The 140,844-nt window shown below is 42.8% G+C and overlaps 1 protein-coding gene across 1 annotated transcript; it reads left to right on the forward strand.

The window, feature by feature from the left end:
• Window positions 1-4,804: 4,804 nt before the first annotated feature.
• Window positions 4,805-103,967, forward strand: SCML4 (Scm polycomb group protein like 4; the record flags this gene model as incomplete). Its single annotated transcript, XM_079146312.1, is given in 9 exon segments — window positions 4,805-4,818; window positions 4,820-4,983; window positions 49,027-49,241; window positions 65,793-65,922; window positions 69,151-69,351; window positions 73,422-73,607; window positions 90,212-90,502; window positions 100,389-100,534; window positions 103,093-103,967. Coding segments are annotated over 9 exon segments (1,473 nt in total). The 3' UTR covers window positions 103,219-103,967.
• Window positions 103,968-140,844: the final 36,877 nt, after the last annotated feature.

Raw genomic sequence — 140,844 nt, forward strand, 5'->3', positions numbered from 1 at the left:
CTGACATCTTAAATCAGTTACTTTTTTGGGGGATGGGGAGGAATTTGATCTGAGAATCTGTGATAACATTAAGATTGTCACCACTTTAACTCCTAGTTTCATTCATTCAGTAATAATTACTGTTGATTTCCTACCACAGAACATGCACTGCATTGCCTGATGGGGATACAGTGGAGAACAAGATTCATTCCCGGTCATCGTGGAATTTACAGCTTTGCAACCAAAGATAAGTGCCGATGTTGGGTATGCCCTCACCATTCCAGCTCAGTTACCAGACACTAGCCTGGAATGACAGTCTTTGGGCTATGCGCTCACCAGACCTTGAGACAAAAATTTCCACTACGATAATCCCTATATGTCAGCCAGAATCACAGGTCCAGAGCCACACAGATAGGAAGCCCTGTCTTCAAATGACCAGTACTGGGTCCAGGAGAACCTGAGTGAGTCGCCCTTGCTTTGGGATGGAAGTGATTTTTACTTCATTCCAACTTCCTATGTCTTTAGCACATAGCTGTACTAAAAATAAACTCTGGTATGATCCTTGGGTGGGGTAAGATAGGAAGTCTGCCCCAGATTTTCTATTGGCTGTGCTGAGTATCCTTTAGGGACCCCAAAATATTCAAAAGGTTGAAACTCAGAATAAAGGACAACAGGATGGCTTGGGTGAGTTGAAGGACATCTTCAAACTTGAAGTCCTGGCCAAGGCAGTTGCTGAATGTAACCTACAACTCCTGGGAAGACAAAGGTATTATTTTTTTATTTTATTATGTATTTATTTGGTACCAGGGATTGAATCTAGGGGTGCTCAACCACTGAGCCACATCCCCATCCCTTTTTATTTTTTATTTTGAGAAAAGATCTTGTTAAGTTGCTTAGGGTCTTGCTAAGTTGCTGAGGCCAGCCTTGAACTTGTGATCCTCCTGCCGCTCCCTCCCAAGCTCCTGGGATTACAGGTGTTCCCCCAGCTTACTTATATTTTAATAGCAATTTAAGATTTATGAGAAATATAAACAAATATGACAAGGAAAGATTGTTACTAATCAATCAATTAATTCACATAACTTTTATTTTATTTTTTTTCTGTAGTGCCACAGATTGATCTGAGGTCCTCTTTGTATATGCAGGCAAGTGCTGTATCACTGAGCTACACACCCAGTCCTTCACACAAGTTTTTATTATCCCCCCCAAAACTAGGTGTTCCTTTGTAGTAAACGTAAAAAAGAAAGTAAAAAGAAAAATCATTTATAATTCTACCACCAAAGAATCATTACCTTTAGCATCTCTCCCATATTTTGCAAATCATTATTTTTTAAAAATAAGATTCCGTTCTGCATATTGTTTTGTAACCTACATTTTTTTTAGCCATCATATATTGAAAACATTGTTTTTCACATCATTCTGTTTTCTTCTATGACATCTTTTCTGGTGCTTACATTTTGTACTCTGTAGGGTGGTCATATAATACATTTTCTTAGGTAACCTCTTTTTTATTGAACACTTAGTTGCTTCTCACTACAAAGAACAGTTTTGCCTTTAATTTCAAAATGTCTCTGCTTGAGTAGTTCAAGCATGGACAGGAGGGCAGGGAGGGCAGGACTTTGGGTTGAAGAAGTGAGACTGAGGAGCCAAAAGATCTGAAGTCCACTCTTAGCTCACTAAGCAGGTTAACCTTTCGCTCTTTTGACAAAGTGATAATCGTAAGCCTCACACTTTCCAGAGCCTTGAAGGAGGTTCCTAAGCTTTCAAGGACACATAAGGCAGAGGGGGTTGAACATGTGGAACCCAAGATGTGGGGCCCCTTGAGTGTGTAGGCGGGTCCCTCATTCCTACTTCAAGAATGGAATCTTGGCTTTTCTTCCTTTCTCCACGTTCTCTCCTCTTTACCTCTGCCCCAAATTGGTAATCCAAAGCACTAGTTTCCCAGGTATTATCCTAGTGAGAAAGTGTTCTTGGCCTCTTGGTAATTGTGGCTGTAGCCTCAGCCACAAGAAAGCCCTCCTCCAGCCCAAAGTGTGGGTCTGTTCCAGGCTTCCAGCCTGGCAGGGAAGGCCATCCAAAGGATTGGAGAATGTCAGACCCTGAGGGACCACAAAGATGCTCTGATCTCCGATTATCACCTCCATTTTAAAGAAAGTCAACGATTCAGCCAACGTCATTAACATCATTGGGTTAACAGCAGAGATGGAACAAAGGGGCAGCGTCAGGAGCCCAGGTGATGGGACGATGGGAACAGATTGCCTGAGTCAATCCTGTATCTACCATTTCTGAGTACCGTGACCTTCTGCAAGGTTTTTAACGTGCGCAAGTCTCAGTTTCCTTATCTGTAATATTGAAATGATACATAACACCTACTTCATAGGGTTGTTGTAAATGGGATACTGTATGAAACTGTAATTCTTCAGTAAACCTTAGCCATTATCATTGTAACAAAGGTTTTTCTGCAATAGAATTGATCCTCAGTTCAAGACAGACAGTCAACTTGATGCTCCTGTTGGAAAACATACCTTTTAAGGACAATGATTGGTTTTGGTGTGAATGGTGGCTTTGCCAGTAGCCCACAGAAAGGTTACTCTTCAAATATGGGTGACTCTAAATATATTTGCATTTGAGACACCCCCACCCCAATTAACCTGTTTTCTGGTCACCTCTTACTAAGCACCACCCAAGTGATATTTGTGTGGGAAGAGTGGAGCAAGCTGTGTTGGTCTAAGGGAGAAATGTAACCAGAGTGCCAAAGAAAATTGTCATGGCCCAACCTAAGCAACCTGATTGTCATCAGGGATGTAGAAGATTTAGAGCTATTAGCTCAGAGGAGGCCCCTTTTCTTCTTAAAAGATCCTTTAGTTAATCCCAGACATCCTATCGGATTTCTTTACTTTTACATGTTTATCTTAAAATTTTCTGGAATTAAGAGTATTAGGTATTTTTTTTTAAACATTGGTTTAATTTCTTAAGGCCTATGGTCCTGGTTACAGAAAGAAAGAAATCCCAGTGATATCTGTATCTATCTATTATCTATCTATTTAAAATATATGTACATATATTTAAAGTTGACCAGCTTTATTTAGCTTCAAATGCAGGCATCACTGCCAAGTTGACCCATTGGGTGGCAATTCCTACATCTGGGCACACCTGTCTTAAGGACAAGCACAATGACAGGACATCTGGGAGGAAGCCAGGAAGTATGACTCCAAGGACCGGGATCAGAAGCCTGCTCAGAGCTAGGAAGGAAAATGAAAAACTCCTTTCTGGGGGACAGATTCCATTAAACCTTTTTTTTTTTTTTTTTTTAAATGGGGATGGGGGTATAATTTTGGTTCCTTAAGAAAGATTTGTTTTATTTATCAGAAGAAACATTTTAAAGTGAGGACTGGCCTAGTGTCTCAGCTCACTGAAGGTGCTTCACAGCTGGATGTGGTGTAGGATTATGTCTGAGTCACAGGCAGAACCACAACAGACTCTGGGACAAAGATACAGGCCAAAGTTAAATCATCCAACGGGTTCTACTTTCTTTTCTCCTTCTTCCTTCCTACCCCTTCCTCTTCCTTTCTTCACGAAATCAACTTATATGAAGTGACTCAAATGAAAAACTACCAAACCTGCCTTTTCTCACATAAAACAAAATTGGATGATGGCTTGATTTCTTGTGTAATGCTTTGACTTCAAAAAAATTAATTTCCCCTGTCTTCATAATTAGAGGAGAGAAAAGTATTTTTTTCTAATGTGACTTTGTATGTGTATTCAGAAAAACCTTAAGTCATATTGCGTTTTTAAATATTCTCAGTAGCTAACCAAGTTGTGGCCTAAGCCCAAGCCTTAATTAATGCTGGTTGATATTTAGTCCTGGCTGAACATGCTTGCAGCCCATCCTCAGGAATAAGGCTGTGTGGGCTGCGTTTCATCTTGTAGGAAATACTTGTGACTACCCCAGAATCCTGAGTGAATGAAATGGGCTACAGGGAGCCTTGCTCTATTTTGCAAAAGGAAACAAGAAAAAGTCCCTTTACCAATATAAACTGATTTGTCCCAGAGAAGGCAGCAGGGCATTGAGGATGGATAGTAGCCCTTTTCTTGCATAAGGGACATCCACCCTACGCAGACTGCAAACATATTTGGGAGTATAGAAACACTTATGCTCTTACACACACAGATGTGGAGCCAAAGTCAGGGCTTAGTGTTAATGACCTGTGCACAGGTGTTATAGGCAGCTGCAGAGTTAATATGTACAGCTATGGTGTGTTCACCTGCATAGGCTCACTCCTCTGGCCAACACACAGGCTCTCCTGAATGATGATGTCGTTGGAACATTTCCCTTTTTTTTTGTCTGAAGTGAAACACTCACTCTGTCAGATCACCACTATCTTACAAGCCCAGTGTTGGCCCTCACTGCTGTAGGACTGGGACAAAGAGATGATGTTACAGTCTGGTTTCTATGGCAACAGAGGAGGGGTAATGAAAACTGAAATGTTGGAAACACCCATTCTGACAATTGTGACATAATTCAGGTTATTACAAGGACGTAACTACCAAAGAAGCAGAAGTGTCATTACCTTGCAGCTCGTGTCGACAAAAAGCTACATTGCACATTTCTCTGAGTTGGGCTGCTAAGAGGAAGGAAACACGAAACACACACACGCACACACACAGGCCTCGTTTTCTGCATGTAAAATGTGTGTGTTCTTTAAAAGCCAGTGGTTGGCTGGTTTTCCGGACATGATGTGGTTGAAGCTGTCATCGTAATGGAAATTCATTGCTGTAGCTATGGTAAATCGAGTGTTCTGCCTGTGCTGAATGCATTAGTCTAATGAGATGTTTGCAGCCGGAGAGCAGGGCTGCTGGAGACTAACTGTGAGCTACTAGCACACGGGTGGAAGACAGCTTTTGCAATACTCGGTTTGCATGTGCCGAAAGTCATCTGTCTTCTGAGTCAACACTCCCGGCCTGGTCAACACCCTGATCAGGGCTCTGGTGAACAAGCTGTAGGTAAGGGAGATCCACAATTGGAGGGTGTGCCATTGACACGGGATCCTTCTCTTCTAGCCGTCAGCGTGACAGAATACCTATTCTAGTTTTTCTGGGTTGCAAGCCTGCCTCTATGGCAATGCACGGTGTCCTGCACTAAAACCACTGAGCCCAGCAGGTAAACTTCAGTTCCTCCTATGCAAAATACAATGTTTGCTTTCTTAACCAGGACCCAGGAAGGAAGATGTGGCATAGAACTATATGGTTTATAAATTTTGGATATATATACACATTTACTACGCTTTAACTCTGCATTTAAATATATAGAAAGTTACTTTCATTCCAAATGTGAACTCGAATAACCGGCTAGCTTTTTTCCACAATAATTTTTCTTTGCTCTGCTTTTTTAATTTAAAAAAAATTATAGTGTGTCCTGAGATTAAAATATCTATCTAAATTTTGATTATTAAAACTGGTATGCTATGAACAGTCGAAGTGTTGTTTTTAAGTTGAATTTTATCTTAAACATCCCGGATGGAATGTTTCGCGTGTCTTTGTGTTGGTTTCTCCTAATCTACCAGTCACAGATGAGAATAGTGTTTATTGTTGGTTGCTGGTTTTATTTAGATGACCATGGAGTGCCAGGGGTAGTTTTCCCAAGTTCAAGTACAAAGTCACCTCCTTCCCAGGTGGAGCACTGAGTGACCTGAACCAACCTCCACATGTTCCCCCTGGAGCCTGAGGTGTCCTCTCTGTGTCTCTTGGTGGGACAGGACCTGCCAGCGAGTGTGAGGTGCAGCTGTAGAGTAAATAATTTTACCAGAAACTGATGTGTTTGATCAGTTTTCTCTGCTATCTGTGACAGTAAATAAGAGGTGGTTGGTCGTGTTGCCTCTGGATTCTGTGACTGTTCTCAAGAGGATTAGAAAAATCAAGTTTCTGAGAAAGTGGCTCTTTAGTTGTCTCAGGCACTGTGGTTCTTGAGAAAGTCATCCAGGCGCTTCAGAATTGAGGTGTTTGTTGTGTACTCTGTTTTTTCTTCCTTTCCTACCACAGAAACAATTTTTGAAGAGTTAGGGACATAATTGCTTTTTGTTTTTGAGACTTTTTAAAAAAATAGATTATCTGGAGTAAAAATCATAAAAGTATAAAAATATAAAGGAACGCATAGAGTGTTTTATTTGCGTAGGACTCATTTTGTGTTGCTTGGTAGAACTATCTTGAAAACGGGGAGCGTTTGAACAGAACTGACTGTCAAAGCTCAAAATGTTAATGTAGAACCTCCGTTTTAGAGAAGTTGTTTGGTGGCTTCAAAATCTACCTTTTAAAAATATTTGTGGCATATTTTTAAAAATATGAATGTGTTTTCTTTAACTCTTTAAATCATGTATGGGGAGGAACTCTGATGGGTGCGATAAATTTATCTGTCTGCCTGATTTATGGAATTATTTTAAAAAGTGCAGATTCAACAAAAACCCAGTTCTTTTGTGTGTGACATGTTTAAGTTTCTCTCCTGTGCCACTCAAATGACTTTTGTTTTGTTGCACAAGAGAAAAAGCAAAGGAACCGTAATAACAAGACAAGAAAACAATAAAAGAAACAAGAGCACATCGCTTCCCGTTGTGTTTGCTTTTGGTGGTGTGTTTTCGCCAAGCGAAACCAGCAAAGCAGTTTCACTTTCTGGTCCTGGTCCCGGGGTGGGGGTCGCCGCTCGCCTCTAGCAGCAGGTAAGCTGAGCTGATCAACTGCTGGGAAACCAGCCAGATACAGTGACCCTGTCTTCAGAACTTGTGGCGTGAAAAATTCAAAAAAGTAATGACTATTAAAATGTTCAATAATATTTGCTTATGATAAAAAAAATTCAAGCAATACCCCCAAAGGATAAGGACAGAAATTTTACATTTTTAAAACTCTTAATGATGGGAAAACCACAAGCAGATTGCCTTAAAGTTCTTCTAATGCAGTGGCTTTTATTTAATCTCAATTCTAGATCTCAATTACTTCAAGTTGAAGGAAACATAACTGAAGTTCCCTGAAATCATAATAAGGAATGCTCAGTGAAGAATAACCTTTATGTTGTAAATCTGGGGAGTTAAATTTTAGAGCATTTCGCAGGTCTGTTTACAATTTTGCATGACTCAAGGGGCCATCACACACACGTATGTGTATCCCTTGTGACACGATCTTTAGAATAACATTTGGTCGGGACAGAGGTGGTGGCTGAAACTAAATTGTGTTGCTTACTGGGTCCCTGCAGACATTTTTTTTCCCTCCCAAGTTGGTGCCCTTAGAAGCCTTAGCATCACAGGTAGCTGCGTGTACTGCCCCAACAGTCCACAAGTCCTAAAAAGCAGCGGAGGGGACACTGCTCCTCTTTGGACTGGGGCTTCAGAATTCCAAGCACCTCCAGTTAACGTCTCCCACTGATGGTTGAGATTTTCTTTGGAGATGGAGAGGGAAAGGAAATGAAGAAAGACCCTCTTCCAATCTAATCATCAAGAAGCATAAACTCTAGTCTGATGTTTTTGGGGATGGTGCTTGTGAAAGCAGTCTCCTGGGGTGTGCACACAAGCTCCTTTCTGTTGGTGGGTGAATTTGACATTTCTAAGAAGGAGCTTTTAAAAAATGCATTCTCAGACATCTTATTTCTTAGTTCTGCCATCTCCTGAAAGGCTAGTTTGAGATTTACATGTTTTTAATTTTTCTTTTCTTTCTATCTTTTTTTTTTTTTTTTTTTTTTTTGCCTTCTAGGACAGACAGGTAAGGAGGGGCCAAGGGGATTTGAAACACTCTTGGGAGAAAAATCAAATAGTTTGGTACAAATATAATGTAACAGAAGCCACCAGGGTGTCTAGTAAATTACCCTAAATTTTAATTAATGAGTCACAAAAGCTACACCACAGGCTTTAAAAATTACCCCTTTATCAATAAGGTGATAATTAACTTTCTCTGGAATTAGCAATTCTCTGAGCCTCGGGCAGTAAGCAGCCTGGCAAGTTTTCTGGAATGCTGCCAAGTTTTAACAATTGGTCTTTTGGCAAACCCACTGGATTTTAATTCACACATCTATTGTGACATTTCCCAATGTGGTTCAAAGACCATTGGAATCACCCAAGTCACGTAAAATTTCTGAGCTCAAAAGAGTAGCTCAGAATGTTTGGATTGCATTTGAATCTGTCACTTTCTTTCTGCATTTTTCCTTTTCTACCTTTCCTCCTGAAAACCTCTGCATCTGCAGGAGTGCAGTCCTCTGGTCCCTCCTATAAATCTTGGCTGTAAATCTCTGTGGCGAATCCTGTCTTCACTGGTGCGCCCACGCCGGGTCCAGTGCCCTGGCTGCCAGCCCACGGGTGCTAAGTGTTTTCCGTTGTTGCCACGTTCGTCTCCTTTTCAGCTCTGGCAAGGATTTGTTCCCTCATATTTCTGCAAACTCTCACTCGTGGTTTGTCAGATGCTGAGATTTAGATTGAGAGTCAAAGAAGAGGAGCTGCGGGCGGGAGGGCCAGTTTGGATGTGCCTAGTCGGTTTGGAATTGAGTTTACCTTGATTTACATGGAGTAATGTCTGAAGGGGCATTTCAGAGCAGCCTGCACCATACAGACCTTTTAGACAGATAGACAAATGCACACACACACACACACACACACAACTTCCCAGTGCTGCTGGTCACTGGTGGGCAGCATTGAGGGGCAGCCCCATCGCGGCTGGCAGACAAGAGGTAAGGGATGCAAATCACCCTTCCATAAGTCACTGGCTTCTTCAGACGTTAGTCTTGCTGGGCTCCTGCTTCTCTCAGCCAAGACACTTGGCCAGGATGGGAAACTAGTGACAAGACTTCCTGCTGGGTTAGTCAGGTGGTTCTGACAGAAACAAGAACGTTCCTGCCTTTGGGCGGGTGGGGTAGAGACCAGCAGCAAGCAGCACTTGGGCTTTCTGGAATAAATAAGCGCTTGCAATCAGGAGGGTCCCTTTCCCACGCTGAGGAGATAAAACACCTCTCTTGCTTCTTGGGATGATTGTTTCTTGGGCTACTGTTTGAAAGCAGAAAGGAATCTATCACCCTGTGGCAGTCCTTCAGTATTAAGCTGAAAAGCCATTCCACTGAGTCTGCGTGACACCCTGGAGTCATGGGAATGTGTTCTCAGATCTACACTGCAGTCTGCCCTGGCATTACTATGGTTTGAACCAGTTGTATCACTTGAGTTTGATAGAGAATCCAGCGATGTGAAACCATGTGTACTCTTCTTTGCTCCCCCAGCTCAGTCACACTCTACCTAAATTTTTGTTTGTGGAGGGGCAGGTGTGCTTTTCTTCTTTCTGGGAGCTGCAGTTGTTGATCAGAACTTGGTTCCACCGATGCTGATTTTCAAGAATGATTGCACCTTCCTGCAGTCAGGTGTCATCTGCCTTAGCAAGGCTGAGAGTGAGCCATCTTGCTTTCTCCAGAAGGCACACAACACAGAAGCAGAGGAATGGAGTTGGCTGTCATGGGAACATTAATGTGCCAGGGAAAAATAGTGTCAGTGCTGTACTTTGAAAGGTGGTGATGTTGTCTGCCCTGTGATGGTGACTCAGCTTTTGGGAGCTGAATATTTGGAAACAAAAGCCTTTGCCCCTTTTCTCTTTCTGTGCTGATTATTGTAGAGCAAACAGCTCTCGTTCTTCCAAGACAGAAATACATGGTTTGAAAGTAATCCTAAAGAATGTGCAGCCTTTTGTGAAGATAGGTACTACAGTTGGGGACAAATGCTGAACTGGGCAAAGAATTACCCCAACTGGGTCCAAGTCCAGCAGGGAAAATGGCACCAAACAAAGAGATACCATAATAAAATACAGTGGAGGGCACTATTCCTTCTCCTTTCCAATGAGGATATGGCAATTCCTCTCCTTCGCATGTCTGCAGGTGCACCTTAGAAAAGATTCAATAATAGCTGACAGTAGCACATGGCTCTCAGCTTCTAGATCTATGGATCCTTTCCTTTGGGCATTGAAGGGAAGACTTCCTCCTTTTCCTACATCTTTTGTCCTTAGGTCATCCTGGGACATCATTGCTCTGATGAGAAAACCAGGGTTGAACACCAGGAGTGTGTTTTTCCTTGGTGTCCATCCAGAACCAGGTCTGGAGCCCTCTCCCAGCCCCATGTGTCCTCTGATGGCTATGTCTGAGGTTCTGCCTTGGATACAGCTTCCAAGCTGGCCTGAGACTGGCCTCAGGATCTGCATCCTGTTTTGACAGGCAACCCTTGTCTTGGCGAACGAGGAAAGGAAGAACTGAAGAGAAAAACACAAAGTGTAAGCCAGTTCTGAGGCATTCATGCTTCTGGTTTTGGAGCCAGAATTTGGAGGTCATGTGACTTCAACAATTCCTTTGGGTGGAACCATTTCTGAGCTTCTATAGAACTATAAGCATCATTTTCTTTCCTCATGGCCTTTCAAAAAAGAGGCTGACCTCTTCCCCCCACAGTTGTTTTGGATCAAGTGCCCTCATTTTTGGGAAATGATGATGAGATGAAAACTTTATCAATCAGCTGTTAACACAGGCTGTTTATTCCAAAGAGACTAACTCAAGACAGTCTCATAAAGCACTGACTCTGTTGATCAGTGGAGAACTCCTCTGTGGAAGTACGTGTCCACGTGTTTTAGTTGTGAGCAGTCTGTGGTCACTGGTTATATCTGAGCAAGTTTGATTCATGCTGTTGCCATTGTTACATGTACTAGGGGAGTTCACCATGGGATTCAGGGGTCAGTCCAGTGGTCTTTCGTGTGTTGCCCCTTGTATTGGGAGTTCTCCCTTTTAGATGCCAAAGTGTGCTTGAGCATATTTGAATGAATAACTTTTAAGACATCATTTCCATAAAAGCTTCAAGTGGATATATATACATATATATGTATATATATACATACATATATGTGTGTGTGTGCCCATTACCAACAAAGCTTAGAAATAGTGGGAGAAACTGGTTCTAATGCCTCCAATCACCACCCACAGTGTGAAAATACAGCTTCTGTTGTAAGTATTTGTAACATAATGAATATTAAATACTCACCATAAATAAAGAGGGCAAATGGTATGGTGGGGCTGTGTTGGCGTCTGATGTGGAAATGGTTAATTGGTCCCAGAGTGAGAGGCTGCACAAGTGTGTGTTGCTTTAATGAGACCAGGTGAGTATAAACTCTCCTCAGGGATGTGAAGTCAGAAACTCGGTTTGGGGTATGATGTGTGTAAGAATGTGTGGGGGCCAGTGTCCTGGGGTAGCATAGAGGACGGGTCCTTTCTTTCTGTTGTCCTCCCTTAGGGAAGTTAGAAGTCATTTGGCACGAACCCAATGAAGAATAAAGCAACTTGAACTGTCCTTATAGCAAAGTGAGGAAAAAGTACCTTAAAAAGATTTGTTGGATATACACTTCTGTGGAAGCAGCCGAAATCTATTTTCAGATCAAGTGCTAATATATATTATATATTTCTGAAATTGGTCAGATTATTTCTTAAGACTGTATTTGACCTTTTCATGCCTGAAGAGAAAACATTTTAGTAGGACCAAGAACCTCACAGATTTTTATCAGAGGACATTGTGACGTTTTGTGGCTTTGTGAACAAAGCTAAGGAAACCCAGGCCTCCCTTTGGTGCAGATTTCCTGTATTCTGCTCGTGTTCCTTGTACAGTGACTACCAGTTTCCAGGGGTTTTCTTTCTCAGTCCTCAGAACATAGATTTAGGGCAGGATAAGGAGAATTTGTGTGGGGCCCATGGATCCACTTAAGTCCCAGACATGTTACTTCTCTATAAAAGTTAAAAAGTTAAAATAATGACCAAAATGGTGACCTTGAGAGTAAAACATCTGACAATTGAAGGAAGAGAGAAAAGTAAAAACCTACTCTTGGAGCAGGGGTCTACAAGTGAATCCCAGATTCTCAGACGGAAGGGGTTTGAAGGTATCCCTCCCAGAACAAGGTCAGGCCTCTACCTTTCCATTGTTAGGGTACTCCAGTTGTCAACAAGGGTAACTTTTCCCTTCTGCACTTCCCCTACCTTTATTCTCTGGCAACTACTTCTTCTGAGGACCCACTTTATCCTCAGAGCTGCACAGAATACATCTAAATTGAGCAACATGGATTCCGATTCCAAAAGGCCAGTTGATTGGCTACCAGTGTGGTCGGGGTCAGTACAGGGTCGTCCCTGAACTTCCCGGATCCTCTCTTCCTTCCTGGGGATGGATCTCCTTGTCAGCCCCCTCCCCCCATCACCCAGGGTCTAAAAGAAAACAATATTGAGAAGGGCATAGCAAACCTGAAGTGCTATACAAATGGTCACAAATCCATGCTTGCATTTATTGAGTGTCATATACTCAAGGAGGCTGAGGGAAGCTAACTGTGCTTATCTTACTTAACTTGTTTAACGCACACAGGAAGTCAACATGGGAAGGTTTGTTTTTATCTCCATCACACAGGTGGGGAAACTGAGTCTTCCACGACAGAGCTTGTTGAGGACCACGTGGCTGTTTAAAGTTTGCCAAGTCTTTTCTAGTTTGAAAAGTGGATTGGGGATTTCACCTGCAGGAGCTGAGGAGAAAGAGCTCATTCATACCTCAGAGCCAGCTGCTCCTGCTCAGCCAGACTGGGCAGTTCCAGGACCAGCAGGTTCCAGAAAGGAAATGATTCCCTGGTGTTTCCACTTGAAAAGGCAGTTTTGGTCCACAGCAAACTTTTCTTTTTTAAAGCAGTGGGCTCTCAGTCTTGTCAGACTCAACCTCCCTTTTTATTACGAACATTTTTAACACCTTGTTTACAAGCCTGAGGTGAAATTCCCAGATAATATAACCTGCCCCTACCTGTCATTTAAGAAAAATTAGGGATGGGGGTATAGATCAGTAGTAGAGTGCTCGCCTAGCATATGAGAAGCTCTTGGTTCAATCCCCAGTATAAAAATAAAAGAAAGAAAAATTAATATGATGTCATAATTGAAATATAAATGGGAATGAAAACAAAGTAATTCATAACTCATTCTGGTGCTGGTGACCTACTTCCCACTCCCTGTAATGTCCAGAGTAAGCTACTCCTGCCCCCCACCCCAAAGTGTATACAGTTACGATCAAAAGTATGCATTTTCAGGGAGTACTGTTATTTTAATAAATATGTGTTTAATTTTATGTGATCAGGTGCTAATAGTTGTTCCCAGAAACTCTGAGTGGAGCTACGCCTTCCAGTGCAGTCTAAAACAGATAACATGAGCCACTTGTGACACAGTTTTCCAAAATGATAACTCTTAGAATTCTGGACAAAATAAAGAACTGTCTTCTTTCATTGTATACACTAATTGCATTCTTGAAAAATAAAGTCTATAATTGAGTAGAAATACATTGCTATGGTTTCGATATGATTTGAGTGTGTCCCCCAAAGTTTCATGCACTGGTGGCGGTGTTGTGGTGGTGGGGCATTTAAGAAGGGGGTCTAATGCAAGGTAATTAGGTCATTGGTGCTGCTGTTGAAAGGGATTAGTGTAGTTCTTTTAGGACCCTAGTAAGTTTCCAAAAAACCCCTCTGCAGAGAATACTGTTATCCCTGCTGAACATCTATGGAACAGAGCACGCTACCCTGTCATTCTCTTACCCTATACCACCTCTCCAAGCACCTGATTAATCAATGATCCCTGAGCCACGATACAAGAAATGCAGCTCCCCAGAGGCTGGCATGCTGTGAGAAGCCAAAGCCACACACAGAGATCTTGGAGTGGGCCCTCCAGGCCCAGCCACCCTGTGGATGCCACACAGATGCCGAACTGCCTCATTAACTTTTTCCTAAATTCCTGACCCACAAAGTGGAGACATACACTAAGCCACAAACTTTAGAGGAGTTTTTAATGTAGGAACTGGTATCACAATACAGTAATGGCATTCTATTACTTTGTGTATTATTTTGATGCCTTAGAAAGAAGGATTTTACTACTTAAAAAGGAAGGTAAAATTCACTATAAAATATAGTTAATATCCATTTGGTAAGCATAGAAATGAGAGGCAAAAATTTGCTCCATGATCAGTCTACAGACCTACTCCCCACCCTCACCCAAAAGGGTATGCAGTTAGAATCAAAAGTATGCATTTTCAGGGAGAACTATTAATTTAATAAATATGTGTTTAATTTTATAGTTAGTATACACACACACACACACACGTGTGTGTGTGTGTGTGTGTGTGTGTGTGTATTCCCCCTCTCCCCAGGGTTTGAACCCAGGGGCAATTAACGACTGAGCCACATTCCCAGCTCATTTTTACTTTTTGTTTTGAGACAGTTCTCACTAAATTTTTTAGGGCCTTACTAGGTTGCTGAGGCTGGCTTCGAACTTGCAATCCTCTTGCCTCAGCCTCCAGAGTTGCTAGGATTACAGGTGTGCACTACCACACCTGTCTTATAGTTAGTATATAATTATATTTTTAACAATGAATATGTGATTTGAATTTATGCAAGTGAAAAGGTTTCATAAAAAATGTGTTTACTTTTGCTGGGTAAGGTGGCATGCACCTCCCAGCACTTGGGAGGCTAAGGTAGGAGGATTGTTTGAGTCCAGGAGTTTGAGACCAGCCTGGGTAACATAGTAAGATACTCTCTCTCTCAAAAAACAAAAAAGTATTTATTTAAATAGACTGCATCAGATTTAGTAAATACTTTTAGTATTTAGAAGGTACATTAGCCAGGATTCTCCAAAGAAACAGAACCAACAGAAAGTGTATCCATAAAGAGATCTATTTTAAGGAATTGGTTCATGTGGTTTTTGGAGATAGACAAGCCCTATAATCAGCACTAGGCAACCTGAATGCCTAGGAGAACCTGTGATATGGTGCCAGTCCCAAAGCCAGCAGGCTTGATATTCAAGAGCCAATGTTTCAGTATGAGTCTGAAGATAGTGGAGAAAACATAATGGACAGCCCATTAGAAAAATATCCTTGCTGGTGACTGTAGTTCTGGGGATGTGTGAGCCACCCTTCAGATTTCCAGAGTTCTCTTGGAGCTTGGAGTTTTCCAGCAATCTACACCCGGCCCTCATGTTCTTTGCCAGTGCCTTGGGCTGCCTAGAGCTCTGCAGCTGCACTTGAGACTCTTTCACAGGATCACAGCAAGCCTGGTCCCCTAGTGAGAGAATGTCTGCTCAGGGAGTTGGGGTTGTCACAAACCCTGTCTCACTATTTTATGTGAATTTTGGCTCAGCGGTGACCAAGTGCAGCTGCTTAGCAGCTTGGATGTGATGTACAAGATATGATGTCATAGGAACTGTGACAAACCCATGTCTCACAGCCATGAAGGGAGCTGGACATTTTCATGTCACCCTCGGAGCCTCGCTTGTTTAGACAATGTTGTGTGGCACCATCAATCTTATTCACCCACAGCCCACGCTGTGGATTTGTGTCCCACCTACCCCCAGAAGCAGGATAAAAGAACTTTAGGTCAGTGGTTTTATCTTCAGCCTCTTTAACTAGAGATGTCATCATAGAACAGAATATCAGCGGTGGGAGTCCTCAGTGGGATTGAAGAAGACATTTCTGTGACTTTGGGCTGTTGTTTTTTGTTTGGGGAATTTGGGCCAGTGCCAGCTCAACCAAAATGCTGTAGATCAGCTTGTGTCTGAGACCAGGTTGGAAGTTTCCACCCCGGAAAATGAGGAAACATGGTGGGACCAGGGAGAGTAGGAGGAGTAGGTGGATTCAGAAAGAAAAATGAGGAACACCAAGAAGCTCAACATGCAATAAAGAAAACAAGCAAATTCACAGCAATGTGTTGCATTTATTCCGATGGTATATTTACAGGATAAAAGCAGTAAAATGTTTCCCATGTTAAAGAAGAAAACATATTCATAGTTTTTATAGGGATTTTTTAGGGCTGCCCCCCTCAGAATGGGGGGCTGAAACAAGAGAAATTTGTCTTCTCACAGTTCTGGAGGCTGCGAGTCCAAGATCAAGGTGTCAGTAGGGTTTTCCTGAGGCCTCTCTCCATGGCTTCAGAGGGCCGCTCGCTGTGTCCTCACATGACTTCTTCTCCATGTGTGCATCCCTACTATCTCTTCCTCTTCTTTAAGGCTCCAGTTCTATTGGATAAAGGCCCCACCCTTGTGACCTCATTCAATCTTAATTACCTGCCTAAAGGCCCTACCTCCAAATACAGTCACATTGGGTGTGAATGGGGGTTAGTGGGGTGGGGAACAAGTCAGTCTTAAGTGCTTAAGATTTCATTTAGATGTTACCAGCTACCTCCCTGTAAGCTATTATTTTAGTCAGTTTTTCACAGCTGAACTGACAAGAACAATTTTAGAGGAGGAAAAGTTTATTTGGCACTCATGGTTTCAGAGGTCTCAGTTCGTAGACGACCAACTCTATTGCTTTGGGCCCAAGGTGAGGCAGAACATGGTGGTGGAAAAGTGTGGAGGAGGAAAGTAGCTCAGGACATGGTGACCAGGAAGCAGAGAGAATATTTAGTTTACCAGGGATCCTAAAGGCATTACTTCAGTGACCTATCTTTTGCTAGCCTGACCCTGCCCTCCTTCAGTCACTACCCAGTTAATCCTATCAGTGGATTAATGCACTGATTAGGTTTAGCTCTCGTAACCCATCATTTCACCTCTGACCTTTCTTGCATTGTCTCACACATGAGCTTTTGGGGGGATACTTTTTATCTAGATCATAACAACTATCAATGGCAAGCCTTTCTGATAGTGGTCTCATCTCTTATTGAACATGAACAATTCTTGGAATTTTAGGGCAGTCACATTCCTGTTACACTCACTTCAGGCAGCCAAGAGATTCACTTCCAACTGTCCCCCAGTGCAGAGAAAGTAGTCTTGATGTCCCCAAATCCCTTTTAAAAGGAAGTTAGAATTTCTCCTTATCCCCTCTCTCCACTTCTGCCCCTCTCCTCCCTCCACAGTACAGGTTCACAAAACCCTAAAATTGATGAACCCCAACAAGAGGGATTGTACTAACAGTGTTAGTCTTGTACTCCAGAACTTATGCTAGCTGAGTCAGGTCCCTCTGTGTATCCTATCCTACCTTTCCCAGAGGTCAGTATACAGCCTAAAATGCTTAAGGCACCAATTGGAAGGGGAATTCTTGAGGATGTGGGTTCTATTTAAGTGAAAATTATTAATCCAATTTTGAGTAGGTTTTCTTGAACTTATCAACCTGGGGTTTTCCTCCAGTTCTTAAGAGATTAACTTGCTGAAATGGGTAATAATTATTAGGGCCTGAGTTTTAAAACTGATCTTCTAAAATTGGATTGCCTCCCCTTGAGCTGGTTAACAAGCCTCGAGGCCTGGAGCCTGAGATGCCCTGAGTTAAATGTCTCCCTGCATCAACGACAGTGCCAGGGCTAGGATGAAAGTCCGGCATTCCTGAATCTCAGGGCCAAGCCATTGTCAACACAAACCTGTTAATATGAAGACACCTTAATTTGAGGAGAGGGCAAGATATGATTGAGAATGGAGAGGTTTGAAAATGCATTTCTTGTATGACTCAAACCCACACACTTGTGGGTGTGAATCGAGTTTGACTCTGGCTTGACACTGTTATGGGTGACATTCCACACACTGGTAGAAGCTTGAGAGAGTCACCTTACTTCTCGACCAGTGATTTTCCTGGGGTCTTGGAAGGTGACTTTTTTTATCCACATGCCACACAGTGATACCCACAACTGAAGATTTCCAGTACATTCTGGGCCCCATCTGGTGGGGCAGGCAGTGTGCCTCAGGTCATAGTAAGAAAAGTGAAAGTGAGCACCCTGGGCTTTGGGTTCTTACCAACAGTGGCAGCCTCTGTGCTTCCTCATACCACCCAGCAGAGAGGAATCAAGACAGCCTCCAGGATCGAGCTAGTGCCAACAGAGGCCAGCACCAGGGCTCTGCCCCATTAGCCCAGGAACAGCCTCTGCTTGTTAACGCCCCTTCCCCACTGACCATGGCCATGCTGCCTGGTGTAGAGAGTTGCTCCCTATGTTTTCTGGATTCATAAATGGATATATGGACAGAAGGGGAGATGGGCTTGCTTGGCTAGCCCCACTGAGCTCCAATTTGGAATTTCAACTGTTTTAATGGATATCCCTGCCTACATCTTCCACAGAAACCCTAAACTCACCAGTTCCAAAACCAGACTCATCATTTACCCCTTTCTCATTTGAATATTCTTTCTTTGTTAAATGTATAACTGCTCTCCAGTTATCCAAGATAAGTTTTAGAATCCCAAACTGTCCTATGCCTTCAAGTTGGAAAATAAGTCTCATGATGCTATTTTCCAGAAAGTTTCTTGCATCCCCTTTCTCCCCTTTTCCTCTGTTGCTCTTGCTCAGATCCTCATAGCACCCTTTTTGGGGACCACAGTCATGTCACTTCTGCTCTGCCTCTTTGCCTCTAGTTGCTTCTTCTTGTAACCCTCCTTATGCATTGCTTCAAGGATATCTGTAAGACACATATCTGATTATTTTGGTCTATTTGTGCTACTATGACAAATACCTTAGACTGGGTAATTTTTAAACACTAAAAATTCATGTCTTATGGTTCTGGAGCCTGGGAAGTCCAAGATAATGTTGGCAGACTGGTACCTAGTGAGGGTTGCTCTCTGCTTCCAAGATGGTGTCTCGTTGGTGTATCCTCCAGGGGAGATGAATGCAGTGGCCTCATATGGCAGAGGGGATGGAAGGCAAGAGACTGCTCCCTTCAGTCTGAGCCCTTTTATAAAGGAGCAAATTCATGTGGATAGAGCCATCATGATTTAATCACCTCCTGAAGGTCACTCCTCCTAATACTGTTGCATCGGGGGTTAAGTTTCAACATGAATTTTGGAGGGGACACCATCATGCAAACCAGAACACTGGCACAGTCCGTCCTATTACCAATCTGAGAGTCCATTGCGTACATTAGTGGTTGTCAAATGTTTTGTCCATGCTTTCCATTATATCATCGCAATATCCATATATTACTCTAATACATATTGTTGAGTACACGTCCCCATTACATGTATATTCAGATCACATACAGACATACATGTTAGAGTGTTATACACATTATAAAACATGTGCAAAAATAGAAAAGGGCCACATGAGCCTGCCCTTCTCCACACATTTTCAAAGCCTCTGTATTTTTTTCATTTTTTTCTCTCTGCATCCTGGAATTCTCTTCTCTTGCTTCCCCATGTGATGAAATTTGTCCTTCAAGACCACTTCATATATAGTAGCCAGACTCTTAATCTTCTCTTGCTGCCGGATCTGAGAGTGTTTTTTCGGTTGGCATGGAGGAATGTATTGGGGTGTAGTTACCTCTTGTTGCCAAGAACAAATTGAAATAGTAACATATCTTTCCTTCCTTGTCAAACATTCCAAGAAGGATTTCCCCCTATTTTCTTGTTCTTCTGGGTAACATATGCCTCCTACAGACCAGCTAGGAAGCAGGCATTCAGACCTGAGGAGGGTGGGGAGTCATTTAGCAAGATGTGCAAAAGTAAACCTAATTCTGAACATCACGCAATTAGGCTAATGTGATTTAGAACAATGAGATCAGTGAAGTTTGTTTATTTTCCCTTCAGACTATAATTAATTCGTGGAAGTACTGTAGATTGTTAAATTTTAGTAAGGAATAATAGAACCATTCTTTGAAATAAAAGCAGTGGCAACAACCTAGTCATTTTACAGTAGTGTCAATGGAAGATAATTACAGTTGGAGAAAACTAGTCCCCAACAGCGCAAGAAGCCCAGCCGGCATCATCTCCAGCCCAGAGTCGCTGTGAACACAAATTGCAAACCAAGTTTCCATGGGCCACAGGGACGTGGTGAGGCATTTTGCCCATATAGCCAAGGAGACTGCTTAACTCACTTTTTAGATATTCCTGCCAATGTCGTACAGGGAATCACGCTAATAAATATGACAATAACGTTGTAATGGGGCAAGAAAGGCTGACACAGCGTTTTGTTAATTTGTGTTCAGCATTAGCCTGAGCTTTGTAACCCCTGAGCAATGAAACAGGAGCACATTGGTTCAGCTGTAGGCATTTTAATGAGAGGTCCTGGGAATATCTCTAGGCTGTGCAGCTGAATGAGACCTGTCCCCACCAAGCTTACCCAAGGCAGGCCTTCTTCCTGGCCCTCAGCAGTCATTAAGAGGTCTTGCCAGAGGCAGGGTCCTCGGGGAGGGGAGCAGAGTTTCCAGGAGGAGGAGGAGGCCTGATGGGCGAGTGTCCAACAGCAATTAGCTGCCCGGCTGTCAGCACCCAGAGTCCTTGTTTTAACGAAGTGGTGGCAAAGATTGACAGAAATGGCTTGACCCATGATGGATCCCAAAGCATTTTTTAAAAAGGTTTCTTTTACTCTTGCTACCTTTCGTAAATTGGCTTAAATACAATGTGAAAATAAAGACATCATAAATCAAAAGCTCTTGGCATACCTAGTCCCTGAAATTTATGGGTATTAAGCAGAAAAAGCTTAGGAACATTTCGCCAAATAATTCCCCCGTCCCTGAGGACTCATTTCATTTTCCTTCCTCTCTCCCCCAGTGCTGCTGTGGGCTTTCTGACTGCCAGCCAGCCCTGAGCCCAGGGCAGAGGAAGCCAGCGCCCCCATCAGGCAGGCTGCTTGGTTCTCACAGGTAGAGCCTGAATCTATACCCAGGTGTAGACACCACATGGGTAAAGAGCAGAGAACTGAGAGAAATGGCTGTCAGTTGCCCTGGGTCCTGGTAGTATAGTCAAACATGGCCAAGTCCATCAGCACTGGACCTTGTCCTAATCTCTTTCACTTTTAGTTCTGGGACTGGGAGATGAGGCTGAATGGAGGTTTGAGGCCCATAGGCCAGGATGGGAGACTTAATACTCAAAGCCAGCTATTTCTGTGATGGTTCAGGGACATGAATGCTGGCTTTGGAGACCTAATGTTAAGTACTTGAAGACCCAGTAAAGAGTACTGGGTCCCTCCAAAGACTAGTATGAAGGAACTCAGCCACTGTCATGTTCTGTCTGGTGGTCACTGCATCTCACTAAGTCAGTGGAGGTAGAAACTAGATGGTGGTGTTCCTCATGTCTGTTAGTGCATCAGTGGACTTGAAGTATAATTATGGGGCACCTGTGGTAGGTGAGTCACATGGAATAACTTACACAGCCTGTGCAGAGGGACAAGGACAGGTGAGAGTCCACTAGAGCAAGAAAGGGTCTCCAGTCCTTCAATGGGGACAGAAAAGAAAAGAAAAGAAAAGAAAAGGCTACTCTGCTTACACATCCTTCTGAGGCTGATAGGAATATTCAAGCCAAAAACTCATTCGTGGCCTTATGCTCTCTGATTCCCACTGGTCCTGGTTCTCCCCAGAGATAATGTCTGTCACATTCCAAAGCTATGATCCACATGGTCATTCAGAGCACAATATTTCAGAACCAGGCTGACTTCTCATCAGTTCTCCTTGCTGATGTTATGGCTGCTGTGTGCTTTTAGATCTGAGGGCCCATAAAATCGCTCACCACATATGTGAAACTTGACATCCCTCTTTGCTGAGCTAACTTGAAAATTTTATGGCTTAGAAGAACACAGAATCAAGTTGAAAATGTGGCTTTGGCTGGGTCTGAGCATAATCAGGGTTTTCAGGTGTAGTTTGACAGCTTTCATCTAACAGAAACATCAGACCCTGTAAAATCAGCCCAGTGTCAGAGTTCCAGGATGTTGTATGAAGTGGTCCTGCGGCCGTCGCTCACCTTTATTTAAACAGGGGTGTTAAAAAGGCAGGACATTCTGCCTTAAAGGACACGATCTCAGTCCTCCTCATAATTAGTAAGATGAGCATGTTTGGAAAGACTTTTCTCATTCATTCATATTTTCTTTATGTCTATTGACATGTCTGTATTTTAGGCACTGAATAGTCTAGTACTGTCCTAGAATAAAGGTGAAGGAAAGGAAGATGTGATCCTAGCCTTCACGAAGCTGATAGTCCAGAAGAGAGATTGGCAAACACTTTCTGCCCAAGTCCAGATAGAAAATGTGCTAGACTATGGGGGCCAGACGGTTTTGACTACAGCAGTCTTGATGGTGATTCCATGTCTCCAGCTCCTCCTTCAATTCTCTAGTCTCCCCCACCCCAAGCCTCTTGCTCTCACTCTTATTTCCCTCTACCTTTATCTCTTCACCTGTAGCACCAGTAGTAGTGTCTATGGCACACTTGATGGTGAGAAAGCCCCAGCTCAGACTCTAGCTGCCATTTAAAAAATCTGAGGCTGACTCCCTCCTTTCCTTTCCAGAAAAAGTAAACTCTTCCCCCGTTTTCGGGTTAACCTGTCTTACCTGAGACTCACTCCAACTCAAATACCTTCCCCCAAACATCTTCCAATCTGCTCTTTCCCTTGAACATCTCTATCTATCTATCTATCTATCTATCTATCTATCTATCTATCTATCTATCTATCATCTATCTATCTATCTATCTGTACCAGGGACTGAACCCAGAGGTGCTCAACCACAGAGCTGCATCCCTAGCCCTTTTTTATATTTTTATTTAGAGACAGGATCTTGCTAAGTTGCTGAGACTGGCTTCAAACCTGTGATCCTCCTGCCTCAGCCTCCTGAGTCACAGGGATTACAGGAATGCACCTGGCTTGAACATCCTTTCTTTCCCTTCTGTCTTGTTACACTTTGTCCACAAACACATCTAGGTCTCCTCTATTTAAAAGCCAAGCAGAAAAAGTGATGTTGAAAAGCAGGAAAGAAAACTTTAATCAACATGGCCTTACTGGGAAGGCAAAGCGAGATTCAGCATTCCAGTCCTGTCGCCAGGTTGTTGACATGAGCTTTAGGTTTACACAGAGGAAGAATTGGGCCTGGTGGCAAGGGTGAGAAGTCTGTGTCATTAAGCAGCCTTGGTCAAACTGTGGTCTGGTTGATTGTCCTTTCAGTTCTAGGTCTGTGAGCTAACTCAAGAGAAGTCTTTATCACTCAAGGGGGCAATTTCAGGTTTTTTATCCGTCAGACCTGTGATTGCTCCTGCTTGGGGGTGGGGGCAAGACTTGTAGGTGCCACTCTAGGGGTCTGAAGTGGGATGCTCAAATCTTGCCTCAGTCTTCAAGAGGGAAGAGATAGGTTAGGTAAATTTAGGGCTAGTAAACCTTGTATTGCTAGTTTTTGGATGAACCCTCCTTAAATGATTAACATGCCTACCTGCAGAGCTGAGCAGTGTCAGTTTAGTTTAATGCAGTAAAGAAGACATTTACAAAATAAAGGCAGAGATGCCCCACTTTATCCTACTTTTAACTACCCATTGGACACCTGCAGACCTAAATAGTCAATGTTTTAGCAAAGGCAACTTCTCTAAGTCTCTGCTAAAATATTGCAGTTGGAATCTGGCTCACATTCTCTCCTGGCCCCTCTGGACTCTCCTTTAGATACCCTGCATCTGAAAGGCACAAATTAAAATGGAGAAGCAGAGCCCTGGAGCTTATCTTGCCTTGGGGCCTGACCTCCAGCAACTGTAGGTATTCTGCCAGGACTTAACTTTGTAGCAGGCTTTCTAATTCTTTAATTACATTTTTGAGTTATACAAGTTGAGCACAAACACACATATTCAGATTTAAAATGAAAATTACAGAACCCATACATATTTTTGACTTTGTTATTGTTTTTCTATTGTGCTTTTTAGACCATTGGTTTTTGCTTATAATTTAATTGCTTCCTTCCTTTCAGTTACTATGACCTTAATTTGCTCTTCTTTTTCTACTTTATTAAGGTGAAACCTAAATAATTTATTTTAGATCTTTCTTATTTTCTAATATGAATATTTAAAGCCATAAGTTCTGCAATGTATTAGACACATCCAAAAATTTTTACTATGTTGGGTTTTTCTTTTCATTTTCCATCAGTTCCAAAATATTTTCTGATTTCTCTGATGATTTCTTCCTTAACCCAAAAGTTATTTGGTAGAGTATTTTAAAATTCACATAATTAGTATCTCACTGATTTCTGTTATTGACGTCTAAGTGTCCTTTCTGATCTGTCCTGAGAAATTTATTGAGACTTGTTTTATGGACCAGATTTTGGTCGATCTTGGTTAATGTTCCATTTGTATTTGATCTTTTTTTTTTTTTTTTTTTTTGGCAGTGGTGGGGATTGAACCCAGGGTCTTATGCTTGCAAGGCAATCGCTCTACAAACTGAGCTATCTTCCCAGCCCTATCCATTTGTATTTGAAAAGAAAGAATATTCTGTAGTTGTAGGGTATAGTGTTCTACAAATATTAATTAACTTAATTTGGTTAATAGTGAAGATCATCTATACCTTCATAAATTATTGTCTACTTGTTCTATCAATTACTGAAAGTACAGTGTTAAAATTTGTAACTGTAATTGTAAAGTTGTCTATCCCCTTAGTTGGGGCAGCTTTTGCTACGTGTATTTTGAAACTCTGTTATTGCAATGCACATTCAAGATTTTTATGTCTTTTGCTGATTTGACTCTCATCATTATGAATATCTCTATTTCTGATAAAACTGTGGCTTTAAGTCTACTTTGATAATAATGCAGCCATTCCATCTTTCTTGTGATTAATGTTTATACAGTGTCTTTTATTGATCTTTTGCTTGCAGCCTACCTGCAATTTTAAATAAGTATGTCTTGTAGCTATTTGGGTCTTTTTGTTATTCTGTATAAAAGAAACAACTGGAAAATAAAGTAAAAGTGCCATTCACGGTAATATCAAAACCCAAAACATATTTAATGATAAATTTAACAAAATATGTGCAAGACATCTACACCAAATACTACTAAAACACTTCTGAAACAAACTAAAGGCATCTTAAGTAAATGGAAAAGAAATACCACAAATATGGATTATAAGACTCAAAATTGTCCAAATGTCCATTCTCCCCAAATTAATTTATAGACTCAATTCATTCACAATCAGAATGCCAGCAAGTTTTTTTGCACTCTATGGACATTAAAATGAAAATTACAAAATAATTTAGAAAAACAAAAATAAAGTTGAAGAACTCACACTTTATGATTTCAAGACTCCCACTTGAGAGGCTGAGGCAGGAGGTTCATGATTTCAAAGACAGCCTTAGCAACTTAGTGGGGTCCTAAGCAACTCATCGAGACCCTGTCTCTAAATAAAATACAAAAAGAGCTAGGGATGTGTCTACGTGGTAAAGCATCCCTGGATTCAATTTCTGGTACCAAAAAAAAAAAAAAAAAAAGACTTCCTAAAACAGTACAGTAACCAAGGTGGTTTGGTATTGGCATAAGGATAGGCAGATGTATCAATGAAACAGAAAACAGAGTTCAGAAATAGACTTGATTCTATGTGGTTAATTGATTTTGATAAAGAAGCTAAAGTAACTCAATGGAAACAGAAAATTCTTTGGAAAACTTGTGTTGGAATGATTGCATATCTGTCCAGGGAAAGAATGAACCACGAACCTTATCTCACATCATACACAATAATTAATTTAAGGATGAATCACAGACCTCAAACTGTAATAAGTAAAACAGCAAAGATTCTAAATTAGAAGACAATATAGGAGAACATCTTCATGATCTTGGGATGTGAAATTTTTCTTAGAGATGGTGCAGAAACTACTAATCATACAATAAAAGGTTGCTATATTGGACTTCATCAAAACTTAAAAACATCTGCTCATTAAAAGACACTATTGAGAAAATGAATAGACAAGTCACAGAAGGAAAGAGAAGTTCTGAATTGTATATTTTTAACAAAGGACTTGTCTCCAGAATTTATAAAGAATTCCTGTAGCTGAATAAAAGGCAAACAACTGAATAAAAATTTGGGCAAAAGACTAAATTTAATTTAAACAGAAGAAAGGAGAAAGGCCAATATACATATAAAAAAGGTTCTCAACATCTCTGTACATCAAGGAAATGCAAAATAAATCCCACCTACCAGAGATCTGACATGGAAGATTGACAGTACTAACAGTGGACAAAGTATGGAGTGACTGGCTGGGCCTTCCTCACAAAGTCAGTGGGGGTGAAGATGGCACCATTACTGGAAAATTACTTGGTAGTTCATAATAAAGTTAAACATACCTAATTTATGACCCAACAATTCCACGTCTAGATATTTATCCAAGAAAATAAAAATGTATATCCACAAATGCTTTATATGGGAATGTTGCGGATAGAGCTTTTAAAAAAATAGCTTAAAATTGGAAACAATCCAAATGTCCATAACAGGTGAATGGATGAACAGACTGCGGCATACTCAAACAGTGGGCTGCTACTCAGACATAAAAAGTACTGTGTGACTGTTATACTCAAAAAATATGACTATGAACTAATGAAGCCAGATGCAAGAGAGGATATGTCATGTGATTCCATTTATGTGAAGCCCAAATTGGACAAAACTAATCTATGGTGATAAATAGAATAGTGGTCACCTTTGGAGGAGCAGGGTGACTGGAAAGAAGCATAAATGAACTTTCTAAGGTGATGGAAATGTTCAATATTTTGATTGGGGTATGAATTATATTTGGTGAATATGTTTGTCAACACTCAAACTTTAAGACCCATGAGTTTCATTGTATGTAAATTATACCACAATTAAGATTATACCTTTTTGCCTGTAATCCCAGTGTCTCCATTCAGGAGGCTCAGGCAGGAGGATCACAAGTTCAAGGCCAACCTTAGAAATTTAGTGAGGCCCTAACCAAATTAGTGAGACCCTGCCTTAAAATAAAAAGTAGAAAGGACTGGGGATGTAGATCAGTGGTAAAGTACTTCTGGGTTCAATACCTAGGACCAAAAAAAAAAAAAAAAAAAAAAAAGTAAGTCTTAACTTAAAAGAAACTTGTTGCACAAATTAACTGGACGTTTAAAAAAAAAAATCATGCCAACAATATAAGAAGTGCTGTCAGATTTTCTTATCTTCTCAAAGGATATAGCCATAAAAAGGCTTTTAAATGATGGCAAATAACTTCTACAGAAATTTATATGTGAATTAATTAACATATCATTATCCCTAATAAAAGGTGGTATTTCTCCCCATGAGAAGGTTAATGTTTACTATTAGTACTGGGTTGAAAATGGTGCTCCTCTTCATATCTACCTAGAACCTCAGAATATGAACATATTTGGAAATAGATCTCTGCAGATGTAATTAGTTAAGACGATCTCATACTGGATTAGGGTGGGCCATAAATCCAGTGACTAGTGTCATTATATTCAGTCTATGTGGAGACACAGGCACGAAGGGGGAAGAAGTCCATGTACAATGGTGGAAGAGATTGGTGTGATGTAGCCAAAAAATGCCAAGGATCACTGTCAACCACCAGAGGCCGGGAAAGGGGCATGGAACAAATCCTCAAGATTTCAAGAAGTAACAATGCTGCAGATACCTGGACTGCAAACTTCTGGCCTGCTGGGAGAGTATAAGGTCACCAAAATTGGGGCAATAAATTATGACAGCATTAAGAAACAAATACACTAATTGCCGAATTAAGAATTAAGTTAGGAATTCAAGCATCTTTCTGGTACACTCAGATCTGAATCAATAAACTAAAAATGTGCTCTAAAGTCATACATATCTATTTTAGATATACATACATATCTTTCTTGTATACAATTTTGATAACATACCAATGAGGTAGCTGCACATACTCGGTGGCCACTTATTGTTGTTTTCTAATGGAATAATAAATCCTGGAGACAGTTCTTTGTTGGCACACAGAGTAGCCTGAATGTACCCCTCTGGGCTGCTTTGGGACAAGGGAATGATTGTTTCTAAAGGAGGCACTGTGTCCCAGGATATGGATTTACCATGATTTATTTTGCCTGTTCAGCTCAATTAGATGAAGCTTTATTAAATGCCTCAGTCTGAGCATTTCAATTTAAATCTGTTCAATTCAATCCAATTCAGTGCAAATCAATTCAATAAGCATCTGTTGAGCACCTTCTTTGCAACAGTCACTCTGCTGTGATCACATCTTTTGGTTTCATCTTCATTGACTACCTCTGCCCCTCGGGTCTCATAGCAAAGATACTTTCTGAAAACCTATTATGAAATATAACCAGAGACTGATAACAAGGCCACGATAAAAAAGATGGATGGTTGGGATAGAGACAATATTTTTCTTTTCCTGTGCTGAACTTCTTATTTTAATATATTCTAATGTCTTTACTAAATTGAGCTTCTTAGAGGTGGGATTTGCCCCTAGATAAAGAGGTGCCTATAAAAAAGTCACAGAAAGGATGAAAGTGGAGAGAATTGGTCACGATGAGAAACACGCAGTCCTAAATGATGGGGAGGAACCAGAGGGTCCTGTCTGGTGCTTTTCTGCTTGTGCAAAGTATTTCTTTGCCTTGCGCATTGCCCCATTATTGGTCCCAGGTCTGACCTGCGTGCAGGTCCTGTAGAATAAATACCCACTGAGTATAATACATGGTATCTCATTTACTTCTTCTTGTTGAGATAAGGAAGCACATTAACTACTTCTTACTCCCTTTTGAATTAGATTGGGTCTTAGACAATGAGAATTCTGAATAATCATCCTTTTAATTAATCATTTAAATTCTTGATACAGTGGGGGTCACTGGGGGCCATGTTGGAGGCTGCGTTCCACATTGTGATTCCACCTTCTGGTGCCACATGGAATAATCTGTTTCTTTTCAAGCTAAATGCCCTTGGTTATTTCAACTCTTCCACAAAGGAAAGTTCCATATGCCTTTCCTTTTGGAGTCAATACTTATTTATATTCCTGCTTCCAGAAACAAATGCAAAACTTCAGATGTTCTGTAGATAGTGGGGTTATTAGTTCTTTTAATTGGATGCTAGATAACCTCTTTTCCCATGAACTTTTTGATAAAATGACCCACATCATAATCTAAATGAGATGTGTACTTAATTAAAATTTCTAAATATTTTTTACACAGGAAGCCTTGTCCTGTACCTTTGTGAGCAATACTTTAGCTTTTAAAAGTTTAATTTGATTGATTTGGTCCACATAACTAAACGTTTTTGAATCTCAAATCTATAATCTCTAGTATTAGCTGTCCCTCCCAGTCTGGGATCATCTGGTTATCTGACAGATCTGCCTTCTAAATTGTCACCATGTCACTGGGGAGCACCTGACTGAACTCTCTAGAGACCTGTGCATATTACTAGAAACAACCTGAAGATCGGTGCTGTCATCAACCATTCAACTTGGAACCTGAGTAGTGTGTCATTAGCTTGATTTTATCCAACTGTGTTATCCTTTTGTTCACATGTTACTGTTTGATCCATGAAATAATCTTGGGAAAATTTGTCAAATACTTTGCTATAATTTAAACAGTGTATGGTCATAGCATTCCCCTTAAGTTCCAACCTGATTGCCCTGCCCCTGCCTCTCAGTAAATCTAGTTAGGTTAACCCTCAAAACTAATTTAAGGGAATTTGCTGTTAGGGAGCCAATGTCACATTTTAAATGATGAGCACGTTCTTTTATAAGCACTTGCCAATTTGTTTAAAAAATCAGCTGTAACTGATTACTACAGCTATTCATATTTAGAATCCAACCTGTTTTGAATATTGGGATAAAATATACCCCTTTCTGCTCTTCTGGTATTTTTTCTTGTTCCCTTGATTTCTCAGGAACTTTAAAAAAGCAGCTCTGAGACCTCACATCTCTAACGGGGTCCACTGTGTCCTACCTGCACAGATTTGAACTCATTCAGCTTAAGACCTGCGATTTCATCTCACTCCACTCAGAATGGCAATTATCAAGAATACAAGTAACATAAATGTTGGGGGGAAAGTTGCACTCATACATTACTGGTGGGACTGCAAATTGGTTCAACCCTCTGGAAAGCAGTATGGAGATTCCTCAGAAAACTTGGAATGGAACCACCATTTGACCCAGTTATCCCACTCTGCAGCATATACCCAAAGGACTTAAAATCAGCATACTGTAGTGATGTGGTCATATCAGTATTTATAGCAACTATGGAACCAACTTAGGTGCCCTTTAATAGATGAATGGATAAAGAAAATGTGGTACATATACACAATGGAATATTACCCTTAAAGAAGAATGAAATTATGGCATTTGCTAGTAAACAGATGGAACTGGAGACTATCATGCTAAGTGAAATAAGCCAGTTCCCCCAAACCAAAGGCCCAATGTTCTCTCCGATTTGCAGATGCTAACTCACACTAAGGGTGGGAGGAGGGAAAATAGAAGTTCATTGGAGTAGACAAAGGGGAATGAAGGGAAGGGAGAGGGGATGGGAATAGGAAAGACAGTAGAATGAACTGGTCATAACTTTCCTACATTCTTACATGAATACATGACCAGTGTAACTCCACATCATGTAAAACCACAAAAATAGGAAGTTATTCTTCATGTAGGTATGATATGTCAAAACACATTCTACTGACATGTATAAACAAAGAATAAATAAAAAAAGAAGATTTCACTGGGGGAAAAAATAAAAGAGAGGGCTGGGTTCACTATCTATCTCTGCCCCACCTCTTACACATGATCTGGTGGCTCCATCTCTGAGATCCTCCCGTGTGTACTAAACAGACTAAACAAAAGTCCAGAGCATTCTGGCTTTCCCCTGTCACCCGCTAACTCCCCGGTCTACTTTAAGCAGCTGGTTAGTTACGTCCTTGTCTTCTTACCCTGAAAATGAGGAATTTACTCAAGGATAGATCTATCTCTGTGTTCTTTGCCTTCTGTGCTTTGGCCCCTCTTGGAGTCCCAGGGCCTATCCCAGCCTGGGCATTCCTGTGGGTGCCTTTGCATAAAGAATGTCCTGACATCCCTTTGTATCCTTAGGGTCTGGTGTAAATGCTTAAATGTCCAGTGAATATTCATATAGATATGGATTTTTTCAGATGGTGAACTCTGAAAGCAAATTCAGAATTGATTCAGTTGCTGTTGCTGCTCCAGGAGGACTTTGGCAAGGGGAAAAGCCCTAGAAAATGGTCCTGTGAACCCCTGGTGCCCTACACGAACGGCTAGGCCACAGGAGAGGGAGCAGGACCGTAGGGTATTAATTTTTTCCTTTTTGACCTTCCTTCAGCAACCAAGAAGTCAAGTCCACAATCACGCCATTGTGTTGCTCCCTCCCTCCCTTTCATTTTATGAGTCAGTCAGATCATATTGACTGAATGTCCTTCCTAAGCCAGGTCCCTAGAGGTCACATGAGCTTTCACCAGCCCAGACACCAGGTAATAAAATCATTCTCTTGTTTGGGGTGAGTGTGAGGTTTCCAGACTTTTTGGTCTAGAGGAGTCAGATTTTATTTTTATTTTCTATTGTTATTTTTTGGTGCATTATAATTATACATTGTTGCATATTTCATCCTTACAAATTTGCACATGCATGCACTATAACAATATAATTTGGCCAATTTCATTTCCCAGTACTTTCCCTTTCCCTTCCCTCTTCTCTTTGTTAGGAAACAGGCAGATGAGGACAGTGGGATCGTGAGATTAAGAGAATAATTCTATAAGGTGACCCCACTGTGTTGACCCCCACATGCTCTTATCCAAGAAGCAATTTACCAGCAGCCCTGCCTGACCTAAGTGGACAGGATATGTCACATTCCTCAGCAAACTACCTGTTACTGCAGGAGAAATACAGGTCCAAAATAATGTTGATACCAGGAACCCAAGTTACCCTGAAGGGGGAGACTTTTGTGACCAGATCCTGAAACTCTGGGAAATAAGGATAGTTTCTCTTAACCATAAAATCTGTAAGAACCAGTCAGCATGGGTCAAGGTGACTTAGAGTTGCATGACTGTGGGTGCTTGAAAGTCTGATGTCACCCTGCTGTCAGTCAAAAGTCAAGAGGTGGACCTGGGCAGGACTCTCTGGAAACTTGTTTGGGATCCCCAATAAAACTGGAGTATACGAAAGGCACATTGTCCCTCTCCTCTCTGAGAGGACCCACTCTCTCTCTCAAGAATGTCTCCTTTTCCTTTTCTTAGTCCTTCAATAAGCTCATTCCTGTTAATTTGAGCAACATGTCTGAATCTTTCTGACTTGGTCACTTGAATTCGGGTTTGAAGGGGTCTTTTTGCTGCCTCAGTTTCTTAGAAGGCCGCAGCTCTGTAACACCTTCCCCTGGTCTCTTTCCTCTACTTTGTTTCTCCTCTGTTTTCATGAGATGACCCCCCCACCCAACACACACATACACATACACTTTTTTTTTTTTCCTTCCTTTCCTTTCTGGCTTCCACATATTAGAGAAAACATTCTACCCTTGACTTTTTGAGTTGAGCTTATTTTTTTTTTTAATATAATGCTTTCAAGCTTCATGCATTTCCGGCATATTTCATATGACATAATTTCATTCTTTATGGCTAAAAAAACTCCATTTTGTGTGTATGTGTGTGTCCGTGTGTGTGTGTGTGTGTATATATATATATAAATATATATATATATAAAGATTTGATTGAGTCATAAAATATATGTTTAATGTTTATATATGGGTAAAGAAAATGTGAGAAAAAATATGGTCAGAATAAATAAATGGCCAAAATATATAAAGATATGATTGACTCATAAAACACATGTTTACATTTGAGTAAAGAAAATGTGAGAAAAAAATGTTTTGTTGAATCTCACCAGCTACCATGGAGTCATGCTCACCCAGTCTTTCTCCATCAACACCTGGTAAACAAGATATGAGCTGCTAGGATTCAGGAGTGTCACCTTCCAGAGCTTTTGTTTTCTGCTGAGGTGGGAGATGTCACAAGAGAAATATATTTTTTTTTCTCCTATTTTCTTTACCCATTCATCCACTGCTGCACACCCAGGCTGGTTCCATAGTTTGACTATAGTGAGTTGTGCTGTTTATAAACATGAATATGCATGTATTGCTATGGTATGATGACTTTAATGTTTTGAGATTAAAAAAAAAATGGGTCACATGGTGGCTCCATTTCTGCTCTTTTGAGGAATCTCCATACTGAGTTCCATAGTGGTTGTGTTAATTTGCAATCCCACCAACAGTGTAAAAGTTTTCCTTTTTTTCCCACATCCTTTCTAGCATTTATTATTATTGATATTTTTGGTGTCTGCCATTCTAACTGGTGTGAGATAAAATCTCAGTGTAGTTTTGATTTGCATTTTCCTGATTGCTAAATATGTTGAACATTTTTTCATATCTTTGCTGTCCATTTGTATCTCTTTTTTTGAGAAGTGTCTGTTTAGTTCATTTGCCCATTTACTGATTGGTATTTTTGGTGTTTTTTTTTACTTTTTATATATGCTGGATATTTAATCCTCCGTCAGTAGAGTAGCTAGCAAAGCTTTTCCCCCATTCTGTAGGTTCTCCCTTCACGCTTTTGTTTCCTTTTTTGTGCAGAAGCTTTTTAGTTTGATGCTTCCCATTTATTAATTCTCGGTATTATTTCCTGAGCTTTTGGATTTCTATTTAGGAAATCATTGCCTGCACCTACCTGTTGAAGTGTTGACACTATGAAATTTTCTAGTAGTTGCAAAATTTCTGGTCTAATTCCTAGATCTTTGATCCATTTTGAGTTGTCTTGTGCAGGGTGAGAGATAGGGATCTAGTCTCATTCTTTTGCATATGGATAATCAATTTTTCCAGCACTATTTGTTTTGAAGGATTTCTTCTCCAATGTAGGTTTTTGGAGTTTTGTCAAGAGTCAGATGACTACATCTGTGTGGGTTTGTCTCTGTGTCTTCCATTCTGTTCCATTGGTCTATGTGTCTGTTTTAATGCCAGTACCATGCAGTTTTTGCAACTATAACATAATTTGGAGTCAGATATTGTGATGCCTCCAATATTGCTTTTGTTATTGTTATTTAGAATTACTTTAGCTATTCTGAGTTTTTTATTCTTGCAAATGAATTTTAGGACTTTTATTTTCTAGTTCTGTGAATAATGTCATTGATATTTTTATGGGAATTGCTTTGAATCTATGTATCTTTTGGTAATATGGCAACTTTAATCTGATTCTGCCTATCCAGGAACATGGGAGGTCTTTCCATCTTCCAGTGTTTTCTTTAATTTCTTTCTTCAGTGTTCTGTAATTTTCTTTGTGAGGGTCTTTCACTTCCTTGGTTAGTATTTTGGTTTTGAGGGGTTTTTGTTCTGTTTTTGTTGTTGTTTGTTTGTTTGTTTTTTGAGACTATTGTGTATGGGATTGTTTTTCTGATTTCTTTTTCAGTGACATTGTTGGTATAGAAAAGCTATTGATTTTTGTGTATTAATTTTGTAGGAATTGACCTTAAAATGCAACATTTACCATCTCAGTTGGAAACAAGGGCCCTGGAAGGTGATACTCCTGAATCTTAGCAGCTCACATCTTGTTTACCAGGTGTTGGTGGAGAGAATTGGGTGGGCATTACCCTGTGATTGGGGGTGAGATTCAGAGCCTTCTGAGCTGTCATCTGCACAGATTTGACAGAAATTTTCATTTGTATGGTGAGGACACATAATACTTGTTTTCAAAGTTTGTATGAGAATTTAGCAAAATAATATCTGCATGTATCTGTTTCATTAATTCATTATTTTTTTCATCTTCTTTTTGTTGCCTTGTTGGTTCTGTGAGGTTAGTCTTGGGTGCATATACCAGGATAGTACCACTGCACTGGGGACACAGGTTTGAGGGAAGCAGCTGACTAGAGAACTGGAATTACTGCCTTCCAAGGGTGGGGTACTTCATATAAGAAGGAGTTGTTCCAGGAAGGCTCCAAGACTGTGATAGCCTGGTCTATAAAGGCTCTGTCTTTGTGGTTATCAGGCACTGTCCTTGTCTCTATTGAACACATGTTGTGGCTGCTTCCCCAGGTAAACCGTAAGTGTAGTGTGCACCAGGCTCTGAGCAATTCTGAGAGACGGAGATCGGGGAAGCTGTGTGTTGATGATGTGGGGCATGGAGAATTCAGCTGGGCTAGGACTGCACCCAACAGCTGATAGGACAACTGACATGCCAGGGGACCCCGGGGGTGGGAAAATGAGGAGCAAGTAGAGTTTGGGCTGGCACTGGAGGAGGTGAGATGTGCTGACTGCAGGCCCCCTGTAGTCATCCTCCTGAGAGTGTCTGGGGAAGGCATTGCTCTGGGTTCCTCTTCACCCCGTCGTTCTCTGCACAGTGCCCCCCACATAACAGGTACTCAGAAAATGCTATTGAATGGTTGAAGGGAGGAGTAAGGGCAGAAGCGTGTTTCTGGCCAGCATTTCCCATTTGAGAGCCAAGAACTTACATTTTAACCTTGGTCTTACAATGCTTGTAAAGCCTGAGGGGCCAACAGGCTGTGTGAGAGTGGCCACAAGGGAATAGCAGCTAGAGAGGTAGTGACCTGCCCACCACGTCTGGTGCTATGATGTTGTGACCACCCTCATTAGGACGACTGAGGAGTCCTTGTGACCCTTAGTGATCAGAAGAGCATTTTGCTTTCCTTCCTGCAAGGTGGAGAGACCAACACCCAGGAAGAACTTTCCTGGGCTTCTGCTCCAACACCCCCACTTTACCCATTCTATTCTCAGACCTGGTAACAGCCCCAACATTTCCTAGTACTTAAAGCCCCCTGGAATTTCCTTGGTGAGATACAAGGGGAGAATGAACTAGTTGGCAGTGCCTTCATGTCCAGCTATGGCCACTGGCAGCCGCTGCTTTTCCTACCAGCCTCATCACTCTTCAGAAGACTCTGAGCCCCTTCTGATGCCAGGCTGTCACCAGCAGCTTCACTCCCACGAGGTGGGCATTGTCTAGATGGGCGACAGGACTAATGTGACACTCTGCAGGGAGAGATGAGCGTGGCTTTGTCTGGATTCATTTGGGTGTATTTCTTTTGCTTGGTAAATAAAAATAAATTGTCTTGTGTGCTGTCTTTAGGGACACTGCAAGGTGGTCAGGAAACAGTTTCTGTGGACTCTGTTCTTTGCAAAAAGAACAAAAGAAGAGAATTATTTTTCTGGGAACAACAGTAATTTATATCCCACGGGGGTCTGCAGATGACAGTGTGCTCTCAGGGTCATTTTCTCACTGGATCCTCATGCAGCCTTTGGTGGACCTGGGAAATACTGTCATTCCTGTTTGACAGGTCAGGACCCTGAGGCCCAGGGCACTCTCTGCCACTCTACTTACTGCCCACTCTGACTCAAGCCAGCTCTCCTGATCCTTGCAGACACATGGTCCTTGTCTATTGGGGAAGCAAGCAAAGCTATCAGTTATCAAACAGAGGAACAAAGTGGGTTTCTAGACAACTGTACTTGCTCTTGCTTTTCACCTGTAATGTGCATCTTTCCTCCACCTGCAGAAGAGGTGAAGCCATTGGTTCTAGTGTCATTCTCGTGTTTATTTTCTGCTGACTGCTGTGTCTTGCTCCCATGGGCCTGAGATGTTGTATCTTTCTTAAATAATTTTTCAGGGCAGACATGGAGTTGATTCATCTTGTTATACAGCTCCAACAAAGTGCTTTAGATACTTCAGTGTTTTCCAAAGAGTATCATATTGTAGATATTATAGTTACACATTGCTGTAACTATGGACAACTTCAGAATGCCTAAACATCTGTATGAAATATTTGTGTTGGAAAGATTGCTGTCAAAAGAAGTCCCATACTGGAGGAACTCACCCACTGGGTGAGGTGCTGACAGGCACACAGTTGTGATTGGTGTTATTTGAATCTTGTTGCTTCATCATTGAAGTCTTAAGGATTTTTCTTACTATAATATATGAAAGGAATCTAGGTGCACAGTTGATTTATACCATATTAGATCATTTGGAAAGAGAGTTTGCTTTATAGATTAAGATTGAACTAGAAACAACCCAAACACCAAGCCACCAGTGTTTTCTCAAAACTAAATGTAAAGTATAAATAGAGAACAAAACAGGAAACAGTGGTTTGCTAAAAAAGAAAGTAGTACTTGTAGCTTGTAGCTGCCCTATAAAGTGCTTTCCCTGACACCATAGAATGCAAGCTTGGAGACAGAGTGGCAGCAGGTCACTGGCTGCTGCCTCCTTAGCAGGGACTGGCATCTTCAACAAGCACTGTCTTGCTACTGCTGCTACCACTGCTCTACTCTTTAACAATCTTTACAAACATTTGGATGCCTCTATATGCCATAGGCATCAACTAAATAACTGCACTGTTCTATCCATCCAGTCATCTTGGAGTCCCTGAGTTATTGGGTTATCTTACACCACCTCAGCTTTCACTTAGTGTCAGTGCTGTGTCTTTAAACCTACAGACGTGAGGAGGTGTGACTTAAGTGGGGGCTTCCCTCCTGTCCCCCTAACTAGCTCAATTGCTGGCTTCCTGAACTCTGTCCAGGGTGAACCCTGGGAGACAGCTGTAGAGGACTGTGCAGAGTCCTGGGGTGGACTTTGAGTTCTGTCCACTGATGGGTAATGCTCATGTAACCCTTCTAGGCCATAGCTCCTCCTCTCTAAGTTCAAGGACAGTGATACATATCTCAGCATTATGGTGAAAATTAAGAGAGTAGATGAAGATCTGTGTTGGCAGCATGTGGAATGCTGAGCCTTGCTGGGCGGCCTTCTTGTTGGAAAGTGGCTACTGGGTGTTGCATGGCCTGCTTGCCACTACCAACTAATGGAAGGCAAATGCCCTGGGCTGGATCCTGCTGCCTCAGGGCTAGCGGGTGGGAAGCATCCTAGAAGAGTATGTGTGGGGGTCCTGACCATCATTCATTCATTCAATGAACATTTGTTAAGATCCTAAGATGTGCAGACTCTGAACTAGTTGGGGATCCATGGGTCAAGAAGTAGCACTGCCTTCAAGGAGCCCAGGCATATTGGGAGGGATAGACATAGATGTGAATAAATGGAATGAAGTGTTGTAGGGGCTGAAGTAGAAATATATCAACCTTAACTTGGGGAAGGAGTTGGCATAGAATAATTCTGCTTGAGTAGCAGCTTCCAGGCAGAGCTACAGGGAAGGAGCTCTGGAAAGCCACCTCTCTGAGGAACACAAGTCTTTGAAGGTGGTTCCTTTTCATCTAGTCAAGGGAAAAGGATTCACATATAGGCAGAAACTGATGACTGAAAGAGAGAGGGGACAGTCCTCTCTCTTGAAAAGCTGAGCAAAGATCAAGTAACATCCTTAGACAAAACCATGGGTGGGGCTCCAAATACAGGCTTCAGAGACCTGTTGTGCTTCAACTCTTACCTGCCTTGAGTTCTGCTTCTACTTTGGGTTCCAACTTAAACAGCCCACTTTCATTGTGATTCCAAGACTTGGGATGAGCACGGCAAGTGGGACCCAGGGGCAGCACACAGGAAGCCTTTGGCTTAGGAGTCCTCTAATGTCATCTGCACAGGAACTCCAGGATGCAGGGACCTGGTGAGGTCAGGTAGAGAGGAGCTGTACGGCTAAGCCATGACATAGACTCTGACTGTCCCTGGTTTGGAGACCCTGAAAACCCTAGTCTCTTAGGACTGCTTTTCTTTGAGCATCCTGGGCTCTTTGGTCCCCATCCTCAGACACGAGTTGCTTCACGGCTGTTCTTCTACCATTTCTGTGTGTCTCTTCTTCACTGCCCAGTGTTCAGCTCCCAAAGGCAGGAGGGGAGCATGCGGGACCAGCTCGACCATGGCACCCCAATGACCTGGCAGGTTTCCACACAGGCCACGCAGGTAAGGCTTGACCACGGCGAAGTGGAGTCTGGTAGAAGGCCTGTGACCCCCGAGAGCACAAGAACGTGGTAGGCTTGTGAGCAGCTGCTCCCAGGCCCTTCGCCACCCGCCTCCCTACCTGTCCAGGAGGCCATCACTAGACAGGTATTCGTGGTCTCCTGGTGCTGATGGAAAGTGAGGCTTTCTGCCTTGTCCTGCTCAGGGTCCAGCTATAAAACGGCCTAGCTGCAGCTTGAATCAGCTCTTCAGAACAGGGCACCACATCACTCGTGAGGCAACCATCTTGCCCTTTTGTTTCTGTGTTGTCCAGGGACAAGTGACATGGGAGGAGTCTGCGCTCTTCTAGCTTTTGCTCTCTTTGTAAGTGAGAAGCTGTTCGAGTCTAAATAAGGTTTGTTGTTTCTTCTACCAGTTGAATCTGTCAGTTTTGCTTGTTGGGAGTTTGGAGATCTAAGCCTGCACAGAAGAGGGGGCTGAGGCCCACAATGGTGGAAGGACTTGTCCACCTGTCTGGGTAAGAGTAGGGCCAGCACTGGAGCCCAGACCTGGGTTATGTCCACTAGCACCCAGTCCTGAGCTCCTGTGCCATAATGTCCACTGAGGTGGCTGCTGAATCATTGGGTTATGACAGGTGCAAAGGCACATACCACAAGACATGACGAGTGTGGCACCCACATATTGGCTTGTGATTTGTGATCTCTTCACGGTTCAGAGCACCTGCCCCACCCCCTCCTGCATGCTGATACAGCTGGCCTGGTGGATCAACAGCGGATCAGAGCCTCTCACTCACTGAGTTTGTTTGTTTCACTTTTAGAACACACATGGAATGCAAAAGTTAGAAAACAGAATGCGGAGGAAAATCCCTTTCTGTCTCCAGTCTCTGATCCCCTAGTTCCCCTCCTGATTCCAGCAAGAGACAATCATTACCATCTCGAAAACACTTGCAAGGATAGTTTATGCATCTACAAACACAGATAGTGTCTTCCCCTTGTCAACAAGGGACACATTCTAAGACCCCCAGTGGAGGTCTGAAACTGTGGAGAATATTGAACCTTATATATACTATTTCCCCTATAGTGATGATGTTTGATTTATAAATTGGGTACAGTAAGATATTAAAAATAATAAATAATAAAACAATTATGACAATATACTGTAATAAAAATTGTGTGAATATGGTTTCTCTACTTCTTCCTTTTGAAATATTTTAATTCTTCATTGCACTATAGGAGTATTTTCAGACCATGGTTGACCGTGGGTAACTGAAACCCCAGAAAGTGAAACTGCGGTGAAGGAGAACCACTGTGTGTGTGTAGATGCTTATGTATTTATCTGTGTGTCTTCCTCACCTGCCATTTCCCAGCATGCTATATGTACCACTGTATCAATTTAGGTCTCTTGAAGGTCATTCCCTCTCTTTCTTACCCATGAGTCTGTTGGCCACATTAATGGCAGAAAGCATCACATTTCCCTCCTCCAGGTTCCTTCTTACAACCATGGGTTTGCCTGTAAGCGTATCTCAACTGTGGCCACAGAGAGGCAGACTCCAGGAAAGAACAGGAAAAACTGGATGCAGTGATGCACCTGTAATCCCAGTGCTCCGGAGGCTGAAGCAGGAGGATCACAAGTTCAAAGCCAGCCTCAGAAACTTAATGAGGCCCTGAGCAACTTTGCAAGACCCTGTCTCAAAATAAAATATAAAAAACAAGCTGAGGATGTGGCTCAGTGGGTAAGCCCCTGAGCTTACCCACTGAGTTCAATCCCTGGTACTATCCCCACAACCCAGCAAAAAGAAAAAAGGCAGAAAAGATAGGAATTCCCTGGGGCAGAGAGCCTCAGGACGAACACACAGAATCTCTATAGTGCTGTGTTCTGAAAGGATGTCACCTGAAGCACAAGGTCAGCCTGTGTGAGGACTTGATTTAAAAAGAAGGGATGGACACCTGAAGCTAGGAGGTGGCATGGATTCTTCCTGGGCCTGAAACCTGCTTTCTCTGGCCTTCTGAGGAGCAGCTTCCAGCCAGTGGACCCGACGGCAGTGCTAATGGCTACAAGCAATCTTCTCTCTTCTTCCTGAGCTGGCTAAGGGGACTGGTGGACCCCAGAAAATGGGGAGATTTCTTTTACAGCAGAGCAGCTGCCCAGCCAGTGAATTCTTCACACCTTTTTTTATAGTATAAGTTTTTAAAAAAATTATTTATTTTTTAATTTTTGCATTTTGATTCATTGTTCACAAATGAGGTATATCATTTCGTTTTGATGCACATATGTGTATATATATATATATATGTGTGGGTGCATGTGTTTCCAGCAATTGAGGGCAGGGGCTGTGGTAATATATTAGATATATTTCTACCTCAATTCCTTTTGTTCCAGGATCAATTCCTATTTTTTAGAACACGTTGACTTATTTACAATTTCTTTGTATTTATTCATCTCTGTTTAGACATACAGAGACAAATGCATATCAATACCTAATTAATGAAACTAGATAACTATACATGAGTTCTTCCACATTTACTAAAATCAACTAAAATAGATTATATTTTATTCTATTCACTCTTCAATTTCATTAAAATAATTATAGTTTGGTATACCTTATCTAAGACTTCTGAGTATAAAAAGGAACTTATTGCCCATCACAATTTATTTAAATTTGCTATATTACTGTTATTATTATTATACACAAATTATTACAACTTATCTCCCTATCCTCTTATCTCCACCCCTGATATCTTTAAAATCATCCTCCTTCTGGTAATAATCAGCTGTTCCCAGCTAATCCTGACCTTTCTCTGTCCCCAAGACCTAGTTTTATTTAGTAAAATAGTATCAGAGAACAAAATTTTAGTGCTAGGAATGAGTACATTTGAGTATTCGATTTGGCTTCTGTTGGCCAAATTTTGGTGTCAGAATTAGAAAAAAAATAAATATTAAAGGAACATATTTTCCCAACTTAACAGATGATATTACTGTTCTGATTCTTATGAAGATTTTGTTGACCTTTAAAGTATTCTATTATATTGGACATATTTCTATCCAAATATATTAGATATATTTCTACCCCAAATTTAAAAATATGAAGGAACACTTCTGATTGCAGCTGTGGGCGGTTAGCTTAGGTGAGATAGCTAGACTCCATGGTGAACTCCGCAGGTGTGATTCTGTGCCAAATACCACGCTGATCAGAGAGGTATATGCAACATGGTCCTTGGCCTCCATGAATAGACAGACTTTTTTTGTGTCTAAAATAATGGGAACGCTATATTATTTATAATTTTAGAAGTGCTTGATAAAACTTGTAGTCAAACAACAGGGGGTGAAGGAGTTGAGAGACCAGTGTGTGGAGGAAAGTTCTCTGAAGCAGAAGAGCTTGGGCTGGTTTGGAGAATGGTTGAATTTAGACAGAAGCCAAGATGCATCTTTATCATTGGAAATCACCTCAGGTACAGCCCTCTGCGCTGAACAGTGGATATTAGAGTGCATGTGAGGCTCCTGGCAGGGAATAACACCAGAGATGTCAGCTCATGGTGAATTCAACATGGCGCCTCAGAACAAGAGAAAATAGGATTGAGGTTGTGATTTTGAAACAACAGTGAGAAAGACCATTACACTGGGGCCAGGAACCCATTCCATGAAAATAATAGGAGGGAACGATTCAGAGGTCAGTGGAGACTAAAGATTCTGTAACTATCTGCCCTCATGCTTTTGGGAACAACAAAAAATTACTCATCTTGTTTCTAGCAGGGCTGGCCTATCCTGAAACATACCTGCATGAATCTGCTCTATCACCAGCTCCGCCCATTTAGCTTGCTCTGCTCTGTTTGGGAAAATCCTAGCTGTGGTGTCACCTTCTTGTGCTCTTTCTGCCCTGTCCCTCTCAACCCTGCTAAAAGAACTGCTTTCTTTCCGTGAAGCTCTCGTAGCAATTCATCGACCCCATGTTGTCCCACCTAGTTTGTATAGTCATATTGCTGCTGCCCTCCACCTCCCCTCCCTTTTCTTCTTTCCTTTCTTCCTGTCTGCTTTCCTACAGATGGTGCCTGGGCAAGGTATCTTATTTATTCTCATCTGTGAGCCCAGTGCCTAAGCATAGTGTTTGACATTTGGGGCATATTCAACAGATATTTGTTGGCTAAGTTAGTAAACTAATGAATGATGTAATGAGTGTATGCATGAATAAATGCCTCAGGATAACTCCTAGATGACTCAGTGGCCCCTTGGGATTGATATGTGCTTTGGATTTGATCTTTTCTTGGTCTTTATCTTAATGAAGTACTATTAGCCAGGACCGTGGGTTCTATGTAATAGATCTGCAAGACCGATGGGTAATATGTGACCACCAATTCATAGACCAGAACTTAGGTTCTCTTGGTTTCACTTGTGATATTTTTACCCAAGTCTTGCTTTGATAAGACGAGGGAGACTTAGGAAACAAGCAGTAAATCACTTGGTTTTATATGCCAAGCCAGGATTTGACAACCTCATGCAGTTTGTAACTTGGAGACTTAGAGATCTGTTGATTAGGCTGTTCTAGGGACAGAATCTTTTCATGTTTGTTAGAGTTTCTTGCTCCATGGAGACTTCCAAATCCAACCCGAATGGAGGCGGTCTGTACAGAAGTCCACAAATGAAAGCATAGCAATTCAGAAGCATAAATGCCTGGAGGATTTTGCAACTTCTCAAGTGATTTATATATTTGGTTGTATCAAATTATGTATCTATGGATAGAGTGTTCTTGGATTACATTTGAGGCCTTTGAAAGTCTTTGGAGATGGAGGAAATCTTTGGTGGAAGGGAAGTAACCCACCTAGTCCCTCATTGGAAGGGCCTGGAGGGAGGCAGTGTCAGGAGGACAAGGGCTGGTTCTCTCAGGTCCAGAGAAGCGGCCGTCTACCATCTGTTTATGGATCTTCTTCTCGGCTCAGACACAACCTTCTCTGATATTTTTGGCAATAGAGCTCTTTTGGCTTTTTTATTATTTTTGTTTGACAAGTTAAAGCAGGGGCCTTGGAGTTCTGTGGCTCAGGAAGCAAAACCATTAGAAAATAAGAAAACAAAAGGCCATTTAGAAGAGTACAAAAATCCAGTAGAAACTTCCAGAGAATAAAAATTATTCACTCCTTCTTCATTTGTTTTCTTTATACAATTTTCCCACCTCTGATTTTAAAAATTCAAACTATGCAAAATGATACAAAGAAGAAAGAAAAAACATCTTTCATTAGCTTTCTGCCTGGAGACAACGTCCATCAGCCTTTTGATGGTCCTCTTTGTAGACCTCTTTCTATGCCTAGTCCTACCAATTTATCTATGTCTTTGTGCATAAAAAGCATATGGAGAGGATCACACTAGGCATGTCATTTGCAATTTCCGTGTATGCACTTATATATGTACAAATGTACATACAAATACATTTAAAATTACAAAGCATTCCACGTTATGAATGTGAAATAATATACCAAATCAAGGTTGTTTTGAGGGACATTTTGATTGCTTTCAATATTTCATGATTATAAATAATGCTGTAATGAGTACCCTTGGCCATATATCTTTGTTCTTGTCTTAGATTTTTTTTTTTTTTTAACAACACATCCTTAGGAGTAATAAGGTTGGATCAGGAGATTTGTGTGTATTAAGTTTTTAAGTGACATTCAAATTGTCCTGCAGAAAGGTCAGTCAATGTCCACTCCTGACAACAGTAAGGGGGAATGCCTTATCTGTCACCCCTCCACCAACATGGAGTGTTACCAGGGGCTTCCACGTTTATCAATCTGATAATGGACAAATGATACTGCTGAGGATTGACACATTTTGTGGGGAGTTACCAGTTAAATTCCAATCTTTTCTGGTGATAATTGGCTGTTTGTTCTGGTTCTCTCAGGGTCCAGAGAAGCAGACCCTTGCTCTCTTCCCTCCCTTGCTTAAATGTCTGTCTTTTGCCAATTTTTCTATTGAGGGGTTCACCTTAACTCAATTATCTGAGGTTTTTGTATTAACCTTTGATTGGTGCCACATGTAACAAATAGGTTCTTTAGCTTGTCCTTTATTTTCAATCTTTTTCATGATTTTGCTTTGGCTGTGTGAAAGTATTGTGTTTCATGTAGTCATTTCTGTCAGTCTTCCTAGTTCTGCTTCCTAGGTTTTCTGCACACTATCCCAAAAGTATAAAAATGCAAAAATGTTGACTATTGTCTTCAGTACTTAAGATATTGAAGTCTTGAGTATCACTAGAATATTTTTGCTGAAATATAGCTGAAGTTTGATTTATTTCTTAATGCCAATTGTCCACAGATTATTTATTGAACTTTCCTATGTTGATATGGAATGTTATCAATTTTTTTTAAATGGAAATTTAAATTATGTAATTTCTGGAATAACTTCTTTATTAGTCCAATTGATACCCCTGTACTATATTGCTGCCTATGTGGTGATTTTATTCTCTATTTTAGTAACCAGCAGGGTGAGTCTCCTTCACTGAATGCTTTGCCAGTCTTTTTCTAAAATCATTTGGATTTTAATGTGATAATTTAGGTGAAAATTGTGTGTGTGTGTGTGTGTTGGTACTAGGGCTTGAATTCAGGGGGCACTCTACTACTGAGCCGCATCCTGGTCCTTTCTATTCTTTATTTTGAGACAGGAGTTACTGAGGTTGATCTTGAACTTGTCATCCTCCTACCTCAGTAGTTCCAGTCATTGAGATTACAGGCATGGAACACCACACCTGAGTAGGCAAAAATTCTATTTTAAAAATATTCTTCTGTCTGATATTAGAATGATTATTTTTTTTTTCTTTCAAGTCTTATTTAAGAGCTTAATAGGATTTAAAAAAATATATTGTTTTCTTCATTTGAGTCCTTCTACTTCTTATTAACTCTGAATGGGGAACTGAGAAGGGTCTGGGATTTTGCCTTCTCTGTAAATAAGTTAGCTGCCACAATGTCATGGGTGATGGCTGAAGACAAATGACTGCTAGGTGAGGGACACAGCAGGTCACATAAGCCCCATGTTCCCATCCACCTGCCTTGTCCAAGTGGCATGGCATGTGCTTTATGTGCAGCCTGCGTCACAGCTGAGAAACTCTGATTTAGGAAACCCTAATGAGAACTCAGGGCATTTCTACCACAAGCTGACTGATCCACAAGAGAAGGGTAAACCAGAGGGGAACAAAGAGCATTCCAGCAAAGGCCCTGTGGTGAGTCAAGTGGACAACTATAAATGCCTGGGTGTGGGAGAAGGCCAGCAAGGTGACTCCATTATTTTCTAGGTAATGGTGCTGAAGGGAAGGAGCCTGTTTCTATCTTCCACTATAAATGACCCGTTGGTTCTGCCTACACATGTACAATGTTTTCCCTTTATATTATTTTCACTAGAACTTGTGTTGTTCGTTCTTAAATTTTTTTTTAATTTTTTTTTTTAGTTGTCAAAGGACCTTTATTTTATTTATTTACATGCAGTGCTGAGAATCAAAGCCAGTGTCTCATACATGTTGGGCAATCATTCTACCTCTGAGCCACAACCCCAGCCTTCATTCTTAAATTTTCTTACGACACAGAAGGGCTCTTCATTCTGGCAGACAGCCTCTTGAATATATATTTGAGTATTGCCCTTTCTTATTAGGTTTGAAATTTTCTTGAAATCTCTGATAAATGTTCATTGTCTATCATCCACAGTTATGTTCTCCCTAGAAAACAAAATAAAACAATATCCATCTATCTTGTTTCCACTGTGTGCATAGGTTGGGTCTCTTTCTTATTTTCAGTATGTCTCTTTGTTAATTTTGCTCCTTTTGTTCGTGACTCAGTTTTGGAAAAGGAGATTTGGCGGGGGAGGCGTCCACTTTAGCCACTATCTTCTTCAAAGTGGCAAGGCCTGCTATTGAAAGGACAGCGTTAGAAGTCCTTTCCCCAAGCTCTATAAAATTATCCCAAGGAGATATTTAGAGAATCCCCCAAATAAATTCACTTATTTACTCACTTAAGCAGCCTTATTACTTAAAATTATTTTTATTTGTGACAAGGAATTGAGGAACACATTCCTGCTTAATGGATGAAATATGTCATTATCCAGGTGTGGTGAAGTGAGGAGACTGGGAGGTGGTGTCTGACTAGCCGTCCACTAACGATGGCTCCTAGTTGCTCCATTAGCATGAAATTTGTTGATAAGACTTAAAGGTCCAGAAAGTTCATCACATTCTTTTCAACTGGTGTGTTCCTGTGGAAGGCAAGAAGTGCAGAGCAGCATAGCCCTGGATTTTCCTCTTCACAGGGTGAGGAAAGTAGAACCTCAGAAAAATCCAGTGAAAAGATATTCTAAAATTTTTATTTTTAGGAAAAATTTCTGACATTTTGACAAAAATTTTGGAATATTGTTTCATTTTAAATGATGAAAATTCTGACTAGATTTTACTTGTATTTGACATTTTGTTATCATTTAAATTCTGTTTTCCATTGTTAGTGATGTTTACAAATACAATTGATTTTTGAAAGAAAACATTCTTAGGATATTGTGCTGATTAACTTTACCTTTCAAACCTGTTAGGGAGGGAGGGTCTCAGCAGAGCAGGACCCTTTGAGGGGACTCTTCTCAAAAGAGCAGAGAACTTCATGCCTTCTCCTCCAGGGTGGCTTTTCTCTTGTCTGTTGATCTTAATGTTAATGGGAAGTTGCTACCTCTTCACTAAAGACAACTAGAAATGTAAAGAAGTCCTTCCTCCACGAGAGGAACAATTCTTGTTTCCTAAATCTGCACAGATTAACTAATAAAGAAGCAGAAACTTGATGATGATAGGTCAAAATGGAACTCAGACAAGTTTCACATAATAGAAATCTTATTAAATAAATTTTTCTGGTTCTTCAATATCTTTGGCGGCCACTTTTCTAAAAAAGAAGGATATTTGGGGTATTTATTGGTGTTGTGGAATCCAGATGCTAAGTCTAGAACCAGAATGATTTGTTTTTGCTTCCATATTAGTGAGTTTATGTTCACTGATCATAATTCATTGATTCTAAGATGCCTTTAATTATATCATGCTGTTATTTTATGTACCATTAGGAAAGAAAAAATGCTCCCTCGGTATTCTGACATACTAAAGGTGCTAGGGTGCACCCTAATTTCAGAGATGTTAATGTGTAAAAAAAATACATATTTTAGAATCAGTGAGATGGGGTGTTTTTCTTATGCTTACCAAAACTGGGAAAATCGACATCTTTAACAGCTCATTCCTCTATCAAAAATCTTCAACAGTACATTCCATAAAATATTAATAGTTTAAAATTCTATGTACTAAATATGGTATTTCTAAGAACAATCAAGATTATTGATAGAATATTGTTAATATTCAGAGAATTTAAAAAGTGCCCTGAACTTCATAAACAATGTCCTAATTTTCCCCTGTCATGTTTTTAAGAATTTCCTCTATTTCATATTTTGCTTCCTGGGTAAAGCAGTCTAGTCCCCCACTGCTGCCTGGCCAGGACATAAGGACCACTGCCATCATCTTCTCCAACTCCTTCTGCAGCCTTGGAAGCTTGCACTAATCCTTAGAGATGAGTTTTATCACCTGACATCAGTCGGAGGTGAAGTCTGATGTTCTGCCCACTCAGTACATTTCTGAATGTTCCAGCAATCTAATTCTGGGGTTTAGGTGACTCTACCTCAGAAGCTTGTGATTCTATGCTAGGGTTATTAGACCACAGGGGATCTGCACAAAGCATTACACATGGTGACACTTACCCTCAGTCCCAACATTTTTCCCTTGGCAGTGTTTTGGTACGTCTTCCGCTTTTTGCCAAATCAATCTTTGCATAATTTGTGTGTTGCTTCTTTCTCTCAGCATATGTTATGCAAAGAGTGTTGCTAAAGGCTTTTAACAAGTTGATTGTTTTATTCTGTAGATATTAACTATTCCCTTGTTGCTTGTTATTTGAGTTGTATTCATTTTATTTTTGCAATTCTAAATTATGTTAAAATGAACATCTCTGTATGGAAATCTTTGTCTACGGTTTGATCGAAAGAATCATCCAATTGAATACAATTATACTGTTAAATTTCTTTCGTGGGAGAAAGAGATCATGACATTTTACAACCCAACCAAAGGAATAGGAGTATATATGAGATAATGACTGTGTTTATTTCATACCATTATTATAATAGTCCTAAGTTGAACTGAGAAAATGAGACATAAAGTCATGTTGGCATTGATGACATCATCAGGGGCATTGGTTGCCAGGCATCGATTGTGTGCTCTACCTAGCCAGTATCTTCCCTGCTTCACTATAGGCCCCTGGAGAATTACTATCCTTGAAATTGTACTAGGGAGCCAGTCAACTCCCTGAGCCCAGCAGCACTGTGAATACCCCTGGGGTTCCTGGCACTCGCCTAGTTGGTTGTCCCCTCCAATAAACGGTAGGTATTGCCCAAATCACCAAACTGGATCTGTTTGCCTTGCAAATCAAACAAACACTTCTGTTTTTGTTTTGCTTCATGTCTGGACTCTTAGCACCTCGTCTGCCTGTGAGTGGTTTGTTACCTCATTCTGTAAGACTGGCACCAGCAGAGATGCAGTCGCAGAGGATCCCGGGGAGAAAGCGAGGCCGACCCCCGCTCCACTCCACACCTGTGAAGATGGCAGTCCATAACCTTTATTCTACTTCTGCTGGCTCCTTACCAGCAGTGAAGATGCCAAAGAAAAGAGGGCGGAAACCCGGGTACAAGGTATGGCTCCATCGTCTCCTTCAATGAACTGGTGTTGGGCTGGGGTCCCCTGGGGCTTAGGCAGAACCCCACTGCAAAACACAGGGAAAGATTGAGAGCTTGGTAAACACAGGATGGGAAATAAGCCTCTCTCCAGGCAGCACGCGAGGGACAAGGCCTCATTGTTACAACGTGGCACAGAATGCCTGCTGTCACGTGCCTTTTTATGAGTGGAGAAAGCAAATTACGCCAGATGGGGAAGTTTTAAGGCGAGCAGATTTTGGGGTCATAGCTGAACACAGGTTATTAAACCCCACATCTGAATTAGTGTTTCTGACACTGAGCTTTCCCTGACTGTTCTTACTGGGGTGGCTCTTGAAGCCACTTCCCAGAATTTGTTCGTCATTCCTTTTAGTAGAAGCAGATGATGTTCCTGAGCCATTTAAATTAATAACACAAGCAGACCAGTATCAAAGGATGTAGAAGAGTCCTCTCAAAATGGGCATCCATCAGGAAAATTCAGGGTGTTAATTCACAATTTAAAAGGTGCTGATTTCAGTTTGGCTACAAGAGGGCAAAGGAGGCAACATTTAAAATCCTGTGACCCTTTTAAGAACTGACAATGATTTGGAGAGGCTGGGAGAGAGAGTAAGTCCTCAGATGTAACCACAATCACAGAAACCAACCCAAACCTGAGGGGCAGCTCCTTCCCCAGGATGTATTTTGAAGGGGCTACTGGAGAAGAAAGAATATTCTGCTTGTTCTCTACAAGCCTTTTGGGCATTAGGAAATGAGTTTCAGAAGTTTTCCTCCATTTATTTTTCTTGAGGTTAAGGTTTGTGTTTCCATCTTGAGACCTAATACTGAAACCAAAATGCAAATTGGCAATTAACTCTCATATATTAGGAAAATGTATGGAAATTATTTCAGGTCAGCAGAAAGAGTTTCTGAAAGAGTTGATAATGAATTCAACCTTTATCCCTTTGGTTCTCCCAGATCTTCCAAATGCTGGAAAATAAAGATAGTAGGTGTGGGGAAGGTGGGTTACTCCAAGTTATTTTGGGGCCTTTTTTTTTTTTTTTTTTTTTTTTGTAGGAAAAAAATAGCTTTTATTCAGTCATCTCATGAGGTAAAATCTTCTGTCATTGTTGGGCTTTCCGACACAGGGAACCTTTTTCACTCATGGTGTGTCAACTTTAGAGGTGTGTCTCTGAAGCTGGCCCAGGGCAGGTGTCACCTACTCAGGTGCCTGTGCTATTGCTGGCATCTGGGAATTGCATCTGGAGGGCTGGGTCTGGGCAGCCCTTCTATTTATAGAGCCAAGAAGCAAGTCCAGCCTCTGAAGAAACATACTGAGAACTTCTTTCTTCTCTTTGGCCTTCTTCCTGCTCCCCTGGGGGCTGTGACCCAAGAATAAAAATTACCAACAGACACAGCATTTTTGGAGCCAGGAAGAATGGAAATTCACTCCATGGAATGGACCTGATTTTGCACTTTTCCTCTCTCCTTAAAAGGACCATTTTCAATGCTCCTGATGCTCAGAGACACCTCAGGTCAGGATGAGAGTTTTTTGGTGGGTTGGTTGGCAATACAGGTCCTGCACAAAGCCAGCAGGTTGTTTTCATTACTCCATAGGATTTCTTTTCTGGGAACAACAAGCCACAACTCTTTTTAGAGTCTGCTTCCCATATATTTAGGAAAATGCATGAGAATTATTTCAGGCCAAGAAACAATGGGCAGCTTCTCAAGTCGTGAGTTTAATGTTCTAGAAGAATAACTCCAAACCAGGTGCCAGTCTGAATGATGTTCTCACCCATCATGATGACATGAGAAAAATAACCATTTGAAATCTTCATAAAGCTAAAATGATTCTGCTTGCAGGATTATCCTTTATTTGGAAATATATCTGCTTGCTATTATTTTTGTGGTAAAATAGTTCTTTTTTTCATTAAATGTTAAATGCTGATAGGATTTGGTAATTTAAAAATATCCTTAGTTGGCAAAATAAAGTTGGCAGCCTATTAGCTCTCCCGAGTTTTATTTGGACAATTCCCTGGACTGTGACACCCCCATTTTACCATTAATGACAGTACCTTAATTGTGGAGAAACCAGCAAGGACATTGGACAGTCTCACTCCATTTACCAAATGCCCACTAATTTGGCAATTTTAGCTATCTGGGACATAGTTAGGAGACAGAAGTTATTAAAAAGAATTCCTGACCAAGTGAAATAAGATCTTACTTGGTCCGACCTTAAAGATTTTGTATTTTGTTGCTAAGAATATGCTTCCAAGCCCTTCATCAGAGTCTGATTACCTTTACTGTAAACATTTCTTACAGACTCAATTCTAGCAGTTTATGGCCTTCTATTTGAAGGGGAACATGTTCTTGGGGAGAAGACTAACCAGATAGTTGGACCCTGAAAGGAGAACAAGAACTATTGTTATAGCATGATACGAGTCTCTGAACAATATAAAACAATAAAATAATACAGCAATAACATCAATATTATAAAATAATAAAATATAATTTCTTATGTCAATAATAGTATAGCAATGTACTGATATGAATATTATCATAAAAAAATAATATGACTTGGAGCCTTTGGCAGGCTCTTCTCCTGGAGAGTCTAAGGAAGCCTCATTGTGCTGCCTGCATCCAGGACTGTGCTGGTGGATGTTTGTCACTTCTTGCCTGGTGTTGTCCCAAGCTGCTCTGTCAATCACCTCTGTGTTCCTGCACATACGGGAGCTCTTTCTGGTCCAAGAACTGACATGAGCTTCTCCCTTCAAGACCCAAGCACAGTTAACAGTAGTGAGCTTGAACTACTTCTGAGTCTTGAGGATAACATGAGTGAATCATAGGCAGAAAAGGAAGGGTTAAAATGGCAGTCATGTTCCCTGGAGTTCATAGGTCAGGTCCCCTACGAGGGCCCATCTGGTCATCTCTCTCTTGACCTCAGGCCAGCAGCCACATTGCTAGGGCATGCTTGCCACTGTGAGAACATCACATTTTATGGCCTTACTGCTCCCTTGTCATCTCTGACAAAGGAAGCAAAAGCCTCTTAGCATCCTATCTTCTGTGAAGAGTAACTCCACTATGAAAATAGCTGCCTTCACCCTCAAACAGAACATTCTTAGTTCAAAGCATCTGCTATTGGCTTAGGCCTTTCATTCAGAGACTCCCCACAATCAGCAGGTAAATCTTCTTTAATTTCCTGACTGAAAGCACTACTGAAATCTTTTTGAAGAGATAGGAAGTGTTTGCTCCAAGGATGAACTCTAACTTCTCTTCTGTAGGTACAGCTAATTCTGATGTGGGATTTCCATCTTGCTAGTCAAAATTGCAAATTAGATGATAGTTGTTGAAAACAAAAAAGAATTTTAGATTTTTGTGCCACTGCTAATGCAACAACCACAGAAAGGACACTTTTAAGACTTAAACACTTTTAATTGGCATTTTTAACATTTTACCCATCTCTTTCTTAAGTCTGTCAGTGAACACTATAATAAATCCAGCCCTAATCTGCTGCATTTGCCAATTTCCAAGGTGAAGATATTCCTCATGTAGCCAATTTTGAGCTATATTGTGGTGAACCTGAACATGGGCTTGAAAAGGATGTTCAGAAGCACAGCTTTGGTGGTTCAGGTGCCAAGTAAAATGATTAGAAAGTGATGAGGTTTGAGTATTGATGCCATTTGTTTTTAATAAGCTTTACTTAATTGTAAGAACATACACTTTGACTTTTAATAATGGCTGTTTAATTATCAACATGCAATATTCCTGAGACTTGAAGTCATCTCTGATGGATTAATATAAGCTGGCTCCAACACCCCCTGCTCTGAGCTCTGCTGTGAGCAGGATACATGGAAACACATTTCCAGTGTCTCCTCTGTCACCAACAGGGCTGATTGTTTTGACCTACTGCTGCTGATGTACAGAACTTAGTCCCCTCCCCAGTTTCTGTAAGAAATCGAATTACACCAAGCATTCCTTGAAATGTGTTGTTTCTATCCAAGATTATTTGGGCCACAGGGCATGGTGGACAGACAGGGTGTCATTGAATGATTCTCAATGATAGAACAGTTTTTTCTGAATTCTACTTTATGCACTCATGGTTTTCCTTCTTCCTTCTTGCTCCTGGTCCCCTGGGATATAGTTTCATGGTGTCTTTCTTGTCTTCCTTCTCAGGAGCAAGATTAAATCTTTCTTCCCCACCCCAGGCAGAGCGGCAGCCTGCTCCACCTCCTCACTAGTTTTGCACCTCTCTAGGCCCAACACAGAGCTGGTGGGAGAATCTCCTGCATCCTCATCCTCCCCCCACATCATTTGCATCTCTGAAAGGCACAGTTCCCTCCCACCTCGAAGCATCTTCTGATTTCATTGCAATGCCCATAGTATATTGTACCTGGACGATTTTATCTTCCTAATGAACTTTTGGTGCAAAGATTATTTAGTTAGGATCCCAGATTTGCTCAAAACTGGCCTCAATGACAAAGGATAGAATGCTTTTATTTCTTGGGTATTTAATCTCTCCCCCATGAGGAGGGAGAAAAGGTATGAGTGGATCCAGTTGGCTCTTAGGAGTGGAATTAGGTCATTGGCCACAAACTTCTTGTTACTGGAAACAATTTGCATTTCTACCAGGCAAGTAGATTAAAGTCTGAAGTTAAGCAAGCTAAATTATTCAATTTCCCCTAACCCTACAACCCTGCTCCCCTCAGAATCCTGAAGGAGTTTTGTTTGAAGAAAGAGTGAGTCTAAAGGAGAAATGTGTGTCCCCAAAGAAAGGGATAGGTAGGGACATGCACAAAACCATCCTTCCTTTAATGGGGGTGGGGAGATGCTTTAGTCAGCTTGGCTGCCATGACAAAATACCTCTGCCCAGACTGGGTGTCTTAAATGCAGAAATTTATCTTCTTACAGTTTGAAATGCAAGACGAAGGACCAGCAGGGTCCAGAGCTGATGAGACTCTATTGCCAATGGCTGCCTTCTCACTGTGTCCTCATGTGGTGAAACAAGAGTAAGCGCTGTACCATGCCGTTTTTGTTACTATTGCTTTGTAGTAGAGTTGAAGATCTGGTATTGCAATACCCCCTGTTTCACTCTTCCTGCTAAGGATTGCTTTAGCTATTCTGGGTTTCTTATTCTTCCAGATGAATTTCATAATTGCTTGCTCTATTTCTGTAAGGTACACAATTGGGATTTTAATTGGAATTGCATTGAATTTGTATAGCACTTTAGGTAGTATGGCCATTTTGACAATATTAATTCTTCCTATCCAAGAACATGGAAGATCTTTCCATCTTCTAAGGTGTTCTTTAATTTCTTTCTTTAGTGTTGTATAGTTCTCATTGTAGAGGTCTTTCACCTCTTTTGTGAGATTGATTCCCAAGTATTTTATTTTTTTCGAGGCTATTGTGAATGGGGTAGATTTCCTAATTTCTCTTTCTGAAGATTCATCACTTATGTATAAAAATGCGTTGGATTTATGGGCATTGATCTTGTAACCTGCTACTTTACTGAATTCACTTATGAGTTCTAAGAGTTTTCTGGTGGAATTTCCAGGTTCCTCTAAATATATAATCATGTCATCAGCGAACAGGGATAGTTTCAGTTCTTCTTTTCCAATTCGTATCCCTTTAATTTCTTTGGTTTGTCTAATTGCTCTGGCTAGAGTCTCAAGAACGATGTTGAATAGAAGTGGTGAAAGAGGGCATCCCTGCCTTGTTCCAGTTTTTAGGGGGAATGCTTTCAGTTTTTCACCATTTAGAATGATATTAGCCATGGGCTTAGCATAAATGGCCTTTACAATGTTAAGGAATGTTCCCACTATCCCTATTTTTTCTAGTGTTTTGAGCATGAAGGGGTGCTGCATTTTATCAAATGCTTTTTCTGCATCTATTGAAATAATCATGTGATTCTTGACTTTAAGTCTATTAATATGGTGAATTACGTTTATTGATTTCCTGATGTTGAACCAACCTTGCATCCCTGGGATGAAACCCACTTGATCATGGTGCACTATCTTTTTAATATGTTTTTGTATGTGATTTGCTAAAATTTTGTTGAGAATTTTTGTGTCGATGTTCATTAAGGATATTGGTCTGAAATTTTCTTTCCTTGATGAGTCTCTGTCTGGTTTAGGTATCAGGGTGATATTGGGTAGATCAATGGTACAGAATAGAGGACACGGACACAAACCCAAATAAATACAATTTTCTCATACTAGACAAAGGGGCCAAAAATATGCAATGGAGAAAAGATAGCCTCTTCAACAAATGGTGCTGGGAGAATTGGAAATCCATATGCAACAGAATGAAACTAAACCCATATCTCTCACCATGCACGAAACTAAACTCAAAATGGATTAAGGACCTCGGAATCAGACCAGAGACCCTGCAGATTATAGAAGAAAAAGTAGGTCCAAATCTTCACCTTGTTGGTCTAGGATCAGACTTCCTTAACAGGACTCCCATAGCACAAGAAATAAAAGCTAGAATCAACCACTGGGATAGATTCAAACTAAAAAGCTTTCTCTCAGCAAAGGAAACTATCAGCAATGCGAAGAAAGAGCCTACAGAGTGGGAGAATATCTTTGCCAATCATACTTCAGATAGAGCACTAATCTCCAGAATCTATAAAGAACTCAAAAAACTCTACTCCAAGAATTCAAATAATCCAGTCGACAAATGGGCTAAGGAAATGAATAGACACTTCACAGAAGAAGATCTACAAGCAATCAACAAACATATGGAAAAATGTTCAACATCTCTAGTAATAAGAGAAATGCAAATCAAAACCACCCTAAGATTCCATCTCACCCCAATTAGAATGGCGATTATCAAGAATACGAGCAACAACAGGTGTTGGCGAGGATGTGGGGAGAAAGGTACACTCATACATTGCTGGTGGGGCTGCAAATTAGTGCAGCCACTCTGGAAAGCAGTGTGGAGATTCCTTAGAAAACTTGGAATGGACCCTCCATTTGACCCAGCTATCCCACTCCTTGGCCTATACCCAAAGGACTTAAAATCAGCATACTACAGAGATACAGCCACATCAATGTTCATAGCTGCTCAATTCACAATAGCCAGACTGTGGAACCAACCTAGATGTCCTTCAATTGACGAATGGATAAAGAAACTGTGGTATATATATATACAATGGAATATTACTCAGCCATAAAGAATGATAAAATTATGGCATTTGCAGGCAAATGGATGAAATTGGAGAATATCATGCTAAGTGAGATAAGCCAATCTCAAAAAGCCAAAGGACGAATGATATCGCTAATAAGTGGAGGATGACACATAATGGGGGGGAGGGAAGGGTTAGTGTTAGGGTTAGAGTTAGGGTTAGGGAGGGGGGCAAGTATGGAGGAAGGAAGTACTGTATAGAGGGTAAAGAGGGGTGGGAGGGGTGGGGGGAAGGGAAAAAAATAACAGAATGAATCAAACAACATTACTCTATGTAAATTTATGATTACACAAATGGTATGCCTTTACGCCATGTACAAACAGAGAAACAACATGTATCCCATTTGTTTACAATAAAAAAAAATAAATAAAATAAATAAATAAATTAAAAAAAAAAAAAAAAAAAGAGTAAGCGCTGGACTCTCTTGCTCTTCTTTTAAGGACACTAATTCCATCGTGGAGGCCCCATCCTAACAGCCTCATCTGAACCTAATTACCTCTCAAGGCTCCATCTCCAAATGCTTCTCATTGTAAGTTAGAGCTTCAACAAAGGGTTTGTCCACAACAGGAGGAGAAAGAAGAGAGAGCGCAATTAAAATGCAAACAAGAACAAGGACAACAACAACAAAATCTAGTGCATTTCTTTCCCAGAGCTGCTGTAACAAAATAGAGCAAACTGGATGACTTAAGAGTTGGAATTTGTCTCACAATTTGGAAGCTAGAAGTCTACTATCACAATGTTGGTGATGTTGGTCCTTTCTGAGTTCTGCAGGGAAAAATATGTTCTATGTCCTCTTAGCTTCAGACAATGTCAGGTTTTCCTTGGTTTGTTGGTGACTTCCTGTATCTTCGTCTCTGCATGTCCGTCTCTGAGTCCAAATATCTTCATCGCATAAGGATACCAGACATACTGGATCAGGACCCACCCTAATGACTTCATCATAACTTGATGATTGGCAAAGACCCTATTTTCAAATAAGATTACATTTATAGGTTCTGGAGGTAGAATATCAGCATCATTTTCAGGGGCACATTTCAATTGATAACCCTAGAACAACAATCTTTGTATTTTAACTAGGTATTTATTCCATTTATATGAAAAGAAATTACTGATACATTTGGGATTAAATCTGTATCTTACTTTTTATTTTCTGTTTCTCACACCTATTCTAAATTCCTTTTACCTGTCTTTCCTGCCTTTGTTTGGGTTCTCTTTGATTATCTGTTTTCTCCTCTATTAATTGGAAGTTAGGCACTCTTTTCTGTTGTAGTAATGGGACTTCCTCTAGACATTATAGCATGCTTACTTATTAGAGTCTTCTAAAGTTAACCGTACCTTTACTTCTCAGGTAATATAAGGACCTTAGAACACTTTTAATCTATCTATCTCCCACCCAGGCACTTACAGATTATTTTTGTCGCGCATAATTTTTTTTTTTACTTTTTTAGCTCAAGACAGAATTATTATTGTTTAATACACCCATTTTTTATTTAGAGTCACCTGATTATTTACCACTTTTGAGAAGTTCTTCATTCAGTTTTGCATATCATATTTTTTACCTAAGGTCATTTACCTTTTGCCTAAGGTACAGTGCATTTTTTAGAAGTCCCTTTAATACAATTCCTCTAGTGATTATCTGTTTTTATTGTTCAGAAGTATATTTTATTCACTTTCACTTTTGGGGGGAAAAAAAAAAGAAACAAAAACTCTTTCCTTGGTGTAGTATTCTAGTTCAATCAGTTCCTTGCAGCACATTGAAGATATTATTTCTTCTGTCTTCTGGGATCCATTGTTTTAGAGAATTTAGCTATGCATCAGGCTAATTTGGGTTTTTTTTGGAAGGTAATTAGTATGTTTAAGCTCTTTCCTTTGGTACTGCATAATTTTACTCTGTTATGTCTATATGTGGATTTCTTCTTTATTCATCCTATTTAGGATTGTTGGGCTTCCTGAATCTGCAGACGGAAATCTTTCATCAACTCTGGAAAATTCTCATCCATTATCTCTTTAAACATAGTCTCTGTTCCATTCTGTATATCCTTTTTTTCTGAAGCTCCAGTGTTTAAACTTTTCATAGTCTCCATGTGTTTTAACCTCTCTTCCATAATTTTCATCTGATTATCTCCGTGCTGCTTTCTGGATAATTTCTTCTGACATGTCATTCAGCTCATCAATTCTCTCTTTAACTTTATTTACTATGCTGCTAAATCTATCCATTTAGATTTTAATTGTAATTATTGTATTTTTCATTTATGAAAGTTAAATTCACTATTTTTATAGCTTTCTATTCTTTTTAAAATTTATACTAATTAGTTATACATGGCAGTGGAATGCACTTATGCTCTTTGATACATCATACATAAATGAAGTATAATTTCTAATTTTTCTGGTTATACATGACATAGAATCACACTGGTCATACAGTCATATATGCACATAGGATAATGATGTCTGATTCATTCTACTGTCTTTCCTACCCCCATATCCCCTCCTCTTTCTTCACTCCCCAGCTTTCTATTCTTCAGAGATGTTTTCAAACATGTTCTTTATATCTTTAATACATACAATTGTAATTATTTTATAATGTAAGTCTGATGATTTAAATATCTTAAGTATTTTTGAGGTTTTATTGCTGTATGTTTTTATTACTCATTTGGTTCCTTGCTTCTCTGTGTGCTTGGTTATTTTGGACCATGTTATTCATTTACCTTGAAAAATTATTTTTGTGACTTCTTTGAAACCTTTCTAGGGAGATGATTTGTGTTTGCTTTTTCAGATACCTTGACATTACCAGAATGAATAATTGTTGAACTAAATTCATAGCCTGAAGTTTTCTTGATCACCTGAATTCTGTGAATTTGAGCTGTAAATTTGTGTAAGGTCTCAGGGAATCTGTACACCCCCTCTCCTAGTGGTGAGGCAACTTTCCTTATAGTGAGGTGGGGAGGAGAGAGTAGGGCAAGTTTAAACCTTATCCTGAGATCATAAGCCTTTGCGTAATCCCTGGGCTCCACAGTAATTTCCAAGGCCCAGATTTTACCTGTATTTTGGTGTGATTATTATTTATAGATCAGTATTTATTATGCTGTTAAATCTATCCATTTAGTTTTTAATTATAATTACTATATTTTTCATTTATGAAAATTAAACTTGCTATTTTTATAGCTTTCTATTCTTTTTTATTTGTTTTAATTAGTTATACATGACAGTAGAATGCACTACTGTCAGTAAAATACAACTCCTCTGTATTTTAATTTTTCTTAGAGTTTATCCATTCTTTGTAGTTCTTTCAACTGATCACAATAATTTAGTTTTCAACATTACCAGAAACAATGCCAAAGAAATTTAGGATGCTACTTTTCTTCTAATCAACACTTGATATATGGCATGGACCCAGATTCATTGTTTCCAGAATTAGTCTACTGTATGGTCTGTACACAGCGTTATGAGTTGGGAGAGAGCTTAGCAACCAACAACTCTAGCCCATTAATGGCTTTGGAAGATGAAGTTCAGAGGCATCAAGTGAGTTTCTCATAGTCTAATGTAAGTTGGCAGCAGGACTAGAATTCGAACGATAGTCACACAGAATGATAAAAATGTGAGTAAAATGATAATAAAATTCTTGTGTTTTAAATGTAAACAATAAAAACAACAACAACAAAACCCAGATACTATCTCTGTTTTAGTCAGATTTTTCTCTGCTGTGAAAAGTTTTCTGGGAGCTCACGGTTTCTGAGGTCTCAGTTCATAGATAGCAGGCTCCATTCCTTGGGGCTCAAGGTGAGGCAGAAGAGTGTGGCAGAGGGAAGCAGTTCACATGAAGATCAGGAGGCAGAGAGAGAGACTCCACTCACCAGATACAAAATATGTACCCCAAAGTCATGCCCCTAATGCCCACCTCCCCCAGCCACACCCTACCCACCTGCAGTTACCACTCAGTTAATCCCATTAGGGAATTAATTTTATGGAATTGAGGCTCTCATGACCCAATCATTTTTCCTCTGAACCTTGCATTGTCTCACACAAGAGCTTCTGGGGGACACTTCACATTCAAACCATAACTACCTCTAAGTCCCATCTTCCGGCCACTCCCTTGCAGTGCAGTGGTTGGGTAGAGATGATGATTGAACTCATCATGCCCATTTTCCATGTCCACGTCCCACATGTGGGAATGTGAATGACCTCCCCTTTATGTCCTCTCCCAGAACTGTCACGCTGAAGGTTTACTTCTTGAGTATGAGAGGAGAAATATTTTGAAACATAGGGACAAAAGCAGTGTGATTACTCCCCCAAGGTTAGCTAAAGCAGCAATAAGTAAACAAATGCTAATGTTTTAAAACTTGCATAAAATATACTACCAAAGCAAAGATTTTGTGAATGAACCTAAAATTTTCCCTAGATTTTGCACTCATAACCTCACTTCTGTCTTCAAAGCACACCCTGAATCCAACCAGTTTCTATCTCCCTACCGCCACCCGGGTTCAGTCACTGGGGTCTGTCACCTGGACCATGCAGTGACCTCTTTCCTAGTGTATTCTTTTGTGTCACCTTCCCTCTTTCCACCCATTCTCTATGTTTATCAAACAAAATCTGGGTTGTGTCTTCCTGAATAAAGTTCTCTAATTGTTTCTGTAACTGTTAGCATAAGATCCAAACTCTTCTTCCTGACCGTATGTGTTTACTAGGGCTGTGTAACAAACTACCACAAACTGCTTGACTTGAAGCAAGAGCTCTCAATGGAGGTAGAAGTCTGAAATCAAGGTGTCAGCAGGGCTGTGCTCTCTCCGAAGTCTCCTGGGGATGAGCCTTCATTTCCTCTTCCGGGTTCCTGCTGTTTGCTGACAATCCTCAGTGTTCCTTAGCTGTGTGTGTCACTCTGATCTCACTCCATTATCATGTGACATTCTCCATATGTGTCTGTGTCAATTTCTCTCTTCCTGTAAGGATACCAGTCATTGGATTAATGCCCACCCTAATCCAACATGCCTCATTTCAGTGCTATTCCATATACAAAGACCCTATTTGCAAAAAAAGTCAACATTTATTGGTACTGGAGGTTAGGATTTGAACATGTCTTTTAGGGGAACCTAACTCATCCCACAACACTGACTTAGAAAGTCCTTCTAACATGAGCCCGACAACATAACTGACCCCAACTGGCACCCTTCTGCTTCTTGTTCCTTGAAGTGACCCAGACCTCTTGGTTCCTTGAAGAAGTCAAACGTTAGGAGGTTGGCATGAGTTAGAACATCTTCCTGGAAAGTTCTTTCTTTAGTCATAAAAGACCACCCCTTCACATTCAGATCCTCACTTAAATGTCACCCCCTTATACACCTACTCTAGACATGGGGTCCCTTTTAATCACATTATATTGTATGTCACTTCTTAGAACGGTGCTTCTCACAATCTGAATTTTATTGTGTATTGGTTGCAACAATATTAGCTCACTGGGAACACTGGCACTTTATCTCCTCCACTCAGCAGAATCCTCATTACCTTGATCAGCACTGGGCTCAAAGTAGGTGCTCAATAAGCATTTGTTGAATACATGACTGCCTCATTGATTGAATGAATGATTTTCCCCCCTTTTTAGACATAGCTTAAGTTTTCCCCAAACTTAAAAGGACAGTCTAGATGTTTAAGTTTCTGTTTCCATCACCATCACCATCATCAATCTTTCTAGGAAAGGATCACAAGGATCTCTATGTGATTTTCTTGAAGTTCACAGGGAGAGGAGAAATGACAGCTTGCCAATTCTGTTTTCCCTGATGACCATCTTTATCTGCAGACTGTAAACCTGCAAAGGTGGATTTCCTCCTAGAGCTCACTGCCCAAAGTCCTCAGGTATTCATGGTCAGTCTGCATCACAAGTCACACAGAGTGGGATACATTCCTAGAAGGGTTCATCAGTGTGCCCCTCCAAGGACTGGCAGCCCCTTGGCAAATGAGGAAGCCACACCAAAGCCAAGGTGACTGAGTCACAGCAGGCTTATGATCTCTCATCCCCATCACTGAAGTTTCTTTTAATTTGTTTTTATAATATTTGGCAATATATTGTTACATGATTGGCCCTTAATTTTTTTAATGCTGTGCTCAGAGTAAGATGAAATCTCTGTTGTTCATCTTAGCTTCTGATCAATACAGAGGCTCCCTCAAGAGCCCCAAACTCTGCAGTGGATGGCTGATCTCATTTGAAATTCATTTCCATGCATTCCAGTGTCCCTTTGTGGTGATCAGCAGCCGTACTCCCTTCCCCAGTCCTCCCACCCTCCTGGTTCATTAGCATGCTCACTTCCCCATCCTCTTGCTCAGCTTTCTGCACGGCAAGGAAATTAGAAGTCATCAGAGAAAGACCTGCAAGCTTCCATCTCCGAATCCACCCACTCAGCATCCAGACCTTTATATTTGGTTTTCCTTCCTGTTGCAGCAGATGAAAGGTGCAGGTTGCTCTATGAGGCCACTGCCTCCCCGTGTGCTGAATCCCCTCCCTCCTCACCTTCTCAAAGTTCCACACCTGCCATTCTCCACACATACCCTTATTTCATCAATTTTTTTCTCTCTACTGAATTATTGGCATCAGTTATTTCTCCCATCTTGAAAACAAAACAACAAAGAATCTTTTTTTTTTTTAAATCCCTTAAAAAAAGTTTAAATGATGTTAAAAAAAAACACATAGAATTTGCCATTGTAATTATTTCTAACTATGAATTCAGTAGTAGTGTGTATTTTCACATTATTGTGTAACCTATCTCTGGAAATTTCTCATTTTGCAAAACTAAAACTCTACGTTCATTAAGCAGTAATTCATTCCCTCCTTCCCGCAGGCCCTGGCAACGGGCCACTCCACTTTCTCTCTGAATTTGACTTTTGGCGGTTGTCCGTGGTGCTCCAGGTATACGAGTAAGCAAATACCTCTTTAAGATCCTGCCGTCAATTCTTACGGTATGTGCTCTGAAGTGGCTTGCTGGGCTGTTCTATGGAAGTTGTATTTTTTTTTTAGGAATGGTCTTTCATTTTTCACAGAAATGTTACCATTTTACATTTCCACCAACAGTGCACAAGAGTTCTAGTTTCTCTACCAGCTCACCAATATTTGCTATTTTCTGAGGTTTGGTTTGTTTGTTTAGTAGTAACTATTTTAATGGGTGCAAAAATCTTTAAATCCTACTTTTCCCTCTTTTTTGTCATTTCTCCATTTATTGAGATATTTTCTTATTTCATTATTGTAATTTTATCAATGGAGGTTTTTACACAATATTTATGAGATTTCCAGACATAGTATTGTTTTTGATTTTTTGAATGGACGGTTTGAGAAGTCATTGTTTTCTAATTATTTATTACTTATTGGTAGGCATTGATTAATTTTTGAGAGTTTTATTCACATATACAAGTTATCCATTTAAAGTGTATAAAGCAGTGGTTATTTGTTTAGAATACTCAGAAATATGTGCAACGACCTTCACAGTGCCTTTTATTTTTATTTATGTATCCATTTTCGTGTTGATGATTGAAGTCAGGGCCTCACACAGGCAAAGCATGCATTCCACCACTGAGCTACACCCCGATCCCACACAGTGAATTTTAGAATAATTTCATTACCTTAAGAAAACCCCCAATATCCTTTTTCCTCTCTTTAGGTCTAGTTCTCTTCTCCTCTTTATGACAAAATTCCTTGAATGAGTTGACTACTTCCTGATCCCAGTGCCTCTTTCCCATTATTTCCTAATTTTATTCCACTCAGGAACCACCCCATTTTAAAATTTCTTCCTAAAGTACAACTTCTCAATTGCCCTTCCCATGCCCTTTCCCTTTCTATTTTCCCATCAGTCCTTGTCACGATGTAACAATCAATATATGTACTTAAGTATTCTATTTGTTGTCTATCTCCCGCAATAGAATATAAATTCTATAAGGGTAAAGATAAAATTTCATTTCTTCTGCTTTGTTCTCTGTTGTATCCCCAGCAACTAGAAGAGTGTCTTGTGTAACACAGGCCCACGATGCGTGTTTCTTGAATAAATATAGAATGACTAGTTAACTAGCAGTCAGAACGCTCTTCATCCATGACTAATATTATTATTCTATCCTAAAAATCCAGGAAGAAATTTAGGCTACGGATGGGGACTGTTCATATGTTAATAACAGAATATACAACCTTGTTACTCATAGTGTGTCCACAGCAGAGTCAGTACCACCTGGGAGCTCATTAGGATGCAGAATCTCAGGCCCATCCCCAGGACTCCTGAATCAGACTCTGACCTTTAATGAGACTTATCAGGTGGTTTCTTGGCAAAAGTTGAAAAGCTCAGGAACTGGGTGATGGCCCTCAACCTTAACTGCATAATAGAATCCGAGCATCTTTTGAAGCTCCTGACAGCTGGGTCCCACTTCTAAAAACTGACTTTTTCCCTCTGGAATGAGGTCCAGACAGGTCAGTGAAGAGGGCCAGTGACTAATGTATTCATTATTTGGGGGTAGAGAGCTAAGATTTAAAGCTTGTCTCTGTACCAAGCTTGGTACAGAGACGGATTTGTTGATATTGATCTCATCAATATCATCTCTACCTAACATTCGTCTCCACCTAATTCCATAAAAGCAGATTTCTGCCCTTCATTTGTGGTTTCAAGTGAGATCTTCGAGGTAGCTGCTCCTACTGATCATTTCACTACCAGGAAATGCTCTCCTGTCTACATCCAGGCCAGCCACGGACAGTCTGCTGCAGGAAATAAACACAGAGCAGTGTCAGCCTCTGGAGGGATGGTTCCTGCTCTCTTTATCAGAAAGACCCAGTGATTCTTGCAAGTAGAAAGCTCAGCAGAGAGAGAGGAGCACTTCAGGGCCAGTCTCCTGAATGTAGGGAAAGGTCTGTCCACAGGACTCTAGGGAGCACGGGGATGCAGGCGGGGGACTGCCCTCCCATCCTGTGTCCTGCACTCAGAAGCCTCATGGGTTTCAACTAGTGACACTTATTTTTCTTTTTAAATAAGTAGATGGACACAATACCTTTATTTTATTTGTTTATTTTTATGTGGTGCCAAGAATTGAACCCTGTGCCTCACGTGTGCCAGGCAAGCGCTCTACCACTAAACTACAGCCCTGGTCCCACAACTAGTGACACTTACGCCCACTGCTTGGCACTGTCACTTCCTAGGTGGCTTCACTATAAGGATGTGGTGCAGACCTGACCTCTGAGTGTAACCCCCCAATATGAATCTTGATGATGAACTTGAATCTCATCCCTCAAAGCAGCACAGTAGAAAAGTGCAGAGGTGTGATAGAGAACAGCAGTTGGCTGACATCATGGAAAGGTTCTGGAATGGTAAAGAGAACATTTGTAGGTTTTCACTGACCACTTGGGCTCTCTCTTGCAGCTCAAGTCGCGGGTGCTCATGACTCCTTTAGCCCTCTCACCTCCGAGGAGTACTCCGGAGCCTGATCTCAGTTCCATCCCTCAGGACGCAGCCACCATACCCAGCTTGGCAGCCCCACAGGCTCTCACAGGTAGGTCAGCAGCTGGACTCCAAGGCTGAGATGGTCTGTAGGTAACCAAGTGGCCGCCATCTACTAGTTCCTTTATGTGCCACTGAGACAGATGGATAGGACAACTGGACTCTCTGAAGACATGAGTTCACTTGCCTGGCCATTTGGATCATTTGCATCCTGGTTTTCAGTGCAATTTGGGTTCAACTTGTTGCTTGGGGGTGGGACAAGAAAGGGTGTCCAGGTGCTTCATTTCAGAGCCAAGTTTCCGGTGTACCAATGTGAGCCTGCCGTCCTCAAGATCGTTTTCACTCATGTTTGCACTTCAGATCACCTAAGGATGATCTCCTTTAATCCCACCTAGTATCCTCCAGCATGGGCAGGCCATGTGCATCCTGATCTCTCTGAAAGAACACCCACGACAGTTTCATTCTAATAGTGATAGCAATCTAATGGTACACATGCGTGCATACACACACACACACACACACACACACAGAGTGTCCCCATCACAGTCCCACTCGCTGTTCCCATCCTACCTGACTCCCTGCAGTCCCTCCCATTGCTCCTGGGTAAAGATCAAATCTATTAATATGGCTGACTAGGCCCCACCGGCTCCACCCGCCTGGAGTCCTGCCTTCGCCAGGGCTGGCCACAGGGTCTTAGCACATCCTCCTCCATCTGGAATGAGAGTGGGTCCTCCCTCCTACCTCAGCTCAGGCATACCTCCCTCTAGAAAGCTCCTCTGCCTTTCCTTCCTGGAGCTCCAGGTGAGCTCTGTGGTGAGCTTGGCTAGGTCCCCCGTGGTGTCCTCACCCGTGAGACATCGAATCGAATTGAAGAGGTCCTCCTCCCCCAAGGGCCATGGGCTCTGTGAAGGTCTGGTCTGGGTCATGTTGCTAGTGCCTGGCACAAAGACCCCTTGCTAATCAACTCTCCTTTCCATGTGGGAGGAGTGGAAGAGAGATGGCCCCAGAGTGTGGAAGGGCCCTTGTCTTCAGAAGGACTTGAGTCCAAATCCCTGTCACACCACTGACTGCAGGCTTCAGGCTGTCCTCTAAACACTTCCAGTCTCAGTTTCTTCCTTAGTAGAGCAGTAATGATGATACCCAACTCTTAGGCTTGTCTTGAGAACATAGGAGGTGCTCAGTGAATGCAAGATTTCTTCATCTTTCCCATTACTGTTCAACCTTTCCAAAGTCCATTTGGTCTCTTAAAAGTCCCTCTTCAACACTCCCTTGCACAGTGGTCACCAAGGTACGATGCTTATATCCTGGGAGGGTACAGTGTGGCATGATGGGAAATGGGAGGGCAGACTCTTTACGGGTTGGGGGTTATTCAGTACCCCCAACTTAATAAGTACCCCCAACTTAAGGGTTATTGACACCTGCTCTTAACATACATTTTTATCTTCTCCTTGTAAACATCTATTTCTTAGCTATGTTTTAGAATATAAATAAATACCTGTGATATCAGGCTTTACTATGTCACTGAAAGGGAGAGAACAAATTTTCTACCTTATTTGGGCCTGTTTCTCTCAAGTGGTGGGCTAGAGAACTCTTCACTTAGGAATCTGGCCTGATGTCAAGGGCAGTGAGAAATCTCTGGGCTTTTCTAAGCAAGGTGATAATTGTGTAATTGTTACTTTAAAATCTTAAAACAACCGATCTAGTAATGGGGGCAGGAAATAGGTTGAACAGCAAGGAAACTATTATCAAATTATAGGTAAAATAGTTGGGAGTGGGAGTTTATGTCATTGTCATAGAACAGAATTAAGTTGAACTTGTGTAAACTAAGTCGGAGCCCCTCAACCAACTGCCTAAGTCACTTATATTGATGATAATCAACTCTGTGGGTGGTTTTCTCTGTAGACAAGTTTTCTGCTAAAAAAGGATTTATGAGACATTTCTTTTTCTTTTAAACTTCAGAATTCATAAGGATTCCTCTGTAATTTACTGAAACCCATTGTATATGGAAAATCAGTATTGTAGACATTCTAACATTTTCTGTAAACTTATATTACATAAATTTGATACTTGCCTTTAAAAAGTGTATACAATACATTAATACAGTTAAGAATGTAAATAACCTCGACATAGATAAACACAATTCGAGATATGTGTTCAGAATTTTTGTACTGATATCTTATTACCTCAGGGAACCGTTGATTGGACTCACCTAAATGGGTTGTCAAACATTTGTTTTCCCTGAGATTATAAATAGCACTCTCTTTAGAACTTCATTGAATATGTAGTCTCTGGAATGATTGGCATCATACTAGTTTTTTATTCATGGAAAGTTCACAAAGAAATGGCCAACTTTATGTTTAGACTGACAGCTCCTTTGGATGAGGGGAATATTTGGTATGTGAACTTTCCCAGTGAGGAAATACATTTATACCCGTGGTCCTCATGGGCTTCCTTAGCAATGGATCTGAATGCCTCAGAGGGGACCCACCTGTACATGGGCTCCTTGTCCTTTAAGAGCAAGTCCTGGAAGGTGGGGTGTCTGGTTTTTTTTTTTTTTTTTTTTGTATACCAAAGACAGGGGAAAGTAGAACCTTAGTAGTTATATTTTATACTATTAAGTCATTTAATTAGCAGTTGTCAAGCACTCTTGTTTCATAGCCATAGACTCGTTGTACCCTAGAAGACATCAGCAGTCTTTGAGTGTCTCTGTGATGTGAAAAGGAGAGGGCTCTGGGCTGAGACATTGGTAGACTGAGGTAGACCAGCTGGATGCCTTGCTGCCCTAAGACTTTCCTCCAGACTCCTTCCTCTGCCAGGCCTTCACACCAACCACTGCAGTTGGTGTCTGGATACCACTGTCCAGTATCCAAATAGCCTGTCAGTGGGAATGAAGATTTAAAATCTCAATTTGGTGGGTGGTGGGTTACCAGGGATTGAACTCAGAGGCACTCAACCACTGAAGCACCTCCCCAGTCCTATTTTGTATTTTATTTAGAGACAGGTCTCACTGAGTTGCTTAGCACCTCACTTTGGCTGAGGCTGGCTTTGAACTGGTGATCCTCCTGCCTCAGCCTCCCGAGCCACTGGGATTACAGGAATGCTCCACAGCACCAGGCTCTTTTGCTTTTTAAGTTGGGAGGAATCTTTACTACTTCTGAGATTTTCAGTTTTCCCAAGAACAAGGTCAAGGGCACAGGTCTGTGGTGTCCCCCAGGCATAAGGAGTAGCCAGCTGACCTGCTGCACATCTGATTCAAGGGCACTGTGGTCTCTGTTCCCAGTCTGCCTCTACATCAACAAGCAAGCCAACTCGGGGCCCTACCTGGAGAAGAGGAAGGTGCAGCAACTTCCTGAGCGCTTTGGGCCTGAGAAGCCCTCGGCGGTCCTGCAGCAGGCTGTCCAGGCGTGCATCGACTGTGCCCACCAGCAAAAACTGGTCTTCTCCCTGGTCAAGCAGGGCTATGGTGGCGAGCTGGTGTCAGGTGAGGCCCTGGGGTAGGTCATGTGAGGAGGGATGTGGGGGTCTCACTGAAGAGGAGGTGCTGTGACCAGGACCTGTCCTCCTTCTTCTGGGGTCCAAGGACCAGGCTTCTCTCAGGGCCCAAGAAGTTGCTTCCAGAAAGAGAAAAGAAGTCTGGACATCTGAATCCTCTCCTTGACTCCTCTCTGTCTCCCAATCCCTACTTCCAACACTTCAGTAAATCCTATTGCTCTACCTTCAAAATACATCTAGAATCCATTCTCCTTTCATCATCCATAGCACTCATGTGGTTTTTTAAAAAAATCTAAGTTCCATTATGTCCCTTCCTGTACTCTAAACCCTCCAATGACTCCCATGTCATTTCAACTAAAATACCAAATCCTAACAAGGGCCCATGGGCCTACATGAGTTGGCCCTGGCTATCTTGTCCATCTCTAGGCCACTTCTCTCTCAACCCCCAGTCTGCTCTGGTCTGGTGACTTCCTTGCTGTTCTTCCTGCATCCCTCAAATGCACCTCTGCCTCAGGACGTTTGCACCTGCTATTTTTCTCTTTCTGGAGTACTCTTCCCCAGCCGTTCATGTGACTTGTTCCTGGATGTCCTCTAAGTTTCTACTAAGATGCCTCCTTATCAGAGGGTCCTTTTCTAGCACCCTGTCTAAAGTATCAGCCTTTGCCACTCTATATTCTTCCTTACTCATAGCATGTGCCACCATAAAAGACAGTGGGGAAGGGTTCATGTTTTCAACCCCAACTTCATGGGATTTAAAAACAAAAAACAAGATCTCTCAGGGTCAGAGAAATCCCCTTGCTCATCATCACAGTCCTCTTCCAGCTTCTGCCCACACAGCAGTAGCTTCCAGAGGGAACCATTTGCTCCCACCAGGTGAGAGGGGCAGGGTGAGGAACTCTTGTCCCCTTCAAATGTTTTGCCTGCAAAGGCTCCTTCTGGTCTATCCCAGCCCTTAAGCCCTGGAACACCAAGCCCTTATGAGAATCCTTGTCACCAGGTAGACAGCCTGGTGTCTTCTCTGGCTCAGCACTATGGACATGTCCTTCCAAAGCATCAGGGATCCCCTGATTTTCTGGCAACAGGGCCGTTTAGGGAACCTGGCTGACTAGCTAAGGGAGGCTGCATTCAGAATAACCCAAGTCAGGCCTTATCTCCAGTCGCCATGGATGGGGGTGGGCACGTTGTCCAGCACTGCTTCCCTGGCTCCCGGATCCAGGTTACCTTTTAGGGTTCCCTCTCAGCAGGAACCTGGGTCTCACTTGCTGGCAATTGATCTTGGCAAGGCTGTGCCTGCCCCAGGGTGATTTTTAACATTTTTCTTCCTTCCTTCCTTCCTTTCATTATGGGGAGGGCTCTGGGGATTGAACCCAGGGCCTCGCACTTGCTAGACAAGTGCTCTACCACTGAGTCACACCCCAGCCCATGACCCATGGTAATTTTAAGACACTTCAGCAGAGAGGAGAGGCAGCACTGTATGTGGGGTCAAGAGAGTCATCGGGTCCTCCGAGAACCCTTGCCATTCCTCTCCTGGCTTCTGTTGGAAGCCAGGTTCCGGGTCCTGGGCTGCCCTCGAGGCTGGAGGCCTTGTCCTTTTTCTTGCTGCATCACACGGCTCAAGGCGCAGCCCGGCGCTAAGAGTAGGTTCCTCCTCACACCGAGTCCACTTCCTGAGTGCCTCCTGTGAAGTGCTTTGTGAACCCTGTGCCTCAGTGGTAGAGCTGACTCTGTGCCTCACTTTTCTGCTCAGGCCTCTCTGTGGCCTCAGGGCCTTGGCACTAGGCATGAGCAATGCCAGAGTGGACAGAGCCTCACCAAGTTTCCCTTGGCTGAAGGAATTCCCAGGAAGTCCAGGCAGAGCACTTTCTCCTGGATTCTTGGAGAAGGCCACAGCACTGAGCCAACTCCTCATGCTGCTCCAGATGTGAGGTGGATTTTTATGTTACAGAAGAAGATGGAGGCTCAGCAAGGCTGTGTGACAGCGCCAAGGTGGCCTAGGGAGGGAGGTGACTCCAGGTGGATTGCCAAACTCCTCCACTCCACTTAGAAGCTGCTCCATGTGGCCCTGCTCTCCAAACGACCCACATCACAGCACATAGAAAAGGATCACGTGGGGGCTGGCACCATGGGCAGGGAACCAAAGTACTCGTGGCCTCAGAAGGCTACCTGGAACTGGGGCCACCCCCAAGGGTTAAGGGGGCAGCATCACAGAGCCTTGTAACCCACTCCTGGCACACCTTTTGGGATGCTCTTCCTTAGCCATGCTCTCTCAGAGGGCAAGACTTTATGATCAAGTGAATTCCATGTCTCCTGGAAGAAGAAGTGGGATTCCCCACTTTTGGGTTTTCCCAAGCACTTTGGAGGTTGCATACACATGGATCTATGGGACAGGCCTGAGCTCCTGAGAACCTCCTACTGTGGATTCCATTCCATATCACCCAGGTTTTTAAGCTATCAGAGGCAAGGGGCTGTGCTCACACTAAGAGGGAATTTCTAGAACAGCTGGGACAACAATGCCCTTCATAAGCATCATGGCAGCTCTTTGCCTGGTCCTGACAATCAGCCATCTGGAGGATTAAAATGAAAGGCAAGAGTACACAGAGGCCAGGTGAGCTGGGAAAGTCACTCTGGCCCACTTGCTTCCTCATCTGCAGCCTGGGTCCACTGTCCTTGTGAGAATGATCAGAGGGCCTAAGTGAGGTGGTGAACACCAAAGGTCTTGTCCAACTGGAAAGGGCTACTTGAAAGAAATGGGTTCTTTTGATTTATTATTACAACAGTGTAGTCCTGGGGTGAGAAGGGACTGTGAGAAGAGATTCAGGAAGGAGCATGCTCTGGGTTGAGGAAACTGATATTGCTTCTGAGTTCTGGCAACTGCTTAGAAACTGAGTTTGTATTACTACAGAGAGGTTATTTTCCTTTTATAGAGACTCTTTCCCCAAGGCTTTCCCAGAAATACCCGCAGAACTCTGGTGCAGGATTAGAGTCAGACACCTCAATGTGAACTCATGTTTGTTTGGATGTATCAATGTTTCTGCATCTATCTCCTTTTATAGATATGGACATAGAGACAGATATAGATATGCATACCTAGGCAGAAATGTAGATCGTGAGTAATTATAACAGGATAGCCTACATACATACATTCTTATCTTTGTCCACTCAGAAGGCTTTGAATCACTGACACCTCAGTAGCAATGAGCACATTGGGTACCCCGATCTTGGTTTCTAAATATCATTCTTCAATAAAAGGAGTCAGGGTTGTTGGAGGAGTGCCTGGTGTAGGAAAAACACAAGGTGCTCTAGGAACATATGGAGGTACTCAAAACCAAAGAGGTGCTAAATAAAAGGGAGGGCATGCACAGGGACACAGGAGTTGACCTGAAAGAGCTCCGAAAGACAGAAGCCGGGTATATTTGAATAACAAAATAAATAAGGTAGTGTTGGAGAACCCACGGTGTAACACGAGACAGTACTGAGATTAAGAAATGACTGAATGAATAAGTAAATGTGGAACAGGGGACCACTCTTCCTAACAGAATTCCAAGCGATGTAGAATTCCCCCTCCCTCCTTGAGTGTGGGCAGGTTAGTGACCTATTCCCCAGGAGTAGGATCTGGAGAACACAGCAGAGGATTGTGGGGCACACTGCCTTGACCAAGTGAGAAGATCATGCACCCCCTGATCTGGTGCCATGTGAAGGGCTCTCCACTTCTGTGTTCTTCCTCCCCGCAAACCCCTAACTTCAGTCTGACCATGACAAAAACACCAGGCAAACCCAAACTGAGGGGCCTTTCACCCAATACCTACCCAGAACTCTTCAAAGCTGTCAAGGTCACAAAAACCAAGGAAAGGCTGAGACACTGTCAGAGACCCAGGAGACCAGGGGACATGACAGCTAAATGCAGTGGATAGACCAGGAACAGAAACATTCGTGAGACAACAGATGAAACCCAACTGTGGTTCACTTCAAACCCAACCCGTGACCACCCTTCTCGGGGCTGGCTAACTGGCAGTGTTCTCCAGTGTCTAGCTCTGAGCGACTGTCTCTGTGGTTTTCCAGTCTCTGCTTCCTTTGATGGAAAGCAGCACCTGCGGAGTCTGCCTGTGGTGAACAGCGTGGGTTACGTCCTCCGCTTCCTGGCCAAGCTGTGCCGCAGCCTCCTGTGTGATGACCTTTTCAGCCACCAGCCCTTCCCTGGGACCTCCGAGAAGGCCCAGGAGCGAGAGGAAGGGCGGATGGAGTCAGGTAGGCTGAACCTCAGGTGGGCAGGTGAGGTGGCTGGGAGCTGGCAGAGCTGGCTGGGACTGAGGGGTGCCTGGACTACACCTGCCCCAGGTGGCGGCAGGAAGTGGTCACTTCAACTCTTGAGCACTGATATTCTGGCTTTGAGGCTTGTGGTGATAGAATTTAGACAATGAGACCCCGTCACATCTAAGGAGTGATTTCCCTCGCTTGACTATAATCTAAGTGCTGGGCATCTGTCCATCATGACTGAGTAGCTGGAGGATTAGGAGACTATGGAATTAAGAAATCCCAATGAATCTAGAGCTAAGAGTAGGTGAAGTTGGTGCTGCCTGGGAGTCTCGGATGCCTGCCTATGTGAAGAAACAGTGCTACAAGGTGTCTCTTATTGCAGGAATTTGTATTTCAAAAATGTCTTCCTGTGAGAGCTGGTATTTCTTGCTCATCACAGGATGGAAAAGTAACCCAAGGGTTGAACTTCTTTTGCACCAGCAGCCACAGAATAGCTCAGGACAGACAAGTGGCCAGTGGGCAGAACAGCCAGGCCACAGGGACCATGCTTGCCCTGGTGTTCTCTGCCAGAGGGGCTGGATGCCAACAGGAGGGGCTCCTTTCCCCTTATCAGCTCTGAGTTACGGTTTTCAGAGGGTTGAACATGAATCCCAAGGTAAAACAGAATGTTTTTTTTCCTTTTATCTTTTTCTGAAGGCAGTGTTGTTGATCTATGAAAAGCACATGGGCAGTGGACTGGAATGGAGCCATGGTCTACTCTGTAAACATCTGTCTAACCCTCTGCTGTTCCAGGCACTGTGTGAGACTATCTCAGAAAAGACAAATGCATGAACGAAGGGAAGGTTTTGAGGAACAGATGATATTAAAAATAGTCTGGGACAGGTATAGAGCATTCAACAAAAGGGTACTTAAAATAAGAGTGGCTGTATCTCAAGGCCAGAAGGATGGCAGGGAAGGATTAATTTAGATCCTTAGCATAGATTTTCTTGGAGACTATCAAGAATCTTGCCTATGAGTTTGCTTTAATCCCTCTGAGTCCTGGGAAGCAGGAAGAAACCTGACAAATTTCCGATTGGTAGTAATTGAACATGGTGCAGGTAATGTATTTGTCTGTGTTTTTCTTCATGTCTGCATGTGTGAGCTTGCGAAGGCTTCTCTTCTCTCTGCACCTATGTTTCCTATGTTCAGTGAGAGGTTGGTGGTGCTTTATAGAATGTTTCTTTGGGTTTTGATGGTTTATGACTCTGGCCTCTCTTAGGAAACTTAATTGACTCGGAAACAGAAACATTCTCAAGGAAATTTATTTTCTACTGAATCTTGCAAGAAGATAGAATGGTGTGATTTCACTTCTGAAACCCTCGCCTCCCTGTTACATTGATCAAACAATGGCCCATGGGAACATGACATAAAGCCACATAATTCACGTCTTCTACTATCCTCTACATTTATTCTGTGGAACCAGTTCCTCCCTGACTATGGATGGAAATTTAGGACAAATCTTGTGATCTTTCTGGTTCCTTTCATGTTACAAAATGTTCTCTAGTCAAGAATGAATGTGCCCAGGTCAGAAAGATACTTGAACTTTAAGCTTCACTCAAAGATACTGTACTATTCTGCACAGGCGGCCTCAAGCCAGCTGCCTGCAGCCATAACAGAGGGCATGGTTGGCTTCTCTAACCATCCCCAGTGGGTGTTTTTGGCACTTCCCATACCTAGATAATCTTGATTTCAGGGCCCTTCACAGTATGTGGGGAAAGCAGGGGAGAGGTGAGAGGCAGGGGAGTCGGCTTGCCAGAATCTGCTGTGAGTGAGCATCATGCTCCCTGTTCCCTGCAAATGTTTTAAGCGGATTCTTCATCCTGTGGGGTCCTGTGTGGACTCCTTGGTGATCCTATCATCTCTGCACTTTCCTTGACACGGACTAAAGCAGCTCTTCTCGGATGGTCGCTTCAATTCCTTCCGCAGTCCAAGACCTCTGGGAGTCTCCCCGTGCTTCCTTCCGCTGAAGTGCCCTTGTGCCTCCCACTGTCCTGTGGAAAGGATCTAAGACCAACCTTCTTCAGGTCTCTTCTGATGACCCGCACCTGGTCCTTGAGAAACACACAGTCTCTGCCCCAACAAACTCTGGAAGTGCAGGTTGGTCCCTGCAGGCACCGCTCCTTTGTTCCGCCAGCCAGCTGCAGTCTTTTAGATCTCCCATGGGCATTGAACAATAATCCACTGTATCTCACAAGCTCCAAGGTACTGGAGTAACAGACCCTCACAGTGGGCTCCATTATGACTGAAAAATACAAACTACTCACATGGGCACACTGAAGCCGTTGGGAATAGACTGAATAGTTCTCTCCACAATTTTTCTTCTGGTCAATCTGTTTTTCAGCTGCTGTGAGCTTATTCCCAGGATAGATGTGGGTGGCATCTCTTGGTGTAAAACTGGCTCTCCACCATGTCCTTTTTCCAAGGCCCACATGGTGGTCTCACACTTTATTCTTTGTGGTGTCTATTGTCTTGTGTCCTCAGTCAAAACTAAAACTAAAATAGGTGTATTTTAATATCATATTCCAGGAGGGTGACAGCCTTCCTCAAAGCTGGCATGTCCAGCTGAGACTTGGTTTCCTTCCTAGTTATTCCTGGAATAATGACCACAGTTGTCCCTGACCCAAGACTACCTTGAAATAATGAACAGCTCCAAGTCCAACAGCTTCATGGCAATGGCTCCTTATATCCTGGGTGTTACAGAATTGAGTGCTTCTTCAGAGAGCTTCGGGGAGAGTGGAGGAAGAAGCAGCTGCCTGGCTGACTCTGAGTGATTCCCTTGCCCTTGTCTTTCCCCCCAGTGTGCCAAGAACCCTAAGGTGACACTACTCAGGAGTTGGTCTTTAGAGAAAGACACTGCCTCGTTAGAATTGCCCCTCACAGTTCCCTTGCAGTCTAACTTACCAAGTTACTATTACATTAGAGGGTGAATTCGTTTATCACCCACTTTATCATCATTGTGCCAGGAAGGGGCCCTGCAGCAAAGGGTGGAAGCTTTTTGATATTAGGCTCCATAGCTATCCATAGGGCCACATTGTTCAAAAAGAAGATTGTAAGGTCTTGAGCTCATGTGAACCAGAACAATGCCTGGTCCTACTCCGTCCCAAGGTATTCAGTCCAAGCCAGAATGTCTCAGCTTGGTGTCATACACTTAGAGCGTTTGTCAACGCTCACCAGAATGTGTCAAAAGGCAGCAATCCATGAGATGAAAATGCAAAGCCATGATAATTTTAGGAGCTATTCAGGGAAGTGGGGTACTATTGGAAGGAGTGAAGAAGATTTGGGGAGGACACGATTCCAGGAAAGGACAGCAGGTCATGTGTATTTGTTCTCTGTGGCTGAAAAGCAGAAGTGAGACCGACTCGAAGGTAGATTTCATTAAATCTAAGGTCCTGCCACTCAAACTCTGGTCACGTGAGGATGGCAGAGCTCAGCAGCCCTCCTGGACCTTGACCAGCAAACCTCCAGCTGTTTTGAAGGCACACGGAGATTCCAGAGGTGTGGATTTAAGCAACACTCCCCGGGGAGAGAACTTGAGAGTTAAATAACCACGTGGATCTCTGTGAAATCAGTCCCCTCACAGAGTCAGGTGGGGCTGGCACCATAAAGAGCTCTGAAAAGTCAAAGACACTCAGAAGTAGAAGGGGCTTCTTGGGTGGAAATTACCCAATACTTGTGACAAATATGTGCACGTGTCCACCTGTGAGGGTCACTAGAGGCACTTTGACAACCCACGGGAGTAGGAACAGAGGTCTTCTCTGGTCCCTTCCAGGCTGGCAGTCATGGGTTGGAGTCATGGTAGAGGACATCCCTAGGCAGCAGGAAGAACAGGAACCCCAGGAGTTCCAGCAAGGGACCTTACAGAGGTAAAGGGAAGGATACCAACTTTCTCCCATGAAAGACCTTCCCTAGGAGCAGAGGCAGGGCCTCTTATAAATCTCTTCCTCAGACTTTTGAAATATATATTCTCACTCCAAAGAAATTTTTTTCCTGTTTCTAAGGAAAACCAGGTTTCAGGACCACCCAGCTGTGAGAGGTTAGTGTTCTTGACTTGAAATAGGAATTGCAGGCTATCTGTCCAATTCCATTAACTGACATCTAAACATGGCTAGTGCTTTAGCAAGTAGAACAACCTCTGGGTGCATCAGAAAACTAGAGGCAGAAAGATGATCTGGTAACATTGGTCAGAGGTCATGAAATGATCCTGCAGAAAATGTTATTTTATGTTTGGGTATTGAAAAAAAGTCTCAGGTATAAATATCCTTTAGCTGGTGCTTTGCGAACTTGAACATGCCCAGGACCCACCTGCACTTCCTGTGAAAATGCAGATTCTGGCTAAGAAGACAGGGGTGGGGCCTGAGCACCTGTGTTTCTCACGGGGCCAGGGTTCTGCTGGTTGGGGCCATCCTCTGAGTGGTCAAGTGTGGGCTGGCAGAGTCCAGCCCATGTAGGGAATTTTCTTTTAGGTCTTCAGTCTGTCTACATTAAGATGGGTTCCTTTTTTGTACAAATGTTGCTGCTGAAGATGATTCTGATGTCTGGTGGAGGTATTCCATGATCTAGAGAAGAAGAGAGGGGCATGAGGGGCAGAGTGGTTGGGTGGAGGTGGCACATCTATAAATCCAGGTGAGAAAGAGATTGGTGGGTCTAGGGAGGAAGGTGAAAGAAAGAATGATGGACAGACAGATTTCTCAGTGTGGCCTGGCAATCTGCAACAGGCTCTTCCAACCCTGAGAAGCTGCCCATCTATTCTCCCAGGCCCTTCTTTCCATGTCCGTGATGGTACTTGACTTTACTTTATGTTATGGGACTCGAGATCCAGAGTCATCTCCCCTGCAAGATAGACCTAGGGGCTGGGCCATCGGTCCCCAGCAGAGCCTGAAACAGAATAAATACGTAGGAATATTTACTAGCTTGAATTCTGTGCAACATAGCAGAACAAACTTCTATAGAAACCACAAATGTGAGAGCTGAACCCTTCTGCAAGATCTAATTGAGTAGCTAGTTTCCTGTCTTTTGAAGAGTTAGCATGATATAAACAAATTGCTTACTTTTTGTTGAGTAGCTTTGATGCACAGATGGTAGGAAGTAGATGAAGAAGGTCAGTCACTCCCCAGACTTGCTCCTTTCTTCCTTGACTGTGGGCTTTGATCCCGGCACCAGAAAGTACTAGTGTAACAGCCCTCACGGTGTGTTCCCTCACAGCTGAACCTGCACACACAGCATTTAGAAAGCAAATCCGGCTCCTTGCTCAATGATAAATTTGTCTAATATAATAGCACTGCAGACAGTAATCATATGGAGGACATCTATCTTTCTAAAAGATTACTTATTTCTAAAAGGGGATAGAGTATGTCAAGTGGCATGATTGCCATTACAGATACATCCATCTAGCCAATTGCAGACATTTATTTAATGCAATAAGGTGCACAGAGACCAGGCCACTTGCTCAGCGGCACATGGGAGGGCAGCCTGGGGAGGAGACTGCACACGGGTCTCACCCTGGCCCTTTGCTGGTCCTCCCAAGTCCTGCTACCTGTAAGGCCCCATTGCCCAATACTGGTTGGGCGGAGTGCACCCCCTTTCCCACCTCAGAAGGCTGACTGCACCAAATGGATTTCGCCTGTGCCACCTCTAGCAAAGATGTCAGGGAACAAAACATACCCCAGCCCCATCAGTGAGACTGCAATGGAAACCGCACTCCAGGGAGATCAATTCTCTCTCCTCCTTCTGGGCTCACCTTTGCCTGGGGGTGTTTTATCCTTGTCTTTGGGCTCTGGCAACACCAGTCATGGGCAGGCAGAGCCCGGCATCCAGCTGCCTGGAGAACTTTCTCATCTTTACCAAACTCCACCCCACCAGACATGAGGCCCTGTTGGACCTGGTATTTTAAATAATATAAGAAATTATGGAGCAGGAAGAAGGAAATGAAGGGGAAGTTCTTGACTCTTGGGTATGGAGTTTCCGTTTTACAAGATGAAAAGAGTTCTGGAGATGGATGGTGGTGATGGATGCATTCGTTATAAATGTCATTAATGCCACTGAACAGCACTTTTTAAAAATGGTCAACATGGGCTGGGCGAGGTGGTGTACTCCAATAATCCCCAAAATTCAGGAGGCAGAGGCAGGAGAATTGAAAAGCCAAAGCCAGCCTCAGCAACTTAGGAGGCCCTGAGCAACTTAGTGAGACCCTGTCTCAAAATTTAAAAAATAAGCAGGCTGGGGATGTTGCTCAGTGGTTAAGTGCCCCTGGCACCAAAATAGCAACAACAAGAAGGTCAACATGGGCCTTTGGGGAAGTGGCAGTTGTTGTGTTGTTTTGCTTCGATCAGTAGTGTGATAGGTAAAATAAATAAAATCAGTTAAGGTGGTAAATTTTGTTACATGTATTTTACCACAATAAATATTTGGGCTGTGGGAGGCACTGAAACTGCCTCCCCTGAAACAAGAAAGGAAAGAAATGAAGGCAGCCATGTTACTCCAGGCTGCCTTGCAGCTTGTCTTCCAGGGTGGCCACAGGACAGGAACATTGCGAAGCTACCGTCATTGTGTCACAGCCCCGGGCAGCACAGACAAAATGAGCTCTCTGGGTCTCCAGCTGAGTAGGGGAAAGGGGTCATTTGGGAAGGAGAATAAATTGTTAGTGGAAGTTCAGATCTTAAGAATTCTTGCAGAAGGTTTGATGGAAAAGTTAAAGAAGAGAGTCCACAGGTTTTGCAGCAAATATCAAAGCCTTCACTTATTTTCTGATACTCAGAAATCCACACTGTATATGTTACCCACAGAAGCCCAGCCAGAGCCCTCAGGGCATTGGAATGGGGTGTGCTCTCATGGAGGGTTCAAGTCCTAGCGCTCCCATGTGCACTTGGAAAAAGCCACTGGTTGTGTATTCAACCATATTTTTCATAAATTATGATATCTGTATTATGTTAAAACATTGAGCTAAAAGGAAAAAACACAATGTCTCTCAAACACTGAGCCACATTCCCGGCCCTTTATATATATTTAATTTTTTTATTTTTTTATTTTTTAATTTTGAGACAGGGCCTTACTAAGTTGCTTAGAGTCTCACTAAGTTGTTGAAGCTGGCTTTGAACTTTTTTTTTTTTTTTTTTTTGGTACGGGGGATTGAACTCAGGGGCACTTGACCACTGAGCCACATCCCCAGCTCTATTTTGTACTTTATTCAGAGACAGGGTCTCACTGAGTTGCTTAGGGCCTTGCTGAGTTGCTGAGGCTGGCTTTGAATTCGTGATCCTCCTGCCTCAGCCTCCCAAGCCACTGGGATTACTGGCATGCACCACTGTACCTGGTCACAATCCCCCCCCCCCTCTCTTTTTGTAAGACCCTCCAGAGAAAAACTTGAGCTTTGTAGGAATTGAAATAGATTTTTACAATATCCAATAATTTATTGGATCCCATTTTATTGTAAAAGGCTAAGGTTACAACCTTAGAGATCGAGAAAGTTATTTACTCAGTAACTAGTAATTTAATGAATGAATGACAGTTCTAATTAAGTTGTTTTAATAGACCAAGGCACTTAAATATGAGATAGTGTGATATTGTATCATATTGATGACCTTGATAACATAGAGTATCAATAGTCAAATAAAACAAAAAGATGTAATATTATTCTTGTCCAACATCACATGTAAAATCATTTTGTATATCAAAGGTGCCAGCACCCAAGACTCCAGGAGCAGAATGAGGGTGTAATGAATGCCCAGTGGGCTTCCTATTTGTGAGAGTTCCTTCTATGAAGGAGTGCAGAGGAGAAAAAGAGCCTATAAAAGAGGCCAAGTTGCACATTGTGCACCAATCTGAGTAGAATGATGAAATATCACGCTGTCCCACACTGTCCCACCTGGGAGGTAAATCATCCCTTTGTCTAGCATATCCACACTGTATATCTTACCTGCCCATTAGGCACTTAGTAGCCACCTGAGTTTCCAGAACGGCTGTAGCAGTATTGCGGTGCTGGGTTCAAACCCTTAAGTAGTAGCCTTATGGTTCATCCCAGTACCTATGTCCTTGACCTTGCTTCATCTCGACATACAGGTATTTCATCCTCTCCCAGCAGCACAGAGGGTGAGGATAGTGCAATACTATTTTAAGAAGGAGAGGAGAAAGAGGAAGACCATGTTCCCATAACCTTCAGTGCATCACTCTGTACAGTATATTATGTTAGTACATGGCTCTACCTTATTGTTGTTAATCTCTCACTGTGCCTAATTTATAAATTAAACTTTATCATAGGTATGCACAATCAGGAAAACAGTATACACAGCACATGGCACTGTGGTTTCAGGATCCACTGTGGATCTTGGAATATATGTCTCCCAGAAAGGGGGACTACTGTACCCGAAAGGACTGTGAGCCTTTCTCAAAGTCAGGAGGTCTATCTAGAGCTGAAACTTGTAAGGTGTCTTCTATTTCAGGGACTCCCAACAGTTTCCTAAGGACCACTTTTAATTTTCCCAAAGTTTATAAAAGACCCAAAAGCATGGGGACTGTTTAGTCAGACCCCTGACTGCGGGAGGTCCCACCTCCCTTCGCCTTCCCCTGCTTCTGGGGAGTTCCCGTGATCCTTGGAGTAGAGGCTGGGCAAAGCGGCAAGATCACAGGGGAGGTGGCTGTGGATCCCGCTCTGTCTGCAGACTGAAAGCGCACTCGTTATTCCAAGCAGCCAACTCAAAATTGCCTTTGCTTCACATTTTTAATGGGGAAAAAAAAATCAATCCATATCTTAGAATAAAGTCTTATGTAAACCAGGAACATCCGGGAGGATGAAAGAAGTTCAGGTGTCAGGGGTAAAAATTATGATTGGTTTCTGTGCATCTCATTAGGGAAAAAAAGGTATAAATGTACTTAAGTGGACCAGAGGGGGTCAAGGCTGCTCCTAAGGGCTGAGCGATCTGAGCTAGAGACAAGCTGTAAGAGAAAATCTATACTGGCCAGAGACCAAGTTAATGGAAAATTTAATTGAAGCGAATGAAATGCTTAGCTTCTTGGTTGTGTGGCTTGGTGCCCTTTGAACCAGGAAGGCTGGGCCAAGAGGCCACAGAGGGCCCTAAGGGAAAAAAAAAAAGAGGAGCTTATCTGCACAAACAAGGGGCGGGACTGAGCCCAAGAAAAGAAAATCAGACAGCCTCTACCAGAGCTTCAGAGAGAGGCTGCACCAGGAAGGAGGAAATCTGGCTTCTGCCACCAAGAAGCCCCATCGAGGTCCACTGCAGAAGGCCCCGTAGCACCAAGCAGGTGCTGGGGACCAGAGGTCCCCCAGGAGTGTGGCTGAGGCTCCTGTGGCAGGGACAGGAGCACCCAGGTAGGAAGGGAGGCACCTGCCTCTGGGCTGAGTGGGAGAGGTGTGGCTCTAAGGAGGCACCTGCCTCCTCCGCCCCGGCCTCTGTCTGCTTCTCTCCTCGCAGGCCCCTGTCCTGGGCTCCAGAACTCCCCCAGGCTGTGCTCTCTAGGTGGCAGCACCTGGCCAAGCGTCGGGTAACAGTTGCCCCCAGCTCTTCGAATCTGCCTAAGGTGGGCTTCCAGGCTGGAGATCTGTGCTGCCACTGCCGCCACCTCTGGACACAGCTGAGCCAGGTGGTTCCCACGAGGAGCCCTCTGGAAACGGACCAGAGCCTGGGTGGGTCGCGGGGCTGGCTGGGTTGAGCAGCCCTGCTAAGGGTCAGGCCATCGATCCTGAGAAGAGCAGTGGCTCCTGGCCTGGGGGAAGTGGCAGCAATGGCCACAGAAGGGGCTGCTCTGTGCAGCTGCCCCCTCCACTGGGGAGTTATGACTGACGGGGGAGGTCGGTGGGGGCACGTGTGAGTGCGAGACAGGGAGAGGGAACCGGTTAGAATAATAGTGTTGAAGACTGGAATTTTTTGGTGATTATTGCCTAAAATAGTATGATGTGAGAATATTTTCACAATTGGTGATATAATTACATTTCAGGGCTTCACTTGGTTAGAGAGTAAAAGCAAGTGCCTATTTAATTTTTTAAAATGAGGGCAATAGTTCCAGCTCCCTTCCGTGTGAGCGGTCAGGTCTGCCTCCCAATTGTGAAGAGCCCTTGAGCTTGGTCAGGAGTCTGTAGGTTTATACGGGGCCCTTCCCTCCCAGCATGGGGACTTCCGCTTTCTCTCTCTGTTCTTGACTTTCTCCTTCCTGCCCCTCTTACCCTTTGGAGGTTCCCTACATTCCCTGCATCCCATGTGCCACCCCTACCAACTCTCCAGCCAGCAGAATGGACCCCCTTTCCTGGGAGCCCCATCCCCACCTTCCACTTGAACTAGTGAATTTAGACATCACAGGTGGAGGCAGGCAGGGGGAGCCCACACTCCGGAACCCGGGAACTCTGTTCCCCAAACAGGAAGGTTGTGACTCATGAGCACACGAGTGTCCCTGGAGGCTCCGGCGGTTTGAACTGCCGTGAATGCTCTTTGGCATCACCGATGGGCAGACTTGACCCAGAGCAGCCCACAGATGAGCCATGACGAAAAGGAAGGCCAGGCTCCCCTGAAAGCTCCCAGGACACCGATACCCGAAAATGTGGCAGATTTCTGTGCACGGAGACACTTGCGTGACTGCTCCGTCTTGTGGTTGCACAAAAAGCAGATTAGTCCTTGCTTCTTTTTTCTGGAGGAAAGAGTGAATGATTTTTAGGCAGCATCCTTAGTCTTCGGGGCAGCAGGAGTGTGGATAAGGCTCCTGGTGACCTGCCTTGCTCAGTCAGTATTTTCCACTGGAGATAGACAGCCGTACAGGGAGTCAGCTTGGATCCTTCCGTGATGAGAGGTGCCAGGGATATAGCACAGCTTTTTTCAGATGAGAAAGGATCTTGTAAGGATCCAGGAGGAAATGGCCATGGATGTCTTGACCTGTCAGCCCTGTGGTTTTCAAGGAGGCTGTGTGTGGAATTTGGATTCTCCAAGGGCACTGTACTGGATGATTCCAGGTCTGCTGGCCCCATCTGGTGTTCACTCTCCAGTCAGCCACAGACCCGCTTGAAAAGTGTGACTTTCTCAAAATACAGATTTGCTTCTTTTTTTTTTTTAACCAATTTGAAATAGTGAATTTAGATTATAAATGTCACAGTTCAATTAAAATCTTAAGCTACTAGAAGTTCTGCATACCTATAATTCATTTACCTGTGTGTTAAGTGACTTAGTGATTTTGTACAACATGGAGGGTATGTATGCACCAGTCATCTTTTAAATCAAAGCAAGAGGGATTGGAGTAAGATATAAGGAAGAACTTTCTACAGTGCTATTAGCTTTGTAGCACAATGGCTTGAGTGGGAGATTATAGAATATCTTTGGGGGAGCTTTTAATTAAGATGCTCAGTTCTTGTCCTTGGTTTGCTCTGTAGACAACAGCACCCTTGCCTGAAAAGAGAGACTGGTTCCCATTCAGTGCATTTCAAGTGTTAAATGCCACCTTCACAATTTTTACTAGGTTTGAGTGACACCTAGCAATGTTAAGACATTTCTTTCCATTGATTTCTTTTAACTTAAGCCTTTAGTCGGCCAAGCAATGATACTGTATCAGTGAAATTGTTTTGATGTGCTTTTTACATTTTATTGATAGACATTCAAATACACAATGATCAAAAATAACATTTACCTGTTGCAAAAGGTTGAATTTTGTTCTACAAAAGGACGTATATTTCAATCTTAATCCCCAGTACCTGTGAATGGGGCCTTAGCTCAAAATAGGATCTTTGCACATGTCACCAAGTTGAGGTCACGCCACATTAGGGTGGGACTTACTCCAACGACTGGGGTCTTTAAAAGAGAGAAATTTGGAGATAGAACGCCAGGAGGGAGGCAAAGACTGGACAGTAGTGTGGACGGCCAGAACACTAAGGAATGGGGGCGACCCCAGAGGCCAGATAGAGGCAAGGAGGATCCTCCCCTAGAGCTCCTAGAGGTAGCTGCGCCTGGGTCTCAGACACGTGGTCTCCAGAACCGCGAGAGCAAACCTCTGTTATTTAAAGTCACCCGCTTTGTTGGGACTTCTGCAGCCCTAGGAAATGCCTGCAGTCAGGTTCTACCTAAGGTCATACCCTGACCCATCAGTGGGAGGCGCTAACACTTGGGGGAGTGGCAGGCTGGGCTATGGGTCCTCAGTCCTGAAGTACAATGATGATCCCGCCTCCGAACAGTCACATTCACACTCAGCTATGACACACTATTTATCAACGTGAGAAAATGCTGTTTTAGGCAGGTTTGAACAGATCCAGTGAAGTCCATCATGGTCTGTGCACCTGAGCTGGCTGTTCATTCCTGTCTCTCCTGGAGCCACGCTGCAGAGCCAGAGTCTGGGCTTGGTGATTGGTGTCCACGGTTATACACCCAGGCAGACTTTGGAATCACTGGAGCATCCTTTGCTGGGTGGAGGGCTATTGCTGATGCTCTCTGAGGTCAGTTTTATCTTCTGTTGAGTCCATTTGGATTGTAGCCCAGATAGACGCTTTTATTACCTTTGTCTCGGCAGTTTTTAAACCAATAAAGTGCATGTTCCTATGTTCTCCATTCCCACATTTTGTCATAGGAGAACGGCCTTCCATCTGTATCTGTATTTCCAAACATAATGCAGAATTATGTGTAACTTCTACCTTGGACTATCAAAATCATGTTGGCATATTTAATATAGATTTAAAATATTAAATAAACAGAACAAATGTTCTTATTAAATCTTTTTTCATTGTTTATCACAAGTCTACATGAAGAATTTTTAGGTAAGCCCCTTACAACACAAATTTCAATGCATCTTCTGTGAAATGGCAGCCTGACTGTTAACACTGACCCAAATGTTTACTCAATAAATATTTCTCAAGTCACTCTTCTAGGCCAAGTACCACACCAGACCTTGCTGTGCTTCCTCACCTATACCAAAACACCTGCCATTTGGAATCTGAGAAGGATTGGTAGCCCAGATTATGAGAACTTCATAACGAAGGGAATGTAAGGACGGCCTTACTGCTTACTGGCTTCAGAATGATGCTGGCCCATAGCAGGTGCTCAGTAAACATTAGTTTCCCTTCCTGTCAATCCATTCCAGAAGCAGCTTGGTATATGGCTCTGTAGCCTGTTCCTTTTTAAAGTCTTCATCCTGATGGCCTAAGACCCAAAGAGAAGAGATGCAGTAGAGGCCATCAAGACACAAGTGCTGAGTTCCATGTTTCCAAAGACATCTTGCACACTTCACTAGCCACATTGCATGCAGCCCAGAGTGTGCACACCCTCAGGCTGCTCAACTCACTGGGTCCTAGTGCCCAAGTAGTGTTGTCCAATTTGATTGCACAAAATTCATGGGAGTGTATTCACAGCCTGCAGATTGCCAACCACTTGGCTCCTGCTAAAGTCTTTTCTTTAAAAAAATAGCTTTTTGAAATATAATTCACATGTACAACTCTCCCACTTAAGAATACAATTCAGTTAATCTAAACTACTTTAAAATAAGTCCATTAAAAAGAAAAAAAAAACAAAAAAAAAATACAATTCAATGACTTTTGCCATATTCATAGAAATGTGTAGTCATTAGCCAAGTCAACTCTAGAGCATTTTAATCACCTTAAAAAAAGCCACATACCCTTTAACAATCTCCCCTACACCCTGACCCCATGCCTGAAGCAACACTACCTTCCTTTTTTTCTCTGTAGATTGCCTATCCTAGATATTTCATATAAATGGAATCATGAGGTAGGATCACCAGCTGATCCAGTAATTGCACTCCTAGGTATACACCCCAAAGAAAGAAGTGTCTATACAAAAAACAGTATATGAATATTTATAGCAATATTATTCATATTAGCCAAAAGGTGGAAACAACTCAAGTGGCTACCAACTTATGAATGGATTAAAAAAGGTGGCATTTCTATGCAATGGAATATTACCTGAGCAGGAATTAAGTACTGATACATGCTACAGTGTGAATGAACCCCAAACACTATGCTAAGTGAAAGAAGCCACTTGTGAAAGATTGCTTATTAAATGATTTCATTTGAAAGTGTATAGAAATACAATTGATTTTTGCATGATGATTTTGTGTTCTGCAATCTTGTTGAACTAATGCGTTCGTTCCAATAGTTTTTAATTATATTCCTTGGGATTTGGTACATAGAAGAGATAGTTTTACTTTTTCATTACAATCTGAAGCCTTTTCTTTCTTTTTTTTGGCTGAAATTTTCCTGACTGGAACCTCCAGAATGATGTTATCAGAAGTGGCTAGAATGAATGGCCTTGTCTTGTTCCCAGTCTGAGGGGGACAGCATTTATTCTTTCACCATTAACTATGATGTCAGTTACAGGGTTTTTGCAGATATCCTTTATCAGGTTGAGGAAGTTCCCTTCTATTCCTGGTTTGTTGAGTGATTTTTATCATGAAAGCATTTTGGATTTTGTCAAATGTTTTTTTTTTTTTTGCATCTGTTGGGATGATCGTGTAGTCTTTGGGTTGCTTCAGTTCTTCTGCTGATATGGTTTATAAGATTATTTGGGGATGTTAAATCAACATTGCATTCCTAGGATAAATCCTTCTTGGTCATGGTATATAAATAAATCTTTTTATATGTTGCTGGATTCAGTTTTGCTAGTTTTTCTTTGAAGATTTCTGCATCCATATAAATAAGATGTCAGTCTGTAGTTTTCTTGGGATGTCTGTCTAGTTTTGGCATCAGGGTAACACTGGCCTCATAGAGTTGATCAGAAAGTTATTCTTTCCTCTTCCATTTTTTGGAAGAATTTGTGAAGAATCAGTATTATCATTATTTTCTTTCAATGTTGGTAGAATTTACCTGTACAGTCATTTGGGCTTGGCCTTTCTTTGTGGAAAGTTTTCATTTTATTACTAATTCAATCTCTTATTTGCCATAGGTGTACTCAGATTGTCTATTTGGTTTGTTTGTTTGTTTGTTTTTCCCCTGGTGCTGGGGATTGAACCCAGGGCCTTGTGCTCACAAGGCAAGCACTCTACTGAACTATCTCCTCAGCCCCTGTCTATTTGTTTTTGAGTCAGTTCCAATAGTTAGTTCATTCTGCCTAACTGACATAATTTTTTGGCATATAGTTATTCATGTATCCCTAAATAATTTTTTATTTCTGTAAAATTGGTAATACTGTTCCCTTTTCATTTCTGATTCTAGTAATTTGAGTCTTCTCTTACTTTTTGCCAGTTTAGCTAAAGATTTGTTAATCTTGATGATCTTTTCAAGGAACTTGCTTTTGGCTTCATTATTTAATTGAATTATTTTGGCTCAATTTTTTTTATCACTTCCTTTTTTCTGCTTGCTTTAAATTTAATTTGCTCTTTTTTCCCCAGTGTGTTAGGACATTATTCATTTTAGATCTTTTTTGCTTTAATATGTAAGTATTTATAGCAATGACTTTATCTCTAAGCACTGCTTACCTGCAGCCCTTCTGCATTGAGTTTTAACACTAGTCCAGTTCCACGTGTATCCTCAACTGTGAGAAAATCCGCTAATTCTCCTAATAAAATAGAGTCTTCATTTTTTCAAAGCCTTCATTGTGGGAGGAATCCCAGCATGGAGAAGATGTGCAGATCTCGTGGCCGCATTGTGTGTTCTGCATTGCTAATCCTGGAGTGTTTGTTGTTTTTCGTTTCTGGATGCATTCTCTTTGGGGATATTAAGATCTGTCTTGATGATGTTTAATATACAGATAATTATTGATGGAACTACACAGACATCATCTTGTCTGGGGCAGGAAAGGCTAGAATAATTCCTTCCTCTTTCTATCCCCCAAACTTCTCAAAACTTTCTTTAAAAAGACATTAAAAAAAAAAAAAAAAGAAATTGCCATGTGGGTCACAAGTATAGCTCACAGAGTATAACTGACTTCAAGGTTGAGCTTTAAAAGGTTGGCAAGTCCTGATGTACCAGGGGAATGGACTATGGGGATGGCTCACTCTCCAGGTCCTCTACCTCCCTGCACATTAGACTGGATCTTTGGCTTTCATGTGCAGGGCCTGAGGAGGACCCTGGGCTGTCCAGATCAGCATTTGTGTCCTTGATGTACTGGATCTGAGTATATGGGGAGAAAACATTATTACACCTATGTCACCTCTCCAGCCAAATCTGATTCTCCCAGCCAGGACACGTGACTCCTGTTTGATTCATCCTGGGAACCCTGGCCTGGGGAGTGGGGGCAGTGGTGACAGGCAAGAGGGAGAGAGCAGGGAGATTGGGACAAGCCAGCAGAGACTACCAGATGGGAGGAAAGGGGGACAAAGGTAATGCCAAGAGCCCTTGGTTTGGATTTTATTTCCAAGTCATCAGTAGCCAAGATAATAACTTTTTTCTCTAACCAGGAAGGGCACATCTCCCAGTTCCTACTAAAATATGCTTTAACTGACAAGGCCAATGTCTCCATCTGCTGACCGTGTGCCCTTTGAGATTATGCAGAGGGGTTCATTTCTCTCCCACCCTTGCAGATAGAGGTGACCCTGCTGCCAAGGCAGGCAGGGTTTGCCAGGACTGAGGCTCAGGAAGCCTCCTGAACTGCTCTGATCTCTCTTCTCTGTGCTGCTTTCCCACTCAGCCAAGACGGTCACCACCGAAGAGTGCCTGGTGAGCCCCGTAGCCATGAACCGCTACAGTATGGACCCCTCTACCTCCGCCTTTGGCCACAGGGGCTCCTTGCCAACCTCCTCCTCACTGTACTGCAAGAGGCTGAACTCTGGAGAAGGCCACCTTGGGGGAGGCCTTGCCAACACCACTAGTGGTTCCCATACCAATCCTGTGTCCTCTGGAGGCTCCGCAGCACCTGGACTGAGGCCCCCAGCCTCCAGCCCCAAGAGAAATGGAACCTCTCTTGAAGGAAACAGATGTGGTAATGTAACGCATGCATTGACTTCCCTGTGGCTTCACATCCTCTGATCTTGACCTGGGGACACAGCCTGGGGGGAGGAGGATATGGCTATTGGTACATGGGACCACTGAGAAAGTAGAACTTTCCACAAGCCCCTTTATGGATTCTTATTATTCCCAAAGGTGACCAATCTCAACTTCTGACCATAAACAAAGAAACTGGTGTTTTAGGATAGTCTGTGGAAATAAGTTGACTCCCAAACATACACTGGCTCAAATCCCTTAAAAGTTCTTGTTCAAGAGTCCAAGATGGCTGTTCTTAGCTGCTGTGTACATCTCAATTCAGGAACCCAGGCTCTGTCCATTTTGTGGCTCTTCTGTTCCCTACTGCCTCCATGCTACATTGTGTCCAGTGGATAAGTAGGGACAGAGGGAGTGGAGAGAGGAGAGCCGGTGGAGGAGGCATGCATGCTTCCCTGGAGCCAGGGAGGGATGCACATCACTTCTGTTCACATTCCATTGACAACAGCTGGACATTTTGTCACAGTTAGCTGTGAGGGAGTCTGGGAGCTGTAGCTTTGTGCCCAGGAAAAAGAAGAGCCAAACTTTGGTAAAGAATTGCCTCTTTCATGGTAGGTAACACTTGCAGGACAAGCATACATGGGCAAAAGCAGAATTAAGCAAAATTCCCACAATTCTGGTTATACTGCCACTTCTGTCGTGCCCCTAAAGAAAGCTTGTTAAGATGTAATACGTGAAAGTGCTTGAAGGGATATAGGATTATAGGGATAGCTTGGAATCCATTCTGGTCGCTTTACAAAATCATTTTCAGGCATCAGTATTGATGAACAAATAGAGCAGGGTGGATGATCTCAAGGATGTGAGCCAGACGGCCTGGGCTGGAATCTGGAATCCTGGGTCTGCTGCATCCTGTCTTAACTACTCTGTGTCTCAGCTTCCTCATCTGTAAAATTGGAATAATAATAGCAGCACCTACCTTGTAGGACGATTGGGAAGATTCATTAAGTTCATACGTGTATTTAGTACAAGTCCTAGGCACAGTAAGAGGCTAATAAATTTAGTGGCCAGAGATCCCTTGAGCAAATTCCTCAACAGATCACAGCCCCTCAACTCTGCAGCTGAGAACTGCTGAAAATAGGCCCCCAACCAAGGAGTCAGAGTCTTCATCTTGCCCCTCTGCAGCTGCCCACCAGGCTGGCTGTCTCTTTGACCAGCCAAGCTTCTTCTCTGGCTGTGCGTCCCTCCAACAATGGCTGCCATGAGCCACGCACATGAGCCACTTTGTTTGATTCAAGATCCTCCATGCCCTCCCTTCGAGGAGTCTCTCCTTCCCTGACGAGCACAGCCCAACGCAGGCCTGCCCTGGCAGAGGACAGAGGTGAGCAGGGCCTGGAGGCAGAGATGGTTCTGAGAGACAGAGCAGAAATCCCCTCCATCATGGAGGCTCTTGCCAAATATAGAGGACCCTGCAGTCCACTCAGTGTCGCTCAGAACCATTGGCCAGGAAGAAGATTTAAGTGGGCAGAGTCCCCTTTTCCAAAGGAGAGAGAGAACACTTCATTTCTGAAATTTCTAAGAACAAGAGAAGGGAACAAGACCTGGGAAATACCATCTTAAAATAAATGATGGGTGGCCACAGTTTTGCCCTGGAGGTAGCATAATATCTGGCACATAGGAGTTGTTCATCGTCTCTGCCTTCATGGTACCCCTGAATGCCAAAAACCTCATCCTGGTGTCCCTCTGCCCCTTAGGTGTTTCCTTCTGTCACCCTCTGCTCCTTAACCCCATTCCCATTTTCATGGTGATCCTGGGACACCATGCTGATTGAATTGATCCAATCCTGGGAGTATTATGTCTTGAAAAGGAGATATGTATTTCTCTCTCTCCCTCTCACATTGGTGCAATCTCAGGCCTTGTATCTCAAATGCAGGGTTTCAAGCAATGACAGGGAGGCACAATTTGGTTGGAGAGAACTTCTATCACTCCCTCAAGAATTGCGTGTTCCATCTCAGCCCACCTGGTGACCCTGGATTCGGAGAATTTGGGCTCCTTCAAAGAGTCCCAGAGTAGCTAGCTCTCCTTCCCCTAGTCCCTGAGTGCCTCCTTCCAGTTGGGCCTGGGAGGACCTTCTTCATTTCAGCACCCTGGCTCTTTGTTCTCTTGGAATTAGACCCTGATCGACTAATCTCAACAGGAGTGATGCCCTGGCCCTCCCTCTGTACCTGGCTCTTGGAAAGCCCTCTCCATGGGGTCCCCATCTGTATTCCAGGAGAGCCCCACAAGCTCAGGACTTCTATCTCCCAGGATCTTATGTGAGATTGGAGAAACAGAGCCCACCGGTTCCTGCTGCCTTCCACTCAGAGCAAACCAATAATTGCATCTGGAATACGGGGTGTGCTTTTTGCAACTTGGAAATATTAGCGAGATCCTTTCTTGAGGCCCTGGACATCAGAGTTGTTCATCATCTGCAGGACCCGCTGGGGCTGTGGGATGTTTAAAACCAAAAAGCCACACAGCCTCCTGGGAATAAAGCCGCTCCTGGAAGAAAGAGTTGAAGACAGCCTCTGTGAGGCACTGGGGGTGTGAACTCTTCCATGCTCAAAGGTTCCATTGAACCATTGTCTTCTGCAGGGTGCTAAATGAAACTACCAGGAAAAAACCACTCAGCCATGCAGTCTCAGCAACAAGATGGGGAAAGTGCATCAGGGGAGGGAGACAGAGGACAATGCCAAGATCTCCAAATTAGCTTTCCACTTCTGTTCACATTTCATTGGCCAGAACTTACAGAGCCACTAGCTGTAAGGGAAGCTAGTTTCAATTCCAGGCAAACACGATCCAGATGGAAATCAAAGATAATATTACAAAGGAGGACATGAAAAAAAGATATTGGGCAGGCAACTGGCAGTGCCAGCAACACCTGATTAGAAATGTTCAATTCCTCCATTTTCCTTCCCAGGGCACTTTGTTTCTCATTTGTTCTTCATATTCTGTCCTGCCCATGATAGGGACCAGACCCTCAGCTTCATGAAGTCTCTCATTCATTTTTGAATTCCCACAAGCTCCAGCAAAGCATGGCTTGTTAGAGGCCTGCATTAAACTGTCATTTATTGAGCAGCTACTATAAGCCATTTTCCATATACTGTTTAAGATTTGTTAACAATTATGTTTATAATTTATTATTTATAAGCAATTGGTTTTATTATAGCCCATTTAGTGAGGATCAAGAGGTCAATCAAGTGTTGAGCCAGGATTGACTACAAAGGATTCCAAAATCTGTCTTTTAAACTGCCCCAGGAATCTTTGAACTGGCTTATGGGGTTCTAGAGTTCCTTCTGAGATTCTAGAGGATAGAGAAGAAGGGATAAGAGCATTCAGGTTTCTAGGCCCCTTACTCCTCTCTTTAACCAGGACCTCTTCACATTTGCAGAGTAGGGTTCTATATATGCTTTGCTTGAACAAAATTTGCGTAGTTAAAAATGTCCAGAAATCAAGATAATTCCACCTTGCTGAATTGAGGGGCAGTACAGTAAAACCCAAGAGAAAACCTCCAGTCTTCTCACGCATATCCCACTTCAGCCTGGACCCTATTGGGTGTCCTCCAGAAGGCTATTAAAGTTTTCTTTCCCCCAAAGGACTGGTCAACATGGCTCCAAAATTGCATCCCCAGTGAAATCAGTTGGCATCAAGAAACCACACCTCTTTTGGAAGGTTTGACCCAAGTCCTTAAGCCCTGGAAGAAACCTAAAAATGGATTTTCTCCCTATGGTGGTAATCAAAATGGTTTAAAACCACAGAAGCCAGAAAACTGCATGAGGCTGCAGCAGGAGGGTGGGTATCGATGACATGACAAATTTCTCAGCCTCCTTCCCCCCTTGTGAGTACTTACCCTGGCCTCCCGCTGTCTTGACATATCTGCCTACCTCGTTGCCAGGGGGCTCTGAAGGGGTGCGCTCATGGGGCACGTTTCCCTGGTACATGCCAAGGCTCGGGTGAATCTTTGGGAGCTCTTCCTTGTCTCTTATCCAAGATCCCATCACCAAGAGCTCTAAAGAGGTTTCAGATAGCAAAAGCTGCCTGACTTTTTCATTTAACAGAACATGCTATTGAATTCCCAGCCACAACTAGGTCCAAGATTCAGAATCAAGAAGCAAAATAAATCTGACATTGTTATCACAGCCCAAATGCTTCCTGTGGGTTGGGTTTTGCTTCGATGGCATTGGGCGAATGTGTTCGTCAGCTCTTCATCGCTGTGACAAATACCTGAGAAAATCGACTTAGAGGAAGAAAGATTTATTTTGGCTCGTGGCTTCAGAGATTTTCGACTGTAGTCAGCAGGCTCCATCTCTCGGGCCTGAGGTGAGGGAGAACATTATGGCAGAAGAGTGTAGCAAATTAGAGCTGCTCAGCTCATGGCAGCCAGGAAGCAGAGAATAGGAAGGAAGAAGCAGACAAGGACAAGATCTGTCCTTCCAGGACACGGCCCCAGTGACCTACTTCCTTCAGCTAGGCCCTCCCTCCTAGTTTCCACCACCTCCTAATGACGGCATCAGATTATCAATCCACCAACGGATGAATCCATGGATGAGGTCAGAGCCCCTCATGAGACCGTCATTTCCCAGGCTCCCCACCTGTCAACTTTGCTGCTACCGGGGAAGCCAGCCTTCAGTTCCAGATCCAAACCACAACCGTGAGTCAGGGATAGAAACAATTCAGCTAGAAAAAGGAGAAGGAGGACGCCTGACGTGAGGGGGTGGGATGGACAAAGGGGTGGCACTGGCGCATTCGTTCTGGGGAAAGAAAAGAATTTGTGCAGGGACCGTGAGGGAAATCGTGCTGGAAGATTGGGGGTCCGTGTCAAGCAGATGGGACTTTACTCTGTAATAATTATAAACCCGATATTTCTGAATGGAGGTGTGAGCTGATGGCCATAAAATATGGAAAGACAAATTTACTGGTCTTTCTTTTTTTTTTTTTTTTTTCTGAATGACATATGAGAAAAAGAATGGCAATGAGCTTTTTCTTAATTCTTTCTAGTCAATGTTTTACAGAATGATCCCATTTAATCCTCATAACAGCCCAAGGTGGCAGGTGCTTCTACAGTTGAGGCAGTAAGACTCGGAGAGGTTTGGGTCATCCGAGTCAGCAAATACTTCCTGAGCACAAGAGGCCAGGGGCTCTTATCAGGTCTCAGGATAGAGCCGTGAACAAGGCAGACTGGGTCCCGTTCTCAGGCTGTGCAATTCCAGACAGATGTTAACAAAATTATTGCACACATTTCATCACAACTGGGATTATTTCTGGAAAGGAAAAGTGTGAGTATCAGATGGAAAGGGGGTGACTGGGCTTCTCTCGGGGGTCAGGAAAGGCTCCTCAGAGAGGTGACAGTGGTGCAGCCAGAATGGGCAGCAGGTGCAGGCTGGAGGGGGCAGTGGAGGAGGGGTGGCTGGAGGCTTCCCCAGGTGTCATGTTGCTTGCTAGGAGGTTGCAGTGTCCTGGTGGCTGAGAAGGAATTTAACCCAGCTCAGTTAACCTCAAGCTGTGGTATCTCCTCTAGAGACAGCTTCTGTCCTCACCACTAGGTGGGTGGCTCCTTTTGAAGGATTAAAAGAAAATCCCGCTTAAAATCTAAGGAGTGGCCAGCCTCTCTTCTCTCCCTTAGGTCTTTTACCTCAGTGTCTGGTAAATTCTAGAATAGAAATAGTGAAAAACAACACTGTTTCAAACCATCTGATTTTGCCTAGATCATGGGCTACCCTGGGCACTTCACATACTCTATGTGTCCTTGTTTCCAGGAAGAACACCCTGTACAAAAACCAGGTCACTAAGAGGTGCTGGGAACAGATCTACCCGCCCCTTCCCTTCCACTCCCCCATCCCTTCCAACCGGCTCTAGCTACAGAGAGACGGAGAGGCCTGTGGGGCTTGCAGCAGGCAAGGAAGGGCATTTGGGAAGGGCTCTTATCGAAGACCACCTTCAAGGCTCCAGCCCTGTGCCTCATAGTCACTGGAGTCATAAATTCTCTTGAGAAGCCCCAAATGATATTCACAATTTATGGATGAAGAAACTGAAGCCCATAGAGAATGATCTGAGCCAGGAAAGGTCTAGAAACTTCCTCAGTGTTACCAGCTGGTGGTGCGAAAGATCACCCAGCACCGCGGGTGGGAGAGACCATAGGGAATTCTGCCAAGCACCCTTGCAAGCAGAGAAGTCCAGGGATGGTCACGTGGCTCTGGGTGGCGGAGATTTCTAACTCCCAGCTCATTGTTCATTCCACTCTCCCACAGGACTCCATTGTTAGCTAAATTTTCCTCTGAATTATGAATGAGCAAAAGGCAATTATGTATGTGCTGTGGGAATGTGCAAGACGGGAGAGATTCACACACATGGTGCAAGTACCCGCACTGGGGAGGGGGCTGGGATTGCTTTTAAATCCCGATTCACAGTCATTCCATTACTGCTGTGAGTTCAGCTTTCGAAACAAGAAGATTTAATTATACATCCATTCACCACTGGGTTTCACTTTTCATGTTTCTGAAGCCCACCCCCAGGTGACATGAGCAAGCACGCAGTTCTCTGCACTGGAGAACACTGCTGTCTCATAAAGCGCACGGTGAGCACTTTGCTCGCTCCGTCTGCAGAGGAGCGAGATGTGTTCAATCCATCTTGGCTTACCGTTAACCTATCACATCTGCCTGCCCTGGTTGTGTCAGGCTGGAACCATCTGTCTTCCTGACACCTCTATAGCAGCTGGAAGTGGGGGAGGAGGTGGTATATTTTATTTTCTTTCTGAGCACAGAGCGCTGTGTAAAGGCTTTGCAAACCTGCTGCTGGAAAGTTCCATTTTTCTTCCTTCTAGAGTGACTTTATGTACTTTGGATCAGGAGCAACTCCCAAGGTGTAACTTAGGCTTCCGGTTGCTCTCTGTCTTGTATAACTAACAGGTTCCCCTAGAAATACTCCTGAGCCAGCCTGGTTGCTGTGGCTGCATCCTGGGAAAGTGGAAAAACGCCCACACCAGATAACTAGCCGTCTAGTTAACCAGTGGTAACTAGCCGTCTCTTTCCTCCACAGCCGTCATCCTGAGAGCCTCCTCCCTGAGGACAAACCAGCCCCTCTGCCTGGCCCGATGGCCGATGGCCGTGGCTGATGAGAAACATTTCCCTGACCTCGCTCAAAGGACCCTAGGATCCTGCGGATGATCCTATTAATTGGTCTGGTTTCTCCCCCTTCCTGTCAAACACAGGAAATTAGATTTGACCTCTGCTCTGATCACTCTAAAATCATTCTTGGACGAAAGACTTCCCGCCTTTGTAGTCAGAGCATCTATTACCACCCTGATTAACGCCCGTGCTCTGATGGGCGGGCTCCAAGGGCAAATGCGATTTCCGTGATTTCTGGTCCCCATGTTGAGTGCAGATGTCTTTAAATGGAGTGAAATCATCTTTAATAAGCATGCATCAGCATTCAAATGGCTCTGGGGTACATTAACAGTTTCCCAGCAATATGCCCCATGCCAAACCACCTTATGGGACCCTTCCAGATCCAACAAGGAAAAAGCAGGGAAAATCTCAAAGTAAATCCAATTCTCAACCAAACCATTATGTATTTAGGATAGACTCAGAAATGTGATGCTGTTTTTTCTCAGCACTAATGGAGCACCCAGCACTTCTCAAGTGCAGTAAAAGGAGAAGGGAAAAAGAGACAGAAGAAACCACTTTGCTCTGGGATTAAAGAAACAAGCAAATGCTTCTCAACTTCTAAGTTTATTCTGTAGGGAAGCTGCTTCATTGTTCAGAGCCTCTGTCTTTTTCTAGCCTTGAAATAGGATTAAGGATCATCTATACAAGGCTTCAGTATGCAAATTACCTGACAGTTTCTGCAGAGTGTATTGATTCATTTCACACTTATTGAACCCACATTTCAAATATGCTTACTCTACTTAGATCCATGGCGGAGTCAATGTAATGTATAACTCCTGTAATAAGAAGGTCACTGCCAGATATGGTGGGCACGCTTGTAACTCCAGCAACTTGGGAGGCTGAGGCAGGAGGATCACAAGTTCGAGGCCAGCCTCAGCATCTTAGCGAGGCCCTGTCTCAAAATTTAAAAAATAAATAAATAAAAAGGGGTGTAGGGGTGTAGGGCAGTGGTAATGCACCCCGGGTTCAATCCTAGTACTGCAAAAAAAAAAAAAAAAAACAAATCACATTTGTATTTTTTGCTTAACATTTCACCCAGGACCTGGATAGGGAGGGTGCTCCATAAATGAATGTGGAATGAATGGAGGGAATTCTCAAGAAAGTAACATTTAATTGGAGGTTCCAGAAAAGTACATAATCGTACTACAAAGCAGAATGTGGAAAGCACCCTAAGAGAAGAACAAATCAAGGTTCAGGGTGAAAGGGGAAGGCAGGTGATGTTCAGACAGCAGGAAGGATAGTGACATTGTTCACCAGACATCTGGTGTCACCTGGGCGTTAACAGCTGGTGGGGCATCAGTGGAAAAGGAGGCAGAGCAAGTACCTCTTAGAGACAAGTCAAAGCACCAGCTGAGGGTGCTGAAGGGAGGCTGGGAGACATTAGCCATAACAGATGTGCCCAGCGGAGATGTTGGGGGGGGAGGGGAAGCGGGCTGGGCGCCTCTTCCCTCCAAGGATCACCTGCCGTCACTGTCCCTTTTCAGTCCTTGCTCCCGCCCCCTCCAGCTGTAGAGAGCTGCTATTTTACATCTGATATACAGCATCATGGTCAAAAAGTGACTATCAGGGAGTAGCTCTGCGATCTAACCCTATGTTTCTGCCACCAAAGCTCTTCTCCCACTCCATCTATCAAGAAAAGGTACTATTGAGACTAAAGATAGCCTTGACCTTGAGGAAAGAGGAGACCCATTGGAAAATCACTGCTGGGGTTGCTAAGAGGTTCTTACCCAAGATTTGCCAGAGAATGGAAGAGACCAGCACAGGAGGCGTCCTCCCAAGAGCTTGTGAATAAATTAAGTGTGGGAGGGTCCAAGAAGCAGGAGGAGATTCCAGAAATGGAGGAGACGGGAGAAGAACCTGGCTCTAGGGAAAGAGGATGAGTTGATTTGGGACACCCAAAAAGTCAGGCTTCTAATTCATTCTAATTCATTCCTTTCTCCCTCCTTTCTTTGCCTGTCCTGACCTCACCCACTGCATGCGAAATGACATGTGTGTGGCCATTTCTCAAGAACCAGCTATAGACCAAGCACGGGCTTGGCTGCCACGGAATTCACAGTGTAGTGGAGATTATCAAGGTGCTCTGACAGCCTTGCAGGACAGTGGGGGCAATGGGTGTGTCCCTAGGGCAGTGAATGAAGTGACATTGTCTTTCTGCATGAGCTTTCAGGGATGGACCACTCACAGTCAAGGGTTCCAAGTATGAGGTGGCAGATTTGTCCCGCAGAGATGAAGAACAAGGACCCAGATGCCCCTCGGTTCTGCCCTGTCTTTGTCATCTCAGTGTGAAGCCTGTGGTGGCTGAAAGGACCTGAAGTCCTTTCACCTCACAGACCTAGTTTGGACATTCATCTTGACTCGCTTCCTCTGGGCCCCTGCGTGGGCCCGCTGAGAGAGAACTGAGCAGAAGGGTCTTGAAAACTCTAACTTGCCTCAGAACGTCAGCCTCTTTGCTGAAGGAAAGGCCTTTTCCGGTGCTTCCTTCCCAGGCCACGCAGAGGGCTTTTGCTGGCTTCCCACCGCCCCTGCTTCTGACAGAGCAGCCACTCACAGCCTTTACCTGTCACAGGAGGTCACACGCACCCACCTTGGACTGGAGGGCCCGGGGGAGCCCTTCCCAGGCAGCATCAGGTAGGAGCTGAGGCCCGTCCTGCTGGCTCATGCTCTCCCTGTCTCTGCTCATCCCACCAGCCTCCAGCCCTTCTCCAGACGGCCAGGACGCCAGACGGCCTAGGAGCAGAAACCCCTCCACCTGGACCGTGGAGGATGTGGTCTGGTTCGTGAGAGACGCCGACCCGCAGGCTCTGGGGCCTCACGTGGAGCTCTTCCGAAAGCACGTATGCAAGGGGTGGGCCTGGCCAGGACCGGAGGGGGTCGGGAGCAGGGAAGGAGGACACTGGAGGGTCAGGACTAAGTCAGAGGGGTCCCCTCCAGGGAGCCCGGGATGAGAGAGACAGCTGCAAACACAGGCTTCTCAGAGCAGAACAACCTCTTGGTTTTGTTTTAAGGGATATTTGTCCCATCTGTTCTCTCATGTGGGGCTTCATCGGGAGTGCCTATTTTCCTGCCTATCCATCCATCTGTCTGTGCATTCAACAGTCATTTATAGCACACCTACAATACGCCAGGAGAACTGTAATAGCGTGCGTTCCTAAACTGCTTTGAGGATTAAATGAGAACATGCACATAAAGTGTTTCGCATGGTGTACAGCTCAGAGGTAGACTGCAGTTAACAAGTAGTGTTACAGTTATTTCAGTGATTCTGAATTATGTCGAGAGTAAATGAATAAAAGGTAGGAATTAAAATACTTCACCTGCCAAGCTTACTATGTTAGTTCTGTATTGCTGCGGTGACAAATGACTACAAATATAGTTGGTTTAAACAATCCAAGTTTCTTCTCTCACAGTTCTGTAGGTCAGGAGCCTGGCCTGGGTCTCCCTGGGCTAAGGTGCAGGTGTTAGCAGAGCAGCTTTCCTTTCTGGATGTTCTAGGGAACATCTCTGTTCATTTGCCTTTTCTGGTTTCAAGATCCACTCTTTCCTTTGTATCCCCCGACCACCATCTTTCAAGTCAGTAACATCCAGCAGAATCCTTCACAGTCTGCCCTCTCCATACATGGTCCTCTTTTCTGATTTCTTCTTCCATGATTTTTTTTTTTTTTTTTCTTGGTACTGGGGATTGAACCCAGGGGTGCTTAACCACTGAGTCACATCCCCAGCCCTTTTTTTCTTTTTTTTTTTAATTATTTTTTTTTAGTTGTCGACGAACCTTTTTATTTATTTTTTTATATGCGGTGCTGAGAATTGAACCCAGTGCCTCACATATGCTAGGCAAGTGCTCTACCACTGAGCCACAACCCCAGCCCACCCAGCCCTTTTTTATATTTTATTTAGAGTCAGGGTCTCACTGAGTTGCTAAGTGCCTCACTAAGTTGCTGAGGCTGGCTTTGAACTCGTGATCCTTCTGCCTCAGCCTCCTGAGCCACTGGGATTATAGGCATGTGCCACTGTACCCTGCTCTTCTTTACTTTTCAGATCCTTGCGATTACATTGGCCCCATCCCGGAATCCAGGCTAATCTCCCTACTTCAAAGTCCTCTTATTAGCAACTTAATCCCACCTGCAACCTTAGTTCCCTTCACCATGTCACCTAACGTGTTCACAGATTCCAAAAATTGGAATATAGACATCTTAGAGAGAGGAGGGCATTACTCTGCCTGTTAACGGTAACCATTTTTTCTCCTCCCTGATCGTTATTTTACTTAACAATTCTGTCATAAAAATCACACTCTGGGATCTGCGAATGGTCCTTAACTAGGTACCCACATCTTATTTGGCGTATATGTGACTTCACCTGACTGGAAACCATGGAGGAGGCTGTACCTACACAGGTTTGGGCAGAGAGAGTCTGGCTGTCTTTCCAGGGTGATAGGAGAGGGGGGGAATTAGGAAATGGGGCTCCTGGAAGGGGTCCACAGATAAGCTTTGCCCTCCCTGTCATTTTGTCAAGGACATGGAGAGTGAGTGACCAAGAATTAGGTAGTCCATCAATACTGGCTGGCTGGACAGACATACGAGAGGGGTGGTGACCCTTACACAGCTGAGCCCTGTGTATCTCTTCTTCCCATATGATCACCCAATGAGAGCACTACCTTTTGTCTCTAGTGACGTGAAAACAGCACTCTAGTGAACAAGGAGACCCAGCCTGGCTAGGTTCATAAATTCCATATGCATTCTGGAGGGTTACCATTTTCAGAGACAAATGGGAGTTACACCAGGACTTCAAAGGATTGGTTCACTCCCTTAGTATTTTGCGGGTGAAACAGGCATATTATTTAGTGTATGCCACCTTGTATCATTGACAGGGCTAAAAAAAATTTTTTTTAAAAAACTTGAAATTCTTCACAGAATGTAACTGGAAGTTCTGGAAATTGACTTAAAGTATCTGAGCCTCCAAAAAAAAAAAAAAAAAAAAAAAAAAACCAGGGATAAGGGAGGGGATGGATGGAAGTGAGGTTCTCATTGCCAGCATCAGGAGTGGAATGGAGAGGCAACCTCTGGTTTCAGGTCTAATGGATTTCACTTTTAGCCCTTGATTGGATGACAGATATCATACATGGGACGTTGGGAATGTACGTAGGGTTATGTTTGATATCTTCAATCAGGAATATCCAGTGTATCAGATGATTCCAGGGAGATAATGGGAAGAGAAGCACATAGTATTTGTTTGCTTTAATTTTTCTAAAAATCTTGCTCTCTAAATAAACCCATTTGCTCTTGCTACATCCCTTGAGCTCTCCTTAAGCAACCATTTGATTACTCTGACCATCTCCTGGGTTTTCTTTTCTTTCTTTCTTTCTTTTTTTTTTCTTTCCTTTCTGATTCTGTTCCACCAGGAGATTGACGGCAATGCCCTGTTGTTGCTGAAAAGTGACATGATCATGAAGTACCTCGGCCTGAAGCTAGGACCTGCGCTGAAACTCTGCTACCACATTGACAAGCTGAAACAAGCCAAGTTCTGAAGATCTTTAAAAGAGAAGCTGAACCCAAGACAACGAACTCAAGATTATTATCTTCTGCCTTACCAACATCCAGCCAACATCATGAAATAGATTCTCTTCTTAAAATTAACAGCCACAATGACTTGGTCTTTTTTATAAAAAGAGTGTATCTTCGCCTTTTAAAAAATTCTACCTGGCTCATTTTAAAAGGCTCATCTTTGTTAATGATTTGCCAAAAATTTACCAAAATCCTATTATTTTTTAACATTCCTTGATTTGTTGGTCGCTCTTAGAGTGGGTGCTATCTGTACAATGAGAGAGTAAGGAGAGCCCAGGAGGGTTCCAAAGATGTGAGAAGGACTCGTCCCTGCAGGGACACCCACCACAGCACCACCTGCCTCTGTTCTCACCTGGGGACCCATCAGTGTGAGCCATGCTGGATTCAGCTCTGAGGATAATTGCCTCGCCTTGCACTATCTGGAAAACTTGAATTCTTTTACTTTCTGAAGGAGAAGGGGGGAAAAGATCTTTTCTATTCGCACTTATCTGAAGTACTGTGTTGCCCCACTAGAGGGCAGACTGCTAATGAAATTTCAGGACCCTTGACTGCTGCCGAACTGCTTATTCAGAACTCTGTGACTCACCGCCTAGGGTTTCTTTGAACAAAATCTAGCAGAAATTCCCTAACAGAAATAGGGAATTTATCCCACAGTCAGACCCACACATTGCGGCTTGAGAAGAAATTGTCATCTAGAGAATTCTAGTTCATACCCAAGCATTATTGACTGACTGGTACACAGCAGCAAAGGAAAGAATTAGAAAGCACGCTCTGCACAGATGGGGCTTTGGAGTCCCTTCCCTTCCAGAGTCCATACTGAGGTGTTGATGTGTTGTCACACTGAAGAATCTTAGTGACATTTAGCTATGGGTGTTTCTTGAAAAAAGAAAAAGAGTGTTGATTTCTAGTTACATTGCTAGATTCTGTAGTTGTATCTGTGGCTAATTTTTCTAGTCCTCAACAAATACACAGACACGCTGTTATTTGGTTTAATTCAATTTACAAATAGGTTTTCCTTCCTCACCATGAAGTAATAGGAAAAAAAATTGATTTTCTACCCCTCTGCAGCTGTGTCCAGAGAAGGACAATGAATTAACAATTTACTAGGCAGAAGGACATCCTCTTTTCTGCTATTTATTCTTTGTATCTTTCTTCTTCCTCTCTTTTCTTTTTTCTCACTGAATAGGAAACATATCCTCAAAATAAATCCACCACCTTTTCGATGGGCATGTCCTCTTCCTTGAAAGAACATCAAAAGCATTGGAGATGAAGAGGTGGATATTAGACCTTGCAATTCCTGGGAGGATGGAGATCATGAGTAAATTTGGATCCTCCCTGGATCCAAATTTAAATTAGAAAAGGCACACCTTCCTCCAGGATGCAGCCTGAGAGAGGTCGCAGCTGGCAAATGCAGCCAGGTGGGATCTCAGCTCCCTCCCGCCTCCACCAGCTGCCCTTGTGCAGGACAGGACCTGTATGGCTTTGAGGGCAGCCCTGGGTGGATTTCCATAAGGACTGTATGAATCAGAATTTAGATGAGCACCGTAAGAAATATTGCATGCCACCTTATCAGGCCCACTTTGCTGAGAAACACTGAGAAAGAACATCATAGCAAAATCCTTTTTAAACACACTAGCAGTGGCTAGATAGTTTGACAGAGGGGAGGAAGAGAAGGTTCCAACCCCACCTATGGAATTGAGCTTTATCAGACAGTGGAAGAACTTCATGTATGTTGGTTTCAGCACATAACAAAATTGCCCCAAATGAGGCCTTGGGATAGAGCCTCTGGGATGTTGAAGTGAATAACAGACTCTGTCCCTTAAAATTATGTTAATGCTAAGTGCTCACTCTGAAGTTGATAACTTCCCTCAAGAAGTTGGGCAATTGATGTATTTAGAACGGCCAGTGTAAAAACGAGGAGATCCAGAAAAATCCCATGACAACCCAGGTTCTTCACTTTTGTGGGTTTTGTCCAGCCTGTTTGTATTTATGGTGCCTCTGCTATTGACATATGCTTCCTTTAGACTTTCACATTAAACTTTCAAAATATCCTACCCACCCTCAGCAGTGCCTCCCTGGCTACCAACACACAAACACGGGTGCCCTTGAGTTAAAATCAGCTCCAAACAATATCAAAGAGATAACATGGGTAGTTTTCAAGGCAAAGAGATGTTCTCATCTCAAGCGTGGAAAAAAACTGGAACCAGGTTCCCACGCAATTGCTCTCACCCAGGTGCTGTCTCATTTCGCATGAAACTTTCAACAGGCCAGATTGCTGAAGCCATGATATTTAAGGTTTGACTTTTTAAAACTCTCACAACTCTTAAAATGAATGCTGCCATATCAGAGAAGAACCTGGGAAGGAAATTCTTCTTGCCTGTTTTTGTACCAATATTCAATTAGCTGACCAAATTATTGTCGCAATACTGCAATTATAATTGATTTTCATCCCTCTCAAAAATCTTGTCAAACCAGGCAGCTAAATAGCTTCTCAAATGAAAAACACACCAGGCCATTTTTCTAAACAGACCTTGAAGGGTCAGGCCATGGGGGTCACACTGGCCCAAATGAAAGCTACTCGGGGCCCTCAACTTGACAGATATAGTATTTGTTATTCCAGGGCGGTAGCTTGCCTGCAGGTTGTAGTGAATAATGATATAGTTTTGCATAATTCCGAATTAAAGTGTGTGTGTGTTCATGTTCCAAACATTTCCAATTATACTTGTCTGTTAAACACTTGAAAAAAAGTTGAGACAATTCTATTGCCTAAGGCATTTTAAATATTTTATGAAGCACATTATTCCCTTTGTGAAGACTTTAAGTAAAGGATGTGGTGTGTGTGTGTGTGTGTGTGTGTGTGTGTGTGTGTGTGTGTGTCCTGCCCTTGTAGTCCAAAGAGCCTTAGGAAGTGGGAATGTATCAGTGATTTGCAATTGCTTGGGTTGAAATGGCTCCCCAGCTTTCCAACAGAGGCAGAGCCCCTGAAGTCTTCCTGTGGCTGTTACTTCTAAGTGTGCCCTCTTATGCCAGCAGGGTGCACCCTAGAGGCAGCCGGATCACCAGAGTGGTTCTGGGGTTCTGGGCCTATCCTCCTCAGGCATCTGACTGGCCATGCCGTGCCTGGGTTTCAGGGTGACCAAGTAGAGGCCTCATGGGGGATCCCCAGACAAGGGAGTCGTCTGCCTCATTCAGGATACTGGGTTTCCATCATTTCCCTTCAGCAAGCTGCCAAGGATTTTTCCTTTCAACAGAAATAAAGGATTGAAGAACCCCTCAGGAGAACCACATATGATATTGAATTTGTTGGAAGGAATACTGGGCTGAGGTTGGTTTGATTAAGAAGGAAACCAGCAAGAAAGGACAAAACCATACATTTTTTGGGCAAACAATAAAAACAGTTATTTGAATAGCCCCGATCTGTGATTTGACAATAACCTATTGTCATATTTATGTGCTGTATAGGATGTTTCTTATTTTTCTAATTAAAATTGTTTTTTAAATTATTTTTTGAGATTGCTTTAGAAGAATTTTGTCAAATCTCTGAAAAAAACTAGAAATGCCCAACGGTGACTAGGGACTTAAAATTAGTCATTGTCAGAAGGTCTTGAAAGATGGAAATATTCTGCTTTCTTTCTAAAGAAATGACCAAGGATTTGTATGCATAAAGCAAGAGGTGAGCACTGTCTGATATGTGCTCAAAAGGACACCTTCTCAAGTCTTCTCCAGAGGGGGTGGAGGAGGGGTTTTGACATTTTGTTGTATGAGGTTTATTAGGGCTGGATGTAGCTCCGTGGTAGAGTGCTTGCCTAGCATGTGTGAGGCTCTCTGGGTTCAATCTCTAGCAATAGAGGGGGGGAAAAAGCAAACCTCGCACGAGACACGGGACTGCGTAGGAGTAGATAATTTTAAAATGCGACATTTCGTTAAGGAGAGGGGTGCAAACTTTTTTTTTTTTTTTTTTTTTTTTCCATAAACACACGCCAAGAACAGAACTCTTGCCTGGCTCTCCTGTTGACTTGCCATGTGCTTATATCCCTGTGGCATGAGAGGACCACACTGAGAACCCCCAGAGGGGAATCCAGCAGATGGTCAGACATCCAGAGGCCTAGACATTCCTGTTTCCATTTTGGGATGTTAAACCCAGCAGCAGCGTCTACCCGCCCCATCCCCCTCCCCTCCCTGCAGCGGCTCCCAGAGTGTCATTCCCTCCGAGGGCTCTCCAAGAGGATCCCTTCACGGACAATTGGAAGCTGGATTTTTGGAAATCTAGCATTTACTTGAAAGAGAATAGCTCTTATTTATTGCCACCAGTTAAAGATTATGGAAACATGTCTGCTAACAATTTGCTTTGTGTAATTTGTTCTAATGCTAATAAGCAACAGCTGGGACGCTTCCTGTGGTAAATTCCTTTGTGGTTACAGTGGTATCATCACACATGGACTTCACCAAAGTGCTCTACTTGGGAAGAACACTCACTCCTGCTCTCCCAGGCTTCAGGAAATCACCCTCACTGAGAAGCAGTGCTGAATCCTTTGCTTTTCTTCACTCTCTGCTTTCTCAAGCTGGGCCCCAGACCTGTGCGCTTAAAATTCTGCATCACTCCTGGGGGTTCTTGGCACACTTAGTTTGGAGTTTGATTTCCTACAGAGGAAAAGATGGCAGGTAGAACTTAAGAATGACACCCTCCTCCAGGTTAGACAAGTGTGCTGGACCATGAATTGGTATCTCTGGAATGAGAGGGCAGGAGAAGGAGAGTACAGACAGGCCCCAGAGCCCAGAGCTGAGAGCTGATTCAGTAATCAACTGAACAATGGTGCCAGTGTGGGGACAGCCACATCTTTCTGTCCAGAGTCAACATGTACAACTCAGATTGACTCTCAGCTGTCATCTCACCATGCTCTGATCCTTAGTGCAGCCACATGGCCTGAGCCCTAGAGTCAGTTCCATGCACTCCACGCCTGTTGCAAAGGTTGGCCTACCCATCTTCCATTGGATCCAACTTTGGAATATACCCCAACCTTGTATCTCCAAACAACTCACTCTGAAATAAAAGACCCTCACTAAGTGTCATTTTCCAATAATCCTGTGCAGGCATGGAAATGGAGCATCCTCAGACCTCCTCACTGCTCTGCCTCCCCCACGACACAGAGAAATGGTCCTGCCCGACCGCTTCCCATTGCAGGATGTTCCCTCCCTTAGGAAGTGGCTTATTTCTCTGTTGGACAGCTCTGATGGTGAAAAAGTTACTTCTCAGGGAGACACAGATGTCTGAGAATCTAACACAGACGTTTGAGATGACGCCAACTCTGAAATCTTTCTCTTTTTAACAGAACTTGTCCTTGCAGTAACCGAATCTATCACACAAACTGGCATTATCAGTGGATCCCAGCAATAGGTTGCACCACATTGTGATAGAGGAATGGCCCATTTGTATAAATGTAGAACTCAGGCCCTGGCATCGTCTTCATCAGGCTGTTGTGAAAAGATATATGGTGAAATTTTTGTGACCTTACAAAAAGGTGGGGGGATGCCTGGGAGGATTTTCAGCGTAGTTATGAATCTGGCTATAGTCACATAAGCATATAAGGTACATAAGCGAATAAATCAAGAAGGCCACAGGCTTCCTTAACAACTGAGGAAAAGACACTGAGATGTGCAAGCCCTGAGTCTCAATTGCATTCATCAGTGACATAAAGAACCAAGGAAGCTTTAGACAAAACCATGTTGCGGATGATGGAAAAGTAAACACAGGCTGTGGTGAATTTATGGAAGAGTGATGCAGCTTATGAACCCATGTCCAAGTTAGATCTCCTGCGTGCACGGGTGAGCGAACGTGTATCCGTAAGTTAACGCAGCAACACTGGGAACGGGGGAAGGTTACAGCAGAGACTGGAAGAGATTTGCTTTCTGGAGCATTCTCTTTCATTCAGAACTATACAGCAATGATTTAAAATCAGACCCGAAGTACACAAAACACGGAGTGGATGTGGCTGGTTTAGATAAGATTCTGGATGATGGAGTGGATTCTCTATGAAAACACCGAGATCTTGGTGCTTGGGGAAAGCAGATAATGCCCAACGCCTGGCATAATACCCTCCTCAGAGAAGGTCTGTATTAATACTCTGGTTGGCTGGTGAGTAGAATGCTTGACCAGTTTTCTTATTTTCTCCTAAGCACCACTAGGTTCTTCTCTAAGCTTCAGGTTTTATCCTTACTGAAGAACTGCTAAAGGGACAGGCTGAAAGAAAAGGTTTGCAGGTCCTTGGCTTCCCTGGACTCTCCAAAGCCCCAGTGAGCAGGCCACTCGCACTTCACTCCCATGGTTAGGTCTTAAGGGCTTAGTTTTTCTTGGCCTAGTGCGCTACTGCAAGCATACAGCGCAGCAACTGATAATTCATAGTTTTACCCCCCCCCCCCCTTTTTGGGGTGCTGGGGATTGAATCCAGGGCCTTGTGCTTGTAAGGCAAACACTCTACCAACTGAGCTATATCCCCAGCCCCATAGTTTTACTTTTAAAACCCCTTTTCCTTTTCTTTCTCTGTCCATAATGTCGCCCAAAAATAAGAGCTGCATTTCCATTGGCTGGGTAAATGCTCCAGGGGCGGGCTTCTCCTAAGCTCCGCCCTGGGACTCCTCCCTGGGGTGCCTTGCTGTGCTCCCAGAGGTCTGGCCTCTGGGTTGCTCTTCCCCACAAGCTCATGCGGCTCACACCTGCTGCTATATATCAGCCTTCCGGAGGTATACAGAAGAGACCTTCCTCCTGTTCTTTTCTGGTCTTGCTCCTCTCCTCCTTTGAGAGCAGATTTGGAAATAACGGGGACTTTTCTTATCTCCCCCACTAACGGTTGCATAGGAGACTTGAGAATATTATCACGGGACTGATTTTTCCCCTCATAACCATACCAAAATTTAGAGTGTTTCATCTTCAAGGAAATCGCTTTAAAAGCCTGGACATGTGTTTCCAGGATGTTATTGTTGCTCAGAATATTTTGAACATATTTCTTTAGGGATTGTCTTTAAAAACTAGGACATATTTTTTTTTCCGAGAATGTCTGCATTAATACTCTGGTTGGCATTCCATCATTGTTTCTTGAGGGTGGATTTTGTTTTATTTTTCTGTTGGAGCAAGCCATGGACTCTGGATCCTGTCTGGTGAATAATGGGGAATTGAATTGAGGTTTAAAATTATGTGTCTTTATACACATTCATTTGTCCTTCTCTTGTGTGTTTCTTTACTTGATAGAAACAGTTTGTTAAACATATTAGATATTAGTACAAGGAGCTGCAGTGTATAGAATATTTTGAAGGGCAACATTATCTGGATGTAAAACATTCACATATTCATTGCAAAGTAATCTTGTAGTTTCTTTGGGCATGGAAAGCTGAGCAGATAGACAGAGATCAGGGTCACACCTAAGAACCCAAGAATCCCAGAGCTGGGGTTTCACTTACTTCCATACCTTCCTCCAGGAGTTCCACATCACTCTGGGGGTGGGGACAGCCATGATGTAGTACAAAAACAAACATACAAACAAAAACCTCTCCAGTTTATCTCCTCCCATACCTTCACCTCCTCTGGAAAAGGTCTGATGACCTTTAAAAGGATTTATAACTCAGTTCTTTTCATCAAAAGCTGATGAAGTTAGGCCCACCATGGTATTGACAGGTTAAGGTTTCCTTCCTCTTCTCCTTTATTGTTTCTAGCTTCTCTCCTCCTTCTGTCCAATCTCATTGAGATGTTTCTGATCCTCTTATCTTAGGGACCATAATTCTTCCTCAAAGCCACGTCAGCATCACTTTTCATTCCTTTCCCATTACTTGTCGTTCTCTGTTTCTTTGTCCCTCACCCCTTTTTTTCTATTCCACTAGCTCAAATGCCTTTTGAGAGGGAGAGGAGGGGGGGAGAAAGAAAGACAACACGAGCAGTAACTCCTTCCTCCCTGGTCCAGCAGGACGGACCTCTGCTCAGCTCCCACTGTCCAGTTGTCACCTGCTCCCAGCATTCCTTGGCTCTGTCCTGCTTCCTGCAGTAGCTCCTCTTGTCCTTTCTATTTCCCGAGGTCAACACCCCCCTCTTAGCACCCCTTTCTCTGCCAGCCTGTGCTTGAGATTGGGAACAAGAGCCTCACCCCTTCTGGGAGTTTTATTCTGTGACTCACCCTGATGTCTCACTGGTAGACCTCTTGACGCTTCATCAAGCATAATGCCCATCCCACTAGGTGTCCCTCCTTATTCAGCCTTGAAGGTCAAGCACCAAGTGACCTGGATGAGTTATTTTTCCCAGCCATGCTGTTTCCTGCAATATGTAATTATGGAGTACTGTGACATCCAGGAGCATTCCATATGCAGCATTGCCCAATCCCACTTAGCCCTGACTGTGCCTTCTGGAACCAAAGCCAGTTCAGAGCCTCATGTTAAAGTGGAGGGTCCAGCCAGCATCAAAGACATGGAAGGATGACCTAAATCCAAAGCATTTCTGGGGTGAGACTTGGTTTTAGACATTTACAAGTCTGCTGAGACATGTGCAATATTAAATAGTTTGCATCTGAATAAAGAGAGATGATGATAAATTTCCCAAAGGACAATTTGGTTTAGTGGGGGAGAAAGGCAGCAAAATTCTAGAAGAAGAAAGCTCTCTTCTTGACTTTTACTCAGCAAAATCCCACACCCTCAAGGTCTCTCTAGAAGTCAAACTTGTTTCTTTCTCAGGAACTGAAAGTCTTTCTGTCCAAGAAAGAGACTTAGGAGACTTTGATTTCCTTTATTATCCATTGTGTTCCAAGCCACAATATTTAATTTGCTGTCATCTCCCAGCTTTGTCTTTGATCATTTGAGCGTTAAAAAAGAAAAAAGAAAGAAACAAAAGAGCTCCTCTCCTCCTCAAGAAAATTTAAAGTATTAGTTGCTTTACGTAGCAAAAACTTGCATTTTATACATGTAGTCTAACTAGATCATTTCTCTCCCTTGCATACATACCTGGAAGTAATTTTATTAATATAAAGATTTTATATTTTAAATACATTTGTGGATAAATTTACTCTTTATTCTATGAGCACACAAGGAAACTAAATAAATTGATTCAGTAAAATCTTTTCATCATAATTGTCTTCTGTTGCTATTTTTTTTCTTTTCACTAACAGTAAAAACTTTTTGTTAATTAAGTGCCATTATAACATCACTAAGCTTCAGGAGGCCAAAAGGTGTGTTTCACCAGCTCTGCGAGGCTGTCATTATCTGACAAGACTCTTGCTAAATAATGAGGGCACGTGAGCAAGTGGAAACCCCTGTCCTCACAGCTCCTGAGGTGGAATGATGGTGATTGAAATGTTATGCCTTTTGTTTTGTAAGTTGACGGGTTTATTTGCAGATTCTTTCTTTTAACTCAGCCTTGGTTAATCTCCTCTTTATTCTGCTCCACTCCCCCCATGCCCACTTGGGAGGCTCCTGATCTCGCGGTGTCTGGGAGGGCGGCAGCTGCTCCCTCTCCCTGGTTTTTCATCGTGCACTGAACACAACAGCCAGAAACCAAGGGTACAAATGGGTCATCTCCTCATCTTGGTTAGAGAAAAACAGGGTTGACTTCATTCCCTTTCCTCTACCTACATGGTCTTTCCTCCCTTCTAATTAAAGATTTGAAAAGGGTGTGTGTGTGTGTGTGTGTGTGTGTGTGTGTCTGTGTGTGTATGCGCCTCTCTGCTTCTGTAATTGGGTTGGAGAACTTGAAAGAAAGAGCATTTGGCAAAAAATCTGTGCATTATTTGCTCATGCTGGGGCCTGGGTTCAAGAAGGACCTGGAGAATGTAGTGCAGTTATTCTAATTACTTGAAAAGTCATTGTCCTTTCACTTTTTATGGGCATAATGGAATCTAGGAACACCATTTCAACTCCATGTTTTATTTAGAAGTGCTTGAGAAGAGTGGAGCTTCTCCCTTTGAGTGGTGTAGTTTTAGGTACTAGCTTGCTTGCTTGCTTTTTTTATTCCCCAAATATTGATGGATCTAATTTTGCAGACTAGGCAGCAGTGAATAGCACTCATTGTAATGGTGAGCAGTATTTTCAAAGGAGAGAAAGAGTCCTAAAGCCTATCACCTGGGGAAAGAGCCTCTCCTTAATTTTTGCTCTTTGCAAGCATGATGCAATCAGTGTTTCCTAATATTGGGACAATCCTCTCACCTCACCGTGTTCATATGTAATTGTGTCACATAATGGGAAATTGTAATTGGCAATTTGGATCTGTAATTCAGTTTACAAAGCATGCAAACATAAGATAACTAGGTTAAATGCAAACAGGCATTACACTAAGGTACAGAAAACAGAGGGGAAAAAGATGCTGGGTCCAAACTTAGAAACAACATGAATTCTATTTCTCCTGTGCCTCAAAATGTAGTTTATTAAAGTTATTTATTCTCTAATTTCATCACATACTGTTCAAACAGATACATTATCTGTGTATGAAAACACATATCCTTACTACATATATTTACAAATTTCTCATTTGGGATAAGCAGACTGCATGTGTAGCATGTTCTTTAGGAGTTCTTTATGAATGCACTCGTTTTTACATAATACAGTGTTTTAATATAGAGGCCATTACTTATAAGACACCACATCAAAATGTACTTTTAATTTTTCAAAGCCTTTTTGATGTTGCTTACAGCTTTTTCCTTTGGGACAATTCGTTCATTATTTAGAGGTCTATTTTTCTGTTTTTAACGTCTTCTTTTAGATAGTGACTGGTAGGTATACCATATTCAGATATATAAAATATAATTAAATAAACACTACTGGCCCTAAGTATTTTATAGTCTGGGAAAAATTTTTTGTTGTTGTTTTCATTTTCAATAGTATTTTTTTTTTCTAGGACAGTGTACCATGGTCCTGGGTGTGATTTAATAAGATTTCTAAATCTTAAAAGGTCAAGATAATGTTGTTTTTTCTATTCATGCTATGTCTGTATTTTTAGTAAAGAATAGGATCTATATGAGCCTGTGTGACTTTTATCTGATCAATTTTCTGAGTCAAGGCTGTCTGCAGGTCCCTGTCACCAGGCTGTTCCTGCCCTTGCAACAGCCCGCTAAAGGCATCACCTGCAGAAGCCCAGGGCTCTCTGTGGAGCTTGTCTCCCTGACCTTCCTATTGAAGTCTGTGACCACAAAGGGATAGCATGGTGCAGAAAAGGAATGGGAGATTTGATCAGAGCCCCCAGGGGCCTGTCAGCTCTGGGTTATCTTGAGCTAGTCTCTCTAGGGTCTCCTTCCTTGTCAGTAATCAGGGACTAGAAGGCCCCCTTCCTGTGGGAGTCAGGAGGATTCAATAAATTAGAGTGCTTGTCATGGCCTCTGTGACAGTGTCCATTGAATCTGGAATTCTATTCCACTTTGTCCACTCCTGATGGTTGGTCATGACTCTAGTCTGGAGTCGGAGTTGCTTCCAGGTTTTGATCTAGGCCCTCCCCTTGACCTGCCAAATCCCTGCTCAGAGGCTCCTATCCTGTCCCTAGTGTTAACCATGATCCTTGACAAAGACAGCATGTTTCCCTATAAAGACAATTCAAGGGGAAAAGAATGCCCTGTGCCAGTGTCCTCTGCAGCTGGGAAGGCTGGCAGGGAGGCCCCTGGAGTAGCTCAGAGAGCATTAGGGGCATGGCCTCTTACCCTTTGTTCCGGGTTTGCTTAAAACTTAATAAATTCTGAAAATAGGAACCTTGATACTTGCTCTGCTCAAACAAAACCATTTCCAAGCTCATACCACCTCTCTCTTCCCCAGTGGGTGGTCTTTTTCTCTTTTACCCATGAAGTCCCTGACCCAACCTACAATCTACAAGAAAGCCCACCTATAAGTGCCCTCCCTCACCCAGGTTTACAGATTCCCTTCTCTGAGTCTGCTGCCCTCCGAGAGTTAAAGCGCCAACTCTGAAAGCCCAGCCTCTGCTACTGGTTGTTCTCATGACAGTCTGTGAATGGTAGTATCCTAATTGCAAAAGGGCAGTGTGGGGAAGAAATCCTGACACAAATATTATATTTTTTCCTGTATTTTATTTTTCTATGTCAAATTTGAACACCATTGTAGCCACCTGAACCCCTGAACTCTTTTTGGTCTAGAAAGGAAGGAAGCAGCTCCATGGCAAAGGGAAGCCTCCTGCCCTGGATTAAAGCAGTTACATAGAGTGAGTGGTCAGACCTCCCTGAGGGACAGAACGGGCACAGCCAGCTCAGGAGGCCAGGTGTGAAGCTGATGCACACGTGTGTGCACACCTGGCTCTTTATGTACACACTCGCTCCCTGTTTCTTAAATAGAGGACCAGATTGGACAGAAGCCACAAACCTGGATTTTAGTCCTGGCTTTTCCACTGGCCAGCTGAGGGCCTTGGGCAGTTGCTTCACCTTTGCTGACCCCAGGGAGTTGGACTAGAAGAGGCCCACATTTTCCCAGCTGTGTCCTGGCCCGCTCCAGCCTCCCACAGGCCTGTGACTTAGCAGCAGAATAGACAGTTTATGACTAGGTACTCTTTCCGAAATCTTGAGAGTTAGGCTGAGGGGACCCATCAGGACTCTGTAGGGAAGAAAGGAGTTAGAGGAGCTTATGTAGCTGAGACCCATATGATGACCTACCTCAGGGATCTCTCTCCTAAGAATCTAAGTGGTAAGTAATTCTTAAGACCCGAATGGGGTTGATTTTCTCTGGCAAGTTACCAGAAAAGAGAATTTCCCACATACCACATGAATCACTATGAAAGAGATATTGCTTCATTCTAGGAATTTAAAGTGCCATTGCACACGATGGACATGGACGGGTCTAGCCTTCTGATCTCTGAGAACTTACATTCATTTTAGTGCTCAATGAACTCACACATTTTCCCATTATCCCTTTCATCAAAAAATCATATTTTAAGGACAACTGCTTTTCTCCTTGAATTCTTCACCAAGGTTGATTCAATATCCATCTAGGAGTGGCTCCTAACTTATTGTTCACCTAGTAGCAGAAGCAATAAAAAATATTGAAAGATGAAAATTATTTAAATGAGAAATATTTCTGTAATATCCTTTGGGATGGAGGGAATGGAGCAGTGGATCTCAGGATAGCTCTGTTGCTGGTTTTAGATTAATAGGTTTGGCAACCATGTTTTGTTAGCAGCAGTTAGTGAGCAAATCCCATTACTTAATAAGGTTACCACTTTTAGCAGAAGCTGCAAATTACAGTTTCTTTCTCTCCAGGCTGAAAACAACATCCTTAAAATTTTGCATCTACAAGTAGTATCTCACATTAGCAAAGCCGGGTAAACAGAAGTACATTTGAGAATGCCATTTGTCTGTAATTCAGGATGATGATTATATCCAAAATGTTAAGGGTCATGATAGCCTGCTCATTCTGGATTCCCCATCATCTGGTGCTAGTTTAGACTGTGCAACAGAAAAAGGTAGGGAAAGGTATCTTTATTCATCACTGGCAGCAGGAAATACTGTCATGCCCCCCAAAAGTACATTCATAGGCTTGAAAAAAAAAAAAAAAACTAATTTATATCACTGCCAACTCCAAGTTCCTCTGTTCGTCAGTCTTTTTTTTTTTTTTTTTTAATTTTAAAATTTGTTCTGGTTCGTTATACATGACGGTAGAATGCATCTGTGCATTCTGATACATCATATATAAATGGAGTATAATTTCTCATTTTTCTGACTGTATATGTTGTAGGATCACATCGGTCATGCAGTCATATATGTCCATCAGTCTTAAAGGATGCATTCCATGGATTTAGTGATCCTGGAGGGCCACTCCCAACAAAACCACCTCTATTAACCCCTATGACTCCCACTTGCCTTTTTATGACAGGGCAAGAGTAGAGTTGAGTAGCCCATGAATTGCACCTCCCTGCCCTCAACCTTTCTCCCCCCTACCCTTTGGTTCATACTGATGTTTAAATTCCATAGGCTCGTCTGCCAAACTCCCTCTGCATGTGTTTATACACATTCACTTACCCCTTTTCTCAGGGGCCCTGGGAACCTCAAAGGACTAGGTGGTACAAAACTACCAAGATGGCACTGTTGTCCCATGTAATGTAATGGGGAAGGTATCACGCAGCCCACAGGAAATGCTGTGGAGCTCTTTGGAGATAGGGACAGGGGAAACTGCTTCCTTGGTCACAAACACAGGATGAGAATTACTCGGGAGAAAGTGTCCAGGAACCAGGAAAATATGCAATGGGGACTCCATCCAGGATGGCCTGCAGAGGTGCTGTGTCTGAGCACACCCCCACACTCACAGCTGCGAGCCCTGCAGACCGGCGGTTGCAGCTCCGCGGACTTTCCAGTTCAGTGGTTATTGTTGGTTTTATTTTTTCTTTTTGGCTTAAAAAGCTCCGGAGGGGATGAACTTGAGATTTTTCTCCTGCCATGTGTGTTGTAGGTACGGACTCTTTGCCTTGCTCCAGTTGTGGATATGTTTTCCCTCCGCCCTCCCCCCCTCCCGCCCCCTCCCGCCCCCTCCCAGGCCGCATCTTCCATCCCTAGCATTTCTTAGAGTCGCACACAATTTCCCTTGGGGAGGGACTCTGTGTTCTCTGGCTGTATTGTTTTTCAGACTTTTCCTGTCAAACTCCTTTTCCCTTTTGCTTGCCCCTCTGTATCCTTCCTCCGTTTGGCTCTTGAAGTATTTTTTCTGCGTTTTATTTCTTCCTCCTGCCTCCTCCACTCCCAACCCCCAGTGAGAACATCTCTGTGCATGTCTTACGGCCTTGTATTTTCCACCAAAACACACATTTCCAAGGGCCTTAGTGACTTGTGAAAATTCCTTCCAAACCTGTCTCCTGGAAACAGGATGGCAGATGAAAGATTTCTTCATTAAAATCAGACACTTTAAAGAGGCATCCAGTAAAAGCTCTGAAAATCCCCAGTGGGCCTCTGTGTGGTACTGGGGAGGAGGCTGGGAGCAAGGCCTGGGCTTTGGAAAGGGCTGGGACACAGCACACGGGGTTCTATTCCCAACTCCTCATGACACAGAACCCCTCCCTCGGGCAGGGGGACCTGCTGTATCTGTTGCTCACACTCTAGCTGCAGCTTGAATCGGCTTGTGTGTGAGGTGCCTGAAGGTCCTCCTGACCCACCATTCTTGGAAAATGAAATATGATTTGTGATTTGAGAATCTGGTCAACGCTCTGAATGTAATTCTAAGCTGTGAGTTCTCATTTGGGCTCCTAATGTTTGATTATGCAGCTGGGTGGTGTCCCTTCTAAAAGGCAGCCAACTGGGGGTTCACTGGATCAACAGAGTGCAATCAGAGCCTGAAGGAAACTCCTGGGCAGGGCCTTAGGAAACTCAGGGCCTGCAAAAGCAGTTGTCCAATTCTGGCTGAACATGGGGAGAAGAGGGAAGCAGAGCAGGGTCATCTTGGAAGTCAGGTGGAACTCTGAATGCTTCGGGACAATGTCAGATTCCTCGACAGCCCCTCTGTGAGCACCTGAAGGGGAAGGTGCATGGAGGGCAGCTTATGCAGATGACTGGAGCAAAGTAGGACCATCTGGGAGGGTGGTGGGAGCTACTGTCTATGAGGCCTGTGGTATCCCCAATGGGGACAGAAGGCCAGGCAGTCTAATTCTGAGAGAGGACCTGACTCCTGCACAGTTCTGAAGAGATCAGTGGGAAGACCAACCTCAGCTACTGCATTTGGTTTCTCATGAGAGAGGCCTCCATTGCTCACCAAGACCCCTTCACTCTCAGACCCCAGTGATTTCAGGGTCCATTCCCTATCAGGTGACAGTCCTGCTGTAGCCACAAGCCAGGCTCGACACCCTCAGGTGCTTCTGCCCATTCACAAGAGAATCACTGAGACGGAAAGCACACTGGACTGATTTCCTTCAAGAACTGTCTCCAAGGGCTGGGGTCGTAGCCCAGTAGTAGAGCACTTACCTAGCTCGGGTGAAGCACTGTGTTCAATCCGTAGCACTGCATAAAAATAAGTAAATAAAATAAATGGTGTCCATCTACAACCAAAAACAACAAAAAAGAACTCTCTCTAAGGAGAGCCTGTTCTGTGGAAGATCTACTTCCCAGACTCTAGCCTCTGCCCCCTCAGGGAGGTTGCTGCTGAGCCTCTTCACCTGGCTGGGCCTGTTTCCTCATCTGAAGAACAAGTACTTGGATCAGGCCTGGGCTCTTGAGATGTGTTCTAAGGAGCCCAGGGGCACAGGGAAGGAGGGGACAGGCCAAGCTCTGGACCCCTGCTCCCCTTTACTGGAGCTGCTCTACTCTTACCAATTTTGTAGGGAAGTTCGAACTTTTCTTCTGGAGTTCAGAAACTGAATCTATGGAACTAAACCAATAATAGGTTAACTGGAGAAAAGGCCTATGAGATTACTAACATGCAAGTTCATGGGCATCATACAAAACATTAAAGTCATGGCCATGTGCTTGAGCCTTAAATACCCTCTCCAGAGTGGACTGTAGGAACTTTTAGAGGAAAAGTAAATTATTTTGGGGGGAAACAAACAAACCCACACCAGACAATGGTGTGGGACTAAGTTTACCTGAATCTGGGAGTACTGTCAACTCTAAACTGCCTTTAAGAGATATGCCTCAGTTTCCCTGGCTTGATGAGGTATCTTGAGAAGTGATTCACAACAACTGAAAACATGGAGGAGGTTCTGGTTTTGAGGTAGATAGTGAGCTTCAGAGAAAGCCCTTCCCTGTGCTTCAAGACAAATAGAGAATCAAGAGATAGGGACACTGGAAAGCCAGAGACTTTGAGGCTGCTTCGTTAGTTCAGCATGTCAAAGTGCCATACTTTGAAGTATCATTTTCTGAGCCCCAACAATTTTGCATGTTGCAGTGTATGTGTGTTCAAAGAAAGGAATCCACTGTTTTAAAAATTGTCTTGAAAACTTCTGGTTTCAGAGGGCTCTCAAATTTATCATTCTGACCTTTCAATACAATCACATACACCTACAAGGAGTATCGCTATTGTGATGAAACATCACTACCATCTTTATTAGCTAGCTTGTGCTTTGATTCAGAGAGCTCAGGCTCTGAGTGTAGAATTATCCAGAACCTCCTGCTTGCTTACAGGAAGGATCCTTCATCATCCCTCAGCTGCAGGAAGGATGTTCAAACAGATTCACACTTCAAGCTCCACCCCCACAAAAACCCTTTGTACAGAATCCAAAGAAATCTATTTCTTATTAACCACCTCCACAAAAGTTCATAAATCTCCCTGAAGTGGGTGGGCTTATCCATAATCCAAACTGGGTCAATTTTGATTTCTACTATTATCCACATATGGTAATTGACTTTGCAGAATAGCACTCAAATTCTTACAAGGAAATGACTTATCTCTGAACAGTTAAAATACATGAAGTATGGTCAATGTAGAATGAAAATAATCACGCATGACACTACTAGTATTCCAGAAAACTAAATTTGTAGGAGTGAGGAAGTTCTAGATGGTCACTAAAATGCTGGTAGAAAATGGAATCCATCCAGAGAACCCTGAAAAAAGGGACTTTGAAGCTAAGAACATCAAGGTTCAAATGCTATCTTCTCCTATTCCAAGCCCCATGATTTTGAGCAAGTGATAGCCTTTCAAAGCCTTACCTGTCCCCCTGAGATGGGAACATGATAGTCAGTAGTGACTTGTATAGGGAGAGTTAGGAAGATGACACACCTAAGTCCTCTACCATCTCCTTTTCTCCCTGCCTTCTACCGTCACAGAGGACTCATCATCTCCAGGGATGTTGGCTGATGGTAATTCTCTGTCCAGTGATTAGGGACTGGACAAGTTCCCAAGAAGGATGGGAGAAGTCATCATGGAAAGGCATCACTTTTTGGATCAAGATTAGGGCCAGTTCAGATCCTCATTTGGTAGCTCAGTTAACCGTCTGCTCAGATTCGCCCACTAAAGAGGAAGCAGAAGTTCCTAGGCCACCCTACCATCTATTGCCCCTGAGGCTAGATAAAACTAAGAAAGAAAAGACAGGCAAAAAACTTTAGGAGACTATGTTTGATTCCTATAATGAGTCATAGCTTAAAGTTGGAGTCACTGACAAAGATGCTGTTTTAGTTACTCTTACACCTTTCCTTCTATAATCTACTCATTATGTTCTGCCTCATTCAGAAAAATCCAGCAATAACCACTTCTCAGTTATGAACACAGGAGGTAGGCCAAGCTCAGGACCATGGGAGCCAGATACCAGTATTCGATTCTTGACCCTGTCATTTCCTACCTGTGAATCTTTGGACAAGTTTTTCTATGTATTTTCATCCTTATCTGTAAACAGGGATGTTCATAGTAAATGTGTCTTGTAGGAGTATTACAGGCATATAATGAGATCATGCGTGTCCAATACCTGCCATATATTAGTATTAGTCATATTAGTAGTAGTCAGGATAAGCTTGTATTAGTCAGGATAAGCAATGTAAGCTACTACAACAAACAACCCAAAACATCAGGAGCTTAACATAAGACTTATGTCTCATTTCTATCACAGTCCAATGTGGGTCACATTGTCCTCCCTGAAGAGAGATCCTGGAATCCAGTCTCTTTTCATCTTGTAATGTCACTGTCCTTAACATATGTCCTTTGCAGTTGCTAGGGAATGAAAAGAGAGAAAAGAAGGATAGCTTGTGAGGATTACTTCAGACCTAGAAGCTGCAGATATTGCTCTGCCTGCATTGACCTGAACCCAAACTAATTGCAAGGGGATTGAAAAATAGAATTGTTTTCCTGGGTGTGCAGGCTGGAAAAGTGGGATTGCTGAGCATCTAGCCATCTCTGCTTCTGCACACATTCAATTTTAGCTAATAATGATGCTGTTATGATTGTCACCTACAGAAACGGACATGGAAGGGGTAGCAAACTAAATGCACAGACAAACCTGAAATTCAAGCTTAAACAAAGGATGCATCCTCCATGTTCTCCACTTCTTTACCTGACCAGTTCTATTGGGAGCAGTTGGGCTGAGTGCTTTGAGTCTTTCCTCCTTTTGTTATTTCTACTCACCTTCTGGCAAAGGAGCTCCTGGCCATTGAGTTATTTCAAAGGCAGGTGACAGGAGAACAAAGGGAAACCTAGAGACTAAATGACTAGGACAATTACCTCCTGTATCAGTGACCATTGTCTTCACTATTGACCTACCTAATGGTCAACTCTTCACCTGGTGATCATGAACGTGGCAGGGTGGGGGCAAGTTTAGGGAGTCACGTGGACCCCAGTGATAGTCAGATGGTTAGAAGTCCCTTCAGCACCCTTTCTCTAATATAATGCCATTGCTGGATTCCCAAATGGCCTTTAGCAGATTTGTGTGCCTTGGATATTTGCAGAAAACCCCATGGAGAAGCTGAGAATGTGATCAGGCCTCTGCTCCAGGTCATAACTGACTCTCACCCAGGTCCATTCTCCTGTAGAAGTGGGTCACTTTTGCTTCTTCCAGAGACTCAGGGTATAAGCCTCTGAAAAGCTACTGATATGCCAGGCACAAAAACAGATTTTATTTTAGCCACCTGGCCACCTGAAGAAAGCCCTAGAGTAAACACCGCTGTTGGCAGACATTTATTAGATGCCTCAGATAACCTCTAGTCTCTAAGTTTCTCTTTCATTCCTGTCATCTGCCTTTTTAATAGCTTAATGGCCAGGACCTCCTCCACCAGCAGGTGAATAGGAATGGCAAAGGAGGTAAGGCTCCAAGCACCTGCTCCCAGTAGGGCTCCTCAGGTTTAAATGTGAAGGGAGTGGACAACATGGAGGATGCATCCTCCATGAGACATAAGTCTTATGTTAAGCTCCTGAGATTTCGGGTTGTTTGCTTTAGTAGCCTGCATTGCTTATCCTGATTAACACAAGCTTATCCTGGCTACTACATCCTTGTTTAACCTTGAATTTCATCTTCTGAATTTTAGGTTTGTCTGTGCATTCAGTTTGCTACCCCTTCCATGCCCATTCCTATAGAGAATAATCACAATAGCATCCCTATTAGCTAAAATTGAATGTGTGCAGAGGCAGAGATGGCTAGATACTCAGCAATCCCATTTTTTCAGGCTGCACAAAACAGGAAGACAATTATGGTTTTCAGTTTGCCTTGCAATTAGCTTGGGTTCAGGATGCCTAGATCTACAGTGTACCATAGCAGCAGACTTGCCCCACTCTTTACTGTAGACACTCTTAACAACTTTCAGGAAAACTACTAAGATCAACCTCCTTGCTAGAACATTGAATCCTGAGGCACAGGTGAGGGGCTCGTGTCAGTAAGGTCTTCTATAACTGGCTTTATAGTCCACCTTCTTTGGCCCAACTTCTCAAGATCCACTTTCACTTTCTCCTGTCATTTTTGCCAAAAGACTAGCCAGATCCTGCAATGCCTTGGTATGTATCACCTTGCTCCTGAAGCATAGATGAATCAATGTGAATAGATCTCAGAAATATAATGGTGAGTATGAAGAAGAAAATTTGAAGAAACACATGTATTAGTATAAGCATAGATCTTAATAAACTTATTTTATTTAAGTCTAAATAAATTTATTTATTTATTTCATACTGGGGATTGAACTCAAGGGTGCTTCTTTACCACTGAATACATCTCCAGACCCAGACCCCTCTCACCCACCTTTTTTTTTTTTTTTTTTTTTGAGACAGCATCTCACTCACTAAATTTCCCAGGCTGATCTCAAACTTGCAATCCTCCTGTCTCAACTTCCCAAATTGCTGGGATTACAGGCATGTGGCAAATTATGTAAATCCTAACACACACACACACACACACACACACACACAAGATACTTTATATTATTTAAGAATGAGGGCATATGCAGCAAAATATAAAAATTCATAAGGCAAAGTATGATGATTAATCTTACATGTCAACTTGACTGGGTCACAGGGTGCCCTGATTAAATATTTCTGTGTGTTTCCAGATGAGATTAGCATTTGAATCAGTGTACTCAGTAAACCAGATGATCCTCTCCAATGTGGGTGGCCATCGTTCAATTCATTGAGGGCCTGAATAGAACAAAAGGCATTGTGCACATGCATGCATGTGAGAGCATTCACACACACATCTATCAGTTCTATTCCTCTGTAGAACGCTAATCCAGAAAGATACTTTTAAGTCAAGGATAGTGATGTCAGGAAAAGGGAAAGGGATGAGGGAAGAGTACAGATAAGAATCAAATAATCTGTAACATTGTGCTTATTAAAACAAAAAATATCTGTTGATTGATTGTATTTCTTCTGTGAAGTATCTATTCAATTCCTTAGCCCATTTATTGATTGGGTTATTTGGTTTTTGGTGTTAAGTTGTTTTTTGAGTTCTTTATATATCTTAGAGATTAATACTCTGAGGTGCATGTGGTAAAGATGTTCTTCCACTCTGTAGGCTCTCTCTTCATATTATTGATTATTTCTTTTGCTGAGAAGAAGCTTTGTAGTTTGAATCCATCCCATTTATTGATTCTTGATTTTCCCTCCTGTGCTTTAGGGGTCTTGTTTAGGAAGTCAGATCCTAGGCCAACATGGTGAAGATTTGGGCCAAATTTTTTCCTAGTAGGCGCAGGGTCTCTGTTCTAGTGCTTAAGTCTTTGATGCACTTTAAGTTGAGTTTCATGCAGGGTGAGAGATAGAAGTTTAATTTCATTTTGTTACATGTGGCTTTCCATTTTTCCCAGCAGCATTTGTTGAATAGGCTATCTTTTCTCCAGTGAATGTTTTTGGTGCCTTCATCTACTATGAGATAAATGCACTTATGTGGGTTTGTTTCTGTGTCTTCTATTCTGTACCATTGGTCTACATGTCTCTTTTGGTGCCAATACCATGCTATTTTTGTTATGATTGCTCTGTAGTATAGTTTAAGGTCTGGTACTGTGATGCCTCCTGCTTAACTCTTCTTGCTAAACATTGCTTTGACTATTCTGGATCTCTTATTTTTCCAAATGAATTTCATGATTGCTTTTCTAGTTCTATGAAGAATGTCATTGGGATTTTAAATAGGAATTGAATTAAATTTGTATAATGTTTTTGGTAGCATGACCATTTTGACAATATTAGTTTTGCCTATCCAGGAGTATGGGAAGTCTTTCCACCTTCTAAGTTCTTCTCAATTTCTTTCTTTAGTGTTTGCAGTTTTCCCTGTAGAGATCTTTCACCTTTAGCAATTACAGAAATTCAAATCAAAACTACTCTAACATTTCATATCACTCCAATCAGAATGGCAATTATCAAGAATACAAGCAACAATATATGTTGGCAAGGATGTGGGGGAAAAGGTACACTCATACATTGCTCATGGGAATGCAAATTGTTACAAACATCAATTTGGAAATTAAGGAAAGCAGTATGGAGAGTCCTCAGAAAACTAGGAATAGAACCACCATTTGACCCATCTCTCCCATTCCTTGGTTTATACCCAAAAGACTTAAACTCAGCATACTATAGTGACACAGCCACATCAATGTTTACAGCAACTCAACTCATAAAAGCTAAACTGTGGAACCAATCAATAGATGAATGGATAAAGAAAATGTGATACACACACATGCACACACACACACAATGGAATATTACTCAGTTTTGAAGAAGAATGAAATTATCGCATTTGCTGATAAATGGATGGAGTTGGAGAATATTATGCTAAGTGAAAAAACCAAAGGGCAAATGTTTTCTCTGATATGCAGATGCTACTTCATAATAAGAGGGGGCACTAGGGAAGAATAGGGTTACTTTAGATTAGGTAGAGGGAAATAAAGGGAGGGGAAGGAGTATGGGGGTAGAAAGGTTGGTAGAGTTAAACAGACATCATTACCTCATGACTGCATGACCGATGTGAAACTGCAACATGTACAATCAGACAAATGAGAAATTACACTCCATTGATGTATGATTTCTCAAAATGCATAAATGCATTCTACTGTCATGTAAAACTAATTAGAACAAATAAAAAAGTATCTGAACTAAATATGGAAAATACTTTTGTTGTATATGAACCTTGGGTTCATGAACTTTGTCATAGTTTGTTTTATATTTATCATGTTTGAAATATGTCATAACAAATGAAAGCAAATATTCTGAAAAGGCACCGAGAGACCTTGATTTTGATCTGAATTCCTTCTAAGCCAGCTCTTTCATAGAAATAAATCTGGGAGACACACATCAAAATGTAAACGGTGCTCATCTCTGGATGCTGGTATTTTAGATCATCTTCATCTCTTTAATTTTTATTGCATTTCAAGAGAATTCCTAATACATTTTTATTCTTAAAGAATTAATGCTTTTTTAAAACCTATTCTTTGACCCTAGATACTTCACACAAATTTTCTGAGTCCCTTGTGCAGTAATGGGCTTTAATGTTGCATTATGCACCACAAGAAAAGTTAAATTGAAATCACCATTGTGTTCATTGAGCATCTGCCTTGGCCTTTGTTATCTACATCCTTCTGCACATAGCATTTACAATTAGAGATTCCACCCAGCTGTACATCAGCATGCCTGGGTGTAGGGTGGGTAGAAAGGCAGGGACATTATATGGTGAACAAGACTCTCCCTCACTATGAAGTGGATACCACCTGTTCCTTTATTAAAGAACTCTCAGTTACAGTGCCCTGAGGGAGGACCCCCTTTAAGATACCATCCTCTTCTAAGCACCCTAGGCAGTGACTAAACAGAGTACATACTTTTTCAAACGTGTGGATTTTATATTGCCACTTTCCATCATTTGACAGGTTCATAATTGTCATAGCACAGGATCTCTTTATATTAACCATCCCGGGTCCCCATCAGGGGGCCCCATCTACTTTCTGCCTGCCAATGAGTGAGGACAGCTTTTTGGACCATCCCAACCGTCACGCCTGTGCCACCCTCCCAGTTTGCATAAGTGCTCTCTTCATGTTGATGTCATTCTGTCTGTCTTCAAATAGCTCATCCCTGTTAGGACAGGGGCAAGGAACCACAGATGGTTCTATGCTCGCATCTTTCCAGGCCAGGATCCAAGAAGCAAGAAAGGGAAATTCTCTAACACCATTAGCACACTGACTCCCTTGGAAGGGTTCTGATTGCACCTGCTTGAGGCCACTGTCCACCTACGGAGCAGACATTAAGGCTGGGGGTGAGGGTTTACACCTGGCTGATCCTGGGCTACAGGTGTGTTGTGTAGTGAGGGATGAGGCCGAGAGCATGGATGGTGGCCTTGTCAGAATCCATGACGTTGGCAAGGAGGAGCAATTCTCTAAAAGAACAAAGTGTGCTGTTGCTGAAGAAGGGAGGAAGTCAGGCTGGGAAAACAAAACTAATGTCCACCAGGGCACATCAGGTACAGAACTCTTTTGCCCCAGCTCTCCCAAACAGCATGGAGGCATCTGCAGGAAGATTTGTCCTCTCCCCGACCTGCCACCCTATCCTAAGGATGTGTGTAGAATGGCATGTGAGGTGTGGGGACATATTCGATAGTAAAATTATAGCAGCTGTTTGATGGGCTGGGAGACTCATCTAGAATTAGCCCAACACACATTCCCCTTGCATCCTTGCCTCTCCTTGTTTCTCTGCCTTTTTTTTTTTTTTTTTTTTTACTTATCTACTCTCTTTCTAAAGGCAATAACCTTCATGCTTATAATCTTTTCTAGTGATAATTAAAATATACTCCTGGATTCTTAAGAGAAAAAGTCCTTGTATTTCAGGGGCAGAATAAGAGTAAGTGACAAGAAAATTATATGCTAATCTCACGTAAGCATGTACACAAAAATTCTAAATAAATTATTAACAAACTGAATCAGGCAATGTGTTGGGTTGCTGATATTTGGCCACTTTTGACCTAAAAAAGTCAGCAATTTCATGTACTTCAGTCTGATATAAACATTCTACTGCCAAGTTGGGTTTAACCCAGGGATTTAACATTTCATTTTAACATTTTATATTGACATCTCAATAGAAAATGGGCTTAAAATATGTGACCTAACAATTCAAGATTACTTTTTAATAAACTAGGAATAGAAAGGAAATATCCTTAACCTGTTAAAGAATGCTTCATCAAATTTAATGGTAGAGAATAAAGATTATTCCCTGTATAAGTAAATTGATGGTGGACGGTAGAAGCTAGGATTCTCCCTATTAGAGAGGGAAAATGGAGATAATGAAAGGGAAGCCTAAGATGAACTCTGTGGTCCTCAAGTACAACTCAGGTTGAGCTTAATAAAGAGGCAAATAAAAGACATAATTACAGATATGTGTGCATACATGGGTTAGTGTTTCATGCATCCTTAGCTCTGTCTGTTGAGAGGCTGCTGAGAGCTCTGTCTGTTGAGTGAAACCTCAGTTCTAAGGAACACAAAAATCCCCCAAATTTTGGTTTCCAAATTCCATTCTCCAATAAAAAGAAACAGGGCTCCTTGAGAAATGGCCGGTTTTAGATCTAGGATAAAAATAATGCAGATGGGCCTGGAGCATGTTTTATTATTAGATGGTAAGAAAATATCAAAAACTGAAAGGATGGAGACATGTCAAAGGGACACAGGAACCAATCTGAGAAATTTCCACTGGCTAATTTGAGATCATTTGAGTAGAATCACAATTAATGTGGTATCACCCAAATTATTTTTTAAGAAGTCCATATTGACCTAAACAAATGATTGAATAAACAAACAAATAAATAGAAAAGTCTTCCTTACAGAAGAATTCCAGATAATACATGTAAATGTTCCATCTTCTAGGAAGTAGAACTTAATCCTCCCTCTGCACCCCCCCTTGCCTTACACACACACACACACACACAGAGTGTAGGTTGGAACAGAGAATGGAAGGGAGTTAAGGAGGTAACTTTGCTGTGGAAAATTCTGGCAAACATTGCCTTAGGCTGGGGATATAGCTCAGTTGGTAGAGTGTTTGCTTTGTAAGCACAAGACCCTGGGTTCAATCCCCAGAACCGCCCCCCCCCCAAAAAAAAAGTGCCTTAGGTGATCAAAGTTAACTTCACCAGCAATAAGACATGTCGATGGAATGGTACCCACTGATACCATATGACGAGAAGGGCACTGCACCTTTCTGGCATTATTCCCAAAAAACCAAAACCTCAGTCTGTTCGTGAGAAAAATATCAAGTAATCCAAAAATCGAGGGATATTTTACAGAATACGTGACTAGTATTCCTCAAAACTGTCAAGGTCATAAAAAACAAGAAGAAAATAAAAACTGCCATAGACCACAGGATTTTAAGGAGATATGATAACTAAATAGAATATGATATCCTGGATTCAATCCTTGGACAGAGAGAAGACATAAGAGGAAGAACAAGAGAAATCTGAATAAAGTCTATGGAGTTTAGCTAATATTGATATACCAGAGTTGGTTACTTAGTTTTGACATGGGTAGGATATATAAGATGTTAAAAAGGGAGAAATTGGTGAGGAGTAATTGGAAACTCTGCACTATCTTTGTGAGTTTTTTGTAAATCTAAAATTATTCCAAGAAAGTTTTTCCCTCAAAATTGGGGTATATAGAAGGAAGACCTCAAGATGCTAATTAGCACTATAAGAAAACAAAAAGAAAAAGATGTGTCAGGATCAAAAAAGGAAAAACTAAAATGGGCATTATTTGATATGATATGATTATGTTCACACATTCAGAAATAATAGACAAACTATTAGAACTAATAAGTCATTAGTCAGTTGCTATCACCACACTTATACATGCATACACGAATATTTGCTTACATACCAGCAATAATTAGAAAATGTACACTCTCTTAAAGATTCCATTACAATATCAACAAAAAGCTATAATTTATCTAAGAATGAATCTAACATAAACTGCTTAAAATCTTTATAAAGAAACTTAAAATTTTACATTGAGTCAGGCATAGTGGCACACGCCTATAATCCCAACAACGGGAGGTTGAGGCAGGAGAATTGAAAATGAGAGACCAGCCTCAGCAATAAAAAATAAAAGGGATTGGGGAAATAGCTCAGTGGTAAAGCACCCTTGGGTTCAATTGCCAATACCAAAAACAATTTTTTTAGTATTAAAAATTAAAAAAGAGAAATTGAATAAATGGAAAGACACACCATGTTCATGGATGGGAAAATACTACATCATAACACTTTCCACACATTAATATATAACTTGGTAAAATTAAAATCAAAATCCCATCAGGTTTTCATGGAATATTTTCAGGATAGTTCATTTCCCTCAAGGACAGACATAGGAAAAACTCCACAGAGCAATGACCCGTAGCAACAGCCTTAGCTCCTCTTTGCCACCATCCCTGGAGGATGTACCTATACTGTGAACACTATTCACCACAAAGGTGATGAGCAGGTGAGTCTTGAGTTGGATCTATGACTGGGACTGGTTTTGACATCAGCTAGTGTTCTGTGTTTTTAACAGAGAAGCAAAGAAGAAAATTAGTTCCTGCTATTTCTATTGCTCAGGAACCAAAGCCTCTTGTACTGTGGGATCCAGCCAGCTAGGACATCATAAATAACCCCACCAGTGGAAAAAATGCTTTCATTCAATTCCATGAGTTTATAAATCAATATGTTACTCAGTTATCCCCTGACTTCATCTCATATTTTTCTCCATCACTTCACCATTGGGGATAGTGTCCTGCAGGAAAAATTTACATTCTGAAATGTGCATTTCATCTTCTTCCAATATGGAAAAGCAGACTCAGTGAAGAAGGAAGAGCAAGCATCCACTGCCAGCTTTCCACTTGGACACAAGCCATGGTAAAGGCATCCAGGAAGAATCTAGTTGGAAGATGACTCTATCAAGCTGGATCAGAAGTTTTATGGCTGGCAGCTCAGGCTGGAGACTCCACATGACCCGCTCCAAGAAATCAACCACTTCTTCTTGCTTCAGCGTCTGTGCCTCTCCTCTGCAGGAAGCTCCGTGACAAAACTGAGGTCAAAAGATGAGCCTCAACAACTGCACCCACGTGTAGATAGCACCTCATAATTTGCAAATCACTTTATCTCATTTGACCCACATAGCAACCCATGACTATTGCCATTTGAAAAACTGGGAATATATTATTTTACACATGGGGACACAAACCCAGAGAGCTGGTACGCAGCTAGTGGGCAGACAACCTAGAATTCCCCTCTAGATTAAAACAAAACAAAACAAAACAAAACAAAACAAAACAACCCTGTCCTAAACCAATGTGTCTCCACTCCCCCCCACACCGCCTCGTTACTACCCACGGTCTTATTCCGGAATCCGCCGCACCGCTTTGCTGTTCAGGTTTGATCAAGATGCTAGTGACATCTTCAGTAGTGGCAGTTTTACCCCTCCGAAGGCAGAAAGAGACATGTGTTGAGGCCACAGGCAGGATCGAGAGAGGGTAACTTAATCATCGCGCCCCTACGAATAAGAAAAGCAATCTTTCCTAAGTAGGAATTTCAAAGGGCCACCGGAGACCGGTTTCTGCACACTGGCCGCGAGTTCCTCCTAGCGCCCCTGCACAGAGCCATCACCTGGCCAGCCCACTGCTGACACCTTGTGGCCGAGAAACAGAGTCCCTGCCCATTTTCTAACCTAGAAACACATCAAGCAAGGCGACCAAGTGCTAGTAACCCTTCTGTCCTTCGGGACTCCCGGGCTCCCCTAGCACCCCACTCTCCCTGCCTCTGAACCCACAGCACTACTGCTGCTTATGGGTTCGTGGAACCCTTAGTGGGGTCGCTGGGTTTCCTTGGACTCGGGCTGCCCAGCTCCTGCCAAGCCACAGTGCAGTCACAGGCCCCTCTAGGTGGCACCTGCTGCCCAAGGCAGGAACCGGCACACATAGCATTCTCCAAACAAATGACTGATAAAATAAGGACTTGCTCATAAAAATAGGCATGAACCAGACATATAAACACTTAGGTCTACTTGGAGCCCTGTCTCTGCTGTTGTAAAGTGTGAGATCAGAATGGGGTCAGAGGACACCCTGCCAGATATAGAACTTGTGGTAAATGGTCTTTTGTGAAGATCATTGAGGCAAATAGCACTTTAAAGGCAGAAGTCACTAAGGAGCCTGTTCTGGTGTCAGTGAGAAAGCACTTGGAATTCTATGGAGACACTAGTAGTGGTAATAGGTATATAGGCATTTATCTGGTGAGAGGGTTGTCCCCAGTTTAAATGTGGTGTGCAATGATTTCAGGTCAAGGCATTTTTCATATTCCAAAGAGTGGTCATCCATGTGACTGTGATGAGCTTAATTAGTTTTATAAGACTTTAAGATGGTTCTTCCTGAAAGCACCATGATTTCCCATTATACTAAATAGCCACCAGTCCAGAAGCAGTACACTTAATCTCTAGCCTCTATTTCCCTACCTAAAAAAATGAATAAATCTGTATTTCTTAAAGTGTGGTTTGTGACATATGTGCATTATAATCACATGATGTTGTTAAAAGATGCAGATTTCAAAAATCACTGGTCTGAAGTGGGGGGATCTATATTTTCATCCATTCTTCAAATGTTTGAGAATCATGAAGCAAGGTGACATAGTGTACAAGATCTATTGAGACCTATTATGTACCAGGCACTGACACAAGAAGATCTTTTCCACAGAGAAGTCTGCAGCCCTTCTGAGAAGGAGGAAAATGAACAAAAGGTGAAGCAAATAACCACAGATGCTGTGGGAAAAAGGAGAGTGGGTGCCTCTGTCTGAGGTCATCGCCCCTGGAGGTGTCACAGAGAGCTGATGTGGGAGTTGAGTCTGGAAAGATGGGTCCTTCAGGGGACAGTGCTGCTGAAGGACAGAGGGAGGGTGTCTTCAGACCTCGTGAGCAGCACGTGACTTTTTACCTTCTGTTACAGGGCTGGGACTGTTAGCCACCCCAAGCTCCACCCTCAGAGCGAGGCCAGCATCTGAAAGAGGAGAGGGACACACTAAGGATTAGCCTGCGGTTTTCATTTGATCCAAAAATGGATCTGAAGCTCTGGTAATCTCATCCTCTCCTTCCAAAGAAGTAAGAGGTCACACCGGGAGGGCCCCAGAGGCCCCCCGCACTAGCTGGCAGCAGACACGTGGGAGGGTGGTTGGTGGAAGCCACAAGTCAAGGAGCTTCCACAAAGCTGGTCTGGAATTTTGTGTTGACAAATTACTTTCTGAATAAGACACCTGAAAATTAATAGTTATTTCTTTCTTTTTATTTCTCTTTACCACTTCCTTTCCATTTCCGTGACTGATGAATATTTAAAATTTTAATTTCTGTTGCAGTTGGGGAAATGTACCACATAGACAAAAAAAAAAAAAAAAAAAAGAAAAGATAACACATTTACTTACCAGTTACCTACTGTATGGAATCTAATCCACATTCTTAAATCTACCTTCTACCTCTCAGCCTGAGTTTGGCACATGCCTTCCAATCCAAGTGACCATCATCCTGGTATCCTCCATCCAGTGGCCTAGGCTGGACACTAAGAAGCAAAGTTGAGTGGTCCCCATTCCATTCATTCACCAATGATGTGCTGGAGGATCCTCCTATCAGACTCACAAGGGCCAATTCTCACTTTTCAAGAATTATGTTCTGGGCACAATGGCACATGTCTGTAATCCCAGCAACTCAGGCTATTTACATCCAATATATCTGCAGAGTGGAAATATTATATAATGATATGTCCCTGTGCATGTCTTACTGAGTTCAATGATATCACAATGGTAGCCTGAAATTGGTCGAGGTGAGAATATTTATATCAACTAGCAAGTGTCAGAAGTCAGGTCTTGATTTATTGTTTTGTTGTTTGTCTTGAGAAAGTGATGGAAAATGTAAATAGTGAAGATTAAATATAAAAATATTGTGAATAACACAAAAATTTGAGAAAATATTCTCCCAGGATTTGAAAAGTGTTACCTGATTTAGAAAAGAAGCCACTCGTGACATTGATGAATGAATAAAGTTCTAACCTATGTCTTTGTGGTTTGACTCTTGTCTTACACATTAACATATGAGAAGATATTCAACATTTTTGTCAAAACTATGCTCGTTCAGCATTTGCAACCAGGTACAGTTCCAAGAACTCAGCAAAAATCATCAAATGCATTCCATGCGAATCAATGGGCTCTGTGGGATTTATAACAAAGAATAGTGTTTATTTTATCATTATTTGTAAATTGTGTGCTATACATCCTTTAAAACAGCAGAATTTATAATGAACTTACATATATATGTATTAGCACACCTACCTACCCATAGTTAAATATTTAACAGCAAACCATTCATCTTCCCCAAGCTTTACATTGCTCCCATCAAGGCAGCAACAACTTTAGTTGGTTTTAACTGCTACCAGTGCTGCTGACAGGAGCATTAGCCTGAGAGTCCATGAAGACCCAGGTCCTCATCTTGACATTGTCTTGTCACAGGTTGACTGCCACTGGACAAGTCGACTTTTCTCTGTACTTAATCTCCCTCTTGCAAAAAAGAGGGCACTGAACAATGCCAACAATTAAGGTCTTTCCAACTCTTGAATGCTATGGTTTATGCATACATGAACAAGGAACAATTTTGATGTTGAAGGAAAGCAAACCAGGAGGACTTGGTAATACCAATACACCAACCTAAGGGTACCAGGTCTGCACTTCAGTGTCCAATGCCATCTGTAAGACCACAGATGTGTTCAAAGTGCCCTGTACTGTTTGGTTACTATACTTTCAATAGGGGTCACATGAAATGTGGGCAGACAAGGTAGGGAGAGAACCCTCATCCATAAAGAATGTTTTACAAGTCCTGTCAATTTGAGGTGACATAACATAATTCTTCCTGTGGGAACAGAGTGAGCAAGTTATTCTAAATAGGCTCCTCAAGCAAGGACTCCCCTGTCCTAACATCCCCAGTTGCTGACCAGTTCCCTCTGGGTTCTGGCTTTCCTGCTCCATGGAGCAGCTAAGGTCCTGAGTTCTTCCTGTGTGGCAGGAGCAGTGCTAGCATGGTGCCTCACACAGTATAATGTTTAGCATGTAGAAAGCACCTTAAAACTCACAGAGTTCCTTTGTAGCCTTCACCATGTTGGGCAGGAAATGGTTAAGTAGGGAGGGCCCTGAACCTGGATGGACAATTACACGACACAGGAAGTAAAGGCCTTCATTGCTGCCCAATGGGGAAATCCATTTTCAATTCTGAAACCCAATTTCAATATGTAAGTTACTTTTCCTGCCAAAAGGAGTAGAGTATAACCATCCCCACCCTCACAGCACAGCAGAACCCAAAGCCAGGATGCAGACAGAGAGAAAGAGCCCATGATTGACAAAACTTGGCCTTGACAGCAAACAGTCAATGGAAGCAACCTGCCGTAGGGCAGGGAGTCAACTCAACTCTTAGCTCACACTCCTTGAAAAGCAGAATAAGTCCAGGAAACAAGAGGACGCTACCTGGTGTGGAACAGGAATAGCACGGACACAGGAAAACACCAACCACACCCAGAAGGGGAGTCCAGTCATGCCAGGCCATGCTGCTTGTAGGTTCCTTAGCAAGGAGGATGACGGGGAATACCACAAGTTCACTGGAATTATCTTTATGGTATGGATTTTTAAACTACTCTATGACTAAAACATATATAGTTCTTATTCTGCTTTTATATTTTTATAAAGTCCCAAGTTGAAGAACCTCTCTGGAAGTTGTTTCAGATCCTGGTGTTATGGTCAAACTCTTGAATCTGATGCTTATGAGGAGCTGTCCTGCTTTCCTTCCACTTTATGGAATGGGGTTTTCAGCAGGTCTCCTTCCATCTAAGTGTGAAATGTGCTTACATGTTCACACACCCTCTCCGCCATGGCCCAACCTGACCCAACCAGGAAAATAGAAAGTCCCTCAATTGTGGATGCCCAAGGGGACACTTCCAAGGGAACTGGTTACAAAGGTTACAGAGGGTCGAGAAGCTGGTAGAGAACAGTGAAGGAATCCTGAGAATATGGAGACAAAGGAAGGAGGCCAGTGTGAGAGCAGCAACTCCCAAGGCTTTCCAGAAAGCCTTGTCCTTGGAGACAAGGAAAGGGAGTTGTCCCTGGGTAGCTGAGGCAGAGAGAGAGGGAGAGAAATACCTTCTCTCCAGTCTCCTACTGGCTGAACTCAGCCAGGCTGAGAGCAGAGTGGGGTGAGGTGAGGAATGGATTATGAGGGCAAACAGGAGCCAGCGCACTTACTGTCATTTAATCCCAGAAGTAACCCCAAGAGTAGGTATTGTAACTTCCATATCACTGATGGAGAACCAAGCCTCGGAGACATTACAGACCAGCACAGCCAAGTGTACACAGCAGTAAATGATGGAGCTGAGACAGAAACTTCACTCTTCCATCTGTCCACCTACTCTCTGTCCATTCTTCTTATTTGGCCTTGCAGTGGTGGTGTGGGGATGGTGTCTATGGAGACAGCACGGCCCTTCCAAGCTGGTTTGATTATAGGCGTCCTTAACCTCCTGCTCCTTCCTATGCCAGGAGCCAGTCAGGGTGCCACATGGTGCTCTGGCACGAGGGGAGGCCATCATGGGCCAGGACTGCCAGCCAGGGAGTGGACTTATGGAGGGTCTTGCCCAATCTCCCTGAGCCTCCATTAAGGGCCTCTGCATGCTCTTCAGAAGGACAGAGCAATGGGCCAGCACACTGGCTGTGCCAGCTAATTATCTAGCCCTCCTTCTGCTCCCTGGAAGCCCCTGCCTTGCTGGACCGGCCGGCATTCTGTATTCCTGATGTCAGATGGCCTGGTTCCCCCTCTCAGCGGGGTTGGTATTTGGTTGATCCTTCAGGCTCCCATTTGGCTCATAAAACACAAACATCTGCTGGGGTTCTGGTTGGCCTGCGGCAGACTTCAGAGCAAAGCGCGATGGAGAAAAGGTGAGGAGAGGGAAACTGGGGAGTGGGACTGCCTTTCTGGAGGAATTAATTAGATACCAGGTGGTGGAGGGAGTCTTTATCAAGCCAGATCTCTGATCGGCCCCCCACGATGGCAAAGTGGGGCGATGAATTTTCGTGGAGTTTCACTGGAAAGCCTGAGGTAGAGTCTGTGGCTGCTTTTCCTCCATTGCGTGGCTTCCTCCAACTGTTCCTTTTCTCACCAGTTGGCTATTATTTTCTAACGCATTTTGATAATTACTTTATCAATCAAGAAAGATAAACAAAAGCCTAAAAATACATCTGAATGAATGAGTTCCCAGAGCCAACCCATCTTCAGCATCATTTTTGTTTTTTATGGAGATGATCGGAAACAGTTTAAGGTCCTCACTCATTGCTGGTTCAGTAGACGCGGCTGATCTGCCTCTGCCCTCCTGGCTGTCCTAGAGAGGGCCAAAGGACTCCAAGGAGTTAAGATAATGCTAGATAAGCGAAAAAGCAAGCAAACAAACAAACACCACTTGCCTAAAGGCTTATTAGAATGACTCTCCGCCTTTGATTTGTTTGTTCAATCAACAGTTACTAGGTCAAGAGTTGAGAGAGAGCTTCACATGCCCCCTGTTAAAAAAAAGTGAAATGTATCATTGCAACTGTTTAGAAAGAAAAAGTGCCAGTTACTCAATGAAGAGAGCTGTATTTCAGAAGCCAAACGTTATCTATTGAGCCTTGTGAGTGACTAGATAAAAACCAGCACCCTAACCTTGTGTACACTCACAGAGGGGCCCAGCCCAGCCCGCCTGATCAAGAGCCCTGGGGGAGACACCAATGACCCTGCATTTGGAAGTAGGTACCAGCCTCTACTACTCAGCCCTAAATCTGTGACCTTGGACTGAAAAAGTCATTGGAGGAAGTCACCTTGGTGACCTGTCCCACCCAGTCCCACCCCCTCAGTTTCCATTTCCTAAGGTTATACTGGTTTCTGCCATGAGAGGGTATGATATGGCTCTCCTTTTCTATCAAGAACAACACAGGGTTGACATTCGCAGCGACTATTCCCCACAACTCACAGCAGGTACTACTGGGATGTCAGACCTGGAGGAAACCATCCAATTTATAGCTGCTCACGTAAAAGCCATCAGGAGAATCATGAAGCGGTTCTCCATATGGTGCCCCGAAGCTTCCAAAAACTATACGAGAAAGGGGCTTGGAAGGAATTCTTTCCTTTTCGCAGACATGGAGGGTGGAAGCCAAGCATCTGAGGCAACCTGGAAAGACACTCCTCCAGACACCCTCCCCCATTGCGTCCCCAGGGGTGGCCTGAAGGATCAGTCTGTGACGCCCGGCCCTGCAGGGTCACTGATGTTGGCTGCTTAGGCTTTTCCATTAACCAAGCTTATGTTTTCTAGCATAAATGAACTCTACAGTTACATTGCGTGGAGGCTTTGGGACACGGTTTGCCAAATGGAAAAACATTTGGAGGTTGGGAAAATATCTTGCACATAAATTACTGAAGGCACAGAGAATCTAAAATAGGGAAGAAATCAGAAGCCAAGGAAAAGCCGGGAGGATGCCAAAGTAAAAATGGAGAGAGAGAGAGACAGAGATGGGAAAGCGATGTAATGATTTCTCTTCATGACCTGCCTTCCGACCCAAGGCAAGTTTCTAAGCCACATTTGAGTCTCATAAAAGCCATGTGGCCGGGATTGGGAAAGAGCCTTTCAATGGCTAGATCAAGCCCGTTTTTCATCCTTTCTGAGCAGAGGTCTCCATTGATCATGTTAAGTGCTGGCCACCGTAAGAAACACAAAAAGCCCATTGTCTTTGACCATGGCAAAGGCCAGTCAGACACTTGTTAATTTCCTGATTTATGACACTGAAGAGATAGAACCCAGAATGGCACTTCCTCCCTCTCTCTCTCTCTCTCTCTCTCTCTCTCTCTCTCTCTCTCTCTCTCTCTCTCTCTCTCTCTCCCCTCTGTGTCCCTCTTGCCCTCTCTTTTTAGGTGGTGGTGGTGGTGGAAACTATTAAAACAGAGGCAGACCAGGAAGTTTGTGATAAAGAAAAGCCAGGCTCTCGTCTGACATACAATCTCTCTCCTAGCTTAAGTAAACTTGCTCCTTCAAGGCCTGCCATCAACAGAGTCCGTCTCACGTTTCACCACTAAATCTGAGTCAACAATCTCTAATCTGGACACTGGGTTCGGAATCCAGGCTCAGGTTGCACTTGGAAGCTGACAGCAGGGACGAGAGCAGAGAAAAATACAGCCTTTGTTTCTGGCTTGATCGTCCCCACCGCGCAGAGCTGAGGTCATGTGTCGTTTTCTGTCATCAACAAGATAAAAGTTTGCACCTCTCTGGCCCTGAAATGTCTCTCCTGCCATTTATATTAAGGCCAAGAAGCTCTCTGCCTCAGATTTGGAGGGCCAAGTTTGTAGAGAGCTTAGATTTGGAGTCCTTTTCATCTTTCTGACATGTGATACTGTGACATGGGCAGCCCTTGCAGGGTTGCTATGCAGATATACGATTTCTGAAAAGTTACACCCGGAAAACGAAAACCCTGGGCTGGATTAGCATTTCACAAAGAACAGGGATAAAATGTGTAGCAGTTAGGCTAAAAAGCTAAAAAAAAGCAAAAAGAAAGAAGGGGGGGGAAACTTGAATTAAAGTTTCATAAAAACAAACTCTTTTTTTTTAAAGGATCAATAAGTTTAAAAGTATTTTATTACATTCCTGGCCTTGGGTCCTGTGGCCTAACCCAGCTACTGTATGCGTAGGAAACACTGGGAGCCACATGGTGAAGACAGAGGAGAGAGGCCTTGGAGCCGGGGAATGGGACTTTAAAAGGCTTTCAGTAGGGTCCTGTTATTTTAAAAATCTCTTCTTTTTTTTTCTACCTATAATTGTTTTCATTGTTTTTGTTTTATAATGACCCTTCCCTTTTGTTGAAATAAACCTAGAAAGAAGGAAGAAAAACACCACATAACCTTGAAGTTCTGGCTAGATGCTGAGCATCCACTTTCCCTTTCTTCACCAAGGTCAAAGGGCACGCCTCTCAGAGCTCACTCACTCACAACCTATCCTTTCCTAAAAAATACTTTTTCAAGCATTTCCAACACTAGAAGTGAGGAACTTCTTTTTCATGGAACATTAAGTGGAATAGGATATGTTTGCACAAGATGTAGAAGAGGGGAAATAATTTGAGGTTTTCTTCATTATCTAGACCCTACACCTTCCAGCTGTGGAGACGCTCATGGCTCTTTCGGTGCCCTCTGTGAGCTGGCCCTGCCCACAGGGCTGGGGAGATGGGGGCACCTCACAGGACACTAGGACCTCCCCAGAGTCCCAATTGCAGAAGGTCTGGAGGGAAGCCCAGGACGGGAAATTGAAGAGGGGGTTTTTGAAGGACAGAGGACATGGGGGAGAGTCAGGAACAACTAGATACTGCTCCAACTGTGGATGACAGGCAGAGGGACTGGGGGCCAGTACGTGGAACTACTAGCCCACCGAGCATTGAATGCACTCTACTCACAGGTCCTGGGATCGCAGAGATGAATGAACCTGGGCCCTGCCTCAGCAACTCCTAGGTTGAGCACAGGAAATCAGAGGAGTGGAAACAAGTTCAGGAAAGCTCTAGATTATGAAGCTGTTGACATTTGCCAAGAAGCGTTCTTCTCCAGGACAGGAATTTATTGGAGATTGGTTAGTAAAGGAGATACTGGTAAGTGGCTATAATTCAGGAGATAGGAATCACTTTTGTGCTCCTCCATGTCACTACCAGGGTCCATGTTCTGGTCAGTCTCAAAGATTGAGCTGACATATGTGAA

This window comes from Sciurus vulgaris (assembly GCF_902686455.1).
Source record: "Sciurus vulgaris genome assembly, chromosome: 7".
Taxonomy (NCBI): Eukaryota; Metazoa; Chordata; class Mammalia; order Rodentia; family Sciuridae; genus Sciurus; species Sciurus vulgaris.